General features: G+C 40.8%; 1 protein-coding gene across 1 annotated transcript; it reads left to right on the forward strand.

The window, feature by feature from the left end:
* The first annotated feature begins 29,490 nt into the window (after window positions 1-29,490).
* Window positions 29,491-95,318, forward strand: GPRIN3 (GPRIN family member 3). Its single transcript, XM_082838392.1, has 2 exons — window positions 29,491-29,777; window positions 92,139-95,318. Exon 2 carries the CDS (start codon window positions 92,253-92,255, stop codon window positions 94,599-94,601), a length of 2,349 nt encoding a protein of 782 aa, XP_082694518.1. The 5' UTR covers window positions 29,491-29,777; window positions 92,139-92,252; the 3' UTR covers window positions 94,602-95,318.
* Window positions 95,319-144,179: the final 48,861 nt, after the last annotated feature.

Consider the following 144,179-nt stretch of genomic DNA (forward strand, 5'->3'; position numbering starts at 1 on the left):
CACCGGTAACTCGGCCAGGTTTGGAAACACCACCTGGTGACTGGCAGCGAAGCTTATTTTAACCCCTATTTTAACCCTGCTCTCACCAGAAAGAGTGATGGATACAGCTGGAATAAACTACTCCATCAAAGATAATGTAAAGAATGAATTCGGTCGGCCCTTGTTATGGACTGAATTGTATTCCCCCCTAGCTCATGTGTTGAAGCCCTACAGCCAGAACCTTACAATGTGACTGCATTTGGAGACAGGGCCACTAAAGAGGTTCACATGAAGGCACATGGCTGAGCTCTAGTCCAATATGACTGGTGTGCTTATAAAGAGAGGAGGTGGAGACACAGACAACTTAGAAGGAAGACCATGTGAGGACACAGTGAGAAGTCTTCTGTGAACCAAGGAAAGAGGCCTCAGAAGAAACCAACACTGCAACTACCTTGATTTAGGATTTCCAGCCTCCAGAATTGTGACGAAAGGAAGTTCTGTTGATTAAGTCACTCCGTCTGTGGTACTTTGTGATAGCTGCCTTAGCAAACTAATACAACCCCAAACTGGGGTCTGGGTGGGGTAGAAGTTTCCCTTTATGCTCATAAATAACCGTGATATTCATGAAAGTTTTTCTAATACCTTCACACCTATATCTATTATTTTTTCCCCATATCTACCAATCCCCTCTGGGCACTGAAGAGCCTTTTTAAAGGGGAAATATACCAAAAATTAATGTTGCAACAGGGCCTACACCCCTTAAGACCTCCACTGGGTGTCTTAAGCACACACCGTGGACCCTGGGGACTCATGACAATTTCTATGTAAAAATTATTCTTTCCCTGTGATTTCTCTTCCTTTCTCTGGGAAATTAATATTTCTCTGGGAATTTAATATTTTTACCTTTGAACTAAATTGCTGAGCCTATATTTGAGGTGGGTTTTTCCTCTATTATTTTGTAAAAAAAAAAAAATCTGTATGTGTGTGTTTGTTATATAAAATATCAACACTTCATTTTAGTGCCAAAAAGAAAGAGGTGTCAGCATTTGAGGCCAGACACATGTTTTATAAATCAAATACTGGGAAAAGAGTTAACTCATTTTTTTATATTTTGCAAGCTTTTGTGTAACATGAAATCTCCTTTTCCAGTAGAGAGTCATCATTTAACCACAGAGAGAGAGGTGGAAAGGCTAGACTGTTGACTGTGAAGATGGAGCAAGGGGACAGTAGCCAAAGAACACAGCTAGAAAAGGCATGGAAGTGGATTTTCCCTAGGGTTTCCAGGAGGAACATAGCTCGGAAGCTAACACTCAGTGTATACTGCAGTGCACCCCACAAGCCCAAGCCCTTTCCTGGTCCTGAAAACATCATGAGAAGGCCAGGAAATGTATCAAACCTCTAAGTTCCACTCTCCATTGGAACATGAATTAAATGATGCCCTCAATCTGACCCAGTAAATAGCTCACTGGGGAGCAACATGGCAATTTTGTAGCCCTTGAACCCACAGCACTTCCTGTCCACTCCTTCCCCAGTCTGTGTGGGTCTCTTCTGGACACTGAGCTCCTATCTGGACCCACCCTGGTCCTATCTTGACCAAGGCTCCAGGCTTTCAGAAATATCACTACCTATAACTTGGGTAAACCCAGCCCCACGGGGAAGAAGGGCCCATAGTGACATAGAGCAGGGTCTTAGCAAAGCAGAACAGAGAAGCAAAACCCTTTTAGGAAAGAATCAACATCGTAAGCCACAAGCCTGAGAGCAACTTCGTAAGATTTAGTCTAGCAGAAGGATATAATGATAGCTAATATTTCCTTGAGCGCTCAATTTGTGCAGAGGACTTTACGGGAATTATCTTAGTTAATCCTCAGGGCAATGCCTATGAGGAGGTATTTTATTCCCCTCATTTTACAAATGAGAAAACCAAGGATTCACAAACATCATTACTTTGACTAATGTTCCGCAGCTGGGCTTGAGCTGAGGCAGTCTGACTCAGAACATCTACAAAGACTTCTAGCCAGCAATGCAGTGAGGTTTGGGGCAATGTATTATATTTTAAAGCTACACAACTAAGATTGTCAGCAGTCATCCCTTCCTAGGATGCTTTGAGAAGCTAAGTGAGGAGGGGATGAGAGTTTTAGGGACCCAGGTAAAGGGGGGGAGCCCTGTACAGGGCTCCAGTTCCAGAGATACAAAGAACAAAGGCAGAAGGGGAAACAGCAGAAAGACCATCCCCAATAGGACCTGGAGAACAGTGAAGCTGCAGCCCTACACTCACCTGGGAACCAGGTAAACTAAATTCCCCCACTGTGACTTGGGGCGGGGAGGGGTTGAGGAAGCAGACACTTTCTCAGACTTCACTGACGAGAGAAGGACCATCTCATTACATCTTCAGTGCTGGTTTTCCTTAACTTGGGGCCCAAAAGGGGCTGAAACTTTTGACCCTTTTGGCTAGCTACAGGAAAGGGCTGGAGTAGGGAAAGGTGGACCATGGTGATGAGTGTGGGCAATGGGGCCCCTCTTCCTGGGCTCAAATCCCACCCTGCTGCTTGAGCTGGGGGACCTCCAGCAAGTTACTGACTCTCTCAGCCCTCAGTTTCCTGACTGCAAAATAGGGATAATAAAAAAACCCACCTGATAAAGCTTTGGAAGAATTAAATAGAAAGTACAGGTAAAAGGCTTACAACCATGTATAACTCATAATAAGCTTGCACTAAATATTAGCTATTATTATCATCTGCCTCTTGGAAGTTTCTTCTTCCCTGCCCATCCCCCTCATTTACATGTGGAATTTCCTAACCAACAACCCCTTCCTCCCAGGTGCAGCATGTAAGCTCAGGTTGATTCTCTCACCTCCCCATGTCCCCATCAGGGTCTGGCTCAGCTAGGCCACGCCCAGTTTCCATCCATCCCAAACACCTGTGTTCACTGCAGGCCAGCAGCTCACACATCTTAGTTAGGTAATGTGCTCCCCCAGGCTCCTCGTGAGCAAGGCTGAGCCTGGACAACAGAACTGATCTGAATTCTCAGGTTTGGAAACTTGAGCCCAGGGTTTGATTGTCAAAGGGCAAACTCTTGCCAGCTCCCCAGTTCAGGATTATAGCATGTGCTAGGGCATCCCTACAAGACTTAGGGAACACTGGATCATCTATCGCTTTTAGGATCGCTGTGGGAGGAGGGTTGCTAATGTCCAGGAGAATTTCCTCTGTTTTTTAGCCTTTTTTGAAAAGAAAAATTCTGCATAGCAATACAAATTATCTGAAGTGCACTTGCCAAGATGATTCTCTGACATAAAATCCTTGCACTCTGCCCAGTAACACTGGAAAAAGGAAACCTCCTGGATAGGAGCCTCCTTAGAAGCTCGTGAAAATCCTCTTCCAGAAAACACACGTACAAACGTGTGCTTGAAGTTTTGCATAGAATCTCAGAAGGTTCACATCACCCCTGAAACTGCCCAAGGACCCCAGGTTAACTCCTAGTCGTCTGTTAAAAATCATTTTCTTTTTTATTATCCTCTAATTTTTCTTTCATTTTTCTCCCATCTCAATCACTTATACTTCCTGCCAATTTTGTAACGAGTAGACCACATACAAACATATCTGTACATATTCTGCATCTTGATTTCTAAACAAGTATCAATCCAAGAAATTCTTGAGCATCTAATTGTAGGCTCAATACAGGGCTACTGGACAGATAAAATAGTGACTAAGAAACATTCCTTGCCATTAAGGAGCTTGCAGAGAATCCTACTTATCAGTAGCAGATATCCCTCTATAAGAAGGGGATTGAGAAGAGATAATAGGCTCAGAAGCATATTCATTTTGGCTAATTAAATGAAACTTGATTTAATGATGAGCAGCAAGGGAAGAACATCTTGAAATGATGCAGATTTCATGTTGGCAACGTTGCTAGTCTGACCTCACTTTGCCTTTCGTTTATGTTAAATTAAAATTAACTCCAACCAGCATCGATATATTTAAAACTATTGGAGTTTCCCTTAGAGCCGAATCAGTAAAAAGGCCTAATGGCTCTAGAACAAATTGATCAAAATGTTATTTCAAGCCTGACATTAAAGAAGAACATGACAAGTAGCTTACTTGCCCTCAAGGAAAACTTAGACATAGAAGTGCTGTAATTTAAACTGTTCTTCCAACAGTGAGAGAGCTTGTTTATTGAAGTAATGATAGTGATGATGACAAGATCTGTCATCCATTGAGCACCACCCATACGCCAGACACCACGGTAGGTTCTGCACATGCATTATCTCTAGTCCCTGCAACAACTCGGAAAGGGAAGTCTATTACTTTATTTTATATATGAGAAATCTGAGATCAAGTAATTTGCTTAAAATCACGTAGATAATATATGGAAGAATGCACATAAATGTGCAATATTTACATGAAAGATAAAAGTCATTTTGATTTATTCACGTATTTGATATTGTGCATTATAGAAAGGCCACGTATTTCTGTTTTCTCTTACTCTTGCAACTTATATTTTTACTTTTAGATATTAAATCTCTATGTAGTATTTTCCGACAGTTCTGAGAAATGATAGATATCTGTTGTTTTTGCCTACTCAGCATTCACACATCCTTCAGATAATAGTACCTCTATCCAGTTTCATTCCATGTGATTGGGTGGGCCTGACCCCATCACCTTGCTCCAGATTTAGGCATGTGGGTCATGTCTAGACAATCAAAGCACTGGATTACTCTGACTACAGGGTGTCTGCTTTTAAGATGGTCATATGACAAAGCAGGGCAACTGAGAATTGTCCTCCAAATGTTTGTTGGAACACTTGAGAAAGAAAACCTTTCTTTCTACTGGCATTGCCAGAATGATAAGGCAAAAACCTAGAGACAGAGAAACAACCTGCCTGAATCTGAAATTAGCACAGAGGAGTGAAGTGTCATGTGATAAAGGCAAACTCCTGGATCCATCTGTGCCTGAAGCCATCTGAACTTCTCCACTTAACAATTTAATGAATATCTTTTTTCCGCTTTATCTCAATTTCTTAATTCAATCAAAGTCATCTAATACAGAGCATAATTGCAGTCTATAACTGTCTATTAGACACTAGTCATGTTTTTTGGCAACACTAATACAATAAGAATCAATGAGCAGATTCTGTGGCAAGCAAAATAATGACACCCCCCCCAAAGATATGCATGTTCTGATCTGTAGAATGTTGTCTTACAAGGAAAACTATCTTTGCAGGTGTGATTAAGGATAAGAACCTTGAGATTAGATGGCCCAATCTAATCATGTAAGTTCTTAAATGCAGATGTTGGAAGCAGAAGAAAGGTCAAAAAATGAGATGTAAGAAGACTAAGGAAAGAATCTAAGCATGAGAGGGACTCCACCTGCCATCATTAGCTTGAAAGACGGAGGTAGCAGGCCATGAGCCAAAGAATGTGGTGTGCTCTAGAAGCTGGAAATGCCCACCAGAAGGCAGCAAGAAAACAAGAACCTCAGTTCTACAACCACAAGGAACTGAATTCTGCCAACAACGTGAGTAAGTAGGGAACATAATCTCCCCATAGCCTGCTGGCACCTTGATTTTAGTCTGATGAGACACACACCAGGCTTCTGACCTACAAACTGTAAGATAATAAACTTGTGTTGTTTTAAGTCATCACATGTGTGGTCATTTGTTCCAGCAGGAATAGAAAACTAGTATGGATTCTGACCACTGCTTTTGCCTTGGAGAGTCTGGGGAATCAGACCATAACACCAAAGGTTCTATTAACAGGATCTCCTGGGTTTTGGGGGAGGGAACTTTGGGCCTAACCTTGGCACCCACACAAAGAGGGAGAGTAGGAGGAGAGGCCTCAGAATCAGAACATAGAGAAGGCAGAGATCTTAGGCTGATAAAACACATGCCTCATTTTGTGTAACTCAGCAATCATTGAAGAGAAATATATCTGCTGTGCTAACCTTGGGCTTTGGTAATCATATCCCAAATTCCTAATGCAGAATTAGTAAGGAAAGAGCAGCCAAGTGGAGCCTTGGAGGCCTAGAAAACATTCACCAGCGACAGAGAAACTTCTCTCCATCATTGTTGGTACCCACGTCAGAAGTTTTGACAACAGGGGAAAGTAACAATAGGAAAAGAAAGCAACAAGAGTATTGAATGGGAGTAGCAATAGCAGCGACACTTACAGGCCTGGAAGGATCTAGGCATTGGCAGCAGCAAAGTTGTAGCAGCCACTGAGGAAGAATATGAAGTCCCCAGAACCCTGGAAGTGAGAGAGGAAAGAAGAGAAAGGGCGGTGGTTCCCATGAGAATTCTGGGGAGGGAGCAGAGAAATTAAGGAGATACCATTGCGATTATTGTACAAGACCTCAGTGGTCCCAAGACCCCGCAGTCTGACAACATACAGGTTACCGTGCACACAAGTTTATATATTCAGAACCTTCTCAGAATATACGAAATGAACTCATGCCGGCTTTTCCAAGAATGTTGCTGCCTTTGCGATGATGCTTTGGAGACCCTCTCAAGGTCCGCCATTCAAGGTGCACTAGTCTGTTCATGACGGTTTTACGCTGCCATGGCAAAGGTTCCAAGGTTCCAAACTCACGACTCCCTTGTGCTGATTTGACACGATGAAGAGAAGGCTTAGGTACTTAAGGAAGAATGTTCCTCCCATTTCTCAGTTTACCTGCCTCCTGAGGTCTCCTGAAGGGAATTAATCAAGGAGTTCCTTAGTCATAAATCTCTGAAGATAGTACTCAAGAGAAAGAAACAAACCTTAGAAAGGTTTGTTTCTTAGAAAAGAACTCTTAAGAAACATATTTTCGCCAGTCAACGAAAGTAGCACTTATAACTACAGCATTGAAACCAACTTTCTCTCTTACAGACATCACCATTTTCTTTTCTTTCTTTTTTGTAATGTGCTAGGATTATACTCTTAAAATGAAATGTTGTGTCATATGAAAGATCAGCCTATATTAAAAAAATCTTAAATATTTGAATTATTCATTTCATGTTTCAAAAATATGCAAACACGATTTAAAGACACTTCTAGCTACTTGGACTTTGATATTACGTGGGTCAAGAGAAAAAACAACCGAGAAAATAACAATAGTAATAGCAGCAGGAATTCATTAGGTCTATGCTTACTTTGTACCGAGGAATCAAGGAATCAACACTATATTTTTTAAAGTTATGGCCAGAAGTTTTATCCATGTGTTCTTTTACTTCTCTGCTCATATATAGCTACAAAGCCTTTATTCATTAATGACTCAGTTGGCTAATCCTAGATAATCTGTTACATGGGGGCCATTGGCCTCTCAAAATACACAACTTGGAAGAAAGGATTCTGGTTCAGACTTCTTATAGTGGTCCGAGCTTGGGAAATTTTAAAGAAGACAACTGGAAAGAGTTTTTTCTGTAATACTATATTTAGTTTTATTTGTTTATCTTCCTTGCTGCTTAATTGAAATGTGAACATAAAATAATCTGATTTCTGGTTAACCAATCTACATCTACTGAACAGTAAACAACAGCATGTCCTTTCTAACCTCCAGGATTCTCAGAGTTGGGAAGGGTAATTAACTGTCCTCATACAAGTTACCCAATGGCAAAGAGCAATGCACTGCCTTTCTTTGATAATTAAGATTCATTATTCTTTTTTTAAAAACATCTTTATTGGAGTATAATTGCTTTACAATGGTGTGTTAGTTTCTGCTGTATAACAAAGTGAATCGGCTATACATATACATATATTCCCATATCTCCTCCCTTTTGTGTCTCCCCATTATTCTTTGTAATTCTCAGAAATGGCTATCTGTAAGGTTAGTAATATACAGTAGCACCACGTGGATTTTTCTGCTCTTTTTCTTAACAAAAAACATTAAACTCATGCACTGGATGTACTCAAACAGAAAACTATTTTGTGAAACCCTGTTTTTCTATGAATTTTGTTCCTGGGTTTATGAGAAGTCCTTCTATGTATCAGGAGATTGGATTTTTAAATTATTTTTAGGAACTCTGGGCAAGGAACATGCCTGGCTTTTTCTTCACTGAACTGCATCACAGAAGAGGAAGTTGAGGCCCAGTGACCATTATCACTCCACCAGCCACTAAGAGAGCAGGGCTCCTGACTTCCTGTCCATTTTTTTATTTCCTGCATCCAGGGTCCCTGGAGGATGTGAAAGTTCAGAACAGTAATCAAAATAATGATGCTGATATGATATTAGAGCTGAAGGAATGTAGTCATCTAGTCTAACTCCCATATTTTCTAGATGAAAAATACAAGACCCAGATAGACTGCAATTTGTCTGAGGTCTTATGCTTTGTCAGAGGAAAAGCAGAACCCGATGGTGTTGCTTTCTGGCCCCTATCACCATCAGAAGTCAACATGTTCTTTGTAGTGGGACCCGGAAAAGTGAGGCCAATTCCTGGGACCTCGATAGCTCTTTCATCTTTCTGTCTCTCATAGATGAGTCCTGTGTAGATGACTTTCTCCAAACGGAGTTAGTAAAACTACTTAAAATGCCAAAATAATGAAGAGCCTCAAGACATTCCTAAATACGTTGGGTTAATGATGCCGTACAACTGGCCTTTGAAAGGAAACACGTTAACCTGCCTTTCAGTGCACCCTTCTTGTTGTACGTCAAGAACAGAGCCATCTTCTGCCTAATTTGGGGCTGAATATCATAATTACATTCTGGATACTCTAATAGTAAATAGAGGTTTTCAGGTGCCATTGGAGCATAGATCCAACATGTCCCTTTTTTGCTAAAAGAGAAAACATGTCTTAGGTGAGGGGTAGTGTTTAATGGATCAAAAGAAGGAGACTTGCTTTTAATTGTACTTTTTACTTAACCTATTATAATGCATTGAATTGTACTTTTTACTTAACCTATTATAATGCATTGAATATTTGTTTCCCCCCATAATTCATACGCTGCAACACTAACCCCCAATGTAATGATACTAAGAGATGGTGCCTTTGGAAACTATCTGGGTCATGGGATAGATCCCTCATGAATGGGATTAGTGCCCTTATACAAGGGACCTCAGAGAGCTCCCTTGCCCCCTTTCCATCATGTGAGGATACAGCAAGAAGACAACTGTCTATGAACCAGGAAGCAAGCTCTCACTAGACATCAAATCTCCTGGCACCTTAATCTTGGACTTCCCAGCCTCAGAACAGTGAGAAATAAATATTTGTCATCTATGCCAGTCTTAGATCTGTATCTTCTTCCACTTACAATGGGGTCACATCTGATAAACCCATTGTAAGTTGAAAATATCACAAGTTGAAAATGTATTTAACACACCTAGTGTATAGAACACCGTAGCTTAGCTTAGTCTACCTTAAATGTTCTCAGAACACTTACATTAGCCTACTTTGGGGCAAAATCATCTAACACAAAGCCTATTTTATAATAAAGTGTTGAATATCTCATGCAATTTATTGAATACTGTACTGAAAGTGAAAAACAGAATGGTTGTAAGTGTATTGGTTGTTCACTCTCATGATCTCATGGCTGGCTGAGAGCTGTGGTTCACTGCTACTGCCCAGCATCATGGGAGTATCGTGCTGCATGATGCTAGCCCAGGGAAAGGTCAAAATTCAACATTCAGAGTATAGTTTCTACTGAATGCATATTGCTTTCATACCACCATAAAGTCAAAAAATTGTAAGTTGAACCACTGTAAGTTAGGGACAGTCTGTATTTTTGTTATAGCAACCTATAACTGAGATACCTATTTACGTTTTCAATAGGAAGAACAATGAAGTCCACATTACTAGACTCTCAGACTTGGCAGGTCATTTGGGGACCTTGATGAGGAAAGCATTGAGTGAGTTTATTAGGGATGACTTTCTCACTGGGTGAAGACAAATGTTGTCACAGCCAAGTTCTCTAGACTCCCTCTCTTATTTACTTGATACTCCAGAAGTATGTTTGCCACCATGGCTCTGAGAATTTTAACTGTTTCTTAATTCATTTATAAGCCCTGCTCTCTCTGAAGCAAAAAATAATAACAAAAGCTGCCATTAAATGAGCTCTACTTTTGTGTAGGCATTGTGCTATGTGCTATAAATACATTATGCCTGTTCTTACGATCAATTACGAGATAGATCTTACGACGCTCCCTTTACAGATGGTAAGTCTGAGAAGCCCAGAATTTTTTCTTTCTTTTTTTAAATTTATTTATTTATTTTTGGCTGCGTTGGGTCTTCGTCCCTGTGCGTGGGCTTTCTCTAGTTGCAGTGAGTGGGGGTTACTCTTCCTTGCGGTGCGCAGGCTTCTCATTGCGGTGGCTTCTTTTGTTGCAGAGCACAGACTCTAGGCACGCGGGCTGCAGTAGTTGTGGCACGTGGGCTCAGTAGTTGTGGCTCACAGGCTCTAGAATGCAGGCTTCGTAGTTGTGGCGTAAGGGCTTAGTTGCTCCGCGGCATGTGGGATCTTCCCGGTCCAGGGCTCAAACCCGTGTCCCCTGCATTGGCAGGTGGATGCTTAACCACTGCGCCACCAGGAATGCCCCCCAAATTGTTTTTAACAGGTAAGCTAAGGATATAGGTTACTTCCACTTGTGTCTCGCCTGATTCAGGTGTTCTTTACAGATTCCTCTTCTCCTCTAACTTAATTCTAGTTTATAATCTTCTAGATGTATTACACCTAAACTGAAGGTTTGGAAATGATGCCCAGCCTTGGAGAGACTGCCCCTGCTCTGGCTTGCTTGCCTTCTGTTGTTAGGGTCTTAGTAACAAAGAGGAACTGGAGAAGCCCAAAATGAGATTGTTGATTTAGTTGTGCTTTTTACTTAACCTATAGTCTACATTTTCAACAGGAAGAACAGTGAAATCCACATTACTAGACTCTCCAACTCAGCAGGGCATTTGGGGACCCTGGTGAGATAGGATTTGAGTGGGTTTAAGGAGATGTTTGAGCAAAGGAAAATTTGGAGATTGAAGCTTGACACTTCTTAATCAGAATAATATTCAAATCCAAAAAGTGGAGCAAAAATAAGTACTAACTATGGGACAGAGTGGGAGAAGGAAACAATAAGATTAAAAAGGTTTTAGAAATACTCAGTAAGATAGAAGGAATGTAGGAGGTGATGAGGATGATAGTGTGGTTGGCAGGGGTGGAGTTTGGGCATAATTTTCAGTGTATACCTAATAAGATTTAAACGTGAGCTGTCAGAGGAGTAGTTTCTAGGTTAGAACAAGGTATATACAAAGACATGAAGGATCAGAGATTTATTACTGTCTCTTAACTTTTGTAAAATATTACATAATTATGTTGACTCCCCCAGCAATAAAAATTGACCCACCCTTCACATTAACATAGAAGTTCAATCTTGTCCAGAGTTATTCAACAATCTTGTAACATTGAGATATGGCCCAAGAGGACTTAGGCTTTATGTTTTCAGTAAGACTAATGATTGAGTTGTTTTATATATTAAATTTGTGCAACAATCATTTTCCTGAATCCAGTGTCTTTCTTCTATTCTAGTGATGAATGGATCTCTCATCTGTACCCAAGTAGCAGTGGAATATTTATTCTCAAAGGCAATAGTGGACCATAACTGAGTAAAGGTAAAGAGTACATGATTGTAACCCATAAATAAAGAGTGTATTGTCTCTTGTTTCCTAGGACTCAGATAGGAAGCAACGTATGAAAGAGGAAATCTTATTACTATTCACCCTAATGTGTACAGGTCTCATGTCTATGGTAATCATATTGCCAAAAACTTCTCTGAGCAATAGATATTCTTATAGAGCATCTAATCTATCTATAATCTAATAGGTAGGTAGGTAGATAGATAGACAGACAGAGAAAGATATGCATATGTCTGTGTCTCTGTGTGCTGTATGTGTACTTAATTATTTTGATCAAATTTGGTTAATTGAAATATTTCTAGACTTCAAAAATTTTAAATACCCATTACTCAGCTTATATATGACTATTTGTAGTCTCTGGGGGGTTTATTATTAGAATATGTTGTAAATTACAAAATTAACCTATGTTGCCACAATCAGAGAAAACTACAAAAAGAAAAGAAAACAAATACCCTCGCCCCATAGCCCTCCATTCCCATAGACCATCCGTACCCTGGGGTAACCTTCATTGTCTTTTCACCTCTTTGTGTGGTGGTGAGCTCAGGTTTGGGCTGAGTCCATTTATCTCAATGTACCTGAGAGTTTTTAATGCTATTTTGTAGCCATTGGATGACAGAAATGTGGGCCACGTATCCCCAGGTCTATGTGTGTGCATAAAGTTCCAAAATTTAACATCGAAGAATTCTCTGTACACTTCAGGAAGCTCTATGAAAGCTGAGATTTCTCTGTCATCAGATCACTAGAGCATCTGAGGAATAGGTTCATCAATTCTAAGTCTTCCTCCAATGACACCCTAGGGGTTAAGGAGGCCCATCTGGGGAGCCTCCTAAAAAGGAAACATTTTTAAATGTTTCGTCTCATCCATTTCAACCTCTGTGGGTTAGTGATGTCACTCAACCAGTCCAGAGTAAGACATGTCTTTCTCACCGTTACTAAGTAAGGTTGTTTTATACCCATTTTTATATTAGCCGTTTATATATTTTTATTTTTTTAGATAAGAGATGGAACATAGAGTGTCACTCCATGTTCCATAGATCTTCCTTTTCTCGTTAATGATTTTGTTGCTAGACAGTACACTCTAAAATCATTAAAAGTGCTGTAGAAAACCAGTGGGTATTTTATTCTTATCCCTTCGCACACTTTTCTGTTTCCCGTGATGCCATTTCTGGGCTTTTTGCCCACTCTGAAGACTCTCCTTTAATGAGCCCTGAAGCATTTACTTGTACAGAAGTTGCAGTTAAGATGCAGGTACATATCTTCCAAAGACCTTTACGCTCTACATAAAATACCTACAACAAAGTCTCCAGAGGTCACCTCTGTTATTCTTGATTTACGATGAGTTCAACAAGGCGGCCCTTAGCGTAAGGGAGGATCAAGGATAAGTTGCGGGAGAATCCGTGAGAAAAGTCCATATTTAAGAAAGCAGTGTGGACAGAAATCTTTTCCGTCCCAAGAGAGAACTCTGCTGGGCATCTTCACCTAAGTCAGCAGTTGGCAAACATCGTCTGTAAAGGCCAAGATGGCAAATATTTCAGGCTGTGTGGTCCACACGGTCTTTCACAGCTACTCAACTCTGCCACGTTCCAATTAAACTTTCCATTTACAAAAATAGGTGGCAGCCAGACTTGGCCTGAGGGCCATAGTTTGTTAACCCCTGATATAAATAATCACAGTTTCAAACTGATATCATTAATAGAGAAGAAAATAGAAGGGAAGATAGATGTCATGAGAAAAAAATATGAGTTTGGTACTAATAAACATTTGATTGAATATGACAAATATTTCCTGAGTACTTACTATATTCTAGGTGTGGTGTTAGGTGTAAGGGTTAAAAAAAATGGACCAAATATGAACTCTGCTCTCAAGAAACCCACAGTCAATCATACAACGTGATAAGATCATATCATGGAACCGCAACGTCAGGGAAGTTCTGTGTCTTGAAATAAGCAAGCCATGTACACGGCCTCAATAAAGGGCCTCCGTTCAAATCACATTAATCCTCAAAACATGCTCGTGGCTCAGTGAGCTGGGCTGAAAAGGGCAAGTTGAAAAATTTGCCAGGGAGTGTTGGCTAAATGAAGATAGGAGTGTTCGATGACTTTTGAATCAAGTGGATGGAAATGCGATTTAAAAATTCAGACAGGCCAAACCTAAATTGTTGCTGACAGCTGAAGTCATTTTTATTCCTTTAAGAGGAACAGCGGAAGCGGAAACGGAACATGACACTTTAAGTGTAATAATATCATAAGGATACTGACGTGTGATAGGTAAACATATCATCTACTTTAAACAGGATGTGTTCTGTGTACCACAAACCACCATTATAAAAAGAGAAAAGGATGCACCACTGACGTCACCACAGGTTCTGAGTGTTCACTCAAAAGAGTTTGCCTACATGTCAAGTTTGTGGATTTGATGGTGGAACCAATCCCACTCCTGGAGAAATTGAAAGAAAAAGGGAAGTACCATTATGATGATCTAGTACAATGATTTTTAGTATTTGACAAGTTTACAGACCCTTAGAAAATGTAATAAGAAATAGAGATAAGATTCCCCCTAAAAACAAAAACCGTGTGTTTATACATACAAACAAAATCTTGCATGTAGATCCAGAGGGTCAGAGATTCACTGAATCCTATCTGTGGATCCCCTGGAAGTGTGTTCCAGAAGTTGAGAAACCCTGCCTACCATAAGCCTAATGCTTTTCGTATTTATCTCAGATGATCCTCAGACAACAGATAACAACAATTGACGAAGGTCCTATTATCACCATTTTACAGAGATGAAAGAACTAAGGATCCCAGACGCTGAGCAATTTGCCCGAGATCACAGGCTAGAAAGTGGTGAGGCTGAGTGTGAACACCCTGCTACCTAGCAAAACGGAACTCACGCGTGCCTTCTTGTTGTAGCAGCCCATCTGCAAACTGGAAGAAAGTAAATGAAATTTTTCTTTCATAAAACAACTTCTACGACACTCCAACTGAAGCTTACCCCAGAGGGAAATAAGTTCTTTGCTCTTAAATACTGAAAAAGTGTGACAGGGTGAAAATTTGCTCTCTACCTCCCCCAAAGATATTCACAGCCTAATCCCCAGACCTGTGAATATGGCCCCTTACGTGGCAAAAGGGATTTTGCAGATGTGATTAAAGAAATGATTTTGTGATGGCGAGATTATCCTGGATTATGCTTGTAGGCCCAATAAAATCACAAGAGTCCTAATGAGGGACTCAGGCAGATCAGACAGAGGAGAAGAAACTGTGATGATAGAAACAGAGGGTGGCGTGATTTGGCCACAAGCCAAGGAATGCCAGCAACCTCTGGAAGCTGGAAGAGACAAGAAACAGATTCTCCCCTAGAGCCTCCAGAAAGAACTAGCCCTGCCAATACCTTGATTTTAGCCCCATAAGTCTCATTTCAGAACTCTGACCTGCAGAACTAGAAGAGATTACATCTGTGTGGTTTTAAGCCACTAAATTTGTGTTACTTTCTTAGCATGGCAACTGGAAACCAGTACCAAAAGTAAAACCAAGCTAAGTTATAATATAATTTCATTTTTTTCCCTGAGCTCCATAAGGGCAGGGAGTTTCCTATCTTAGCACCTAGAACAGTGCCAGAAACAGAGTATATGCTCAATAAAAACACAATGAAGCAATGAATGTTCATAGTGGTATCATGTACACTTTACAAAGATAGGAGAATTAAAAGTGAACCTAGAGGAACATTCCTACAGGGAGAAAAAAAATGTTTAAAACTACTGTTGGAAACTATAGTATAAAAATAACTATATCTTTGCCATGTGTTTACACCCAAAAGGTACAGGTACAAGAGAATTATTATATAAATTTTAAGGTGAATTGATTAATTATTCAGCCGAATTCCCTAATACACAAGTCCTTTTCTCACATAATCTTTTGTTATTTATGAATGAGGTGGTCCAAACTTCAGTTCTGTTTAGTAAATAATTATATTTTTCTTCTTCTTCATTCCTGTTCACTCGGACTATTCTTGGAAGTGGGCAGGGAAAGAATTAGGGAATAATGAATCAGTTAGGAGTTGCTGTAGGGAGGAGGCTGAAGCTGGTGATTCCTACCAGCCTTGAACTTCATGTCCTTACCTCTCAGCATCACTAAGACAAAAGGTGATTATCCCCCTTCTCTTTAAAACAAAAGCTTTCAGATTGATCTTCTGTGGCCATTTTCCTTCTTTAAGGTTTTCCCTCAAAGGGGGGCTGATTGGCGGGAGGGGGGGAGAGATAAGATAAAGAATGAAGAAAAGAAAATGAACTCAAATATCAAATTCAATAGATGCCTCTTTCAAGCCCCACCTACTAAAAACTTCATTAGAGTCACTGGCTGCTGGCGATGCCTGGAATGGTAGCCATTAGAGGCAGCAGCATTAGATAGATAGTGTAAGTGTGAAAGATTTCCAAGGGCAGGAGAGAAGAGGATGGAAGAGAATAATTCCAGATCTTGTGGCTTAGCATAGCTAACTGTATTTTTTGTTTATACAAAGTACAGAGCAAATGTTCCCAGTCAATGAGCAGTCTTCCGTGTGCTTAGTTAGGGATGCAGGACTGCTCAAGGCCTTGGAGTCCTCCATGAGTCTGGAATCAGAGAGAAGCGGGAATCATGCAGAACGTTTATGTGAGTAAGTCTGGGAGTAGTATACAGCATTTTTACCACATCCCAGGGGTTAGAACTCTTTCATATGGCTACGCACCCCTACCTGCAAGGAATTCTGGGAAATAGAGTATGGCTCTGAATGAGAGAAAACAACTTTGGTAGAGATAAGTGTTCCATATAACTGGCCTCTGGCCGCGTCTACCAACTCATTTGCTGTCGATCTTCCCCTCATTTACTGTACCCCAAACGTTCTGGCCTCCTTGTTGATCTTTAAACATACTGAGCCAAGGTCCCTGTCTCAGAACCTTTGGACAGGATATTCCTAGTAACTGAAGTGCTGTTCCGCTAGATATTCACACAGCTGGCCCTCTAACTTTATTCCACTCAAAACCGCTTCTTCAGAGAGGATTTCCCTGACACCCACCCCCGTCTAAAAATAGCACCCTGTCACTCTCTAGTCCCTCACCCTGCTTTTTTCCCTATATGTCATTCATCACGATCTGACATTATAATATATATTTATTTGTTCCTTCCATCTTTCCTGTTTTTCTCACTAGAATGTAGGCTCCTGAAAGTCAGAGACTTTTGTCTGTTTTGTCAGCTGCTGTATTTGCAGCACCTAGAACATTGCCCAATACGTGATAAAACACTCAGGAAGCATTTTATTGAATGAACTGTGTTTCTTCATAAAGACTTCATATATGTAATAGTGCAATGGCCCTATTTTCTAATGACCCATTTTGAGCACAGCCCAGGATATCCTCTCTCACAGATATCTCCTGTTCATTCCACTTCTTCATCTCATTAACTCCTATCCATCTTGGATTTAACTCGTTTCAAGGATCCTCTCTTTTCACAAAACTCCAGCTGCCCTGGACTCCACAGTGCTTCGTGCATAACTCATTCCTATATGGAAATCAGCTGATTATGTGTCTGTCTCCCCTACAGAACAATGAATTCCTCCTGGGCATGACCGTGTATTATTCAACTTTGTATCCTCGTTGCTTAGGGTAGCATCTGGCATTTGGTAAAATCTTAACAAATATGTGTTCATCAGAACGGTTCAATAATTTTGAAGACTTCTTGCTGCAGGAAAACTTAACCAGAGAAAAAAATATCAACCACTAAAACTTCCCTAAGCAGTTTTAATAAGGATTTGGCAAAACATTATTCTCCTCAACTCCTTCCAAATTGTAAGATTGCAAACAAAATTGTTCCTTAAATCATATATAATTAATGCAATGGTTATTAGAGCTGGATTGTTCATTTTAGGTAAGTCATTAGGATACAGTACAGTTATAATAGTTTTATTACTATATATGTACTGTAGTACATTGAGATCCCATGAATAATTGATGTACACAACCTATTTATGTCATTTTATAAAATTTAGAACATAATCTTATTTTAAATGACTGTAGAGATTTTAGTATTTGTTAGTTTTTAACTTTGAGTCGTTTTGTTGTAATTCATGATCAGAGAAGGCAGGCCTAATGGTAACATTATTGTTATAGGAAAAAAAGATCCATTTCACACTGACATCCTTTACGATGTAACTTCCAGGAATGTCTTATAGAGAAATGTGGACATTGCTTATAGTAAATGGATAATTAGAGAGACAAATTAATCCTGGAAATAACAAACAGAAATAATAACCCATTAGATGATCAGGAAAATCAAGTATTTTTCTTAAGTAGAGAAGTCTTTTTTGGCATTCATCTTTCATGGGCATAAAAGGTTTCCAGAAAATACGGTAACATTTGGAAAAATGTAAATCTTGTCAGAGACACCTTCAATCTATAAAAAATAAAACATTATCTATGTATCTAGACTTTGTGGGTCCCCTATGTACATGTATATATTTTCTGTGATACACACATTTATTCATATACATCTGTATTTGTACATAAAGCATCTTCTCTCTCTTCATATATATATACATCTTCTCTCTCTTCATATATATATATATCTTCTCTCTCTTCATATATATATATATCTTCTCTCTCTTCATATATATATACATCTTCTCTCTCTTCATATATATATACATCTTCTCTCTCTTCATATATATATACATCTTCTCTCTCTTCATATATATATATATCTTCTCTCTCTTCATATATATATATATCTTCTCTCTCTTCATATATATATATATCTTCTCTCTCTTTATATATATATATATATATATATATATATATAGACCTAATATTTAATCTTAATATTAATAGTATTTAGCATGGTTAATAAGCATGCCTCTCGGGGTAAGGAATCATGACTTTTAGAAACCCTGTTCCACCATGTTATTTGCACTTCATGGACTGATTAGATGTCTGGTTCTGCTTTCACCCATGCCAAAAGAGGAGGGTTAAGACACAGCAGCCAAATTGGATGTGAGTTTACAAAATGTATTTGTCCCATTTCTATTTTGATACTCATCTAAGAATCAATCATGTCCCGACTACCACCTCGTGGTGAAGACCAGCCATAGAAAACTGAGCCAACTGGATGTCATAATATTAACACAGTTATCAATGCCTATGAGTCTATAAGACCATAAACACCAAATATAGCTTAAACTTCTCTGGAATCTTGAGTAGGCATCAACCCCATTGACTCATCAATAATGTGTGCTGTAGTGATTTCAGGTATCAGAAAGGAAAGTGAGATACCTGGTACAATTCTACCCTTGGGTGAAGGAAGAGGAAAGATAGCATACAAAGAACCACTTTTTCTTTGAGGTTCCAGGTTTTCCTACCATTCTAACAAATCCATCAGATTTTCCATTTTGTTCAAATTTGGAAAACACCATTTACATAGAAAACAAGTTAAGTCGTATTCCTTGGGTTGTGCAATTTCATGATAACTATATAAACTTAACAAATATGGGGCAAACAGGATACATTCGTCAACCTACAAACAATATTCTTATGACATGAGTCTATTCATTCATTAATTCAGTTCTGATGACTGATGTAGTGGTGATGTTGAATGCCAAATCACTGTTTATTCTTGCCATGGTTTCACATCCATTCCAGAAGACAAAATCAAGAACTATATCTTATTTTTCATTTATTTTTGGTTTATTTTTCTTTTGTGATATGATACTGCACATTCCCAACAGGAATCTTTATAGTTCTGCACTGAAAAATAATATTCCATCTAATTTATTGTAGCTGAGACCTGTCAGAAAGAAAGAGCAAGAGGCCAGCTGGCTTACTGGAGAATGATTTTAGGGAGGGTCTCTTGGGGATTCAGTACCTGTGTGAGGCTAACACAGGCCAGGGGTTTAGCTTTGCGGTTTGCTAAAATTAATTATATCAGTTCATCCCAAGTGTGATCAAACCCTGGGGAAATTATTTGGACTGGAAAAATTCACAAGAGATGGGCATGCAAACCAGAGTATCAGTTTAAGTGCATGGTTGACATACTTGGCAGGGTAAGTATCACTGATTAGGCTAAAGCACTAAGGAAACTGAATTAGAGGTGAAATGGTTGTTTGTGTGCTCATCCTTAGAATAATGGGAGTTAAGTATTCTCAAAAAGTATTCCATCAGTCTAAACTAGCTGTTAAAGTAATATTTTTATATGTCAGCTTTACTGACATATAATTTATATGCCATCCAATTCACCCTTTTAAGTGTACAATTGAATGTTTTTAGTGTATTCACCCCTATCTAATTGTAGAACATTTCCATCACCTCGAAAAGAAATCCCATACCCATTGCTCGTCATTCCCCATTCTCTCCTCCCCTCAGCCCTACATCCCAAGGCAACAACTAATCTACTTTCTGTCTCTGTTGATTTGCATATCCTGGACATTTTATATCAGTGGTATCCTACAATAGGTGATGTTTTGTGGCTGGCTTCTTCACTTAGCATGTTTTCTAGGTTTATCCATGCTGTAACATGTATCAATACTTTGTTACTTTTTATTTCTGAATAAAATTATATTTTATGGATATACTGAAAATATAGAGTATATGTAAATATACATTTTATTTATCCATTCATCAGTTGATGGCTATTCAGGTTAATACTATTTTTTGGCTACTATGAATAATGCTGCTATGAACACTTACATACAAATTTTGTGTGAATAGATGTTTTAATTTCTCTTGGGTATACACTTAGGATGGAATTGCTGGGTCATAGGATAACTCTATGTTTAACTTTTGGGGGACCTGACGAATTCTCTTCCAAAGGAGCTGCACCATATTTAATTCCCATCAGCAATTATAAGCATTCCAATTTCTCCACATCCTCACAAGCACTTGTTATTTTCTGTTGTTCGTTAGTAGACATCCTAATGAGTGTGAGGTAGTTAGTATCTCATTGAGGTTTTGATTCGCATTTCCCTAATGACTAATGATAGTGAACATGTTTTCATGTGCTTATTGACCATTTTATATCTCCTTTGGAGAAATATCTGTTCAGATCCTTTGCCCACTTTTTAATTGGAGCATGTATGAATATTTCATTCGTTTTATTGATGGGTAATATTATATTGTATGGATATACCACATTCTATGTATCCATTTATCAGTTGATGGACATTGTGGAATAATGTTTGTATTTTTATGGAGAATGTTGATGATGTCAGCAGGATAGAGAACCAGGGAAATGTGTACTATGGAAATGAATTTGGTTTACAGGCCTAACTCAGAAAAAAGTAATAGTGCCTGCAAAGAACACAGCAAATTTATAACATACAGCCAACATCTTTAAGGTGGGGGGAGGGTGGAGTAGTCTTAGAAGTCTCTGCTCCCCTAAGAAGGCAGAATAGTCTTAGGCAAGGCAGCCAGTTTCTAGAGAGTGGTTATACCTGAAGCCACGTGCTAGTTGCATTCTCTTTCCAGGAGGTCCATCCAATTTAGCTGAACTTCACCCAGTTACTGGAGAAAGTTGCACCAAGTACCATTAGCCCATTGCCCTTGGAGAAGGAGTGGCAAGGGATGAGAAGGGTCGGGGTCTTAAATAAGCAGGCTGAAATGCCAGCAAATGAAGCATTACTGAGAAGTCAGGCAGAAGTGGGACCGTATGAACCAAGGGAACATGGTGGAGAACAGAGATGAAGGTTGATCGTCATTGTAGACATGGTGGCTCAGGGACCACCTCAGTCATTTCACATTCAAGGTGGAAATTTAGTGAGCTTATTTCCATATTCCACCAGCTGGAGAGTGAGAGTCTACTGCCTGTCTTTGTTAGACTTGGCTTTGGATCTGAAAACTTGAGTATATATGGCGAAAAGCCTGAGGTCTGTAGCAACATGGTGCAAGAGCAAGGCAGGGACTTCCAACCTCTGCAATCAAAAGATACATTCAACACTAGCTCATCTATCTGTCTGTCAGTCTGTCTATCTATCAATCATCTATCAATTTTTCTCGGAAGAAAGTAGTATCTCCTCTTTTGAACCCTTTCTTCCAGCATTGGAACAGATTTCTGAACCTTTGGTCTAATACCAAAGCAAGTCGTTGATTGTGTTCAGGTGCCATAATTTATGGGAAAAAAAGGACTTTAAACACCAGAATACTCCCCAGTCTATCAAGAGAACTCTGCTATGAGAGTCTTACTGAGGGGACAGCAGGTTTTTGTCTCTTATCTCATGCTAACCCCGGGTCAAATGCTAAATGGTGGAATGTCATGCCCTAACGCCTGTATCATATGAATTTTTATTGCTGTATTTCTCTCACATCCCTCCCTAATACTATGTATTTATATTTACATAAGTTAAATGGTCATATGAACTTTCAACTCACACTACAGTTTTCTTTACATTCGTTGTATTCCAGTCCTTTTCCCGATGTTACACCTTGAACATGTTGAGTGAACTAATCCTGGAGATCCCTTGCTATTTTGGTCAATGGTATTTCTGATAGAGACTGGGGAGACACCCTAATCTGTCAATTATTTTATTCAATAGTTAACAAATATTGGTTTTTTGTATCGACTATGTGCTACGTACTACGCCAGGTGCCACTCATAAACCGAGAAAAAAAGTCCTGTCCTCGAAGAAATTACAGTCTAGGAGTTGTGGTAACGAGGCAGACAAATAAATAGGCGATGTAATACCAAGTGATGAACAGGTAGGTGCTTTAGGAACACAGAGGAGACGTACTTAACCCAATCCCAGAGTCTCAGATAGCCTTTTTAGAGAAAATGGCTTTACCTAAGACTTGAAAGATATATAGACATTAGCCAAAAAAATGGGGGGGGGGAGGGGCAGATCTGGGGCAGGACATCATGCCAGAGGGAACGACCTACAAGTAAGCACTTCATACATTTTAAGGGAATGTATCAAGTAATCAATCAGATTCTCTTTCTTGGGAAGCTTGAACGCAAGTTGTGCAGTTGTGCAGAGAAAAAGAAGCATTCAGGGAATAGTGGTATAGACAGAGAAACAGAAAGAAAGACAGTTACAAGGGCCTTTGCAGGCTTCAGAAAAAGAAGCAACAGCAAATGGCTGCTTCTTAAGGAAGAGTGTGATTAAGTCACCAGAGCTTCTTGTTGGACCCTAAGCACCATTGCCAACCACTGCATCTGCTGCTCTATTCTGAGGGACATATGAAGTCTTTCTGTGCGGCTGTTATAAGAGCCTATAAGAACTCTTCCCTTGAAGGAGACAAACCCACCTTGAATATGACTGAGCAGTGTAAAGTTCAACGGTAGAACTTGAATTCAAGGATGGCTGAATGTAGAGGTTTAAATGATATCACCAGAAATAGAACTCTATCTCTTTCTCTCCATCTCCCAGCCCTGCTTTCCTTTCTTTTGTCTTCATGTCTCCCTCATGCAAGCTTCTTCCAAGTGGTCCCCACTAGCAGCCTCAGTTTTACATTTTACTAGGCAGGAGACCCCATCTTTCCCAAGAGTTCCAGCCATAGTTTGGGTCTTGCACATATCCGTGAACCGATCACTATGGCCAGGGACAGGTGGTCCTCCTATTGTTCTGTCCTAGGTCACATATGCACCCTGGGTCAAGGTCAGCTCTACCTAATCACATGGACTGAGGTGTGGTTCCTCAGTGGATACTCCTCAGTGGAAGTTTAGAAGACAGAAACAGCTGCTCTCTTCCATAAATGGGTCCCTGTGTGTCCTTCCCTCCCTGCATCTTTCAAACAAGTTCACAGTAGCTGATGTCAACTCAGTATATTTCTGTGTGTGTGTGTGTGTGTGTGTGTGTGTGTGTGTGTGTTCTTCTCCTCATACCCTAAAAGTTCCTGGGAAAAATAATCACTTGAAAAAATGGTCCTGTGTGAAATAGATTTTTTACGTGTGTGACATGTAATTTTTAACTGGAAGGTGACGGTTATCCTTAAGAGCATATGGCAAAAATGGCCAAGTACAAACCAAACACTGCCCCACTGTGGAGCCATGACCATGGTGTCAGCACAACCACAGTTTTCAGAGCCTAAAGTAATTCAGGACTCCTCCTCTGTCTTAAAGTTAGCTGGATGTCTTTTGTTGTAAAAGGATCATTCCATCTTCTCTGACTTTAATTGAATAGAGTAATAAACTTTAAAATGCCTGGCACAACAACTGAAGCAGAGTCAGTCCTTTTAAAAATTTAGCCGGCCTGAAATTCTACAAATGTTAACAATCAATAGGCAATGTGCCAAGTTTGACAACAGAAAATAATATAATACAAAGACTCGTCCTCATGGGACTCAAAGTTTATTCAAGGAGAAGAACAAATAAAAACACAAATTCTGGTGCAGTGCTTTAACCAGAGCAAAGACTGATACCCGGTGCAGACGTATCACACAGGAAGAAGTAATTAAATTTGGAACTCGGTGGTCTGGGCAAGGGTTCCTGGAGGAGGGGATAGCTAAACTAGATTTTCCAGAGGAACAGGAATTTGATAAGTGTCTCTAAGGAAAGGGCGTTTCGGGAGGTGGGTAAGGGGCGGGTAAAAATCAAAACAAAGTCATGGGCTGTGGGAAAATATACTCGTGTGCTTTACAAACTCCTGGGGCAGGAATGGAAAATGTGAGCTCGGGGAGCAGCAGAGACACTGGTGTGACAAGCAGTGATCTGCATGTCTTTTATCCAATCAACTGAACAAGCCTGTCTTAAGACTATTGCAGATGGTGAGAATCTAAACCTTTGACAATAGGGCACTGATTAAATATACAGTAGAATACTAAATATGACTAAAAATGATGCTGCAGAGGCCATTTAGTATTAGAGGAGGGGAGGGAAGGAGGGGTAGGGGGGAAAGAAGGAAAAAGAAAGAAGGAAAGAAAGAAGGAAAGAAAGAAAAAGAAAGGAAGGAAGAAAGGATGGAAGGAAGAAAGAAAGGAAAAGAAGAACAAGAAAGGGGGGGAGGGAGTAGGGGCGGGAGAGAGAGAGAGAGAGAGAGAGAGAGGGTGAAGGGAGGAAAGTAGGTAAGAGCCTGACTTATATGACTGGCCCTCATTTTCCAGAAATCCAAAGGCAGTTAGGTGACATCAAAATGGACCTTACCGTGAGTCTTCAGTATTTCTATACTGATTCTGTGTGAAAGACACTACTAAGGGCTGATCCTAGAGCCTCCGTTCCTTCTCTCTTAATAACAGAACTTGGTTATGATTGGGGCGCCAGGACAACTAGCCTGGAACAATCAAAGCAAGGCTGTTCCTCCCGGCTAGGGGCTCACTTTCACAGCCTCCTTGGGTGATTTGGTGACTGAATTCTGGCCAATGACTTGGGAATAAGAGAATGGGTTCTGGAAAATATTTTTTTCTTCCATAAAAAGAAGAGGTTCCCTTTTCCACTGGAATTCTTTTCTTCCTATTATATAGGAGGGGGAAAATCCTTTTTCCTCTGTCCTCTTAGGGTCTCTAATTGGGGCCCTGAGAATTAGACAGTCAAAATACAGATTAACAGGAGAAAAAGAAACAGAGTTTATTAATATGTATGTACATCAGGCACAGATGCAGAAGAAACTCAGTGATGCGTAACTCAAAGGGGTGGTTAGAACTTGGGCTTATATAGCATCTTCACAAAACCAGTAAATTTGTATAGAGATAATAAGACAAAGGAAAAAGGGGTTTAGGCTTTTAGGGGCAGCAAACTGTGGGAAGGCAAATATATAGGGGGAAACCTAATTAAAGATGAGTTATTTTAATAAGATTTGTTTGCAGACTTATCTCGGTGCCAGCTTTCTGTTTTCTTCATGACCTTAAAACTTCCCCGGGAGAGGGGATTTATGGTAATCCTCACTTCTCAGAAGTTTCTGGTTTTAGTCAGATAAGGGAAACTCCAAGAAGGCTCCTATCTGCATCTGTTGGTCCTCGTTTTCCTCCAGCTCAAAATAATCCCTATGCCAAAGTGGCATATTTTCCAGTAGCATATTTGAATCCCCTACACTGTCTTGAACGTGGTCTGTAAGGATATGATGTTTAAAGCAGTGGCAGCCATTTTGTAACCATGCAGTGATAAAATCTACTTAGAGTCCAGTACTGGGCAGAATGCATGGATATTAAAAAAAATAATAAATAAAGAAGTTATAGTCCCTGAGCCCAAAAAGTGTAATACAAAGTGTCAAGACACACATATGAATTAACCAGAGAACAATTACAAAACAACTTACAGTATTACTCAGTGCCAACTAATGCAGGAGCGATGACAGCCCTCCAGAATCTACCACTGCTAACATCGCGCCAATGCCTCTTGCCAATCCAGCTAAACTGATGAAGGTTTTAGGAAAGATGTGACATTTAGAGAAGATTCTCATCGCAAATTCTCATCTTTTTCAAATACAGTGCTGCCCCTGTCTGAACAGCCCTGAGAGCTTTCACTCAGAAAGGAAAGAGACTATCAAAAAGGCATTTGGCGGGATACGGGGCTTCAGTCTTCGTAAAGGAACTGAACAGCTGTGGAACATAAAGTTTATTTAAACATCTGGGATTTGATTCCCGATGTATAAATTGGGGGTCATGACTCACTCCACTTACTGAGCCCTCACTAAATGGTGCGTACTGTTTTAGGTGACAGGGATTTAGCAGAGAACAAAAGACACAAAGTCCCTGCCCTCATAGACAGCAGACATACAATAAACAAATAAACGCAGAATGCAGTAGGAAGTCTGATGGAAAAACATAAAGCGGGGTAAAGGGGATAGGAAGAATGACAGGTAAGTGGGGAGGGAGCTGCGATTCTATATAGAGCGGTTGAGAACACCTCTTTGATAAGAAGCTTGCACTTCCTTCCCCATGCGATGTGAGGGGTGTATGTGTTCGTGTGAACATGTTGGCCTGCTTCTCTGGGGGCAGAGGGAGGGAACTCAAATAACTGAAAATATGTAAAAAGCACTTGGTAAATTACGCGGCACTATGTGAACATGAGGTATTATGATTCTTGTTATTATTTCAGGTTAAGTCTAAACTCTGTAACTGGACATTGAAGATCCTTCACAACACACCTTTCTAACCTACCTTTCCAGTTTTATTTCCACTGCCCTGTATAAACCTAACTTCCAAATAAAATTTTCACTTTACCTAATTCACTTGGCAATTAACCATGTACCATCTCACGTTGCTTCTCCTATTTCTTCTGTTTAAATCCTTTATTATTTTCATTTTCCACAAATTCTGTGCTCCTAATGAAATGTTAAACTTGTGCACGTCAGAGTCTTCCTATAAATTCCTTGAGGCATTCAATAATACGATTTGGCTTTGTTTCATACACTGGTTTAATGTTTATCATCACTCCGATAATTATTACCCTTTGGAATTTAGTGTTATACTCAATTTTGTATGAGTTTTGAATTGCCTTATTCATCATAGAACAATGTACCTTTGAGAAGCAGAATTTTTTTAAAAAATTCTGTATTGCTAAAGTGAGCCTATAACTGTGGTTAGGACTTCCCCCAAGGATTACCTCAGTGCCATTCAGACCAATAAGTATCTCCTAATCTTATGTGTCCAATTCATGACCACAATCCCAGGCATCCTCATGGCTTTTTCATGGCCTCGGGGTATTTCCTGCCAGTATACATTTGTTATTGTCTCTTGAATGACTTTCGAGTGACTATTTCCATTGAAAGAACTTCCTAGCAGTCTGAGAAATCAAGCAGAAGAGAAGGATGAGTAAATACAGTAGAAACTATAGGATAAGCACTAAGTGACGTTTGGGTAGATATAATGACCCTCACAAGGTATCTACATCCTAATCCCTGGAACCTATGTATGTGTTACCTTGCATCGCAAAAGAGCCTTTGCAGATGTGAATAAATGAAGGATTTTGAGCTGGGGATATTATTCTGGGTTATCTGGGTTGAACCAACATAATCACAAGAGTCTTTATAAGAGGGATGCAGGGGGCTTCCCTGGTGGCGCAGTGGTTGAGAGTCTGCCTGCCGATGCAGGGGACACGGGTTCGTGCCCCGGTCCGGGAGGATCCCACATGCCGCGGAGCGGCTGGGCCCGTGAGCCATGGCTGCTGGGCCTGCGTGTCCGGAGCCTGTGCTCTGCAGCAGGAGAGGCCACAGCGGTGAGAGGCCCGCGTACCACAAAAAAAAAAAAAAAAAAAAGGGATAGAGGAGGCTCAGAGTCAGAGTAGAGGATAGAAACAGAAGTCTGAGTGATGTGGTCACAAGCCAAGGAATGCAGGCTGCCTCTAGAGGCTGGGAAAGAAGACGAAGGAACAGATTCTCCCCTCAGAGCCTTCAGAAGGAATGCATAGCCCTAATGACCCTTTGATTTTAGCCCTGTAAAACCTATTTTCAGGCTTTGGACCTCAAAAACTATAAAATAATAAATTTTTGTTGTATTAAGCCACTAAATTTGTGGTAATTTGTTACAGCAGCAGTAGGAAACTAATACAGTGGTATAATAAAAAAAAAGTCCTGAGCTAGGGATCTGTCACTATCTAGTCCCCACCACATGTTTATTAATTGTGTAATATCAGGAAAATCACTCTACCTCAGCTTCCTTTCCTGTAAAGTAAAATTATACCTGCCTTACAGCATCGTTATGAAGACAGATAAAATTATTCATGTGAGCACCGTGCAAAGTGTTTTGTGTTATACAAATGTTAGGTGTAAAACTTTGACTTAATGTTTTCTAAACAAGGGAGAAGACTGGAATGAAGACGTCCATCCTTGAATGGTACATCGTAACCACCCTCAGTAACTGACGTGTTATTTTAGCAGTGGTAGAAGTGGCCACCTGGTCCCCTGGTCACAAACTTCTCTCCCTTAACAAAGTTGAACATGGCTAATGGACTGCAACATTCTTTGCCCAAAAGCCAAGACACAGCCTTAGAATCCTTCTTAACCCACCTTTAGGAAGTTGCTGTCAATCACCTAGAGCTGCTGTGAAAGAAGAAACTTATTAAAATCCCTGACCTAGTGGTTTAGAAAGTTTGTCCCTTGGCCAGCATCACGGGCACCCCCTGTGCGCTTGTTAGTAATGCAGATCCCCAGGCCCACTCTGGGCATACCGAATCGGAATTACATTTTAATAAGATCCCCAGGTGATTCCCATGGGAGAGAGGATATATTTTGCAGCGTTTTGAATCCCAACTGTGCAGGTCACTACTGTGTGACCTCAAGCAAAGTGTCTGAATCATCAAAGCCTCAGTTTTCTCATCAATAAGGTGGAGAATAATACCCACCTCACTGGGTCGTTATGAGAATTACAGAGGTTGCATATAAGGCGTTTCGCACAGTGCCTGCCAACAAATACTGAGTGAATATGATTTCTTTTCATTGACTCATTTGCACCATCTACAGCTGCTAACCATACTACACATCCATTCAGTGTTGCTGGAGCCGTTTTGAGTGGACACTTTCCAAAGCCATCCACGCCCAGGAGAGCGCAGTGGGGCGGGGGGACAGGAACACTAGCAACAATGCCATCTCCAAACACGCAGGTACCGTACGTGTTGCAACACACAGGAAACGTTGGGTGGTCTCCCTGCTTTCAGATCTCCCCGGCCCGTGGCTTTAGGAGAAACCGTCTGCTGGAGTCTAGACACAGCATGGAGTCTGGTGACCTGCGGGAGGGAGCAACAGCCAGAATCCCTGCCCTCTACCTTAATCCTTTTCTTAACTTTCCATCTGCTGCCGGTCGGCCTGCAGGGGCTCCGCAGCCCGCCAGCCCGTGCCCGACTGCCCCCCGGCCCGCCGTAGCAGCCGCCTCAAGCCCCTCCCCAGGGACGAGCGGGCTGGGCGGGGGCGCGGCGGGGGCGGAGCTCGGCGGCCTGCTGCCGCCCCCGCCCCCCTCCCCGCCCCTTCCTCGGAGTCTCCGGCGGAGCAGCACTGCGGCCGAGGACAGATGGCCGCAGCCCGGGCCTGACGGATGAGCAGTCGGGCACGTGAACTCCCACCTCCAGTTTGGCTCAGTGCCCGGCGGCGGCGGCGGCCCAGCGGTGCCCCCCGCCGTCTCCGCCCGGCTCCTGCGCGCCGCCTCTGCTCTTTGCGTAGTAATTTCAGTTCCTGCTAGCACCCAGCTCGCTCCCGGAACGCGTCTGAAGAGGACCGCCGCTGCCGAGCCCGCCCGAGCCATCGGTGTGGCGCCGGGAGCCGCTGCTCGGGATATGCGACGGGAGGCCGCCGGCGCAGCGCAGGCAGTGGCCCCGCCGCGCCGGGGAGAGCCGGGCGACAGCAGGTAGGCGACCGGCGGCCGCGGAAGGGGCCGCGGAAGGAGCCGCGCCCCCCGAGCCACCTCTGCCCGGCGTCCTGCCCTAGGGGAGCGGAGCTTTGCGGTGTGCTCAGTACCGATGGGAGGCGGATTCGGTCCCACATTTTGCCAGGTGGTCCTTTTTGCCTGTTGCTCTCGTCCCCATCCCAGCCTGAGCTCCAGGAGGGGCCGTCTTTCTCGCAGGTGATGAATTTCTCGGCAAGGTCATTGCTCCCTTAGGCTCTGGCTTTGAAGGTAAAAGAGAGAAGACGCCTGCTGTCCTTGTTCTTGAGAGAAGTATTTATAATCAATCAGGTCTGCACACTGTGAATATCCAGATAGGAGTGTGTGTGTGTGTGTGTGTGTGTGTGTGTGTGTGTGCGCGCGCGCGCGCGTGTTTGGCAATACTACACAGGCATTTTTCTCATTTTCCTACGCTTATTCCCTTTAAGGGAAACATACTATCGTTATATATAATATACATGCGTTTGTGTGCATGTGTATCCACGCATTTACACATATACAGTTTTTCTTGAGAAAGGCGGAGAGAGAAGGGCGGGCAGAGGTTGATAAAGGGAAATCATTGCAGAGACCCGTTTAGTATCTAGAGGTGAACTTTGGAACCACACTGAATAAGGGTAGAGACTAGAGGTTCTTCGGAGATGGATTTTAGAAAAGAAATCACTGCAGAACTCTGTCAGCCAATACACAGACAGATCCTTATGCCAACCAGGCAGATCTACAAGATACAGGCAAAATTTCAGACGCAACAATGGACAGTGAAGGCGGGTCAGGGTGGCGGGGGTGGGGGTGGGGGAAGAGAGGAATTTAAACACTGGAAAGTGAATTTTGGATGGTGGAAGGCAGCAAAGCCCCAAAGGGTTTCAAGGGCTTTTCGGAGGGGCGTTGGGAGAAATCTCAGCTTGGGGTGTAGGTAGTTCAAGGTTAAGATGATGTGAAGGTCCAGAAAGCAGCACAGGTGGTGGGAAAAAGGCAATGATTTGGAGGAGGGGAGAAACGAAGCTCTGAAAGTCACCAAGAAGCTACCGCCTTTTTTTAAGGTACCCTCTGCTTCCTGTTCAGGCAGTACCTTGGATATGCTCCATGTAAATATTTTTCACAACACATTGGTTAAAGAGCCATTGGACCATGTTTTCATTTTGTTTTTGCAAAGAATCTGGGTCATGGTGGGACTGGAAGAAACTGAAGCGTTTACAGCACCAGCAAGATTTGGAGAGAGAGTTGATTAAGGCTTTAGCTTCATGAAGTATTTTCACATCTCTTGCGTGGGCTTTTGTTTGCTCTTGTTGGTACTGCTTCATATTTTACTTCGATAATGCTCTGAGTGTCCTTGTCCCGAATGGGCCTATTTTCCAGTTATAAACTATTCGTTCTCTTCCATTGTGTTCACCCCTGGCCTGCCCTGAGTAACAACTGTGGGAATAAAGATACATGAGTCACAGCTTAAAGAAGAAAATCTTCTCTGTTGTTATCTGGGAATGGCAGGAATTTATATTAGAGAATATTCTTTTGAAATAGGATCACGAAGAACATTTCTCAAGCTTTTTGGTGCGTTTAGTGGAGGGGATAGGTGGTTGATTCATAAGCGGAAAAAAAAGGTAGTAATTGCCACGGCAAGCCTAGATGTTATATCATCGGAATTTATTTTGGAAACAGTGCAGAGGAACTCCTAGAGATCCCTGTAAAGTGTGTTTTGGTGCGGTGAGCCTTCACCTCATCACTAATTAGACTTTTATGAAAATGATGAGGGCAAAATTGCAAGTGTATAGCTTCCTATTGGAAACAGAGGACTAAGGCAGGATATGAATCAGAAGTGCCTCAACTGGAGGGCAGGGTGGGCTCCAACAAGCAGTTTTAAAATCTGGGTGTTTTTTTAAAAATTAGCCTAAAACAAATACACTTGCCCAATACGCTTAATTATTTGTCCTTTCGACATTTCCTTGGTTGTGCCCTAAATGAACTTGAAAGAATGTATTAGACACAGCTATCCTTCACTGTATGAATTTCCAGTCACAAAAGCTGCAGCCTTCAGGGAAGCATTGAAATATTGATCATAGAATCACAAAATCATGAATAGGGCCCAAAATATACAGAGGCCCAGGAAGAACAAGCAGCTCTAGGTGGTTGAAACACTGTGAGGATATAAAGATGGAAAGATGGCGATGGAGAAGGAAGTGGTTCCACCCTCAAACTGAAGTCCAGAAGAGCTGCTAACTCATCTGGCCAGGAGACCATCTGATCCAGACAAGTTAGGTAAATACATTCATATTGAGGCTCTATGTTGTTCATATTACCCAAGTTTATCTCTTGCAACTATCTAGAAACCATGTTTACCTTAATTTACAATAGCCTGATTAAAAGGGAGATATGTCCTTGAGAAAGTCAGAATTCCCTGTGCCTCAATTTCTTCATCCACAAAATGTCTACCAGCTACTGTGCATATTGTGAAAATAAAAGAGAATGAGGGAATGGAGATTTGAGTATTATAGAAATGCAGGGAATCTTTATGACAGCATTGCTCAGGGCCAAAGAATAGAAAATACTTGTATATTCCAAGCATTTAATTGTCCCAGATGACTCCAAAAGGCAAAAAAAAAAAAAAAAAAAACTACTCAGGAAAAGCCCAAAGGCCACAGATAATTATAAAATTATTTAAAGTGAAGGAAATTATATACAGCAATCCCAGAGTAATCAGTAAGTGCCCTTCTAGAACTGGTCACAACCCGTTGTGAAGTCAGTTTACTGGGTCTGATAGCACTTTTATTTTTGAAAGACAAAATAGAGTAAAACAGAATAGGCGGGTAAATAAGTATTGTTCTTGGAACTTTTAAATAGATATCTATATGTATAAACACATCAGACGATGATAAAACGTATATCTTATTATACATCGTTTCAGAAGGTCCAAAAGCCACTGCTTTAAGTGATGCAAAGAAGAGATGCTTCCAGTTTGCAAGAACCTGAGAGTCAACTAGAGATCTACTACACAAGCATTTATGCCATATTCTGAATAGCAAACTGGTCTTGAGAAAGGCAAGGGATCATAATTTACCAGTAAATTCATGGCAGTAAAGTCAGAAGAGAGGGAGATCCTTGGGGACTGAATTAGTCTAGAAAAAGTTCAAAGTGGAGGTGGAACTTGAGGTAGTTTATGAAAGATGGATGGATCTGGGTGGGCAGTGAGCAAAGGGTGGTGATATAGGAGGAGGAAGTAAAGGAGGAGGTGGGGTAATGTGAGGTTTATTTAAGTCACTTAGAAACGAAAAAAATGATTATTGAGTTGGGAGGGAGAGAATTACAGCAGAATCTCTGTTTAGACTAAAATATGACTCAAAAATCACTTATTTCTATAATTTATTTTCTATCTAAGATTTCTTTTCCTAATCCTGGCACTTTAGGAAAATCTAGCCAGAAGGGCCACAATGTCAGTCATTAATCTCTTATTTCCTGCCATCTTTTTATTTCCCTTGCAATAGTTTAATGGCTAAGGCTTGTTTCAAATGAATTTAATGGTTGAATTACTGAAGTTATGTGATACACCACGTTACAGCTTGATTATTTCCTTTCTCAGAACACAAGTATAGTCATTGGCACAGAGGGTCAAGGGTGATCAAGTGATTGCCATAAACAGAGCAAACCGCTTCTATCGTTTTCAACAAGTCTTCTTTCTTGAGTGCCTTGTAGGCGTAACACCCCGTGCTAGGCACTGGCAGCTCTGTGAAGATGAATCAGACCACTTGGTGCTCAGAATCCCAAAAGGAAGGGCAGAAACTGCCAGATTTTCTCCTTCAGTTGCTCTATGACTTGTCCATCGTTTTAGCTAAATATGTAAATACGTTTACATGCATTTTGAGAAATTAACATTAGAATGTTTTGCTATAGCGAAATAGTTATTTTGAGGAGGTAGAATCAGAGAAAAAAGTCATTACTTGTGTTTCTGAAAACTTTTGGGGGGCTACTCTCAGCTCATGCCGTCCTTCCTAAGCAATAAAACAATCTTATGATACTGATATCCTCTCGAATAAAGCTGTACCTTTAAGCAGGAGAACCACTGCCAGTTAAAACAGAGACTCATGTGCGTCGATTAATTGATTTGAAAGGCAGTCAAATATGGAAATTCACTTTTTTGTAAAGATGTCCTGGACTCCTCTTTCATCTTTCTCCACATCAGAATGTTTAGACTAGTGATAATCTAACTTTTTTGCATGAGTCAAGTGTGGAATAATAAAAACATTTAGAGGCTGCATTTGAATTGAAAAGGCATTCGTTGAATTTCATGGGGGAAGATGTATATACATATATATACAATCTCTTACAATTCAGATTACTGTCTGGAATGCCGGTGAGAAAATTTTTCACAGCCTTTTATCTGGGCATGTTAGAGTTGGCAATACAGTAGCAGCGTTCTAATTTTCCATGTGTGTGATTAGACTGTCAGCTTTACTTTGAAGCTAGCAGTGTAATTGAGGGCCCGAATTATTATTTTCAGTCAGTAATAACTGACCCTTAGCTGGAGGGTTAAATGCTATGACCTGTGGAATCTGAATCCAAATCTGTAGGTAGGGCTTGAAATCTGTATTCTATAATGGTCCCCAAAGGATGTCAATAGCCAGCCTTGGACACCCCTGTTTAGTCCTGCTTTTATATACAAGAAGTAGACAGATTACAGGTTAGTGCCAGACAAGTTAATAAATTGTCCTAAATCACTCTTAGAACGGGGGCAAAACAGTCTAGACCTCGTCTTTCTAATTCTCCACTAACGGGAGGAGGGACAGACCTGAAGTGAGGGTCTGGGGGCTCCTCAGTGGTAGGGGGAGGGAAGTCAAATTTCTCCTGCAGTCCTTCCTCCCAAATTGCGAGTCAATGCAGTGAGCTCTGTCTCAAGGGTCTGATGTGGCAGAAAAATCGTGGGGATCAGCTGTGTGACCTGAGGCCAGGTGCTTTCTTGGCCTTACACACCAGATTCTATTTTAAAATATTAATTCTTGGGTCCTAAACCCAGTGGGTACCCAAGCCATCCCTAGGAAGACTGCTTGAGTCAGTAGTCACAGCCTGTGACACTGGCAGAAGCAAGCAATCCCTGAAAAAAAACTCAAGGCCGGAGAGTAAAAATCCACAAAGTAACAAGTGCCTCTAGGGAGCTCAGGACTGTTGCTAATTCAGTAACAGCTGGACAGAGAGCTCCAGAGCTCCTTAAAAACTCTAATTGCGCCTACTAATTTTCTGGAGGCATAGGAGTTGCAGAGAATCCTTTTTTTTTTTTTTTTTTTTTTTTTGCGGTACACGGGCCTCTCACTGTTGTGGCCTCTCCCGTTGCGGAGCACAGGCTCCGGACGCGCAGGCTCAGCGGCCATGGCTCACGGGTCCAGCCGCTCCGCGGCATGTGGGATCTTCTCAGACCGGGGCACGAACCCGTGTCCCCTGCATCGGCAGGCGGACTCCCAACCACTGCGCCACCAGGGAAGCCCCGAGAATCTTTTTTTTTTTTTTTTTTTTTTTAAAGCCTGAATTGCAAATGGTCCCACAAAGTGAGAGATCTAGTTTAGGGGGGAATACTCAAGATGTTTTATGTGGACAGATTCTTGATTGTTTTTTCAAGATATTGACTTCTAAGTAGACTCAAATTAAACTAACCATATTGTGTCTATGGGAGACTCTTTATAACGTAAAACTTTGGGTAAATGAAATGCTCGAGGGAGTTAAATGTTTGTGTTCAGTATATTTTCTGAGGAATCAGAGAATCTTTCTGTTTCAATTCTTGTTGACAATCTTTCTAAAATCTAACACCCTGTGCCTGTATGTCTGCCTTAATAAGGACAATATGGCAAATACCAGGATTCAGAATTTTGCCTCGCCTCTGGGTGTTTGTTCTGAATTACACCTGTGTAGGACAGGGCTGCCGAATATAATATAGAATTTTTAAACTGCTTTGTTTTTTTTCCACTCAGTTGTGAGTGTGCCTTCTCATGAGACACGTTTAAAAAATTTGTTATTGTTCAAAAATGCAAAAGATATTTGAATCATTGTGGGTTCCACTTTGTTGGACTTTGGTCTTTGCCTTTGCCATTGCCTCACTTTGGAATGCTTATTTCTTCATCTGAAATTAGTTTCTCAATCCCCTCAAAAGATGGTTTAAAGCTCAGTTATTTCAGCAAACTCTCCATGCTTCTTTAGACCTGTTTCTAACTATGGTTTTATACACAGCATGAATTTTAAAAAAAACAAATTATTTATCTGGTTGCACCAGGTCTAAGTTGAGGCAGGCCGGCTCCTCAGCCAGGGCTCCCAGGCTCCCCAGTTGCGGCATGTGAACTCCTAGCTGTGGCATGCGTGTGGGATTTAGTTCCCTGACCAGGGATCGAACCCAGACTCCCTTCATTGGGAGCACAGAGTCTTATCCGCTGCGCCACCAGGGAAGTCCCCGTGGCGTGAATTTTTAATTTATCCTTACTTGTGTTGTTTTCTAAGCATGCCTTTCCTTGAATCCTATACATTATTTCTCCTTGAAATATGCAGGCAAAAATGAAGTGACTAGAATTTTAATGCTAATGAGAATCTTAACCAGAGCTAAGGTTAATAAACAGATGTACATTTCCCCCTGCATCCTTGAATATGTAAAAATTGCTTATGACAAATGGGTGTGGAGGATTGGTTTTGTTTTTCATGTTGAACAAGTTCTGAAAGCAGTCAGAGAGCAAAAAATCTGCCAATGTCAGGGTCAGGGGCTAAGCTCCGACTGAGTGAAAATGGCTATGCCTTCTCCTTTCACATGGGGGATGATTTCTTGTCTACATATGTAGATTCTCAGAGCAAAAGAATGCTTTGCCATGAGCATCTGAGGGATCTGCTGCACTTCACTTAAACTGCCCAGACAGGTTTGAGGATGCATACTACAGATCAGAAATGGAAAACTGGCAGTCTGTGGGCCCAGCAGGAGGATCATGTTCTACTTGGCCTGCAGGTATTTCTTTTTAATTAAGCCAATATTTAAAAATCAGAAGATCTATTATAAAAATGAAACACCAACCCACATTTTCTAAGCTGGAGTTGAACAACCGTATGTGCTACCTCTTTATTACACTTCAGACCCCACTACTCCCTATTGTCTCCCTGACATTGAGACTTCATATAAGTCCCTTGTACTCAACAGCTTCCCTTAATTGTGAGAGCTACCTAGAAGCCGTAGATACTGAGTTCACGAAGCCTGGACTAGATGTTTTCTAAGTACCACTGAGCTCTGCGGTGCTCTGAGTGTACTCATGAAATTGATGGGACTCTACACAGTAGAGAGATCATTGTGCTGAATGTAGTTAACCCCCATAAACTATAGTGAGAGTCTGAACAGTTTTCATCGTCAAAATATGTAGATTCTGTGAAAGGGTAATGAATACAAACTGAGTTGACCTGGTCTGTTAGGAAGAGAATAGTGGAAATTTTTGTTTGCTTGCTTTTTACTCTACCACGTATTGCAAAAAGCAAAACAAACAAACGAAAAGTTTGATCAATTATCTATTCTTTAACTTGACCAATGATTACAGTTTTACATTGGATTGCTTTTTTTTTTTAGATTGAGGTATAGTTGATTTACAATATAGTATTAGTTTCAGGTGTACAGTAAAGTGATTCAGTTCTATATATATGTGTGTGTGTGTATATATCTGTACATATATGTATATATATATTCCTTTTCAGATTCTTTTTGCTTACAGGTTATTGCAAAATATTCAGTATAGTTCCCTGTGCTCTACAGTAGGCCCCTGTTGTTTAGCTTTATATATTTTTAAATGCACCATATCTGTTTTACGTACAACTCTTTCCATAGACACTACACACGCATAGCCTCCTGAAAGCCCAAAGCATATCTCGAGCTTTCGGTAGATGGTACATTCTGTTTGGTAGGCAGGGCAGTTGAGAATAAACTGCCAGGGCTGGTATCGACTCGTATCCCGGTTTGTAGCTGTGGTCTGCACACCTGAGGAAGGGTCACCTGACGATGGTAGCTGGCTGTGCTTCCAGCCCGTGGCTGCCGCTGCCCAGCTCCCTGTGCAGTCTGGCTACTTGATTGTGTGCAACTGCTCTGTCCATGTGGCTGAAAATGAGGTGACGCTGTCAGGGTTGATTTATTCGTGTTGTAAATAAAAACAAATGCCCTTCGGAGACAACAAGATGGAAAACGCAGGCAGATCCCTAAAGTAGAGAAGGCGCTTCCCAGCTCTGACATCTCTCCCACTTTCTCAACTCCCGCTGCCACTCTCCTTCCTCGTGCACACTTCATGCCTGCCACCTCCACATCGTGCCTCCCACTTTACTTCTAAAAGCGTCATCGCACCTAATTATTAAGCCCAAAGTATCAGTGCTTCAGCAGCTTCACTCCAAGAAGACAGTGCTGAGAATAGTATCAGTGGAAGCCAGCGGAGGACACGGTGCTACATCGACTCGTGTTTTCTTGGGACAGAGTGTATTTCCTTCTAGAATAATGTCCAAATCTTTAAGCAGTAGGCATCACCTGAAGTATACTGATAATATATACAGAACCAGAGGTGTTCAAATTCTTTAGGGATAAAGTTATTTCTTTCTTAGTGATTTTCAGTACCTTAAATTTTGTTACACTGAAACTTTTATGCTCTCTTATGAAACTATTCTCCTATTCCCCTGATGGTTGTTTTGATGTTTAAAATTGCAGTGATGGGTTTTTAAAGATCATCCCTCTGGGGTTTGTGGCTTTTGAGTGGTGAGTCCAAGTCTCAGGAAGGGATGATCAAAGTTAATAACCTGAACTGGACTGGGTTGAGGGAACATCAGTACTTCTGCTTGGTAAATCAAATAAAAGCATTCCTCAAACTGGAAGTAGGAATTTATTTAGGAGTTGAAGGATAGAATGTGAGAGAGGGCTGGCAGAAGGCCCTGCTTTAAGGAGGGTGGGTGCTTGGATCATTTAATAAGTCGGTGTTGAGTACTTTATATCTTAGACCCTGTGCTGTGTGCTAGGGATTCAAAGTTGAATAAAACATAATCTGAACTTTCAAAATAATTCCCAGACTACTGGATTAGATAAATGTATTGATAAATGTGGCTCGGCAAAGTTACAGTGGACTCTTCTCCTGGTCAGGATCTCTGGGATTTCCCCAGCAGCCTAACGACCAGGCTCCTTTCTCAGTCCCAACCAAGCAACCCCTGTACCTCCCTCTTCCTTCCTCAGGCCCTAGCAATTCAGCTCAATTTCCGTCCGTCTTCACAGCTTCACCACCTTCTCGCCACACATGGGTTCCTTTTTTCCTAGCCAGGCCAACATGAAAACTAGAAGAAATCTTTCCCACACTGTACTTCCTTCATGCCATCAAAAATAAAAACATAGACACACGTATTTTCAACTTCATCCTGCTAAAAACAACTAAGAAACAGAGGGTCCCAAGAGTGACTAAGATGGGGCAAATACAAGATTAAGAAATCTAAGTTTCTGCTGGTGGCTAGTCTGAATACTATAGGACGTTTCCTCCCCATGAGTATACCAGAAACTCTGTGTAACTTCATCCCCTCTCTTTCTTTTCTATTCAAGAAAACATCTACAAATGCAATTGAGATGAATGAGAGTAACATTATTATAGAAATGAGTATTATCGAGATTGGCATAGCTGACATTAGAGAAAACTGCTCTAAATTATTCTTTTAATAAATCATTTGTTGTCATTGGTACTTTATCATTGTTCATAAACAGTTTGTGATACACTAGTGTATTATTAGATGGTTTAAAGGTCATGGTTTTACACCATTACTTAGACTCTCAGGGATAACCTCCACCCTAGGGGGGATGATCTTGAGTCAGATCATTATTGGGTAATGTACCCATTTCAGGGTACTGAAAATACCTGGCTGTTTTCATAGTTGCTCAGTGAAATGCCCCATGCCCTCGCACTATCTTTTTTTTTTCTAAGGTGGTGCTCATCACTTTACCCTGGTTTTCCTCTCCAGGGTTAGGACCCTGAAAGTTCAAATGGTAATTCATGTCTCTGCAAAGCCCTGGTGAATGACTGCATCTCTGTGTGTTTACCCCTACTTAGAGGAGAACTTCCTAGCCTTGCTGCCCAGAAGGTCGTGGCAGAGGGAGAAGGGGGGAGGGTACCTGGATTACAGAACTAATGATGATGAGTGGGAAAGAACGAAAGACCAGCCAGACACATGAGGGAAGAGGAAGTAAAGCGGGGTAAATGGGTGCAAGAGACCAAAGGACCCACTCAGGCCACTTTGCCGTCTTGGTTCTGGGGCACGAGAGAACGGAATACATGTCTCTTTATCTGTCTGCTTTCCACTGTAAGGAAACTGGACATGGGTAGATTATAGATGTGTATAATTAATGACCTCTGACTCTTTCAAAACTTCATTCTTTAGGCTCCTCTGCCAGTAGCATCTGCTAAACTCATTTCTCATTTAAACAAATCTGGGAGGTTTGTACTATTACTTTCCGCATTTTAGAGAGGAGGAAACAGATTCAGTAACTTGCCCAGAGTCCCTTAGATACTAATTAATAGAGCTGTGTGAGAATCCAGAGTTGTCTACAACTTCAAAGGCACTGGGCTACATACACTGCAATATCTGAACATTATTAACTTTAATACTATGAGTCAAAACATGAGGAATGGGCAGGATTTTACAGACTGCTCTTTCCTATCTCCGATTTCATTTCATGTTGTTTAAAGAGCAAATGTGAAAGCTTCTAGATCAGTGATAAGTCATTCTTTCAGCAAACAGGGGGAGCTCAAGGACAAACATTTTAGGTTGAAACTTTATAAATCTTTGTATAGGTGGTAAACTTGCAAAACAAAACATTTTATCAGAATATCCAGGTGACACATATGTCCTACAAACAACATGTCTGTTTCTTGAAAGAAAAACCAATTTCACACTGTCACGTGCACACACATGTGCACATTCACACATATAACAAGAAAGAAAACCAGGCATGAGTCTGTGTTTAGCTTTCCCAATGGACTTTGGACCTAGAAACTATTTATAGTGCTAGTGTTTCCGTGATTGATGTTTTAATCACAGACATTCATTTACTTATGAAAGTGAGCGATTCCTTATTATAGCTTGCAGCTAAGTGTTCTGGTTGCAAATTGAAGGCTGAACAAAAGGTAATCTAGGTACAGGAGGCCCATTTGAGACAAATTCCTTCTTAAAACTCTATTTCTGACAAACTAATGGTGCTTGACAGGAGGATGGATAGACATATATTTGTCCATTTCAAACATGAAAATCCACTAATTGTTTTCAAGTAGTGACTTCTGCCTTAGTATTTTTAAGTAATAAGTGATTGATTTTTTTTCTAGTTAAAAAGAAAGAAAACAAAAGCCCCCTACAGGCACTAGGCTTGTCACTGGACTCTTGTCATCAATATGGAATGTCTTTACCACTTTGTGTTGTTTCAAAATACAAACTCTGTTCCAGAGGGTAACACAGTAGAATGCACTGCTTTTCAAAGTGAGGGAGATTTCCATCAGTGACCTGTGAGATGATCTTAGGTAGTATACGGATTTACTTTGTATTGAATAGTTATGAATTTCTTTTAATATAAAAATACTTAGAATAAATTTTAAAGTATATATTTTAACATATGCTATATGAAAAATATATCACTGGCACAACAAACCTGTGATCTTACAGGTATCATTTCTTAAGGCTAGGCTAATATTTTTAACTAGTGCACCAGTTACAGTCAATTGAATGAAAAATAGTAAGTCAAAAATAATTTAGAGGGGGCTTCCCTGGTGACGCAGTGGTTGAGAGTCTGCCTGCCGACGCAGGGGACACGGGTTCGTGCCCCGGTCCGGAAAGATCCCACATGCCGCGGAGTGGCTGGACCCGTGAGCCATGGCCGCTGAGCCTGCGCGTCCGGAGCCTGTGCTCCGCAACGGGAGAGGCCACAACAGTGAGAGGCCCGCGTACCGCAAAAAAAAAAAAAAAAAAAAAAAAAATTTAGATAAGAAGTACATAAGACAGAAATCATGAGAGAGGGACACAGGTGTCACAATCTGTGAAAGTGGTACATGAAATCATGTCATTGCCCAAGGCTCCTCAGGTTCTCTCTAGAAATGAGAAGGTTAGTCCAGGAATCCCTAAGATCAATTCTAGCTCTAATGTCCAATTATTTTTAACAGTCTATTCTTGGGCCTGTTTTCTAAATTTGGGTTCTCTTCAGCCTTTTCTGGACTTTAAAGATACCCTTCTTATCTTCCCCCTCCATCAGCAGCAAACATTCATGCATTCATTCATTTACGCCACATACTCCTGAAACAGACATTCTGTGGAGAACTTACATACTAGGTAATGTGGGCAAACAAGAAAGCTACAGAATTGTGTACCCCGACTTCAGTTTTAAATGAGTATACAAGTCTGTTATTCCCATTGAAGTTAAAGCCCTCGAAAGCCCTGGACTTCCGCCATCATCTTTTTTTTGTACTTCCTGAACAACTAAAAGATCTTCAGTGGAAAGTCCCTTCATTGATAAAAACACATTATCAAGGCTCACGTTACAAATTTAAAACATGTGTTGTGCAAATCCTGAATAGGATTACACATGAGAATGGACAAAAAGGCCTTTCTATATTTCACAGCTAGAGTGGCCTAATGCTTGGGATCTTTTGAACACAAAGGGAAAAAAAAAACAGTACTTTCTTGATTTTTGAGTTGAGAGCAATGCAGTTGGTCAGCTAGAAATTTTTAGAGGTCTGAGTGAAATGAGGCATACCTCAGTTGTTTTTTTTGAACTCAGTTACATTGAGGGAGGAATTGAGTTTCAGTGGTGTTTATTGTTTCTATATAATTTACCCCAAAACACATGGTTAAGGTATAACTATTATTATGACTATATTTCTTTGGGAATTTGTCCTTGAGAAACATTGCAAAAATGTTGTAAAGCACCTGAGTGTTGTAAGTAGAAATTGTCACAAACATCTGTGTAATGTCAATTGAGCTCTTTTATGCTTGCCAGCAATTCATAAGATTCTCCTATACTGGCAAAAAGGATATAGCTGTGGTTTCCTGCTGGAGTTTCTGTATAATAGTGAGAAAAGCATCAGAGGATGCAGTTGCTTGTGGTTGTTCGTTCATGCACTGCTGTTCTTTTCTTTCTTTTAAAAAACAGGAAGCTGAAGTTTGTTTTTTACTCAGCTCAATTGATGTTTAATAAGGACGTATCCGTGTACCGCTATGGGAGGATGTAAAGATTGAAAAATGCATCCCTGCCTTAAAAGACCATAAAATCTTAACATTAAGAATAAGAGGTTGAAACATTCGTGGCAGTATTTATCTACTTTCAGTGCACATACACTGTGATAAAAATTAATTGAAATTGTTTTCAAAATGTTAATGTTTATGTTTTGTCATAGCAGGTATAACATTCCAAGTGTCACATTAAAACATATTTTGAAGAAACAGCTAGTTAGTGCGGGTGGTTTTTCATGCTAGTAATTGCACCAAAGTTCAAATTAGTTTGTTAGTTTTTCTGTATTCTCTGGCGATGCATCAAACTTCTAATTCCCCAGCCCAGTAGTTCTGAGGGGAATTGGGCAAAAGAGCATATTCCAAGTCCCTTTCTCAAAGAGAAGGAAGGAAAAAAAAGAGCATATTCCAAGTCCCTTTCTCAAAGAGAAGGAAAAATAAAATGATATACTTAGGCTTAATAAATCAGTACGATTGCATTTGACACTATCATAAATTTCAAAGAAAGAAAGCCATGCACAAAAAGAATATTTGTAACCAAGTGTGTATTCTGAATAGAAATGATTTAATGGAAGCCACATCAGGAAAGCAGAACCACTATGGTGATATGGAATAATGGATTTATTATAAGTTTTAGACCTTGCACAGTTGTGGGAGCTTATAGAAAAGTTTATGAGCAGTGGTTGCTTTTGCATCTGGTATTGGGTCTGAAGTCATCATAGGTTAGCAGAGCTGGCAGTGGAAAGAAAAGCTGGATGTGAAGTGGAGACAAGCAAGGACAGACTGGAGCCTATGTTGGACTCCTGTCTCCTCCAGCCTCAGTGACCTGGGAGAACTGTGGAAGGAGCTGGCACTCTGCACTGCAAAGCTGTTTGTGCACCTGGGCCAAAAGGTGACGATGGGGATCTGGTGGGAGGCAAAGGACCAAAGCCTGGCCGCTGCCCGACTCCACCAAAGTGAACCGGAAGATCAGCGCCCAGCACCTGTTGCACCACACTGCCCTTCTGAAAGTAGAAACACTGCCGCTTCACTTCTGCCTTCCAAACCTCACCTAGGTTTCCCTTGTTACCGATTGTAACGAAGAGCCATTTAGAGAAGGGAATTCTGGGAATGGATTTCCATCTGAGCTAAACTGACAGCTGGTACAAAATCATCACAGAAACTAGCCACTAGGAAGAGAAATGTCTAAGGTCAGACAGTCCCTTGTTTTTGAATTCTGCAAGAATCCTTCCTGCTAAAGGACTCAGAATCCAATCTGCTCGTGGATTACGTTGCAGACATTTTATTCTATTTTATACAAATTTTCTTCTATGCACAACTATAAGTTGTTGGTTTACTTACACTCAAAAACTAAAGCTTCAGAAGGAGTATTTATAAAAAAAGTTCCAAGATTTATGTCATTTAAGCCACTGAGCTCATCTCTTCAAAATATATATCATCTTGCAATATAAAAGTTAATGAGATTAACTCAGCACATGTCTGGGTGATATAACGATAAACATATTTTCTGCCATAGTAGATTCCAAACTCCATTTTTAGATTTCTGTAGGTGCTACAGAAGGTTCGTATAATATCATGTTACAGAAAAGCAAAAGCTTGTTTAGAGAGAGAAGCTGCCTTCCCGATGTTTCTTTTATTTATTTTTTGTTTTTCTTTGACACTCTTTTTTCTTTTTTAACATCTTTATTGGAGTATAATTGCTTTACAACGGTGTGTTAGTTTCTGCTTTATAACAAAGTGAATCAGTTATACATATACATATGTCCCCATATCTCTTCCCTCTCGCATCTCCCTCCCTCCCACCCTCCCTATCTTTGAGACTCTTTTGCTTGTAAGGATGTATACAGTGGTGCTATATGAAGTGGTGAGCTTATTAATGGTAGAAGGATTCAACCAGCTGCTATAGCCAGAATTCCTGCAATGACTGGGAGGTTGGCCTTCAGAGCTTCTGAGACTCATTCCAGTTTTGAGATTCTTTGAGTCATTATCAGTGACTCTCAACCCCTTTTTTTTGGCCCCCAACTCACATGATAAATGATGTCTACAGTTGGGTACCCCTTGTAATTCCAACTTTTTATTTCTCACTTAAAAAACACATTAAAATGCAAGTAAGTGATCTAACTCAAAAAATAAATTATAAATAAATATGCATTGTCCCTTAAGTACTAGGAAGAAAAATCTTTTCTTTCATATACGCACGAGAAATCCATCAAAAAACAGATCACAACCATATTTTGCCATGCCAACCATATTTTCTGATTTACTGCTCAGTAAAGCAAGAAAACAAAAATCTATAGTTTACACAAATAAAAATGGAAATATCCATAACAAGGAAGGACAATGCATAGTTTTATAAAAATTCCTGTAGTATACAACAACTGATGAAATGAGGCAATACTATCTTACGTTTTGGATGCATTAGTTGTATTGTGGTGTGTGTTGATCTGATCTGAGCATAGAGATGCATTTATTGAAGAAGCATGTGGTATTGGCCTATTGCTGCAAATCTCTGCACTTGGGCTAGCTAACAGTGCATCATATGTACACAGGTGGCTAGGATTTACTCCTTATCCACTAATGAATCTGCAGTCTAGCAGGAGAGAGAACACAGAGATTCAAGCAAAGGGAGAGGAGGAAGTGTTAAGTGTGTGCTTACTATGGAAATGGAAATATTATGGTTCTAAAAAGATGAAGTTTTACAATTCTGGTCCACACTATACATCTAGAATGACAAAGACAAAACAAACAAAAAAACTTGACAATACCAAGGGTTGGCAAGAATGTGAAGCAGCTGGGGCTCTCGTATGCTGCTAGTAGGAATACAAAATGGTACAGCTACTATGGAAAAGTTGGCAATTACTTATAAAGTTAAACATTCATTTACCATTTGACATGGCAATTACACTCCTATTTACTTAAGTGAAATAAAAACCTATGGTAACACAAAGACCTATTTCTATGTCATAATAACCCAAAACAGGAAATACTGAAAATATCCCTCAACTAGAGAATGAGTAAACAGACAGTGGCACACCTGTGTAATGGAATACTATCCAGCAGTGGAAAGGAACAAAACTATTGTTATACACAACACAGATGAACCTCACATATATTATGCCAAATAAAGAAGGCAGCGGGAACAGTTCTGTACTTTTATCGTCACATGACAATCGGGAAAAAGCAAAACCAGGAGTAGAGCACAGATGAGTGGGGGACAGTTTGACTACAGTGGAATAGTCAATTCCCAAAGGAATTTCTTTGGGGAATGATAGGATAGTTTTATATCTTGATTGTGGTGGTGGTCATACAACTATGTATTTGTCAAAACTCATAGAACTGTATACCAAAAAAAGAAAATCTTACTGTACATAATTTTTTTTTAATTCTTAAAAAATAAATTTAGCCTTGAATCATGGTCCAGATCTTAGCATCTTCCCGGTTCTGAAATCAGAAAAGCAGGCCATATGGAGAAGATGCTAATCCTATTCTCTGTTTATTGACACAGAAAAATGTGCAAACTGAACAGATTTGTGCTCTGATGTCCAGAAATCTTGGGTTAGTTTAGATCTCAAAACTCTCTTTAAATGGATAGAGGCCCTGGATATCAGTTGACAGTTCTGTTGCTTAAAATGATGTTATGTTAACCATCCGGTGGGTGTGTGTGGGAGGAGTGTGAGCTTTCGGTGTCATCTACTGTCTGTGTGTAAATGGGCTCGCGCCTCCCTCTTTCCCCAATCTCATATTCACAGACCCTGAAAGTAATTATTTACAATCTGATTTGTTAAGGTCTTATAATATGAGAAGTGCTGCTCTACATGCTGTGAGCACTAATACCAGGCTACTTAGAATCTGTGTCAAAGATGGCGCTTACAACCTAGGGTGAGAGAGAAGGCATGTGACGCAATAACTATAATTCAATCAGATTATGATAAATCCTATAATAGAGGTTTTCTCACTGTACTATGGCTGTTGAGAGGAGGAAGTCGTCACTTCCTGCCAGGAAACATCAGGAAGGGTTATTTTGCGGAGAGGGTGGCGTTTGTCCTGAACTTTAGGATTCTTAGTTCCTAAGCTCTTTGAGAAATGGGTCTTTTCTGTCTTGTTTACTAGTTTTCCCCCATATCTAGTCCAGTCCCTGATACACTACTGATACATCAATATTTCTGAATTAATTAATAAGAGAAAGAAAAACCAGAGACAGAGAACACACTCCATGGGTACATGGCCTGAGCACAGGAATGCAGGCAAATGCTTGAGAAGTGCATGTTTGAGAAACTGAGACTTGTTCAGTGTGGCTGGAGTATAGGGTGCTTGGGGGAAGCAATGTTCCAAAACAGTGTTGAAATCAAACCGGAAGTGTTCTTCTGCACATTTTTCAGTATAGGAAGCCACTGAAGGATTTTGAGCTGAGAATGATATGATCAGTCTGTTTTAAAACAATGTCATTTGACAGTGATTACGAGACAGTGACTATTAGTGATTATATAAGCTCTACTGGAGCAAAGCAGAAAGACCACACCTGAGGCACCTACACCAGCTCAAGCAGGACTTGGAGAAGGCAGGGGTTGGAAGAGTGCAGAAATCAGAAGCCCTGGGATCAAGTCCTAACGCTGCTACTAAGCTATGGGACAAATCACATACGTTTCTGAAGCCTCAGTCTTTGTATCTAGGAGGTTAATGTGGAAGTTATAAGAAAGAATATCTGTGGGAGCTTTGTATATTTTAAAGAGTTATATAAATGTGAGTCTCGGCTATCGGAAAGAAAGTTGCAAATATTTCTGGCAGAGATGTGACACGAATTGGTGACTGCATGATTATAGGAGATAAGGGAGCTGAAACTGTCAAAATCACTACAGGATTTTAAGCCAGACCTGGGTGGGAGACCGTTGGTGCCATTAACAGAAACAGAGCTGTCAAGAGGGAAAGTGCATTTTGGCATTGATTGACTGATGTCCAATCCTAGGTTGGATGTTAAGTTTGGGATACTGGCATGACATGCAGGTGCACAGCTATAAAATGGAGAAGGACGGCAATGTTGGGGGGAAAAGCGGTACCTGAAATTACAGCCATTAGGTCAGCGCCGTTAGATACCCTAAGTGTGAAAGAGATTCCCAAGGACAGGAAAGAAGAGGACTGAGAGAAGAATTCCTAGTAAAACCCAGGTACAGGGCTCAGAAAAGGAAAAAGTTTGATCTAAGGCTACAAAGGGACCATCCAAAGCGGAAATGAAAGTCAACAAGGAAGAGGGGCAGGAAGAGGCGGGCGTCAGCAGGGAAGACCATCCTCTAGACAGATGAGGAATAAAATTCAGTTTCCTCACTTTGAACTTAAGAAAATAATACTTTAAAAAATAAAATTAAAAAAAAGAAAGAAAATACGACTTTCTTTGCTGGCTTGTTGTGGAGAATAAATAAGAAACAGTATGTAGTACAATATACATAACAGGCTTAAAATAGGAGCTCTTATTAGCATTGCTACTGGAAATTAATGCCCATTTTCAATATCCTTTAGGGATTTAAAAAAATGTAAACCAGGCCTTGTGAATTTGGCATATGTGTGATGTTCCTTTCTTAAAAGTAAGTCATAGGCTAAATTTGCTGCATAATAACATCTCCCACCCTTTAAAGTGTAAAACCTAGTTCCACGCCGGTTTCAGAAGAGCTCCATACTGTCCTGACAAGCGCATATTGTTTTTCAGTAACTCATGAAGGTGCCCTGCATGAAACACATTTCTCCCGTCCCTGCCAAAGTTAAATCATAGCAAAGGTACCCAGGGTAAGAAGAGCTTTCCCATCTGCTTCCCGCTGCCCTAATGTGGAAGGTATCATTTATATGGCATTAATGCAACCTTTCAATCCTGAAGGTGGCAATGGAGAATAAACTTAGTTGACCCAGAAAGTCACTAGTGAAGGTAAAAAAATTAAAAGAATATTGGTTTGATGTATACACTTTTACTTTGTCTTAATGAATAAGTGATCAGGACAGCATAGAACAGTCATAAAATCTATCTGTGCCATGCCAATTCTTTTTTAAATTTTTATCTAAGAGGCTGAGCGTCTCTGCTTTGATTCAGGTAAAAACCAGTTTGCTTTTAAAACAGGAAAACAAAAAACAAAACAAAGAAACCCCTGTCTTCCAGGATCACATCTTGCATCTCATCTCAAACCAGCCACCTTGAAAATGTACAGATGTACACATTTAAGGAAACGTAGTGAGAAAGCAGAAAAGGCTCAGGGACATCTGCAGTAACTCTGGGGAAAGCTATCCAAGGCAAGGCGCAGGATGCTGTGGTCTTTCAAGATCCTTGTGGCTCTGAAATTCAGTGGCACATTATTCCACGTGTTCAAATGATTAATCAAAAACTGTAGAGGGAAGGTGGCCAAGATGGCAGAGCAGGAAGACCCTGAACCGGCCTCCTCCCACAGACACACCAAACTTACAGCTACTTACAGAGCAAATATGTATGAGAACTACCTGAAGACTAAGAGAAAAAAAATTTTCACAACTAAAGACACAAAGAAGGAACCACAGCAAAATGGGTAGGACAGGTAGACACACAGTGTAGTCAGAACTCACATCCCTGGACTAATGACCCACAAATGGAAGGAATATAACAATCATGGGGTCCCCCCCAAGGAGCAAAGGGTCCAAGCCCTACAATGGGCTGAGCTTGAGGGTCCTGCACCAGGAAGACAAGCCCCCAGAACATCTGGCTTTGAAAACCAGGGGGCTTATGTTCAGGAGAGCCCAAGGGCCATAGGAAACAAGAGACTTTGCTCATAAAGGGTGTGCCCAAAATCTCATACTCTGAGTCCCGACACAGAAGCAGTAGTTTGAAAGGAGCCAGGGTCAGACCCACTTGCTGATCTTGGAGAGCCTCCTGGAGAAACGGGGGGCAGCTGGGACTCCCCCTGGGTATGAAGACGCTGGCAGCAGCCATTTTTGGGATCTCATTCTACCGAGATAACACCAGTGCTGGCCAGCACTATTTTGGAATTCTCCCTATAACCTATTAATACTAGGGACACAGCCCTGCCCATCAGCAGGCCAGTGTCAGCCCTGAGCACCATGGGGTCATGCAGACAGCTGCATAGGGACCCAACTCCACCCTCCAGCAGGCCAGCACCAACCCCATGGCCCCCTGTGCCGTGTAGCCAACTGCACAGGAAGCCTACCCCACCTGCCAGTGTGCCCACAGTAGTCAGTTCTGCCATAACAGGAAGGAGCACACATTCCACATAGGGAGCACCCCTAGAGCATATGGCTCTGGTGGCCAGAGTGGAGCAGGCTGCAGGATCCCATAGGACATCTCCTACATAAGGCTGCTTCTCCAAGATCAGTAAATATAGCCCACCTACCTAACACGTAGAAATAATCACAGAGAATTGGGCGAGATGCGGAGACAGAGGAATATGTTCCAAATGAAGGAACAAGACATAACTTCAGAAAAAGAACTAAACAAGTAGAGGTAAGAAATCTACCTGATAAGTAATTCAAGGTAATGATCATAAAGATGCTAACCAGTCATGGGAGAAGAATGGACGAACACAGTGAAATTTCAAGAAAGAGTTACAAAACGTGAAGAGCCAAACAGAGCTGAAGAATACAACTGAAATAAAAAATACACTAGAAGGAATCAACAGTAAATCAGATGATACAGAGGAACGTATTAGCAAACCAGAAGACAGAGCAGTGGAAATCACGGAAATCAAACAGAAAGAAACAAGAAACTAGGACAGTTCAAGAGAACTGCAGTGGAAAACACGGAAACCAAACAGAAAAAAGCAAGAAGCTGGGACACTTCAAGAGACCTCTGGGAGAACATCAAGTGTACTAACGTTCGCATTATAGGTGCTGGTAAGAGAAGAGAGAGAGAAATGGGTGGAGAACATATTTGAAGATATAATAGCTGAAAGCTTCCCCAACCTGAAAAAGGAAACAGACATCCAGGTCCGGGAAGTACAGAGTCCTAAACAGGGTCAACCCAAAGAGGACCACAACAAGACAGTCACTAAAACAGTATGTTACTGGCATAAAAACAGGCACATAGATCAGTAGAACAGAATAGAGAGCTCAGACATGAACCCACACTTATATGGGCAATAAGTCCACAACAAAGGAGGCAAGAATATACAATGGGGGAAAGACAGCCTCTTCAATGAATTGTGTTAGGAAAACTGAATAGCTACATGCAAAAGAATCAAACCGGACTACTCTCTCACACCATGCATGAAAATTCAAATTGGATTAAAGACTTAAATGTAAAACCTGAAACCATAAAATTCCTAGAAGAAAACATAGGCCGAACACTCTGACATAAATCATAGCAATATTTTTTTGGATCTGTTCTCAGGGGAAACAAAAGCAAAAATAAACAGATGAGACTACATCAAACTTAAGAGCTTTTGCACAGTGAAAGAAACTATCAACAACACGAAAAGGCAGCCTACCAACTGAGAGAAATTATTTGCAAACGATATGTCTGATAAGAGGTTATTATCCAAAATATACAAAGAACTCATACAACTCAGCATCAACAAACAAACACAAATGACAAATGGGCAGATGACTTGAATAGACATTTTCCCAAAGACAACGTACAGTTGGCCAACGGACACAAATCATTAGGGAAATGCAAATCAAAACCACAGTGTGATCACACCTGTAAGAATGGCCATCATCCAAAAGACAACAAGTAATAAATGTTGAGGAGGATGTGGAGAAAAGGGAGCTCTTGTGCACTGTTGGTGGGAGTGTAAATGGGTGCAGCCTCTATGGAGAACAGTACAGAGGTTCCTCAAAAAATTAAAAATAGAATTTCCGTATGATCCAGCAATTTCACTTCTGGGTATTTACGCAAAGAAAATGAAACACTGATTACAAAAGGTAAATGAACTTCAATGTTTTTTGCAGCATAACTTACAATATCTAAGGTAGCAAACTAAGTGTTCATCAGTACATGAATGGATAAAGAAGATGTTATATATACAGTTGACCCTTGAACAAAATGAGAGTTAGAAGGCTGACCTCCCCACCCCCGTGCTGTTGAAAATCTGCATATAACTTTATGGTCAGCCCTCCTTTTCTTCAAGTTGTACATCTGTGAATTCAACCAAACAGATTGTGTAGCACTTTATTTAATGAAAAAAATCTGCATGTAAGTGGACCTGAGCAGTTCAAACCAATGTTGTTCAAGAGTCAACTGAATATACAATGGAATATTAGTCAGCCATAAAAAATGAAAGCTTGGCATTTTTGACAACATCGATAGATCTAGAGGGTATTTTGCTAAGTGAAAAAAGTCAGAGAAAGACAGATACCAAATGATCTCACTTATATGTGGGAACCTAAAAAGCAAAACAAAACGAAATGAAAACACTCATAGATACAGAGAACAAATGGGTGGTTTTTAGAGGGGAAGGATTGGGGGGGGGAATAGGTTAAGGAGATTAAGAGGTACAAACCTCCAGTTATAAAATAAATAAGCCACTGGATGTAATATACAGCATAAGAATATGGTCGATAATATTGTAATAACTTTGGTGACAGATGGTTATTAGACTGGTGGTGGTCATTTTATACTGTATGCAAATGTCGAATCACTGTGTAGTATACCTGAAACTAACATAATATTGTAGGTCAACTATATGTCAATTAAAAAAATTGTGGGACCTCCCAAGGAAATTGATAACACCTTTTTGTCATCATTTGATATAAGTTGCTGTCCCAACACTGAAACCAAGGCAAATTTTCTTCTATCTTTACAGTAATCAGTAAAAATCAGTATTATCATGGAATCGGCCCATCAATCTTTCTTAACTTTAGGATTTATTATGATTTTCTAAATTTTCAAACATTTCTAAACATACACATTGCTTTCTCTACTTTCGTTCCACATTTCAGTTAATGGAGTCATTTATTTTTCACTTACTTCAAAGTATGGAACTTTGAAGTAATTTCTAGAATAAAATTCAGTTTCTTAACTGGCATTGAAGTCTATTCGTAATAGACTTGGGCCTAGAGCCATGTTTCCCAATGAGTATCCCAATGCGTACCCTGTTTATACATTACTCCCAGCTCTCCTCTTTCATGTACTCTGTACTCAAGTTCCAGGCATAATGGACCACAGTAAGTCTATAATTTCCCATCTTTGAATCTTTGCTTAGGCTTTCCCTTTTTGGCCCCAAAGCTCAACTTTAAAAGCCCAGCTCAGATCTTTACCATGTGCTAGGAAATAGCACACAGTCCAATTTAGTCAGTTTAAATATATAAGCCAGAGTAGACTAACTTCTAATAACATATAACCCCAAAATGTCAAGGCTTAAGGAAATAACATTATATGTATGTACTTTAAAAAGTCTTACCCAGCACTTCCAAAAAGCCTTTGAAGTTCACTCTAGTGTCAATTGAACATTTGCCCTCCTGTACTCCCACAGCACTTTCCTTTACATGCCTAGTATTAGAGTTGTCCTTAGGGGTATATCTTCCCTAAAATGGTCAATTGTGGAGCATATCAGCCAGCTTTTCTATATCTTTCTATATCTTTGCATAGCCCCCCAACTTAACATAATGCCCTATACATAGGAATCCCCAGAAAATGTTTATTAAATTCAGTTCAGTTTTCCATTGAGTTCAGTACTGAATTCTTCAGGAATTTGAGACAAGAGTAGTAGATTAAAAAAATAATAATTTGCTTTGTAAGTATTTTTGTGGTACTACCGTTCAAATCCTTGTAAAATTAACAGTTGAGTTTTTTTTTTAAGTGGCTTTATTGTATCTAAGGTTTTTACTGTATTTAAGGTATCTTTAATGAGATAAAGCATATATTTCCCTGTCAGTACTTGGTGATATTTCTTCCTTGAGATTTTTGTTTTCTACTCATTATGAAAGTAAAAAAGCTCCTGGAACCAATGCTAAGGGATAAAATAAAAATAGGAAATTAATGTAGAAGAGGAGATGTACATAGGAAATGGAAATACATTTAAATCGGAGTCACACTTTTAAAACATGAAAAAAAAGACAAAAGAACGTTAGTATTTTTTAAAGTAAGCTTTCCAAATATGAGGTAGATTCTCAGATGAAAAGAAAGTATATCCCATGTGATAAAGACAGAATACAGAAAAGCACCAATGAAAGGTGAATTTGGCTGAAAGAGAAATAGCAAAGCTGTTCTGAAGCCAGCCCCAGCCAGAGCACGAGGAATCAAAACGTTGAGGGCAAGATTTTTGGGATCATCATTATACAGTGGTTATAATGAGCATGACCCACCCGATACTATCATCTGTGTAACTTTAACAAGATGATCAGCAAAAACCATACTTTTGTTGAAGCAAGTTCAGCTTTTGAAATGAACATCTTCATATTTTGCAAACCGGTGTCCTTCCTGACTTCTCCTTGTTTTCATTGCTCTTGTTCAAACATTCCGAGAATACGACAGCTACTCAAGCATCATGTCCTCTTAATTTTTATGTATATTTACATAAGGAAAACATATTCCTTCTATTCAAAAACATGAGTGTAATTGAGCAACCTCAACCACAAAGTAAAATGGGCCTCATACGGCATTTTCCACGTGATAAAGACAGAATATAGGAAAGCACCAGTGAAAGGTGAATTTGGCTGAAAGAGAGATATCAAAGCTGTTCTGAAGCCAGCCCCAGCCGGAGCACAAGGAATCAAAGTAAAATGTCTAAAAGTTAAGGAAAAAGATATACTTTGCAAAAGGAAAAGGGAGAGAGCTGAAAAGATAAGCGACTGATGAAGTCAAGCTAGAAAATGATGAATCTAAATGGAGAACCAGTGCATGACCTCCTTTTTCACTGAGGGTAAATAAAGCAGTTGGAGCATCAGAGTTAGAGATTTAGGCAAAGAGTGGATGTTCTAACAGGCTACCTGTTCATAGCGTTTCCCTCTCAAACACCAGTTCCTCCGCCAATTCTTGGATGTTGACTTACTTTCAGTTTATGTACAGGGAATCTTGAGTAATTTCTTTTAGGAATAATTATGGAGAAAGGACACAGTAAGATACGAGAAAAGTAAAAAGAAGTGCATCGGATGACAGCGTAGAGAACTGAGGTCTTTGCAATGCAGCCTGAGGTTGCCAACGCATTTTCATAATTAAAATGTCAAGTTATGGACCATGATCTTTCTGTTGTTCTGTGATTATGGAGTGGATGGAGTGAGAGAAGGGAGGTGGGGAACGGGCAGTGGACATGGAAGGTCACCTGGCAGTGAGTTTACATTAGTAAGAAAGTACAAGCAATTGTACTATGACCATCACTAGTACTACTTAACACTGCTGCTAGCCAACGCTGTGTGCCAGGCTGTCTTCTAAGAGCTCACAGCAGCCTCTCTTTCCATCCCTGTGTTATAAGCCTCAGGTACAGAGGAGTTAAGTCATTTTTACCGAAGGCCATGCAGCTCCTAAGTGGCAAGCTGGGTGTGAATCCAAATCATCTGATTCTGGAAGCACACTCTAAACTACTGTGCTAATGCAGCCTCTCACACAGAGAAACGTTTCCTGCAGGTAAGGGACACGGGAACTCCGACCTGCTAGTACGTTCTCTAATGTGTTGTGTTCAGTCTCCTGCCTCTGCTTATGCTGTTTCCTGGCCTTGAGTGACCTCCTTCCGTCCATCCTTTCCTTCACACGGCTAACGCTTCACCCTTCAGGTCTCAGCTCAGGGGCCATCCTGCTCAGCACAGCTTTCCAGAGCCCTCCTCAAGGTGGGTGGGGTCCCTTCCCTCACAGACGTATGTGGTACCCTATGAGTACATCCGTAGTAGCATTTACCATAGCATCCTGATAGCACCCTTCTGCCTCATCTTGACACCTTGGATCCCCCTGCTAATCTGTCCTTCACCACATCTAGTCGATCATGGTGCACAGGAGATTTCCCCTCTTCTAGTATTTCTAGACCAATCCCTTCCCCTCTATTCCTGTGACCACCACCCTGGTTCTCTCAGTACCTCCTGCAGTTGCCTTCTGAGAGGTTCTTCTGCCTCCAGTCTCCACACGCCTGCCCCGTCAAGCCCTCTGTGACCTGGGGAAATGCCATAGGAGGCCCAGAGCAGTCTTGTTTTGTTCCTCCCTTTAGCCTCCTCTCTTGACAGATGGCTGCTTTGTGCTATCGGCCTTGGAGCTGGAGCTCCAGCAATGCTCAACTACAAGTTGTTCCAACCCCATCCCACCCTCAATCCCTCCTCCCAACAGACTGTCTCGCTTCTGTCCATCTGTCTACATGTTGTTGTTCATGTGCACATGAAATGCCCTCTCCCCTTCACTGACAACTCCTGTTCAACTTTCTTTTTTTTAAAATTGAGATACAGTTGATTTACAATATTATATTAATTTCAGGTATACAGCATAGTGATTCAGTACTTTTTACAGATTATACTCCATTAAAAGTTACTACAAGGCAATGGCTATAATTCCCTGTGCTATATAATCTATCTTTGCTGCTTATCTATTTTATACATAGTAGTTTGTATCTGTTGATCCCATACCCCTAATTTCCCCCCCTTCCCTCTCCCGAATAGTAACCACTAATTTCTTTTCTATATCTGTGAGTCTATTTCTGTTTTGCTACTTATATTCATTTATTTTATTTTTTGGATTCCACATATAAGTGATATAATATCGTACTGTATTTGTCTTTCTCTGTCTGACTTATTTCACTAAGCATAATATTCTCTAGGTCCATCCATGTTGCTGCAAATGGCAGAATTTCATTCTTTTCTGTGGCTGAGCAATATTCCATTATATATATTTATATATATATATATATATATATACACCACATCTTCTTTATCTATTCATCTGTTGATGGGTCCTTGGGTTGCTTCCATATCTTGACTATTGTAAACAGTGCTGCTATGAACATTGCGGTGCATATATATTTTCGATTTAGTGTTGTTTTTTTTTTTTTGGATATATACCCAGAGTGGAATTACAGGATCACATGGTAGCTCTATTTTTAGTTTTTTGAGGACCCTCCATACTGTTTTCCTTAGTGGCTTCACCAATTTATATCCCCACCAACAATGTACACGGGTTCCCTTTTCTCCATATCCTCACCAATATTTGTTATTTGTAGACATTTTGATGATAGCCATTCTGACAGGTGTGAGACGATATCTCATTGTAGTTTTGATTTGCATTTCTCTAATAATTATCTATTTTGATCATCTTTTCATGTGCCTGTTAGCCATCTGCTTGTCTTATTTGGAAAAATGTCTATTGAGGTCTTCTGCCCATTTTTTGATTGGGTTGTTTGGGTTTTTTTGATATTGGATTGTATGAGCTATTTATATATTTTGGATATTAACACCTTGTCAGTCATATCATTTGCAAATTTTCTCCCAGTTTGTAGGTTGTCTTTTTGTTTTCCTGATGGTTTCCTTTGCGTTGCAAAACTTTTCAAGTTTAATTAGGTTCCGTTTGTTTATTGTTGCTTTTATTTCTTTTGCCTTAGGAGACAGATCAAAAAAACTATTGCTATGATTAATGTCAAAAAGTGCTCTGCCTAATGTCACTTCCAGGAGTTTGATGGCTTATGGTCTTACATTTAGGTCTTTAATCCATTTTGAGTTTATTTTTGTATATGGTGTGAGGAAATGTTCTAATCTCGTTGTTTTACTTGTAACTGCCTAGTTTTCCCAGCACCACTTGCTGAAGAGACTGCCTTTTCTCCATTGTATATTCTTGCCTCTTTTGCCCTAGATTAATTGACCATAGGTGCATGAGTTTATTTCTGGGCTCTCTATTCTGTTCCATTGGTCTATTTGTCTGTTTTTGTTCCAGTACAAAAACACTGTTTTGATTACTGTACCACACTGTTTTGATTACTGTAGCTTTGTAGTATAGTCTAAAGCCTGGGTGGGTGATACCTTCAGCTTTGTTCTTCTTTTCCAAGAGTGTTTTGGCAATTCAGGGTCTTTTGTGATTCCATATGAATTTTAGGATTATTTGTTCTAGTTCTATGAGAAACGTCATGGGTATTTTGATAGGGATTGCATTAAATCTGTATATTGTTTTGAGTAATTTTAGCAATATTAATTCTTCTAGTTCAAGAGCATGCGAGATCTTTCCATTTCTTTGTACCATCTTCGATTTCCTTCATCAGTGTACAATTTTCAGAATATAGGTCTTTCACCTCCTTGGTTAAGTTTATTCCTAGGTATTTTATTCTTTTTGATGCAATTTTAAACAGATTTTTTTTTTACTTTTTCCTTCCGATAATTCATTAATGGTTTATAGAAAAGCCGCAGATTTCTGTATGTTAATCTTGTATCCTGCAACTTTTCTAAATTCATTTATAAGTTCTAATAGTATTTGGGTGGAGACTTTAGGGTTTTCTATATAAAGTATCATGTCATCTGCAAATAGTGACAGTTTTACTTCTTCCCTTCCAATTTATCCAAATTTTATTATTATAATATTATTATTATTACTTTTATTTCTTTTTCTTGTCTAATTGCCATGGCTAGGACTTCCAATACTACGTTAAATAGAAGTGGAGAAAGTGGACATCCTGGTCTTATTCCTCAATTTAGAGGAAAGGCTTTCAGTTTTTTACCACTGAGTATGCTGTTAGCTATGGTTTGTCATAAATGGCCTTAATTATGTTGAGATATGTTCCCTCTATATCTACCATGATGAGAGTCTTTATCATGAATGGATGTTGAATTTTGTCAGATGCCTTTTCTGTTTCTATTGAGATGCACATGTGATTTTTATCCCTCCATTTGTTAATGTGGTGTATCACATTGATTGATTTGCAAATATTGAACCATCCTTGTGTCCCTGGAATAAGTCCAACTTGATCATGGTGTACGATCTCTTTTATGCATTGTTGGATTCAGTTTGTTAATATTTTTTGAGGATTCCTGCTTGACTTTCAAGGCAACTTTGCTGTCACTTACACTCAGAATCCCTAGGTAGGCCCTCACTCAGTTGCACCAACAGTGTGCTCTCTTCATGCCCTGTACCTCATTCTTGCATGGAGCTCATTACTTTATATTCTAGTCATCCCTTTGTGTTTCTGACTCTCCCCACTAGAGAGGAACTTCTTGAAAGTGAGGACTGGTATGTACTTATCATGACATTGTCAGTGCCTGGGACATAGCAAAAGCTTGATGAATGTTTGATGAATTAATTAATGAGTTAATATACATGTTTAAATGTCACATATATAAATAACATTATTTCCACCTTTTATGCCTCATGCCTTACTATTTCTCCTTCCCCCTCACTGCTCATTAAACTTGGAGCTGTCCTTGTGTGTAGCATGATCTGTGTGGTTATTTACACTGTTCCTGATGTTCCTCTTGGGCGGGCTCCTGTTGACATCTCTGGCACTGAAATTGCCTCTCTCCCCAGCAGATGCCAACCCCTATAGGCAGGGATGGAGTTTTGCTCATTTTTGGGTCTCTCTAGTACCTACCAGAGGCTCAGCACTAGTATATGCTAAACAGTTTGGGATAGCTAAAAAGAAGTAATATGGGGCTTCCCTGGTGGCGCAGTGGTTGGGAGTCCGCCTGCTGATGCAGGGGACACGGGTTCGTGCCCCGGTCCGGGAAGATCCCACATGCCGCGGAGCGGCTGGGCCCGTGAGCCATGGCCGCTGAGCCTGCGCGTCCGGAGCCTGTGCTCTGCAACGGGAGAGGCCACAGCAGTGAGAGGCCCGCGTACCGCAAACAAAACAAAACAAAACAAAACAAAAGTAATATGTTTCATGTTTAGTACTTCAGGCCTTTATGTAGCTGTGTTGAGTTGAGTGAATACAAAAAATAATTACTGTGAAGGCCCTGCTTTAATCTCATCTCATAGCCTTCAATTAAGCAAGAGGTTTTACAAGCAACACACTAAGGCCCTTGGCAAGCTTTGTCAATCTTAATAACAGGTGGTCTTATTAGGCCTGAACAGATGTAGATGATGTTTTTAATCACTTTTAGAAAAACAATGGCCTCCATTACCATCCGAGAGTAATATAATTGCATAGATGACAAATAATCAGATTAGTGAATTCTTAAAAGTAAACAAGTCAGCTTGTTAATATCTTTTATTAGGCGAATTTCCACAGATTTGTGAGAACTTTGATGTAAATTCATAGTTCCCATGATAACCAAGTGGGAATAACCCACTAAGCCACTTCAGGCCATGAAGAGGTCATTTTTAATTAAAAGTGCCAACACATCTGACAGGTAGGTTCTCAGGCTAGCACCCTACACACTTTGGATTGATCCTTTCTTGATGAACTCTCATAAACCTGTGGGTTTATCCCAGTGAAGGATGCGCACTCCTGAAGCAAGAGAGAGACTGCAGCTGCTCATGGTCAGGCTGACAAGGCGTGATGTAAACTTGCCTGGCTTCCGTTTATTTTATTGTTTAAAAAGGATATTTCTATTACCTAGATAATCATATAATATTTATTTTTCTTATAAACTGCTAGTCAAAGCAGTAAAAAAAATGCAAAGCGAACAATTCATGATTTGAGATAGCATGGACATAATTCTCATCATTGCTAGTGAATAAAATTAACTTCAATGATAGAAACAGCTCTTCCTTTATGCTAAAGTAATTTTGTTGGCACATTGTTGGTCTTATGTGAGATCTTATTTTTCCCATTAATTTATATCCACTCTACTTGATGATTTGTAACTTTCTATTTGAAGGAAATAAAATCACACTTCTTTTGAGGCATGTTAAATTTTACCAATATTAACTGCATGTATTTTTTCTCTTGTTAGTGCCATGCAGGATACTGGAGCTGCCATGTAGGCACCCTCTCTATACTCTCTCAGAGCTTACTGCCTAACAAAGAAAAACAAAGGAAAAAAACAACAACAATGATGGACAGCATAGTGATGCATTATAATGGAGATATGCACAGATGCAATGAGAGAACAGAGGGGAGGTATCTAAAGCAGGGACTGGGAAAGGCTTAGGGTGGGAGAGTTCCAAGAAGGCTTCCCAGGGGAGGAGATGCTGAGCTGAGCTGAGGTTCACAAAGGAGTAAAGAGTTAGGAACAGTTAGCTTCCTAGAGCTGTCATAACAAAATACCACAAACTGGGTGGTTTGAAATGACAGGAATTTGTTCTCTCACTGTTCTGTAGGCTAGAATCCAAGATCAAGGTGTCAGCAGGGTTGGTTCCTTCCAGTGGCTCTGAGGGAGAATCTGTTCCATGTCCCTCTCCTAGCTTCTGGTGGTTGCCAGCAGTCCTTGCTCTGTAAATACATCATTCCAATCTCTGCTCCTATCTCTTCACGGGACATTCTCCCCTGTATTTGTGTCTTTGTTCATATTTCCCTCTTCTTATAACACATCCTAACTTGATTCTATCTATTAAGACCCTCGTTGAGAATTAAGGTCACATTCACAGGTTCTGGGTGGACCTGAATTTTAGGGGACAGTACTCAGCTACTATAGAGGGCATTCGAGAAACAGGAAGCAGCATGGATAAAGCCACGTGGAGACCTTGACATGTTGCAGCAACCACGGATGCTTGTCAATGGTTGGATTGAAAGGCTCTGGGAATCCTAACAAGTTATGAGGCTTAAGAAGTCACAGGAGCTTCATCACAAAGAGTTTTGTGTGCCAAGCTCAGGAATTTGAATTTCCTCATGAAATGTGTGGGTGTCACAGAAGGATTTTAATTCTGGAAGGTACATGATCATATTTGCATTTTAGAAAATCTCTCTGGCAGCAGTGTGGAGAATAGAAGAAGGTACAGGTTGCAGGCAGAGAGATTATATAGGAAGTCCTTGAAATAACTCTGGCAAGAAATGATAAGCGCCTACATTACATCAGCAGCAGGGAGACTAGAGAAGAGGTGGTTCATAGAGGAGATATGCAGAAAGAAGGATCTCTGAGACAGGGTGGCTAGTTAGATGTGAAGGAGGGGAAGAGAAAGACAAGAATGGCTTTGAAGTTTCTGGCTTACGTGAGGAGACGGAGCTGACATTCGCTTAGATAATTAAGGAGGAGGAACATGCTTAGAGGTAAAGGTGGATGAGTTTTGGGACCTCTTTGAGGTACCAATAACACTGCTAAGTGGACAGCTGCTATTTTGGCGATCAATAGGCAGTTCTGGCTTGAGATTTGAGATTCATGAACATATAAGTAATCGTGTCCCTCAAGTTGAGTGCAAAAAGTGAGAGGAGCAGAAGGTCTGGGAAGTGACAACATGTAGGAAATTAACTGAGGAAAAAAGAACCAAAGAATGCGTTAAAGAGGAGATTTCTGTAGAAAAAAGAGGAAAACCCAGGGAGAGCATACCACAGATAAGAGAGCTTCCAGAAGGACACAGTGCTCAGACTGTCACATGCTACTGAGAAGTCAGCAAAGATAAGGAGAGGAAAGTGTTTGTTCTAGCAGAATCCAGTCATTGATGGCTTTAGCAAGGCCAGTTTCAGTGGAGTGGCAGTAATGACAGAGGAAGAAGCAAGACCATAGTAGATTTGGGGAAAGGGAGGCGTGTAAGGATTGTGGACTGTCTTTTCAAGAAGCTGGATTGTGAGGGAATCGAAGATCTATTGGGGTCAGTAGCTCCGTGGGGTTAGGGAAGAGGTTTCCCCTAATGATGGGGATTTAAGCATGCTGTGATCCAACTCAAGTGGGAAAATATGGGTTCTACAGGGTGGCCTTGGGGAAGAGGTGGAAGGTGGAAAAGTGTAGGGGTATCTCTTACAAATAAAGGAGTCTATGAGGACATGTTCTTAAGGCAGTTGAGGGGTTTCTCATACAGTTGCTATGTGGACATCTTGTTAATAGGAATAAAAATCTTTCCTTCATTCTCCGTGAAATGGGCATTTTTTGCTGGCTACCTTTCCCAAATCCATTCCCTGTCCTTTTGGAACAACGCTCCCATTTCCTCTTGGGGAATTGATTGTTCTGCTGTGTTTGCAGCCTTAGAACTCTTAGACAAGATACCCTGTCCTCCCCAGGCAAGGGTCAATTGTGCCTCTCTCCTAGGGCTTTGAATCTGGTGCCTTAACTGGTACAGGGGGTTGGGGGATGGGGGAGGGGGTGATTAGAGTTAACTTATCCCAGTGACAGTTCTTTACCAAACCCTGGCTTCTACCCTCTTCTACCCTGCTTCTGTAGCCTCTCCTTCAATTCTGTGACTACCCCATATCCTTTGATAGGCTATAGTGCCAAAGACTGTGAAGCCACATGGCTTGGGTTCAAATCCAGTTTGGCCACATCCTACCTGCGTGACCTGGAGCAAGTTATCACTTAGCTTCTCTGTGCCTTGGTTTCCCTATCTGTGGGACTAGTAATGGTGCCTATATACAGGGTTCTCTAGGAATTCATGAGTTTAATGCTTAGAATGGTGCCTACTCAAAGTAAGTGCTATAGGTGTTTGTTATTATTATTCCAATAAATCCCCCTTCTCTGTAAGCTAACCAGGATCATCTGTTGCTATGTGGCACGAAAGAATCTTAATGGATACCTCTTTCATTCCAAAGGCGTAACATTATATTATACTGAACTTGAAAACCACATGTAATTAATACTTTCATAGGGATTGACCATTCACAATGGTTTAGAGAGAAAGAGAATTTGAATATGATAGTATAGTTGTGCAAATGGATGAAAGCTCTCATTTAAGTATCAAATAAAGGAGGTTAACAAGAGACATTAGTGGCATGTTTGTACAGCGTTTTGGAGAACAAATATGGGTGAGTTTTAAAAAATTATTTTGAAATGTGGTAACTCCACACTGGCTGTTGGTAGAAATGAGATGGATATGAGTGTTCCTTTCTTTCTAAATTCATAATACAGTAGAAAATGCAGCGATCCAAGAATCAGATTTGAAGGCTTATGTCACTTATGTCCCCAAAAGGTAACATTTCTCAATGAGTCTCACTTTCCTCATGAAGAAAATGCTCACTGCTGTCCGACACTGAGCTCTGGCGTAGTTTGTTACCCAGCAATACTGCAGCTAAAAGTAACTGATAAGATGGGTTATAAAGCTGTGGGATTAGGTAAGATCCCCTTTAAGGAAAAGGCCGAGGAATAAATCTAACAAACTCTGGCAGTTAGAGCTAAGCAGGAAAAGCTGCCCAAGGCAGACTGCAGAGAAATACAGAAGAAAACGAATAAACTGCGGGTCATGGAGGCCAAGAGAGGCACACATTTCAAAGAAGAAATAGTCACGTGTTGAATGTGGCTAAGAGGTCAACTAAGATGAAGGATTCATCCACATCGAGGTCACCAGTGATGGCAGCGTGAGGCTGGGTGGGATGCAGTGCTGAAGGTTGGGCTTTATGAGTCAAATAATGAGCAACTAGTGACAAGAAATTATACCCAGGAGCCTCAGACACCCAAGGACAGAGGACGGAAAAAAGGAGTTTGGAATGACTAAGGCCCAGCAAGTGGCCCAGCAGTGAAACATGCCAATTTCCTCTCTGCAGACAAGTAATCTAAGGTCACCGTTGTGGACTGACTCTCCAAGGTCCCATGACACAGGGGGAAAAGCCAAGTTGTAGATCTGATAGGTGGAGTGATAATGGGCAGGCCGCCACGTAGAGCAACATCTGGGTCAGCACAAGAAAGCACAGTGGTCTGAAAGTAGAATATAGTTCAGCCTGTGTTCCCTGGGGTTCCTGGTCCCTCCCTGGCGTGCACAGTGTGTGGACTACAGACTGCCCCTCGCAGACAGATGTTCTGCCCTTGCAAGTCTCTCGTGTCTTCCCCTGGGATCACCTCGCCTCCCACCTAGACATAGGCCCCACAAGGGCGGGATCTGCCACTTCTCCTGAGAAGTTAGCCCACAGATAGAGGGAACACCGGCTACTCTTCTCACCGTCTGGGCTGGAATCTACAATTCCTAAGCCATTTTAAGAATTCAGCTGTAACCTCAAAAGCCACTGTGACGGAGAATGGACACTTCTGAGGTCATAACACTCCCCAACTTCAATGGTTTTAGGAGAAAAATTCTTTGTTTGGGCTGAAGGCCCTTCCCAAAATGTGTGAGAAGCTAATGAATCAGAATGAACTGTTGAAAAGGAAAAAAAGACATTAAAAAAGCGTTATGTTTAGGTCTGCCCAAACGAGCATACTTGACCCATATCCTTTTTTTTTTCTTTTTTTTTAAGTGATTCAGTTATACATATATACATACATATATATTCCTTTTCAGATTCCTTCCCATTTAGGCTATTACATGATACTGAATATAGTTCCCTGTGTGATACAGTAGGAACTTGTTGTTTATCTGTCTTATATACAGTAGTGTATATCTGTTAATCCCAAACTCCTAATTTATCCCTCCCTGCCCATCCCCCTTTGGTAACCATAAGTTTGTTTTCTGTGTCTGTGAGTCTATTTCTGTTCTGTAAATAAGTTCATTTGTATCATCTTTTTAGATTCCACATATAAGTGATATCATAGGATATTTGTCTTTGTCTGATTTATTTCACTTAGTATGATCATCTCTAGGTCCATCCATATTGTTGCAAATGGTATTATTTCATTCTTTTTTATGGCTGAGTAATATTCCAGTGTGTGTGTGTGTGTGTGTGTGTGTGCGCGCGCACCACATCTTTGTCCTTTCATCTCTTGATGAACACTTAGGTTGCTTCCATGTCTTGACTGTGTACACCATGAACACTGGGGTGCACATATCTTTTCTACTATTAGAGTTTCATCTTTTCCAGGTATATGCCCAGGAGTGGGATTGCTGGATCATATGATAACTCTATTTTTAGTTTTTTAAGGAAGCTCCAGACTGTTCTCCATAGTGGCTGCACCAATTTACATTCCCAGCAACAGTGTAGGAAGGTTCCGTTTTCTCCACACCCTCACCAGCATTTATTATTTGTAGACTTTTTGATGATGGCCATTCTGACTGGTAGGAGGTGATATCTTACCAGTAGTCACAAAACCATGTATTTTTGACATGCATTTCTCTAATAATTAGCAATGTTAAGCACCTTTTCATGTGTCTGTTGGCCATCTGTATGTCTTCTTTGGAGAAATGTCTATTGAGGTCTTCTGCCTATTTTTTGATTGGGTTGTTTGGGTTTTTTTGTTATTGAGCTGCATGAGCTGTTGGTGTGTTTTGGAAATTAATCCCTTGTCAGTTGCATCAATTGCAAATATTTTCTTCCATTCCATAGGTTGTCTTTTTGTTTTGTTTATGGTTTCCTTTGCTGTGCAAAACCTTTTAAGTTTGATTAGGTCCCATTTGTTTACTTTTGCTTTTATTTCCGTTACTCTAGGAGACGATCCAAAAAAATATTGCTGCGATTTATGTCAAAGAATGTTCTGCCTATGTTTTTCTCCAGGAGCTTTGTAGTGTCCGGTCTTACATTATAGTATCCAGTCTTACATTTGACATGTATTATCATAACCTATCATTTTATGAATGTATCCCTTCTCTCCCCATTATGGGAATATTACGTACATGTTCAGACTAACACTGCAGGAGCCAAACTCCTCCTGCTGGATTCTTGGCAGGCAACCAACATACCCAGCCAACATACCCACTCTACAAATGAGAGTAGGAGAAATGATGATACCACCACCTTTGAATTCCCGTCATGTGGGTAATAGAGAAAAGTCTGGGAAACACTGCCAATATGCCTGACAATAATAATAATCTGAAACTGTTCTTTCCCTGTTTCTTTACAGATTGCAGTGCACTCACATTATTTTCTAATACATTTATGTTTCTTCTCTTTTAGTTTTAGAGGCTTTGGGATGAGTGAGGGGAGGATATACTTCTCATGTGTAACAGATTATTTCTGTAGAGAAACATAAGAGTGATGTCTAGTTTTTCAAAAGAAACTAACCACCATTTATGTTAGCACCCCCCAAATGAAATATTTAGGTATAAATCTAACAAAATATGTACAAAATCTATGAGGAAACCTACAGGACTCTGGTGAATGAAATCAAAGAAGTAAATAAATGAAGAGATATTCCATGTTCATGGATAGGAAGAGTCAGTAATGGCAAAATGTCAGTTCTTCCAACTTGATCTATAAGTTTAATGAAAAACCAATTGAAATCTCAGCAAGTTGTTTTGTGATCTTGACAAACTGATTCTAAAGTTTATGTGGAGAGGCAAAAGACCTAGAATAGCCAACACAATATTGAAGAAGAACAAAGTTGAAGGACTGATGCTACCAAACTTCAAGGCTTACTATAAAGCTACAGTAATCAAGGCAGTCTGGTATTGGTGAAAGAACAAATAAATCAACGGAACACTGAAATGTCATTAGAGCCAGATATAGGCCCACATAAATATAGTCAACTGATCATGAAGAAAAGAGCAAAGGCACTACAATGAAGCAAAGATAGTCTTTTCAGCAAATGGTACTGGAACAACTGGACATCCACATGCAAAAAAGTTAGTCTGGGTACAGATCTTACACTCTTCACAAAAATTAATTCAAAATGGATCATAGACCTAAATGTAAAATGCAAAAGTATAAAACTCCTAGAAGATCACATAGGAGAAAACCAAGATGACCTTGGATATGGTGGTGACCTTTTAGATACAACACTAAAGGCACAATCCATGAAAGGAAAAATTGATAAACTGAACTTTATTAAAATTAAAAACTTATGCTCTATGAAAGATGATGTCAAGAGAATGAGAAGGCAAAGTACAGATTGGAAGAAAATATTTTCATAAGACAAGCCTGAAAAAGGACTCTTAATTCAAATATGCAAAGAACTCAAAACTCAATAAGAAAAAAAAAACCTGATTTTAAAATGGGCCAAAAATCTTTAACAGATATTTCACCAAAGAAGATACACAGATAGCAGATAAGCATGTGAGAAGATGCTGCACATCATATGTCATCAGAGAAATGCAAATTAAAACAACAACAGGATATCACTACACACCAGTTAGAATGACTAAAATCCAAAAAAATAATAACACCAAATGCTGAGGAGGATGTGGAGCAATAGGAACTCTCATTCATTGCTGGTGGGAATGCAAAATGGTACAGCCACTTTGGACAACAGTTTGGCAGTTTCTTACAAAGCTAAACATACTCTTAACATACAGTCCAGCAGTTGCACTCTTTGGTATTTACCCAGATAAGCTGAAAACTGATAGTCACATAAAAACCTGTACATGGATGCTTACAGCAGCTTTATTAGTAATTACCAAAACTTGGAAACAACCAAGATGTCTTTCAGTAGATGAATGAATAAGTAAGCAATGGTTTATCTGGACAATGGAATATTATTCAATGCTAAGAAGAAAAGAGAAAACATGGAAGAACCTTAAATGCATATTACTAAATGAAAGAAGCCAATCTGAAATGGCTACATCCTGTATAATTCCAACTGCATGACATTCTGGAAAAGGCGAAACTATGGAGACAGTAAAAAGATCACTGTTTTGCAAACTATAAGACACTGATGAAAGAAATCAAGGATGACACAAACAGATGGAGAGATATACCATGTTCTTGGATTGGAAGAATCAATATTGTGAAAATGACTATACTACCCAAAGCAATCTACAGATTCAGTGCAATCCCTATCAAATTACCAGTGACATTTTTCACAGTACTAGAACAAAAAAATCTTAACATTTGTATGGAGACACAAAAGACCCTGAATAGCAAAAGCAGTCTTGAGGGAAAAAAGAACAGAGCTGGAGCAATCAGACTTCCTGACTTCAGGCTATATTACAAAGCTACAGTAATCAAGATAATATGGTACTGGCACAAAAACAGAAATATAGATCAGTGGAACACAATAGAAAGCCCAGAGAGAAACCCACACACCTGTGGTCAACTAATCTATGACAAAGGAGGCAAGGATGTACAATGGAGAAAAGACAGTCTCTTCAATAAGTGGTGCTGGGAAAACTGGACAGCTACATGTAAAAGAATGAAATTAGAACACTCCCTAACACCATACACAAAAATAAACTCAAAATGGATTAGAGACCTAAATGTAAGACAGGACACTATAAAACTCTTAGAGGAAAACATAGACAGAAGACTCTATGATATAAATCACAGCAAGATCTTTTTTGATCCACCTCCTAGAGTAATGGAAATAAAAACAAAAATAAACAAATGGGACCTAATGAAACTTAAAAGCTTTTGCAAAGCAAAGGAAACTACAAACAAGACGAAAAGACAACCCTCAGAATGGGAGAAAATATTTTCAAATGAATCAACAGACAAAAGGATTAATCTCCAAAATATATAAAAGCTCAAGCAGCTCAATAGTAAAAAAATAAACAACGCAATCAAATAATGGGCAGAAGACCTAAATAGACACTTCTCCAAAGAAGACATACAGATGGCAAAGAGGCATACGAAAGGATGCTCAACATCACTAATTATTAGAGAAATGCAAATCAAAACTACAGTGAGGTATCACCTCACAGCGGTTAGAATGGGCATCATCAGAAAATGTACAAACAACAAATGCTGGAGAGGGTGTGGAGAAAAGGGAACCCTCTTGCACTGTTGGTGGGAATGTAAATCGATACAGCCACTATGGAGAACAGTATGGAGGTTCCTTAAAAAACTAAAAATAGAATTACCATATGACCCAGCAATCCCACTACTGGGAGTATACCCAGAGAAAACCATAATTCAAAACACACATGCACCCCAATATTCATTCCAGCAGTATTTACAATAGCCAGGTCACGGAAGCAACCTAAATGCCCATCAACAGACGAATGGATAAAGAAGATGTGATACATATATACAATGGAATATTACTCAGCCATAAAAAGGAACGAAATTGGGTCATTTGTAGAGACCTGGATGGATCTAGAAACTGTCATACAGAGTGAAGTAAGTCAGAAAGAGAAAACAAATATTGTATATTAACGCATGTACGTGGAATCTAGAAAATGGTACAGATGAAATGGTTTACTGAGCAGAAATTGAGACAGAGAAGTAGAGAAAAAAATGAATGGACACCAAGGGGGGAAAGCAGCAGGGGGTGGTGGTGGTGGCGGTGGTGGGATGAATTGGGCGATTGGGATTGACATGGATACACTAAAATGTATCAAATAGATAACTAATAAGAACCTGCTGTATAAAAAATAAATTTAATTTAATTTAATTTAAAAAAGAGAAAACACAGACATCAAAAAAAATTTTTTTAAAAAGGATCAGTGTTTTCCAGGGATTAAAAGGGCAGGGAGGGTGCTCACTCAGGCAGCACATGTACTAAAAAAGAAGGGCAGGGAGAGGAGGGGTGAATAGGTGGAGCACAGAGTGAAATAGAACGCTGAAACTACTCTGTATGGTACCATAATGATGGGAACACGTCAGTATACATTTGTCCAAACCCACAGAATGTACAACACCAAGAATGAACCCTAATGTAAACTGTGGACGTTGGGTGATAATGCTGTGTCCATGTCAGTTCATCAGTTGTAACAGATACACCACTCTGCTGGGGGACGTTAATGCCGGGGGCTATGCATGTGTGGGGTTAGGGGTATATAAAAAATGTCTCTATCTTCCTATCAGTTTTGCTATAAACCTTAAACTGCTTTTTAAAAATAAAATCTTAATTTAAAAAAAAAGTTTAATGGTATTTCCAGAGTGACATTAGGAATTTTTAAGTTTCTTCTTTAAATTTTTTATATTCTAAAATTTACTTATTGTTGGTGGTTGCATTAATCATATTTCTCAACTCAGTTTATGAGCACTGGTCTGTAAAGGACACTATCTTGTTTAATTATTTAAATAATTAATTAATTTCTCTTTATCCTTTTCCCCATGGGTCACCGAGGCCTGTCATGCCATTTTTGTATGTTCTTATAAAAAGGATATTATATCAATATGTCTATTTCTATTGTATAAAATTTTTTTAAAAGAAACTACTGAGGGTATCTTTTTCAGCTAGTCTTTCTACATGTATAAATAAGGAAAAGGAAAATCTAAATTCTAGGCAATAACAGAAGTGTCTAGTGCAATAGTAAGTAATGAAAGGGATCTATAATTAAGAAAGATTACGTTAAAATGTGAATTCGAATATCATTAGCAAAACTATAATAATTAAATTAAAATAAATATTCTGAAAGGAACCTAAAGATCAGTGTATATTTTAACTTATATGTGGAATCTAAAAGACAAATAAATGTAACAAAACAGAAACAAGAATAGAACAAAGTGGTGGTTGCCCTCTGAGGGGAGGGGGGCCAGGGGATGGGCGGAATAGGTGAAGGGAATTAAGAGGTACAGACTACCAGTTCTAAAATAAAAGAGTCATGGGGATGTAATGTACAGCACAGGGAATATAGTCGGTAATATTGCAATAACTTTGTATGGTGTGTAAGCTATAAAAATAATTGAATCACTATGTTGTATACCTGAAACTAATGTAGTATTGTACGTCAACTATACTTGGATAAAATTTTTTAAATTAATTTTTAAAGGATCAGTGTATAGACAGTTGATAGAATAAATTAGAGGAGTAAAAACTGTATAAAATACAACTATACATGTTTATACCTGGTGCACAGTAGGTGATCAATAAATATTTATGAAAGAATGGTTGGTAATTCATTGTTAGTATCAAGAAATACTCTATATTATTTGCTATATGGCAGAGGGACAAGATAGCTCTGAGCTCCAAAACAGGTAATTCTGTTTTCAAGCAATAATTTCCTGGAATTCAAGTCTCTTGAGACAGGTAAGGCTCAGAGGAACTTCCCTTGAAATTAAGTCTGCCTGGCCTAAGTAAACTGTAGACATTATTTATTATGGAACTGAGAGAACCACATGAAACTGACCCACTGTTAAGATCACTTAGGCAGATTAGGATTTTGTTTTCCTTTTTTTCTTTATGAAATGTGTTGGCAAATATTAACCAGTCTGATTAGGATCCCAGATTGCATTATGGTGAGGACATTACAGTTCGTCATTACTGGTGACGTTGACAAGGGAGGCAAACAAAGGTCTGTTTCATTAAGGAAGAAATAAATAACAGCCAATGAAGGGGTTGCGCAATCATTTTCCTAGGGCTCTTTGCAGGGCTGGCCGGAAATGAGTGAGGAGGAAGAAGGGCTGCATTCTGCCCCTCCTCCAAGGATGGACGCAATTCTCAGCATGTCAGCAGGGGCACAGAGCTGCCAGAGCAAATCTAGTCCAACTGTTGGGGAATCCGAATCTGTTCTGAAGAAGGAACAAGAAAGCTATCCTGTTGTCTTTTATCTCTGTTTTGATTCCTTTTTTTCCGACTGATTCCAAAATACTCAAATACAACCTGAGGTCCAAGAATGTGCTGACCCCGTCTAGCATGGAGTGGCTGCTGACTGTAGGCAGGTTGCTATTATTTTATTATTGATGAGAATATCTTGAAATGGGACTTTCCCTGGCGGTCCAGTGGTTAAGACTTCGCCTTCCAATGCAGGGGATGTGTGTTCCATCCCTGGTGGGGGAGCTAAGATCCCACATGCCTTGGGGCCAAAAAACCAAAACAGAAAAGGGAAGCAAGATTGTAACAAATTCAAGAAAGACTTTAAAAATGGTCCACATCAAAAACACTTCAAAAAAAATATCTTCAGTAATACAATGTAAACATCATTGGTAAAACTTTAAAATTAGATATCTAGACTTTTGTCCTATTACTCAAATCACGGGGCCAAACCTGTCTTCTATTTGAGTTCTCTTCTCAGACAAAGGCACTGCTTTACTCTTAGGTTAGTTGGTTTCCTCCCCCTACACCCATGCGTGAGTGTACCCACTGCACGCACACACACGGACACACACAGTTTGCCTGGCCCCTTCTTGGAAAATGCAAAAGTCACCAGGACACAGTGCTTGCCAAAGAGGCTGCAGCTCCTTTTGCCACATCTATAGCTTCTATGCCTGCCCATGACCTTCAGAAGATTTAAGCTCCAATTTGTTGTAGCTGTTAGATTAATGCTATAGTTGGGATTATCTGGGACTTGGGAACACATTTACTAAATTTGCAGATGGCATAAACAGAGATGGTCATGCAATGAATTTACCAGATATTTCTTAAGAGAAATAAATGATCTACCAAAAAGATGTGATACCTTCCCTCTTTCTTGTCTGCAACATTTCTAAAGCTCTACGTGTTAGATTCTGTGCCGGGCACCAGAGGCCCAAGCTGAACACGTGGTTACCTCTTATTTGGCGCTCTGAGTTAAACTCTCTGTTTTTCAATCTTTGGGTCACTACAGATATCAATTTGGTAGGTTTTAGTCAGCATTTTTTTTTAATTTACTTTATTGAAGTATAGCTGATTTACAACATTGTGTTAGTTTCTGGTGTACAGCAAAGTGATTCAGTTATATGTGTATGTATATTCTTTTTCCTATTCTTTTCCATGATGGTTTATTACAGGATATTGAATATAGTTCCCTGTGCTATACAGTATGACCTTGTTGTTTATCCATTCTATATATAATAGTTTGCATCTAGTCAGCATTTTTAAATGGGATGGAATTGAATAGAAATATCAGAACTATTGTTTTTAGTACCATTTTATTTTAGTGGACTAAACAGTTGGCTACAAAGGTGTGTACTGGATTGTGAGGTATTTTTTTAAAGCTGGATTGTGTCAAAATTTGAAATCCACTGGTATAGCTAATATATCGACAGAGAAAAATTTGTCGTAGCCCGAGTATTCCACCGAAGCAAAAATCCCATTAACCACAGTTCTTTTCAAACAATTAGAAACATGCCATCAGAAGAGTACCAGGGGCAATGAAAGCTTGAGTTTAACGCCCAAAGAGTGATTGAGAATGTGAAAAGAAAAATGTTCTTTTTATAAATCTTAAAATAGTAAGTGCTAATATAATCATGACTGCCATAATGGTATGATTGAACATAAAACTCTGAAAGGAAACTCTTTATGGGATTAGCAGAGCTCTGTGTGCTGTGGTAAAGTGTAACTCATCCAATACCCAACACCAGCAATCGCCACTCTGTGACTGTACTGCCTTCCCCTTTCCATCCACTCCCTGCAGGCTTACATTAAAGACCTAATTTTTACAGCCTTCCCACCAACACGTAGGCCCAGTCTCCAGGTTCTTGTTTCCTCCATCATCCCTTCTAACCGTTAGAGTTTCAAGTCCTGGTAATTCTTCCGTCAAAAGATGTATTGCATCCATGATGTCTTTCTCTTTCCACTTTCCTTCTCACTGCTTGTCCAGACTGTTGTTTTAACCACCTGTCCATTGCCTCTACTCCACTCCCCGCAGCGTTCCCATATACCCACGTACTGCCCACTGCCCTTTGATGCCGCCACCCCTGTCCTGTGTGCTCCACTCCTAGTCCAAGCACTTCAATGAGCTGAAAGAATCTGAACTCTGAACCCAGAGGTATCGCTTGTTAGCGATTGACTTTGGGTAAGTTAATTAAATTTTATGAGCTTCAGTTTCATCAACTATAAAATGTGAGTTAAATGAGTAGTACTTCATAGGGTTATTTAAATGAGATCATGCTCAGGAAGTCTTTAGGACATAAGAACACCTAGAGCATAGTATGTGCTCAACAAAATACGTTTCCACATCATAACATATTGCTAACGTATATGATGGGGTGCACACTCTTCAAAACAATACTCAAGTTTCCTTCGTCTGACATATTGTATTCATAGTGTCAAATCCTTCTGATTCACAGACTCACCACTGTAGCTGTCCTTCAGCATTGTAGCCTCTGAAATGTTTGCCTCCTCCCTCAATTGCCACTTGCCCAATGCGCTCTTATCCTTCTCTGCTGTGCCACATTCCAGCGTCTGCATCATGCTGCCTCTTGTGTTCTGTCATTCACTTGGCCCTTAGCAACATATGTGATGAGTTACTGTTTCTCCTATGTGTATCTCCGTGCATGAGATTTATAGGAAAGATGCCCTAGCAAACGAAAACGTAAAAATGCCAAACATGTTATAGTACGTATAAGAACAAAATGTGTTTGAAAGAGTAAGAAATAGATGAACCATTTGTATTTCAGTGTAGACTCAGTGAGGCCTACCTGTGTCTGGCAACTTTGGTAAGTTAATTTGATTCTAGTTAACTGACCTTTGTTTTCTTAGCATCAAAGCAAATTGCGAGGTGACTGACTTAGTCACAAAGATTTGATGAAGACCCCAGAGGTTATCAATGTTAAGCTACCTTCTTCATCCCTGAGAAGCTGTACTAAGACCACCAGGTTATCTTTTTTTCTCCCACTCCTTTTGTCCTTTTTATGGTCAATCAATTTATCATATCCCTCTCCTCACCTCCTTTATGTTTTTTCATGTCACTATGTACTCTGCTTTGGTAACTTTAAAATGGTAATTAATCAACAGGTCTCGTGTAATAGTTTTCTCCCCGAATGAGAATTAAAGATACTCAGGTTGACTAAGAGAATGAATAAATGCTCAAGATTTACATGCTATTGGTTGGCTAAATTAAGCTGACAGTTCTAAAAGTGTTTTAAGTGAAAGGGACACGTATTACCTTAGTTCCTCAAATATTTGATTTAAAGCTTAGTGCAATGAGAATCCTACCGCTACAGAAAAATATTCCTGTCTCTCCACAACTATTTTTGATCACCAATTATGTATCAAACCACATAGCAAAAGGTTGGATTCTTTGATAGTGCCTAATCATTGCCTTGAAAACGGGAATCCCTGTTGCTTAATCTGTAGTTTTTTCAACACCTGAGTAGGCTTGAAGAACTGTGTTTAGTCCTGTATGGGAGAATATGGTTCTAAATAATGGGTATCTTAACCTTGATCCAACCAAAATGTCATTTAGGCATAATCACCTCTTGTATCCTGCCTGCTCTGGTTAACAATTTCTGTAATAAATTTCACAGTTGAGGGATTAAGCCTTAGAAATGATTCATTATGAAAAGAGTGAATACCAACGACACTAGCCTTTTGGAGGAGGGAGGAGAAAGGCCAGGCCGATGTGCTTGTAGAGAGATGGGGTGGACATTTCAACACAGACCTACTTCCAGAAAGGTACCCTCAAAGAGAAGTCTAGTGATATACTATTGAGGTGAACTGTTATCTTTTTAAACACTGCTACACGTTAAGCACGCTAACCCACTGAAAAAAGTCATTGTTGCTCAGTTGAATAATTAACCAAATTTGCAGAGGAAATCCAGCAGCACCACTGCCACAGGAAGGATGAGAAGCAGGTGCCACCTACAATGGCCATCTTTTTTTTTTTTTTTTTTTTTTGCGGTACGCGGGCCTCTCACTGTTGTGGCCTCTCCCGTTGCGGAACACAGGCTCCGGACGCGCAGGCTCAGCAGCCATGGCTCACGGGCCCAGCCGCTCCGCAGCATGTGGGATCTTCCCGGACCGGGGCACGAACCCGCGTCCCCTGCATCGGCAGGCGGACTCTCAACCACTGCGCCACCAGGGAAGCCCTACAATGGCCGTCTTTGAAAAACATAATTTGTACTGAGGTATGAACTATTGTCTTAAAAATCAGAAGAAATTTTTCTCTCGAGAAACTAAGAACTAACTGAGAAATGGTTAGGGATTCCTTCCAGGTGGGAATAAATCCTGCCATCCCACCTTCCTTCAACCTTGATAACGTGTATATCCAGCATACCTCAAAATCGTATGCTTCTCCCTTTCGCCTTCCAACTGATTTGCCTTACAATCGTTCAAGAGCTTCACTGTTTCCCTTACTTCCATAGCCAGCTTCTCAAGAATGGTATAAATATTTAACAACTGGCTCTCTGGGAGAAAAATACCCCTCAGATTTGGAGTTTGCCGGTGATGTCACTGATTACAGAGATCCGGCGCACTACTGCTTGTAGACCTGCTGGTCCCATCTTTCACCACTTAGGTACCTTAGTAGTGGCTCCAGAGTTTCTATATAAAAGGGAATTACAGGGCCATTGTAATTGCAAAGGGAGGCTGCATAGTAAGTGCACTATTTTTATTGGATTATATGGGTTTGGAGTGAATTCAGGGGCATAGAGAGGGCAGTGGGGAGTAGCTAAAGCCCCCAACCCCCAGTGCATGCCGTTCATCCACCTTTGGCAACAGTCACCCATTAAAAGTCTTCCGGTCCAGCCTTGGTCCCTGTTCTTTAATCGTCTTGTCAACATTCCCAGCATCCTCCCAGTCACTCTGATTGGAAATCTTGGAATCATCCTTCATTCCTTCCCTCACCTTGCTTCCCACATGCCAACTCTGCCATAGTTTTCACATCTCTTTTCTCTTACTACCAACGACATCGATGGGCTGCTCCCCTACCTTTGGCGTGGCAGTAGCCTTGTAATTGATCTCCCTAACTGTGGATTCTTTCCGACTAGTCAGTGCAACTCGAAACCTGCTTCCTTTGTAAACTTTCTAATTGTCTCACTGGCCTGTTGGAAAAGCTCTGGTAGCTTCCTACTGCCCACCAAAGAAACCCCAAATATGTCAACAAAGCCATTAAAGGTTTTCCAGTCTCACCTGATCTACCACATCAGCTTTTAGCTCCCGATGGCCACCTTAGTATTGGTTGTTTTACAGATAGCATCCCATCTGACAAGTCAGGTCCACGCAGGCATGTACTGGCTGGTAAACATTCTTAGTGACACTCCTGCACATGAGTACACTATGTTTAAATTTTCAGGACAACCCACTCTTCCTTGAATAACTGGTATATTTTCCCCATGCCTGCGTCTTTCTTTTTGTGTCTGTGTCTTTGTCCTTTGTACAGTTGAAATCTTCCCTGTCATTCAAGGTCTGACTCAAATTCATGTAGCACGTTCAGACGTTAACAAACAGAAAGAGGAGGTAATACATCTTAGAACAAGAGGAGAGAAATGACTGTGGCATGTAAGTGGCTTAAAGCAGAAGCCAGAGACTGGCTGGAGCCCAGGCAGGAAAGAAGGTCCAGGACTGCACAAGAGCAGCGATAAGCAACTCCTAGGAAAGGCATGTAAATGCTGTTGAACCAGAGACGTCAGGGCGACTGTAATCCTTCTAAGGCAGCAACATAGAAGACTACCTCAGTGGGGCAGGTTTAACCCCAGGTTTCTTCCCAGGTATCTAGTGGAGTCTAATTGTATACTGGGGACTCGCGTGCAGAACTGGTTTAGACAAAGTAAAGAGCTGGTGTAATATCTGAAAGCCCAGAGAGTGCATCAAGATAACACAAGGTCTGAGAGTGCAATGTACGAGAAAAACATCCGTCCCGTTTTTACACCGTGAATACTCTTAGCAACGGGAAACCCAAGATTTTAACACGCGTTATAAAATAGGAAGCCTCAGGGCTATGGAGTTTGATTCGGCAGTAATCGTGTTTCTCCATTCTTACTCTTATTTACATGTTTTGCTAAGTTTTACACAGCTGAGCTAAGACTAGGTTTACAGGGACTTAAAAGTACAAAAGAATAAAGTTTTAAAAATCACCCATAAAACTACTATATATTGACTCACCATTTTACACATTTCCTTCTAATATTTTTTTCTACATATGTATTTTCTCTACATAGTATATTAGATATAAATTTCTCGCGGCCTGTAGCATCACAACTTACTGATACAATTGATCAAAATTAGAGAAGATGAGGAATTATGAAAATGATACGTATATTCCTAAGATTTTTTTTCCTTCCAGCTAAAACATTTGAATTCGCATCATTCACTAGCCTTTTGATACAGGGCAGATGTTTTCTTTGAGAACAGAACCACTGGTTGGAATTTTGTAACCTCTTTCTTATGTAAACCCATAATGGACTCTCAATATTTTTCTACTTCAGTTTTGTTAAAGTGAAGCAAAGCATTTCTAATTAAGAATGTTAAGTGTTTACAATTATTTTCCCCTTTTATAGCTGTCTCACCCATTCCTAATTCAATCGCTCCTTTTTTATAGTCACCCACCTTTGTCAAGTCTTACCAAAGCATTCAACTTAGTTTCCAGGAAGCAAAACCACTTTTTCCCTCAAGTTATCCTTTTAAGGCAATACAGTTGTAGTCAAATGATGGGGTGACAAGAACAAGGGCAACTGGCACGGGCAAGTTCAGGAAGAGCCGCTGACTCTCGGTCTTAATACGATGTAAGTGACAGAAGCAGAACCCGGCAGGACCACCAGAGAGAGGGCTACCAGCTACAAGGTTCCATCACCAGTAAAGCCTGTGTTCAGAGTGGAAAGCTCTTTAGCTGGGCGGGGTTATGCAGAGAGCTTCTGATGTATAACCCTCCAGTGAGCTTCGCGGTTCACAAACACCTACCAGTCATTTTGTTTACTTCCTTAGGCTCAGGTCCCAGAAGTAGAATTATAAGTAAGCTTAATAGGACTTCAGAAGTGACAGAGAGTGGAAGTCAGAGGATTGGCGATTTAATAATAGGCTGGTCTGGAGGGACCTCATTGGGAAGGCGACCCATGAGCAAAGACCCACAGAGGCCCTGTGCGATCCCTCCACCTGCTGTCACTCCCCTGCCCTCCTACTCAGCTCCCACTGCACGCTAAGCTCGTCGCTCTTCCCCACAAGCTCCTGCCTCTGCACTAGTTGTGCCCTCTGCACCTGGAGGACAAAGGATGAGGCAAAATGTACAAGGTGCCGTAGGTGCAAGAGTGAACAATCTACCGCCAGAGACGAGAGGTGGGACAACCACTTTGGGTTGATGTGATCAGAAAAGGTCTTAGGGAGATATTATCTTTCCAAAATGCTTTGCAGATTCCCCCCCACCTTGCTGTCTTTAATGTGCACGCATCATGAATTCATTTTTACCTCCCATTTTGTGCTCTTGGACGCAGTAGAGTGTGGGTTCAGACTCACCTGAATTTGAATTGCAACTATGCCACTTACTGAATGTGCAACTTTGGTGAGCTGGATTTCTCTGAGCCCCCGTTTTCTCATCTGTAAAATAAAGATAATAACCCTCTTTGAAGCTGGCTGGAAGAAAAGTAAGTAACATACAAGGTCTGACAGATGATGAGAGAGGATATCACCGTTACAAGAGAAATGGATCAGATAGTGAAGGACATTTTTTAAACGGCGCTGAGGAGCATGTGTCTTATTTTACAGGTAATGGGGAACCATTAAAATTGTTTTGCACAGAGACGTGACATAGTGTATGTTTGTTTTAGAACGACAACATGAACAGCGAGTGCAGGGTGCGTTTTTCAGAACTGGCTCAGTGAGACCAAGGAGTGGGATATGGCACTGTTGTGAGATGGGATAAATTCAGTTAAGCCTGGTAGAGATAGAAGAGGTGGATTTGATAACTGGTAATTAAAATGTTTTCTAAACTTTATGTCTTAACATGTAGTTGATTCTCAAAATATCGGCAAAATAAATAAATTTTCCTTAATCATTTTCATTGATGGTTTGACCCAGTTTCCCAGAGTTTGGCTTTAGGTCATCCTTGGATTTATTGTTTGAGGTATATATGATTTGAGGACCAACTGCTCAAGCTACCAAGAATAGGAAAGGAGGGGAAAAAAAGAAATCAACTGATAAAAAGGAGTCAGAGAGTCTGGGAAAAGAAACTTAAGTAAACTTCATTTTGTGGCCCAACAGACATCGCTTTAAAAAGCATTTGTCAGCTCTTGACTTTGAAAAATAATTACATCATCTAGCTTGAAGCTTGTAGATAACAAAAACGGATAAAGAAATTATGGTTTCTTTTTAACTGGTTGCATTCTGGGCTGATCTCCTTGCAGAGCAAAGAGCAGATGGAAAGAGTGTGGAAGGACAGATCGGCACAGATCCATCAGCAACGATAGAAAAGCTTCAGGGCGCAGGCTTGTTCAGTTTTGCCAGGCAGCGGGGCACCAGCTTTTAAATTTTCAATTATTTTTGAATAGGTAATACATTCATATAGTTTAAAATTCAAAAAGTACCAAAGCATATAGAATGAAAAGTCTTCCACCCATCCTACCCCCCAGGCACCCAGTTACCCTCCTCTGATAGCAATTGCTTACTTATCCTTGCAGAGATATTTTATGTATATACAAGCAAAAGATATTCCTTTTCCCCTTTTTCATACAGTTGGTAGCACAGTAAACATACTGCTCTGTATCTTAGGGTTTTTTCTAACTATCATTGTGTTTTTGTTTTGTTTTATTTGTTGTCTTACTTAACAATATATTTTGGAGGCTATTCCATATCCATACATAAAGAGTTTCGTTGTTATTAAATCGGGCTGCTTGTATATCGTTATATGGAAGCACCATAATTTTTGTAACTAACCACTCCCTATTAATGGACATTTACATTGCTTCTAATCTTTTGTTATTTCATGCAGTGAATAACCTTGTACCTATATCAATTAGTACACTTATTTATCTATTTTACTCATAAGGTTACCTAGGTAGTACCTAAGGTGGAATTGTTGAGTCAAAGTGTATTTGACCTTGTATTTTTGACCCACAGTGCCAAATTGTTCTCTATAAAAGTTGTATTAATTTACATTCTCAAAACAACATTTGCATTCTCACAGGTAGAGTATGAAGAACACTATCTTTAACTTGAGAGCAGAAAACTGTATCGTTAATTCATGTGTACCTGGAGTAAATTCAAAGGGTCTCACATCAACTCACAGGTGTCCATTCTGAAGATGTTGCTTTCTATCCAAGGTGAGAAGTTTGTCTCCTAGATCAGTGGTTCTCAACTGGGGACAGTTTAGCCTCCCAGGAGACATTTGGCAATGTCTGGAGACATTTTTGATTGTCACCACTAGGAGGTGGAGGTGCTGCTGGGATCTAGTGGGTAGAGGCCAGGGATGCTGGGAAACAGCCTACAGGCACAGGACAGTCACCTGTCTTTCCTGCCCCACAAAGAGTTATCTGGTCCAAAATAGCGGTAGCGCAGAGTAAGGACATCTGCCCTAGATCAATGTCTACATCCTGCTGATGGTATTAAATACATCTTTTACAAAGCTGAGGATCCCTGACTCTGAGACCTAAGGTCTGTGCCAAATAAAATAACGAGTCCTCTGTGCTTCTATAGTACATTTGGTTTTTGTTTCTTCTCCAGCATTTATATTGTATTGAAATTAATGATTTATAGGAACTGTGAGCTCCTCAAAAACACGAATGTATCTTATTTCTATCTGTATCCTGAATACCTGGCACAAAGAAAGCACTCAGCTTATTAAATGAATGAATGGATGTTAACAGTACTTTCTAGTTGTCTCAGTGTGACTTAAGGGATTATTTTATTTTTCTCTCGTTTCTTTTTTTTAATAATTAATTCATTTATTTATTTTTGGCTGCGTTGGGTCTTCGTTGCTGCACGCGGGCTTTCTCTGGTTGCAGTGAGCGGGGGCTACTCTTCGTTGCAGTACGCGGGCCTCTCATAGCAGTGGCTTCTCTTGTTGCAGAGCACGGACTCTAGGCGTACGGGCTTTTGTGACACGCGGGCTCAGTAGTTGTGGCTCGCGGGCTCTAGAGCACAGGCTCAGTAGTTGTGGCGCACGGGCTTAGTTGCTCCACAGCATGTGGGATATTCCTGGACCAGGGCTCGAACTGTGTTCCCTGCATTGGCAGGAGGATTCTTAACCTCTGTGCCACCAGGGAAGCCCTATTTTATTTTTAATCAAAGGCCATTTTTTTACTCTTATTTGCTCACTTTCTCCTGATTTCAAATGTCCAGTTTTCTTTAGACTTAACACAAGTAATATTTTCTGGCTGACAGAGGAACTGTACCAGGAAGTGTCAGCTGAATAAGCAACATGGGCCTCTCCCCTGACTTCACCTTCTGTAAACTGTGGTTTATTACCACAGCATTAGTCACTTCATTAGATACTAGCTTGCTCGTTTATGCCTTCTGACTGAATCTGTCTCGTCTCCTTAAATGGATTGAAATCGCCTGAAGGGCAACAATCAAAAACTGTAAGAACCTCAGTGAGGCCTAACTTAATACTTTACAGTGTATAAAGCAAGAGAGTGACAGATTGTTTAAATCTGTCTTTTTTGTGAATCACAACTCAGACCAAACCCAAAGAAGATCCTGACCTCAGCAAAGAAACTCTTCCACGCCTCTCTCTCGCTTTGTCACAGCTCACCCTTCCCCCTCCCCATATCCTCAGGTCCATGCTCTAGTAGGTCTGTGTCTTTATTCCTGTCTTACCCCTAGGTTCTTCATGACATTTTTTTTTCTTAAATTCCATATATATGTGTTAGCATACGGTATTTGTTTTTCTCTTTCTGACTTACTTCACTCTGTATGACAGACTCTAGGTCTATCCACCTCATTACAAATAGCTCAATTTCGTTTCTTTTTATGGCTGAGTAATATTCCATTGTATATATGTGCCACATCTTCTTTATCCATTCATCCAATGATGGGCACTTAGGTTGTCTCCATCTCCAGGCTACCAAACATAAGGTAGACAGCTAGTGGGAAGCAGCCGCATAGCACAGGGAGATGAGCTCGGTGCTTTGTGACCGCCTGGAGGGGTGGGATAGGGAGGGTGGGAGGGAGGGAGACGCAAGAGGGAAGAGATATGGGAACATATGTATATGTATAACTGATTCACTTTGTTATACAGCAGAAACTAACACACCATTGTAAAGCAATTATACCCCAATAAAGATGTTAAAAAATTTAAAAGAAAAAAAAAGGAAACTCTTCCTTCTCAAGAGCAGAGCACCCCAGATTCTCCCAGACACTCAGGTCCTCCTTCCTTACCAACAGCAGAAGAGCCAGGCGCAGGGCCCTGAGGGGTCCGTCTGCTTCCTGAATTAGCGTTCTCCCACCTCCCCACCTTGTTCTCTAGGAGAGAAGAGCCCCGACTGACCTGTTCGTGCACAGCTCTCTTTTCACATCTGTGTCCATCACTGCAAATGCTGCTACCAGACACTTTCCCAACTCAGCAGGACTAAAGGCCCCAGTGTGACTTGAGCTAAACACAGAAATCACTCAAGCTTTCCTCCACTGCCGGCTAGCAGGGGTCTGCGCTTAGCGGCTCCCTCCAGGCCCACCACACCTGGGCAGGCACGGGGCTTGAAGGACAGCGGGTGGAGCGAGGCCTTGATTTTAATGAGAAGCCCCAGGTGTGGGTGGGGAAAAGGCATCAGCAGACCAGCAAGGTCGGAGAGAACTAAGCAAAGGCAAGTATCCTCGTTTGTAAGGCTCCGTGGCGCTAATTAGATCCTGCAGAAAATTGGGTTGCGGGCAGCTTTGATCCTAGCTGAGTTGAAAATGCAAATACAAAAACAAGGCAAAAGCCAATCTGCTGGGTTTATTTCCAATAGCTTATTGTTTAACTACCATTTAGCCCTGAGATCCTGTTGCTTTCTCTTTCCAATTAAAATAAGCTTGCAGTTGAAAACGTTCAAAGCTGAATTGTGAGAGAAAAGGAAAACATTCAGATTTGAATATCTATCAGGCAAACCGAGTAAATGATAAGAGACAGCTTGATGAGGGAAGGTAAAGAAATAGCCAAACTTAAATATTGTAATCATCTCTTCCCTAGAAGAGTTCAAGTTTAAAATATACCGATTTCAAGGCCTTTTTAAAACAGCAACTTTGATATCTAGCTATGAATTATCTCCACAGGTAGGAAAGTAGAGCTCTTGAGGGGTTAATTTTTGAAGATTACTAAAACCTGAGTCGACTTTGCTGCGAAAGAACCCAAAAGGTCACCTTTCCCACGTGATCTAAAAAGAATAGAGCTCATTATTGTGTTTATTTTCAAGTTAGCTAAAACTTTCCTCTTCAAATGACAGTCTTCGGGCAGGGGTTTGGGAGAACGTATAGTAAACTTATTTAAGCGTTAGAACGTTTAATTTGGACTCTCTAGAAAGAGGTTGCGTAGTTTCTACCTTCTTAGGTAAATGAGGCCAAAATAATAATTTTTAAGTAATAATAATTCCCTATTGTGTATCTGTTATTTTCCAAGAACCATGCAGAGTATTTAACTTACTTAAGCTCTATAACAACTCTTTGAGGCAGGTACGTTCCATTTTGTGACATTTTCCAATGCCTTAGACGAAAGGATACTAACGTGCAGTCTTGGAAATGTTTCCAGACATGAACCTCCTGAAATTATCTGCAAACATGTATGTGTGTGTGCACATGTGCGTTTCTATCGAGAGTCCATGGTTTTCATCAGCTTCTCAGAAAACTCTGTGGCCCTTAAAACATCCAAATTGGATTAATCGTTACGAAGAGCAGGCACTCCTGTGTTGCCTAGTCTGCCTCTATTAGCGTGAACAAGTAAATGGTTCCAAGGCTATATTTTCTGAGTTTTCTCTTGTTTCCGTCAGTGTCTGATGATGCTTCTTGCCCAGGTCCCTGAGTTTGCCTCCAGAAAAAATCCCCGTCTCTGCCCTGTGTACAATTGGTCAACAACTTGGACTCTGGAACCAGATGGTCTGGATTTAAATCTGGTCTCTCCCACTTACTACTTGCATGACTTTGCCTCAGTTTCCAGCTCTGCAAGGTGGAACTCAGAGTAGGACCATGCCCCTAAAGTTGTTCTGAGGGTTAAAGAAGTTCATATAAAGAACAGTGTTTGGAATATAGAAAGCAATAAATGCTTCCTGTACTGTGTGCTTCTAATCTGTTGTGAATTTAGAAGCTGTCTGTTCAAATCACATTTGACGAAAAGGGAGGATATATTTGGGGTCTTCATGCTTCTTAAGGCCCTTTTTACTTCTTGGTTTGTGTCCAGCCCTGCTTACCGTGGAATTCAATGAGATAGCAAGCCATGTATATGTTTTTCCAAAACACTGTGGAACAAAAGAAGAACTGAATAGGGAAGGGATGCAGTGTGTTTCTCACAAGCCTTTACTAAAGTAGTCGTTATAACTGAAAGTCCACGACACTGTTGTTGGCACTAAGCAAAGCAGCCCGCCTGTCTCTTCAGCCCTTCTGATTCGCTTCAGATGCAGTTTGAAGGGAAGAACCAGTGTTTCAGCTGGTATCTTTGAAGAGTGCATCTGAGGCAGCTATTCGCATGAGGGTATGATTTTTTTTAAAGAAAGAAGAAGCAACTGCTCTTCCCAGCCTGTGGGTGTTTCCTGGGATTGAATCACCTCCCCTTAAGACTGAACTGGCAGGATCTGCTGGGTTCAGAATGCAAATGATCCAGGCAAACGTTCCCCATTAAAGGAGGCAAACAAAATTGGATTCAATAGGATAGCAGGTGACATTTTTTTCTTTATCCTTTTCTTGAGGATTAATAGTCTCTTATGTTTCACCTCACTCTTCTCTAAGGGTCTTTGTACCATCCATCTGAAGGCTGCTGTCCGATGATGGGTGGAGACGGGGATACCAAGGTCCCTAGAACACTTGCCTAATATCACTAAAGCGTTCTGATGGCATCCTGGAGCCCTGGTTCTAGCAGGGCAGCCGTTGTCAAGTGGGCAAAGGTAGCTGCTACCCTCTGGATCATCACCATCACCTGCAGGGTATCAGCATCTCGCTGGCCTGGAACTGCCAAGCCTCTCTCCATTTTTTCTGTCTAATGCTCTTCCCACGGGAGCAGCTTTGGAGAAAGTCACAAGGGGCTGAGATTCCCCGCTACCTGTCTTATTAAGCAAGGGTGTCTGTTATGAAAATAGGTAGTGTGGCAGCCTAGTGGAACCTACTGTTTCCAGAATGAGCAGAGGTGATGTCAGCTTTCAACAAGCCGGGCTTTTCATAAAGTGACCAGTTATGAATGCCATTGTAGCCGGTGTTAGTACCATCCAGGCTGCTGCTAAGTGGCAAACGACTTACAAAAAGAAGTTTCCCTCTCCTTTGAAGATAGATGGATGATAGGTGATAGATAGATAGATAGATAGATAGATAGATAGATACACTTTTTTTTCTTTCCATTTTCTTTCCAGAGTTACAGATAACAAGGAAACACATGGAAGGGGCCCAGGCATTACCATTCATTAGAATTCAGTTCAGCTGGAATTAGATGTATTCAGCCTTGAGTAGGTGACTTAATCTCTGAACCTCAGTTTCCTTCCCTGTACAAAGTCATTAATGTGTACCCTGCAGCCTTGCTGCATTGCTGGAACAAGCTTTAAATCTTTGCTCACAATTTTAAAGGCAAAAGCGCCGAAGGGACCTGCTGTCAAGCATCCAGTTCCCATCAGACTTAAAGACAAACTCATTTAGAGATACCGTGAGCTTCTATGGGATCCGTGCCCAATTCAGAAAGAAGTCATAATGCTCCAGAGACTCTTATAAGAAATTCCATATTTGCTGGTGCTGATGAGAAGATGAGGACTCCTTCCTTTACCGAACTTCAGTCAGTCTCCTCTGAGCCCACTTCTTAATCAGGCTTCAGTCTTGGGCTTCCCTGTCTGTCCTTGCAGAGCAAGAATCCTGCTAAGCCAGTTTAGAGACAATACTCCTACCCATCGTATCTGATCATTTTCAATATCCAATCAAATTCCTCCTCCTTCACCATCCGCCAGGTGACATCTGATCACCTGACCTGCCTTCAGCAATAATCCCCCTATCCTTGATGTCTGTTCTTTTTTTTTTTTTTTCTTTTTTGCGGTACGCGGGCCTCTCACTGCTGTGGCCTCTCCCGTTGCGGAGCACAGGCTCCGGACGCGCAGGCTCAGCGGCCATGGCTCACGGGCCCAGCCGCTCCGCGGCACGTGGGATCTTCCCGGACCGGGGCACGAACCCGCGTCCGCCGCATCGGCAGGCGGATTCTCAACCACTGCACCACCAGGGAAGCCCTTGATGTCTGTTCTTAATCATTTTCCATCCACTGACAAACCTCCCCAACACAAACCTACCCCTTGGTTGTAAATCCCCACACATTCTTGTGTATGTATGTGGAGTTGAGCTCAATCTTTCTGAATCTTCCTTATCATTTTTAACAAGTATAAGAATAATTTTTTCTTTTAACAGAGATCAAAGCTTAAATATGAGGTTTCTTAAAGAGGCTAACACAGTGCCAAACTGTCCTCAGAGGACTGAAAATTAGGTTGGGAAGTCCACTGTGTCAGTGCACTTACAACAGAGCTCTCAAACTGAGCTGCGCATTGGAGCCGGGGTGAGTTATGTAAAGGAGTGAAGCGGCCTAGGTGAGAAATGGGCAGGCTGGAGTCGCGAGCGTCCCTGCCCTCTAGAGGGACTGCCCTTATCTGCGCCACCTAGTGTTGCTACCTGGAAATGACCTTCTGAGTGGTTTTTTTTTTTTTAAGAGAAGCAAGAGAGAAATCTGGATTTTTATGAAAGATCAATTCAATGGACAAAGAAAGAAAAGAAAGGAAAGGAAAGAGGAAAAGGGCAAGGAGAGAGAGGGGAAGAGGCGGGGGAGGGAAGGGAAGGGAAAATCACACAGGACACACACACAGACCTGCAGAAGGAATTTATTCAGTCTGTGGATCACCTGTTTGCAAGCTCATTTTTAGGTGTTATTAAATCTTATCACAGTGGACTCCCATTGCTTTTAAAGACTTTTACTCCTCACTCTAAACCACCAAGTAATTACATTTTTTAAATGACCTATTTGTCCAACCCATTAGAGGCTATAGATTTCTGCTGTTTGGCCGGAGAGGCGAGGGGCAGAGGAGGGAGGGCTGCTTCCTGAGCTTTAGCAGTCTTTCCGGGGCTCCTGGAGGTGCTGCGACAATTACAATAGCAGATATGTTTTGAGTAGTGTTGATTTCCTATCTACCCTTGAATCAAGAGATTTCGAATTACAGGTGATAGCCAAGCAATCTGGGCTTTTCTTCTTGATTTTTTTTTAAAAATAAATTTATTTATTTATTTATTATTTATTTTTGGCTGCGTTGGTCTTTGTTGCCGCGCACGGGCTTTCTCTAGTTGCGGCGAGCCGGGGCTACTCTTCGTTGCGGTGCACGGGTTTCTCATTGCGGTGGCTTCTCTTGTTGCAGAGCACGGGCTCTAGGCACGTGGACACGGTAGTTGTGGCTCGCGGGCTCTAGAGCGCAGGCGCAGTAGTTGTGGCATACGGGCTTAGTTGCTCCGCGGCATGTGGGATCTTCCCGGACCAGGGCTCGAACCCGTGTCCCCTGCATTGGCAGGCGGATTCTTAACCACTGCACCACCAGGGAAGTCCCTCTTCTTGATTCTTGAATTGATGGATAATTTAGCCACTATTCACAAAGCAAACAAAAGAAAACATCCTTTCCAAAATAAACCAGTCCAATCAGCTCTCTGTGGGAAATGGGGGTAAACTCAGTGACTCCTGAGAGTTGAATGGAGTCCCTCGTCTTTTCTAAGTCTTTCAACTTCCAGCTGCTGAACTCTGAGGTGCTCGTACTTTACAGTCGCCTTTGGCAAGCCAGGCTTCTTGGCTCCAGCCGAGTAACACGGGAGATGTTCTGTCCTCCTGGGTTTATTAGACCTTCCAGCGTTCTGTAGCAGGTGGCCAATGTACTTGTTTTTAATTGTCTAAACCTGGGTTACAGATACATAAAATCTCAAAAATAAGATACAACCATGTTCTTATTTCTAAAAATAGCACTCTTTTAAATTGTGTTTTCATTCATATTTCATGCCATGGGTTAAATTTTTTTATTATTTTGAAGTTCGGCAGGGCTTGATAATGGCCATTTTGGAGGGAAATGGAATCAATGAACACCTTTTTTGTGCGCAGGACCCTGCACTGTGTCCTGTGGAGTGAAGAGAAAAGAATCAATAAGCTAGTTCCCTTCCCTCCTGAGACCTGAAGGACTTTGGGAGAAATGAGGCATTTATACAAGTAACAGCGGTACAAAAACAGTACATAAAAAGCACAATACAAAGGACGCAGATGACCATAGCTGTAGGATTTTGAAAAGAGAGAGAGACTTTATGACCTGAAAGGCCTCAGAAGGCTTTCAGAAAGGATATGGGATTTAAGTGGGGCTTTGAAGAATGGGTAGGCTGTTTGAGGATGAGGGGCTCAGAGAGAGGACTAAGGGTATAATAAAGACAGGTACGAAAGAGCGAGAGGAAAGATGGGCTGGCGCCAGAACAAGTGATTGCGATAGAAAACTCCAGAAAGAAAGGAATGGAGTATAAACCTGGGGACATGGTTTGAATGAGCAGAAAGCTGTCAAGACCAAGCATATTTAACCCATTAATATGAATAATGAAGTTAGAAGGAAGAGCTGGTTTGGGGAAGAAGATAAGTTGGATTTATTGTTAGATGTCATATGATAGATCAGCCAAATAACATGGAACAAAATATAAAATTATTTATTTTCAAAATCTGGGCTCAACCAGATTTGCCTTTGCCTTCCTTTGACCCTAAAGCTGAAGTTAAGATTGTGCTGTTTGATTTATTATCCAACACATGCAAAACAGTAGGATCTTTGATTTTTGGATCTGGAAGAGTCCTTAGAAATCACATAATTCATTTCACCGATGAGTTAATTTGGGGTGCAGAAAGATTAAGTGATTCCCATGAGGTCACAGAACCTATGAGTGATAGAGGTAATATTAAAACAGTCATCTACTAATTTCTGAACCATTGCTGGAGTCTGGTTTTCCTTTCTAAAAAATGTTTATGCATAAACTCACATGAATAAATTTTCATAAATACTTAAAAAAATTCAGATATACTTTTTAAAATGTACTTTTAAAATCCAAAATACTTTTGGATACCTCCATCTCTTTTTCCCTGTTTCCAAAGTCATCACACTCCCTCCGTTTACCACCTAGTATGTCTCATTCTGTATATTTTTAGAATTTACATAATCATATACAAACACATCTGTACACACCCACATAACACATACATATGTAGTGTTTTAGGTCATTGTTTTACAGAAATGAAAACATATATATTCTTCTCTGTACCTTGCTTTTCTCATTCAGCCATACCTTGGGGAAATTTCTCCCAAGTGAAAAGTTATAGTCTAATTAACTGTTTATTTTAATGGTTGTATAATGCTCTACCATAGAGCTTTGTCATGATTTATTCTGCCTTCCCACCTAATCAAGGAGATCAGTTTATTTTGAATTTTTTGTCTCCACAAATAGTACTTCGTCAAGGAGATCAGTTTATTTTGAATTTCTTGTCTCTACAAATAGTACTTCAATAAATATACTTGTACGTATATCTACATATGCTGGTATTTTATTTCTATGGATAGGATCACTGAGTCAAGGACGTGTGTATTTTTGGTTTTAAAAGCAAAACTGCTTCCCTAAGAAAGCTGCAACAATACACATTTGCACATACAATTAATGAAAATACTTCCCTTCACTAGATCTCCCCAGGCCATGGTGTTATAACATTTTTTTTTAAGTTTTTGCAAGTGCAATTGGTGTAGAGTAAAATCTCGTTGTTACTTTATTTGCATTTCTTTGAGTACAAATGAATTTGATCATCTTTTCATAAGACTGTTGGCTATTGGATTTCCTATCTTGCAAACTGTTCCTTCATATTCTTTATCCATTTTTCCAGTGGATTATTTTGTCTCCTTGTACGTTTTTAAGAGCTTCTGCTATATTACAGATATTTTTGCCTGTCCTCCAGGGTTGCAAACGTTTTTAAACCTATCGTATCTGTTCGTCATCTTTTGCCATATGCAAAAATTTTGTCATTTTTAAGTCACCTATGCTGATGTTTTCTCTCATAGATTTTGTATTTTCTGCCTTTGCCAGAAGAAGCCTTCCTACCCTGCCCCTGGGTTACATTTATGATCCTACATGTTCTTAACAGGATTATTTCTTTATTTATTTTCCATTTTAACCTTCAATCTCTCTAAGTCCATCTAAGATTTATTTTTGGAATTGGTGTAAGATAAAGATCTAGTTTTCTTTTCTTCTGGTTGAATAGTTTGCCAGCCCCTTATATTAAATAACGCATCCTTTTGTCACCAAATTGAAACGGCTTTTTTATCATATATTGAATCCTCATTTATATCTGGATCTATTTTGAGATATTCTATCCCGCATATCTGTTTAGGCCCATTTCAATACTTATTCATTTGATTACAGTAGCTTTATAGGATTTTCTGATACCTGGTAAATCGGATTACTCAAATGAGGTAGTTATCAAGTGCATAGGTAAATACGTTAAAAACCTATTTGCTAGACAGCGATGGGATGCAAGCAGAAACTAATATATCAAAATAATACCTGTATAATTAAAATAATTTTTTCAGAATCTTTCTTCCCAAGATCTATTTTTATATCAAGAGATATGGGAAGAGAAGTTTTCATGGGCTTATGAGATCTCATACAAGTGACAATTTGGTGTAGTTTCAATCCGCAAATGCTGTACTGTATTAATGGTACTGTTTCCTTGATTCACAGATTGGTCCTTCAGAGGAATCATCTCTGATTGCATCTTCACTGTGAGCTACGACTGCTTCCCAGTGGGAGCGCTGCTCAGGGGAGAGCTCTGAGATTTTCCCGAAGAGAAATTCCATGGGGACTGTACCTGACCCTCTGAGATCGGCTAAAACTTCCCTGATTGCAGCTTCTGGGAAAGAAGAGGACCTGGGAGAGGTTCAGGCTGCTTCACCTCAGCCTCAACCAGCCGTCCTGGGTAGGAACACCAATGGCCTTTCTGGCACTCCTGCAGAGCCAGACCTCAGTCCCAGGACAGCTGCTGAGACCCTGATGCAGGCCAGTGAGGATGAGGCCGCGCAGCCAGCCATGTCGTCTGCTGGCATGGTCAATGCGGTGGGGAAGGCATCGCCCACGTTCAACTCTCCTGGCAATGCCCAGCTGCCAGGGAGCAGGGAGCCCGCAGCGCCAGCCCCGTGTTCTGCGGCAGGAAAGGATCTGACACACGTAGCGTTCACCATACCAGCCAATCAGCACACCCACCCGGCCATCCCAGGGAACCAGCCCAGCTCCAGCCTCCCATCAGGACCTGAAGACACCCTGGTGAAATCACAGAGAACTGCAGACGGAGAGCAAGCTGAGAAGTCAAGTTGTCCGGTGGGAGGGATCCGTGGCAAAGATGAGGTGCCCCCTTATTCTCCTTCTCAAGAAACCATCCAGGGAATGGTGCAGCCTGCAGATACAGCAGCCAAGGCGTTCAGCCCCGCCTCCGCTCCTGTAGGTGGACCTGAAGGGGCAAGGCAGCAAGCCGTCTGCGATTCCCAGACAAGGTCCTGTGAATCTCCAGCCAGAGAAGTTAGATGTTCGGAGAACAGACCACCCTCTCCCACGACCTCAGACCCCCAGGCCGTGACTTGGGTGGCACCCCAATCATCCCACCTCCCTAGCGAAGGGTCCGTGTTTCCTCCGGATCCAGAGAAGATGCTGCCCCCAGCACAGCCTCAGGGGGCAAGGTTCAGAGAAGTGAGCACGATGACCAGCCAAGCTGAAAATGAGATCAAGGAGGTTCCCCCCAGGGCTCAGCAAGATGCTGAGGTGCAGGCGGTGGCCAGTGTCGAGAGCAGATCGGTGTCTACCAGCCCCAGCATTCTCACTGCGTTCTTAAAGGAAACCCCCGCTCCAGAGCAGTTCGAACAGGAGCAGCTGCGTGTCGTCTGCCGCGGCAGTGGCCGCGTAAGCCACACGTTGGAGCTGTCCGCAAGCACCCCAGCCCCCCGGGAGGCGGGTCAGTGCCTTGGCATCACGCCAGAGGTGCACATCCAGTCAGCTGCAGCTGTTTCTGCAGCTTTCCGGGGGGAAGGTAAATCAGCGAGCCTACCGGCTGAGGTCCTTAAAACCTCATCAATCCACGTGGCATCCAGTAACGCTCAGGCTACATGTAAAGAAGATGGGAGGGCGGCGGGAATGACCCAGGTGGGGCAAGAGCCCGCCTCTCGACAGCTTTTGGGTACTAATTCTACCTCCCTGAAAGCTAGCCTCAGTGACCAGATTGCTATCAGTGCAGGATGTCAAGCGGAAACAAGTCACGGAGTAGGGAAAGTAGAAACGAAGCCATCTGAGTTTGCAGCGGAAGCCACCAATGGCCACAAACCGGACCCAGACTGGAAACTCTCCAATTCTTGTGGCCCTGCCAGCAGAGCTGACCAGTCCAGGAACTCGGATCTCACGAATCAAGGGGACACAAGAGAGAAGCAGCTTGCATCTCCTCAGATAGTAAGAGAACAAGAATCTTCCGGCACCGATATCCTGGACCCGAGGGCAAGGGCAGAGGCCAAAACTGTACTGCTCAATCCTAAATCTCAAGAAGGTAGAGGCACCGCCTCAGCTGTCAGTCCTACACCCTCCCCAGTTAGGAGGAGCCAGGAGGGCGGCGTGGAAGAAAATAGACAGCCCAAGACAGCCACCAGCCTAAGCCTGCCGTCTGATTCCATGGGGGACTCCAGTCCCGGTTCTGGCAAGAGAACCCCTTCTCGCTCCGTCAAAGCCAGTCCCCGCCGGGCCAGCCGGGTCAGCGAGTTCCTCAAGGAGCAGAAGTTAAACGTGACAGCAGCTGCCGCCCAGGTGGGACTCACCCCGGGAGAGAAGAAAAAGCACCTGGGTGCTGACGCCAGGCTGCAGTTGAAACAGTCCAAGCGTGTCCGGGACGTGGTGTGGGACGAGCAGGGCATGACCTGGGAGGTGTACGGCGCTTCCCTGGACCCAGAGTCCCTGGGCGTCGCCATCCAGAACCATTTACAACGACAAATCAGGGAACACGAGAAATTAATCAAATCTCAAAGCAGCCAGAGCCGGAGATCCATCTCCTCGGATACTTCTTCCAATAAAAAGCTCAAAGGCAGGCAGCCCAGTGTTTTCCAGTCCATGTTGCAGAACTTCCGACGGCCCAACTGCTGCATTCGTCCTGCTCCTTCTTCTGTATTAGATTGAAAAGGAACATGTACGGGAGCCCTTGTATGCTTTTATGGTCTTCATAGATAGCCCTCTGTCTATGTCAAAGCTTAGTGTTTTCTGAGAGACCAGGAAGAGAAAGCATTAACTTGAGGAAACTGCTATTAAGGATTGTGGCGTCCTTGGATTGGGGGTCCAGAAATAATACATCATTTCAGTTTGAAAGAAAGAAAAGAAGCAAACTTCACCGAAGGTTTACGACCTTAATTAAGAGGAAATAACATTCAGTGGGTTTTTTACTATGATGTTGCTTATAGAATAACATGATCATTCCCCGTGTCATTTTGTATTACTCACTCAATTTATCACACTGTGGTATTTCCATTAAAATCCCTGCTTTATATTAAAAATAGCAAAAACACTCTTAGTGAAAACACGGTTATGCTTTCTAGTCCATTGCAATAAGAATGCTGATACCACACAAAACTCAAGTAGGTGATGAGAAATACCATGTAAAAAATGGAAACAGGGCTTCCCTGGTGGCGCAGTGGTTGAGAGTCCGCCTGCCGATGCAGGGGACACGGGTTCGTGCCCCGGTCCGGGAAGATCCCACATGCCGGGGAGCGGCTGGGCCCGTGAGCCATGGCCGCTGAGCCTGCGCGTCCGGAGCCTGTGCTCCGCAACGGGAGAGGCCACAACAGTGAGAGGCCCGCGTACCGCAAAAAAAAAAAAAAAAAAAAAAAAAAAGGAAACAAATTTGACTCATTCCTCGGCCAGAAGATATTAAATAAAAGCATTTAAATGCATAAAATGCCAAATATGAAGTAATATTTGTAAACATCTGCAGATAACCCTTTTGATGAACCTTGTTATACCCGTTAATAAACGTAAGAAAGTCATATTAGGAAAAAACTTAGCACAGCATTTGACTATGATTACTGCCCACATAAAACACGCATTTATGTCTACACATTTTCCTGCACTGAAGGGAAGGGTCATCTCTGTGATTGTAACTAGATTAAATTCATATTTCCTTACCCTAGAGGAAGGACGTGCGACTGAATTCTTGAAGAGAGTCCTCAAATTATTGATAATGCTAAATCGTATGTTGTTCAGGTGTTCTCCGATGACATTCTACTGAGAAAGTTATGGTCCTGGTAAGGAATTAGAAATAGCCAATTACCAAACACTTTTTTCTGTGTTGAAAAAAAGAAAGCCTCCTGAGTAACAAAAACAACAGGTTTAACTGAAACCCCTGTAAACAGGATGCATTTTTTTGTTTTGTTTTGATTTGGTTCAGTAGCTTCTCATAGAAAATGGAGTCAAATAGAAATGAGCCCACTTACTGTTTTTGTATGTAGGCTAATATCGTCTAATTACTTACGTCTAATCTGTGGTAAAAAGGTAACCTCTGCAAGCCTCTTGATTTTAAATACCATCATGTCTCATCCTTCAAACCCAATAAAAGAAGCTGCCTTTACAAAAACATGCTTTGAGCTTTGGGTGGGCTTGGTCCTTGAGAACACAGGCACCTGTTTGAGCTGAGCCCTCTCCTGTCTCCATAAGGGGAGTGTGTCCCTGGGGCCCGTGAGTGCTGTGCAGGGCACTGGGCTGGGGTGACCAGCAGTGGCTTGAGTCAGGGTAGTGAGGAAAAGGGGAGTGAGCGAGGGTCCTTGAAAGGCTTCCCCTCCTGGACTTGCAGGGAGGTTGCTGGTTTCCACCTTGCTTTTAGAAAATGACTGTTAGAGGTTGGAGGGACATTGGCTGCCTTCTCTAAATGCACTGCCCTTGATGAGCAGTATTCTCTCTCCAGAGATTCATAAATGCCATTTGTGCAGTAAATGCACAGTTTCTGTTTTGGCTTTTTTTTTTTTTTTTAATTCTCTTTTGAAGATTCTGAATATAGGGTGGTGCTTGGATCTCATACGTAAGCTTTAACACCACAAGCTACACTGGACATAACCTAAATTAGTAAATAGACATTGATTCCTTTCAAAGCCATTGGACTGTCGATGAAGCCTGTATAAGTAGACCAGTCACAGCATTCTCAGAGCCGGAGAATGGCAATTAGAGTTGTTAGACTTCAAACTTACAATGAATTTTTAAATAAAGCACATGTTTCAGTTTCTTACCGATTGGCCTCTAGTAAAAAGGCTATCTAAAGTAGAAATTACCATCAAATTAGCAGCCAAATTATTATTAATGAATTGAGTCTAAAACGCTCTTTGGGCCTTAAATACCCATGTGTCGTAGTGTTCACGTCACTTCTGTAGAAGATGCCTTTGCCAGTATGTAACCTCCCTCCCGTCTCGCTCACTGGCTGTCTCCCTCACACGTGCTGTGTACACACGGAGAACACCTTCTGTACACAGTGGCAGCTGTCAGCAGTACCCATTCCAGATGGGCGGGCCCCAGGTCACCCTCTGCTCTGAAGTGGCTGGAACAGGCTGTTCCCTGCATTAAAATAGGAGGAGAAAAGGAAGAATTCAGCATCTGGTAATAATATTTGTTTTCATGAGTTTGGAGTAACCACATGATTTATATAAATAGTAAAAGGAAACAGAGGCTGAAGAGGCTTGTAGGCATTGGTCACACATGAAAAATAAATTAAGAAAATTCAATAAATTAAAACTGAATTTGGTGTTGTAGTTATGCCCCTCAGATGAAAGCTTAATGTGTGATGGAGTCACTGTAGCTGGTTTTCTTTGGGACTGAAACTAACCTTGACTTCTTAACCTTTAATTTTTTACTTTCGATCTTTACCACGCTCTAAAGACTGTCACAAAATGTTATAAAAGCTCTCTTCCCGCTTACTGAATCTTATAGAAGGGACAGCTTTGAAAAACAAGTCACAGAAGTAGCTCTTCCAGTGAACAGGAGCCCATTTAAGACGGCAGCGTTTCCGCATTATGATCCCCTACGGACCCTCAGGACAAAACCTTGATTTGAAAACGTTCTTTCACTTCCATCCGTGACACAGCGTACACATTCAGGACATCATTTGTGGTCCCTTAGTTTCATTCAACAAATGAAGTTTCAAAATAATTTTCATGGCACAGTCTTTGAACTTGCTCTTCTTTTGCTTACCTGCATGACACACATTGGGTTAAAAGCTGTTTCTCTCCTTAATTTCTTTTAGTTATGTTTTGGTCCTTTTTAATGCATTTTAGTTGTTGATATAAATGGAGGAGATATTTTATTAAGTAAATAAGTATAAGATATTTTTTAAACCAGTAGCAAAAGAGAGATGAGTTCGAACATCTACATGTTTAAAATGTGAAGATGCTTACCCAGTGAATATTAGAATTTTTAATTTAAATATTGATTTTTCTATCTTTATGACTATACGAAAAATGTGATCCCTTCAACTGTCATATCTATGTATCTTCAGTACTTTTCTAATTATGTCTTTCTGGATTATTACCCGTGATGCCACAGACCAACTACTTTCTATACAGTAGAATCCTAATTAAGCTTTGTGTTTTGGATCAGTGGTATAAGTTAAACATTTTGTTAACCAGAAAGTTAACCAGAAACCTTTTTGTTTGCATCCAAAATTTATAAAAATATTTATAAAAATTATTACTGTGTTTTCCTACCTTGACAAGTCAGCTATATTGACTACAATTTGATTTTTGATGACGTTTAATCTATAGAATTGTCTAATATTTATTATTTTGGATACCATTGTTTTCCATGTTATAGGTTAAATATCATAATTGAAGTTAATTGGACCGAATATGCATGTGTAACGTATACCTAGAGGTTGAATTTTGGAACCAAATTCTTAATAAGAGCTTATCTGAAAGTAGACAGCAGAAGAGGAAAACAGCTTTGGGTTGCATTTCAGAGTATTAAGGTTTTATAGTTCCCAGCTTATTCTAATGTTCTTCCTCTCATCTCTAGGAGTTCCTATCATTCGGGGAATACCTGTATATATACCACGTGAAGACTAGAATACGATGTGACTTTAAAATTTGTTTACAGAGGACATATATGAGTATGCTGTTAATGTAAATTGTTTGGTTCTGTTGTATCCACTTCGTTACCATTTTGCTGCCAAAATGTGAGAAATTGTCTTCTCTTCCTCCTACATATTGTGCAAGTGTTAAAAAATGTGTCCATTTCTAGTACCACATAATTTACCACATCCCTTGTCTACTTTTTAAGAATCAGTATAAAGAAAAACAATACATTAGGGTAAGATTTGCATATATGTGTTTTTACTGAAAATCGGGCCCTTGTAGCCTTGTGTAGGCCTCTACCTGTCTGACTTACTAATCGTCTACAATGCTGCCATGGAGATGGCGCTGTTTACTCTCTCCAGCTTTGTCCTAAGTGGTATTTGAGAAATGAAGCCTGTGAACTTCCCTTTGTGATAGTAATACAATGAACTCAGCAGTATCTCGGAAAACTGAGCTGACCGTCTTGTCTCTACCCCTGTTTTGTCTACACCGTGCATCAGAAGTCTTGCCCACGTCTGCCTCAGTGTTTGCTATTTTATATTCATATCTGAGCATTTTGTTTTCTGTTAGCAATGTTCTTTGATTCCATGTATGGCCCCTTTGGTTGAATCTCTCCACAGGTGGGTCAGCTGCTGCCACCTGCAAATAACAGGTGATATGCCGAATCTCCTGTCCATCTCTGTAACTATATCCTTCTTAATGAAATTCTGCAACCGGCTGAGTAATTATAAATGTCATCTGTGCAGACACATGGGCTTAACGATGTCTACAAAATTTTAGACATTTTTGCAAAAGGGAAAAAAAATAGTCTAGTAAAGACTGAAACAGATCTCCTTAAACTTTATCCTATGCTTGGAAAAAACAAATTCTCCTTGGCTACAGAAATAAACTTGATTTGCAATAGCCAAGGACATAAATGAAGTTGGATGGAGGTGGAAAAATTCTGTCTCGCCATCAGTGACATCTGCCAGAGTTCATTACAGCTGCTCTTAACTGTGAACATTTACCAGCTAAACTACTCACTAGCCACAACCAGTTAACCTCTCTCAAAGCAAATCCAATACATCTGTATATATGTGTAGATTAAAAACAACAACAACAAACCCTGAAAAATTACTGTTGGCTATTAGGTAAATCAAGGTGATAATTACAAAGGACATTGAAATAACAGCAGGCCTTGGTGAAATGACTGTGGAGGCCAGAATGGTGCAACAAGATGTTATTCCCAAGTTTGGTGTGTTTTTTTTTAAGACCCAGATATCTCAGTTACTCATCATGAGAATAAAGACTGTTGATAATGAAATTAAAGCCAAGCAATAATGTGCCCAAAAGAGGCAGTTATACCAGCAAGTGCATCTATCATGGGCGCACCATTATATAATTATGGTTTGCTCCATTAAGACTGACCGTAACCCACAGGGTAACATAAGAAAAGGCATAATGTCTGCTTTCTTGCCGGAAAAACTCGTTTAGGAGCTCCATAAAGAGGTACGGCACTCGTGAGCGTTAGATTTTATGGTGAACAGCTCTGTCTTAACACTAGCCAAGACCGAAGGAATCACCAAGAATCTTGCTAGCTTAAAACTCAAGACAGCTCCAACCTGAAACTTGGTTGAAATGGAGGGTTCAGTGTCTGGTAATTACTCTTCCTGGACACTAGCCTGTAGGAAAGGAATTCAGTTAACTCTGCCTAGAGGATTACCAGCCTTAGCTATGAAAAAAAAAAAAGGGTTCTCAAATGCAAAATAACTAAAATGAGAGTACTCATATCAAAAGGGGCCTGAAATAATGCCTTACAGAAAATGATGTTCCAGATGGGCATTTCTAAATACTAATTCTTCATCAAGTATCCTTTTGGGTTCAAGCTCAAAATCGATTGGCTGGAATAAAGATCACATATTTTACACTTCAGGAAAAGATACTGATGATCAACCGGCATGGTGATAATTATGACGAGAGATACCCTGGTGGCTTAAGTGTGTTGAGGAGAATTAAATGTGGGAGAAATGCTAATTTCTTTCTCAGTCTCTTAAGATGTGGGTAGGTCATCGTCTTACTTCAGGGTGAAAATGATAGCTTGATTTTTAACATTGCTGCTAGCATGACCCTTTGTTCCTCTGAAAATTAAATTATTCTTCAGCAAAACTTCTGAGCAGTTAAACTTTTTTTTTTTCTGGTTCATATTGCTTTTGGGTTATGTAACAGAGCAAACTATGAAATGAGCAAAGGGGGCTTACCCATGTTTATCAGTATCTCTTAATGATTTCAGTTTAGACTTCTTGGCATTTATTTTAACCACAGCTTTGAGTAAATTATTTTCCATAATGCTTTCTGTCATGTCTTAAGATGATGTTGGTAGATCAGGAGATTGCAGTATTACAATCATACTCCTCAGTCCCTAGAGGGGAGGAAAGACTAATTCTTGTTTTTAAGGGCATCTGGAAATACCTTTGCCTGAGGTCGAGAAAGGTCAACAGGGCCTGAAAACTCAAGAAGGAAATATACTAACAATTACTACTACATTTCTAAATGTATTTATCTCTGCTGTACTAACGTGCGAACGCTGTGTTGTGCATTATTACACTGTAGTGGTTGTGGTACGTCAGTACATTCTGTAAGTGTGTACAGTCTGTAAGTCGTTGGTTTTCTATTTTTATGTGTAGAAAACAATAACATACTGTATCCCATTTTAAGGCCAAGCTCTGTCATTAGGTAGGCACACGGCTGAAAGTGAATAAAACCAACAAAAGTGTGTGTGTGGGTGTGGGTGTGGGTGTGGGTGTGTGTTAAGTAACAGGATTTGTCCTTTCATTTTTGAAGGTCAGAAATGGCTGTTGTTTTTTTCTTTTAATCCTCCCCAAGAGTAGATAACATAATTATCACAAAGGTTGAACGTAGTCATCATTTCATTGGCATGTTACTAAATATGCCAGGGCTAAGTCCCCACCATTAGTCACAGGTAAGGTCAGTTCTTTGACCACTGGGTTGATTTACATTGCTCACACATCTTCTCTGTGTTAAGTGTGTGATTAGGATGTACATACTATGGGTGTGATTGTGTACATACCTTGTATGAATTAACTAAATCTTCAAAGCAGGGCAGGAAAGCAGGAAGAAGAAACAGGTGTTCAAAAGCCTCAAAAGGGCTAATCAATGTGTATTTTCATTTTCTACACATAAAAATGTATACGTAACAACTGTAAATAGCTTACCCACATATATATGCACACATAAATGCGTTTTATTCATACTGGTATATTTAAATCAATCACGAATTAAAACAACTAATTGAAAACTGCATCTTTTCATGACTGTTCTGTTTTACATATATTAATATCAGATCAGATGCTCCCCATTAAATGGTGTTACTCCCCGGTAGCAGATTTGGCGCTTAGGAAAGCCCAGACCCACTGAGTCACGAAAATCTAGTTGGTATCTTACTGAGGCACAGACAGGTACTTGAGTGGCTTCAAAGATTGAATGCTGTTCTTTAAGCACCTAATTTTATATGTGGAAATGTCAAACACCAGGGAAAACCAATTATGTTTCATAGACTTCATTTGTGCATTTATTAGTATGTTTATTTGCACAGGCTGATAAAAGCCCTACATTTTAGAGCTGTATCCCTAGATTTCAAGAGTGTATAATCGAAGTGAAGCATGATTGCAGGCGTTACTCTCTTGAGATCAGCAAAACAACGTTTAGCAACGCCAAAGAGAAGTCATAGAGTAAAACTTTTATTTTTTTAAATTATGGATGATGCTGGTAGAATAACAGGATACTAGCAATTAGGATTTCCTTAAGATGGACTCAAATAAATTACTGTTATTGACAACAGGTGATACTGTATGGACTGGATAACAAGATTAGAGTCATTAGCCAGCAAATGCCAACACTGGATGACGTTTGTCAATTTATCATCATTCCCGTCAGTGAATCGATGTTGTTTTAGTTTCTCTCATTTCTTTGAAAAGGAAGTACTCTACTAGACATCAAAAAGTCTGATCTGGTTCCTAAAACCTAATACGATTTGACGCTGATCCCTTGACACTAAAAATTATGTTGGCTGGATATTAGGTTGAAGTTATGAATAGAAATACCAGAATTGCCCATTAATAGAAAATTCTGTGTGGCCAAGTACAAATATAACCACTTCTCAGTAGAAAGTTAATAATACCATTTAATACATATTCATATTTTAAAGACTGTGCCATCTTTATATCTTAGATTTTAAAAAAAAAAGGTTAACAACCATAAGGACACTACGTTTACAACTATAGCTAGCTGTGTTTTTTAACTACTAAAAACCTTCTTCTTTATAAGAGCAGCATACATGAAATCTTGATGTCAATATCTACTGTTGCTTAAAAGATAAATTTATGTAATTATTTTGGAAGATAGGTGTTAATTTAAGTGCCAACCAGAAAAATTATAGCTGTCAATATAAGAATCATTTATGTGTGTAAATACTCAAAAGAGAAAGACCAAAACTGTAGTGTGATGTTAAATCACTGAAGAAACGGTAATATTTAAAATGAAATTCCATTTATGAATGTATCAATATTAGAATCTAAAGTTATGTCGTTTCATGATGTTGATATACAAAGGTCGTTAAATTGTTTATTTAAGAAAGCCCCCATCTCCAGAAGGAAATTGACCTACCAATAAAATTTCATTTGCCAGAAAAGTTGGAATGTTATGAGATCAAGATTTTGAAATTACCTACACATCCACCCTCATTTTGGATTTGATTTTTGAATAGATGAATGAATGAAATTCAAGTGATGACTTAGTTTTACCCTCAAAAAAAATGTCAAATATGATTTTTTTGCATTTTACTTTCCATAATAAATGTAATATAGATAAAAAGTTACAGGCTTTGTTTTTTGTTGTTATTGTTTCTGCCACTGCTGTCAAAATTGTTCTCTTAGCCCTAGATGTTTAGAATCAGTTGATTTTCAGTGTGACACACTTCTGCTAGGTATCTGCAGTGGAGCTGAAAGTATTTACAATGAACGGGTTTATTCCTTTGATTGAAATAGAATTCCTATGGAATCAACAGTGCCTGCAGGTCATCAGAGGCAGTGGTTTTCCCTGCTCTCAATGGCACGGCGGTGTGTGTGTGTGCACGTATGAACTTTTGCTTTTGCTCCGTGAGAGGTGATGAGAGGTTGACATCCATGGAAATACGGGGGTGGGGGGGTGGGGGTGTTACAGGGTACATCTACTCCTGTGGAGGCATGGAAACCTATATTCAGGCTTATATTGTCTCATGCCTCTGCCCATGGCCGCCCAGGTGTGTTGCTGTGTGATTTCAGCTTTTCTGCCCACTCCTGGGTAAATAAATCTGGATCCCACAGCTTAGGTTCCTAGAAGGAGACAGAAAACCTAGCCATGGCCTCCAATCCAGATTAATCATTAATAAAACTAATAATATATTTAGATCCCCTTTTGCCTCCTTGAATCTGTGTTCAATTCACTGAAGAACTGGACAGCTGTATAGATATAAAATTTATTAACCCCAAATCTCAAAAAATGATGTAGTGAATTTTCCATGAACTTTAAACAGTGACTGTTTCCAAACTTCCAAGGGCCATGCTCTCCCTCCAACAACTCTATATGGATAAATACACACCATTTCAGCCCAAAACAATGTCCTGAAGCTGCCATTACCTAACTCTCGCCTACTTAGACATTCATTCTGGCAAATTCAACTTCGTGCGTTTCCGAAGATATAAATGCTATTCGCGGAGATGTCAGATGACGCAAGGGTCCTCAGGGGAGCTGAGATGGTTTGTCTTTTGCCTCTAGCTGTTTATGTCCCACCGGCAGGCATTCCTATCATTAGGTGCCATTTCCAGCCAACGGTTCTCACTCACCCACATCGTTAATGTTAAGTAGTAAACACAAGAACAGCCTTAGCATAATCCAGTTTCACTGGACTGATTGTGAACTCAAAATACCTCTTGTTTCTTGTGAAGCCTATGCCTTTTGTAAACCATATAGGATCGCTTTCAGTCTAGCATATATTCTTAATGAACTCATGAGTACCAACATTGTTTGACTTTCCTCAACACCATTCTAGACCGTCAGTGGGCTAAGTTACAGAGTTCTAAATTGTTTAGACCCTTTGAATTATCTTAATGTCCTACAGCCGGTTTTTCTAAATATATCATGCAGGACTAACATAGTAGAAATTCGTATTATCAGGATGAAAGCTGCAAGCGCTCAGAGATTTCTGGTGGGAGTATTAGCTTCCAAGAGAGGATATCTTCCTACGCCTTTTTTTTTTCATTCCCACTTGACACCTCTCAATCAAACTGCACAGGAACCTTGGCCTGTCATTCAAAAAGAAAAAAAAAAAAAACTAAGCAGAATGTCATTGTCGACGATATTCTAGGTGTTTCGAAGCAAGATAAGACTTCTTAACATGTCGGAAAGAATTTGCTTATTATCTGTGTTCTTTTTGTCTAAAGTCAATACAGAGAGGAATGGCCAAGGGCTAAGTATTCTGTTGGGCACTTCCACATATATCTCAACCCTGGGAGGTATTGTATATAAATGCACGTTTTTTTCAGGCAATATTTTTTCAGTGTTGACTTGAGACGGAGTCTCAAAAAGATGTAGTGGTAAGTACCCGGGCTTAGAACTGAAGAATCCGGGGTTCAAATTTCAGCTTTAAAGCTAAATTCCTTGGCCCGGGCCCTTAATCGTTTTGAGGCTCAGTGCATTCACCTGTGAACTGAGGCTAAACAATACATACTTTGCAAATCTGTGAGGATTAACTGCCACAGGTAAAACAGATTTTAGTTCCTTCCTCTACTCCTTTGAGCTTTGTGTTCTTTGCTTGAACGTTACCGTTCCATTATAAAAAGGCTGGCATTTTGCTATTTTCTTCTATTTAGTAAGCTTTTTATAAATCTAGAAAAGTACTAAGAATGGTTTTAAACATGACTATGACATACCTAAATTGTCACTTTAAGCATATTTCCCTTTTTTGTTTAAAACAGAAGGATAACACTATTCAAACGTTTAGCGTTATCAGATCCTTAAGAATTAGTAAAAGATTTTAACTTTGTCACATCAAGTATGATTTTTTAAATATAAAGTTAAATGCTAATTAAAATATTACCAATTCAAAAAAGGAGGAAAAAAATGGGGAACAACTGGTAACTTTACTCGAATATTTAAAACTGAGAGATGATAAAAGATTCCATATGCAAATTAAAAGAGAAGTGATATAACTGACAAAATATTGGAATCTAGAAAAATAGGAAGAACACCTACAAATCAGTTACAAAAAGATGAATACAACAGAGAGATTTGTCAAACTGCACAAGCGAGCGTCAGAAACGTATGAAAATATGCTCGACTCCACTAACGAATCTCTCCGCCACAGCTGCATGCTGTTGGAGGAGACAACAGGTTCAGATTCACAGGGTTTGAGCTTTACATCCAAGAGCTGGAAGAGAGTACTACTTTCACCTGCCTAAAAAAAATGCCAGTTGGAGATCCCTGGTAAGGTGTGCGTGGGCAGAAGGGAGCCAGGGTGTGTGCGCATGCGCCCAGGAGCAGCACGTGTTTGCACGCAGGAGAGGCGGACGTGGGCTCTCTAAAGAATCCACAGAACGCACGTGAGGGCGGGTTCGATGTAACCCTTGCGAGAGAGTGCAACGCTCGGGAAAGTATGAACTTTCCAGATCCCATCCTTTCCTGTCTCTCCCTGGTCTTCATCCAGATTCTCTGGCAGAAACAGAATCTTTAAGGGGTGGAAAGAAACAAGAATCCAAATCACAGCCCCCTTCTTCATGTGGGTCTGTGGGTCTGGCTGATAAGGAGAGAACTTTCAACTGTAAACAGAATAGTGATTATCCCATGAGACTGGGCATTTGAAATTTGCGTTGAGACTGCATTTGCAATTTGAATGACCTGGGCCTGCTGAATCAAGGAGGGCTCCCCAAACTGAAATAGACGATGTCACCAATGATGACCTTGCCACCTGACATAAAGCTTTGTGTGCACAGAAAATACTGGAAGTTCATGTGACTGAGCCCTGCTACCTGCTTGGCCCCTGAGAGCATCTGCATTTGCATTTGCAGCTAGTCCAGAGGCCCCAAAGCTACCCCAGGTTTTAGAGGTCAGCAACCACATCAGACCTTCCATGGCTTTTGGAGACAGAGTCCCAGGTGATTCCTCTTCCATTTATTCAGACCCACTGAGGTAGGCAGAATTCTCAGATGGCCTTGGAGATTCCTGGCCTCTGATACTCGCGCACCTTCCCCCAGTTATTCAATCAAGCACTGCTGTGGGGTGATTTTGTAGATGTAATTCAGGTGCCAAGTCAACTGACCTTAAAATAGATTATCTGCCTGGGCCAGACCTAATCACGTGAGCCCTTTAAAAGATACCTCCCCCCCTCGCCCCACGCCGGTCCCAGAAGTCAGAGAGACGCTTTCCATCTGGCCTGGGAGAAAGCAAGCATCCCATTTGTCTGGCAAGGAGGAGGCCACGTGGCAAGGAACTGGGATACCCTCGAGGGGCTGAGAGGAGCCGCCGTGGGATGACTGGAAGAAAACAGCGACTCAGCCTTATGCCAGCAAGGAAATGGATTCTGCCAACAGCCAGTGAGCTTGGAAGGGGACTCCCAAACTCAGGTGAGAACTGCGACACCTTGATTTCAGTCAGACAAGACTTGGAGGAGAATCCAGACACGCTAGGCCTGTACTTCTGACCTACGGAAATTGTTAAGATAACAAATGTGTACGGTTTTAAGTGGTTGAGACCCTGGTAACTTGTTACATAGCAATGGAAAACTAATACAGCTCTCACTTAGGGATTCGAAACTGCCAAAGATGAGTTGCTCAGTCAGGGGTTTGTTCTTTCTTTGCTATCCAAACCAGGAAACAGGAGGCCTTCCATGCTGAAGTATCAATTTGCCTGAAACATCTGATGGTAGCTTTAATGGGTGAGTACCTGAGTCACTTTAACACTGAAGCGAACATAGATGTTTGTAGTTACGCTGGGTATCTCCCCTCTGCTCTTACCCATCCACTCTTCACCCTCACTCATCCCGTTCTGTGCGCTTGGAGGCCGACTTGGAGGGGTGGGTACCACAAGCCCCCTTGCCGTGCTTCTACCCACTGCTTTCAGCCTGTCCACTTGCTGGCTGGAGATGGGTGGCAGGGAGAAGAGACAGTAAGGCTGGGACGTTTATTTCCCGGCTTGGCCCCATTGGTAAGCCTTGTGTTGGCTGTGTCACGCTCAACCAAGCTGAAACCCCTGCCAGACAGACCTCTCCATTAGGCGGGCTCCTGGTCATTGTTCCTACCCTTGACCTCAGGCCTAAGAGGGATGTCCTGGACCCTACCCTGTGTCGAGACCCCTGGTACTGCACGACTGTTTTGCGATTGCCCTAAAACCTACCTACATCCGTGTAAATCTCTTTATGGAATTCTCCTCAATTACCCAATTTGAAAATGCCAACTGTTTCCTACCAGCATTTGACTGTTCGAGGAATCAAAGGACAGAGTGCCCATTTTTAAATGATAAAACATAGGACTTAAGATAAATTTCTTTCTCTTTCTGCTGGCTACCTCCAGCTGTGCTGCCTCACCTTCCAGTATTATTAGTTTATTATTCTCACCTCCCTTTAGGGAGAATACTCCATAAAATTGGAAAACCATTTGGTGTAAGTAATGTAGCTCATATGCAGGTAGGATTTTCTATACTGTATGATAAAGTGTCATTTTAGTAAAGAAGCTTCCTGGTATGAAACAGGCACTAGGTTGTTACAAGATGTCTTCAGGTACCTGTGCTTCCCGGGGCTCTTACGATAAAGGTTTTATGAAATTATGTGCCTCATCTTCCCCATTCACAAAATGGGACAATTAGTATTATTGTCCCTTGCTCACAACTAAATTTATATATACATGATTATACTTTAGTGTGTTTTTTCCAGACTGTTGCTGTTAATAATAATAGCTCAGGTATATTGAGTGTTTACTGCATGCTGGTCATTATTCTAAGTTTCTTATATACATTTCTTATTACTCTTCACAATAACTCTGTGATGTAAGTAGTAGTGTTACGTTGCGCATTTTACCTATGAAAGCTGAAATGCAATTTACAGATGAAATGAAATGCAGGGAGATAAAGTGCATATAGCTAGTTGGTGTTGGCACCAAGATTCAAACCCACTCAAGCTCAGTGTTATCATCTACTTACGTAACTAGTTCACTAAGGCTGCCTTACTGTACACAAAATGCTGATGACAAAAAAAATAGGAATTATCAGGATGTTAGATACTACTTCAATAAAACCTAGTGGTTTTCTCATTATGACCTAACTCATTCTTCTATTACCCCTTGCAAAGTTTTATTAACTCAGGCTTCTGAAGTGTTATGTGATGCATCCCTCATAAAGGTAACAAATCTTCTCAAACCAAGGGTGGAGTATTAAAAATAAAAGGGGGGACAATTATTTCTAGAAGACAATGAGGGTCACTTAAATATATTTCCTCCAAGTAGTGTGGAAAATAGGAGGAAGAAAAAAACAGGTTAAGTTACCAAAATATCCATTCATACTCTATACAAATCTCATATTCACAATCACAATGAGTAATTTTATGCCAAGACAGCAAAAAAAAAATAGAATACTTACTGAAACTGTACAAAATTACTTGCCCTTTTCTGGGAAAAGGGGAAAAAATAGATCTGGGTGTATGAAGGCATTCTATGTGCAATCTGAATTACAGTTACACAAATTGACCAAAAGTTATTTCTTGTCTCCTAGCAAGTGAGATTGCTTTCTACCCTCACAAGTGTTTGTAATAATTAATTAAGTTAAATTTTTATGAGCTTTAGAAAGGTAACTCATGAAATATATGAACAAGCCTTGAGCACATTTTGAAATAATTAATATAATTATTGGAAGGTATAAATTTTAAATTACATCCTCCATTATGACAGAACCAAGGCCTGGTACAACTTCTTTTTTCACTTGAAGGTGAAACGTGCATTTAAAGATACTAATCCTAATAGCATTGGCCAAATGTGGACTGAGACATTTAAAGTAATTACGAATTCGTAAGTGATATAATCATTTCATTTTGAGAAGGTTTTTGATTTATCTTCCAAGGCTGTATATTGCAACAGAACAGAAACCATCGGCATTTTTGATGTGCCTAAAGAAAGAAAGGAAGGCAGACACAGTGTATTAATACTTCCTCTCTGGGAAAAACATTAGAAATACTAAAGAGATAAGCACAGAGACACAAATGACTTGGCAGGTAAATTCTCAATTTTAAAAAAGCAGAAACAGACCATATCTCCTTCTGAGAACTTTCCAGGGCATAATAACCAACACTGTCCATAATTGGGGGACTTTTTCTCCACTAAGTCAAATGTCAACTAGAATCTTAACCTAAGAAACCGTAATAGATTTTTTTCAAATGACATCAGAAGAGCCATCCTTTCAGTAAACATAAATTAGGCACCTGAACCAAGCACATATGTGACACGCAGGTGTTGAAAATGTGAATGGACCCACACTCTAACCTTTAATAGGTTCCCAGATATATAAACCACAAAACACAACAGTATCAAAAAGGCCACAGTGGAGCTATTATCAGTTAATATAGGAGCCCAGAAGATGAAGCTCTGACCCTGTTTCTAGAGTTCAAGCTAGAAGTTAGAGGATGGAAACAGGAAAACGCAGTGCCTAGAATGTCACAGTGTATATTTGCACTCCTACGTATTTATAGTATCTTGTATTATGTCACAAATTGTCACTAGACTATCACAATATTGGTAAACTTGAATGTACATTTTCACACATTCATTGATGAGATGTGAAAGTTTTAAGTGGGTAGTACCATGAAAAATAATTGAGTGAATGAACACTGAAAAGAAAAATAGTAAAATATATAGTATATAAAATCTGTATATACAACATGAGGAGATGCTATATGGTGAGATACGATATATAGAAATGAACCTCCTCCTTTATCCAAAACCCCTAAATCATGTTTGGAACCAATAGTTGAGGGAAGTACAAGAAAATGCTTTTTTTCCTATGAAACATGTCAGGCTGTTGTTTCCTTTCACTTTGACCTATTGTGTTTGTGATTTCTGTAACATAAGCATGACAAAGAATACCAGATGTCAGTGCAGGATAAAAAATAAGTCTACCAGTGTTCAATGTTTATCAATACAAAACAATAGGTCACATGATATTCTTGGCTGGAGAAGTCATGTGGGTCCAAATGGGTGTGAAACAGGAGTGTCAACTGCTTGTTGAGCTCAGCTTGGGGTTCTCTGATGTAATTCATCCTGAGGTGCTCAGACTGCCCCCTAGGAGTTACAGTATGGGGGGAGAGGGCGTCCTCACACAACCATCAGGAATTCAGTATGTGAGGACTGGAGGTGGAAGCAACTTAATGGCTGCGCTCCTGTGATAGAAAACACTGGTGCCTTTCAGCAGTCGGTTCAGACCACAAGGCTCTTCACTGTCCGTATCTTGCCTGGTGTTGATGACCCTCAAAATGAGATGCCAAAGGCAACAGGAGTAAATCAGAAATTATTCCATTAATCAAAAACTCTCGTACATATCCTTTCATGTTGAAAGACAGTTATTTTCCAACCTGGAACTAAAGGGTCAGAGGTTGCCTAGTTCTATCTCATGATATTATCTCACCTGTAAAGCATGTCTTAGTCACGGAGAAAGGTAAGGTTACTGTGGTCTGGGTTTTCCTTCTGTCTGTACTTCCACTCTTGGGATTTTGGAGTCTTCAAAATGAAAACTCTCTCGGTTTAGTTTAAAAAGGTCAGGGAGATGCAAACCTCCTCTTTTCACTATTGACTATTCAGTCTACAGATTTCAGAGTTTCTGTTCCCATTACATGAATAGAATTAAAATCTAAGTTCTCTGAGCCCACATGCTGCCTGTAGTATAAGACGGCACCTCAAAAATGTTGGAGTTTGTAGCTGTCAACACCACTTCACCCTCAGTGCCCCCTCCATCTGAAAACACAACCCTATATTCCTTCAGGATAAGAGTGAGAGGCAGAAACTGCATCCTTTTTATGATTTAGCATTGGCAATCACATAGCATCACGTCTGAGATCTCCATTAGTCAAGGCCCAGATTCTAGGGAGAGAACATAAACCCCACTGAGAGGAGTGTCAATCATCTGGTAAGAAAAGCATATGAGATTGAATAAACATATTGATGCAGCCATCATTAGAGCATGTAATCTTCAATCTGTCACACCCTCCGTCCAAGGTAAGGAGGGCCCAGGCCTTAGAAATATAACGGCCTTTCTCTCCTGCTCAAGGATAGGGAAAATAATTTTATTCATTCTCTTGCAAGAATGGACAAAATATTTCCTCTAAAAAAATGAACATTATATATTCATGTCCAGTTGGGTGTATATAAATGTGTTTCTGCCAAATAAATCCATCAGTAGGAATCTGTAAACCAAGGTTCATGTCACGAATTGTCAGGAGAGAGACTGTGGACTCAAGTTTCTGACTGGGTTATTGTGATCTGTAATAAGAAGTATATGTTTGGTCTTGATCCTCTTTCTAGCATAGAGCTAATACTGTTGGCGTTTCCTAAGTGATGAGAGCTATAAATGTGTCTTTTATTATGTTACTGAGTGAGTTTTGGACCAAAACCTAAGAATGGGGGCTGGTTGCCAGGGGAACTAATTGTGTAATTAGGGATTTCCTCAGGGGAATGAAGAGGGGCTGGAAGTTGGATCAATCGCCAATAGCTAATGATTTAATCAGTCATGCCTTTGTAATGAAGCCTCCATAAAAGCCCCGAAGGATGGGAGTCAGAGAGCTTCCAGGTCGGTGAACACATGGAGTTTCAAGGAGATTGGTGCATTTGGAGAGGGCGTGGACACTTTGTGCCCTTTCCCCATACCCTGCCCTAGGCATCTGTTCCATTTGGCTATCCCAAATTATATCCTTTTATGATAAACCAGTGATCTAGTTAAGTAAAATGTTCCTCTGAGTTCTGTGAGCTGCTCTAGCAAATTAATCAAACCCAAGGAGGGGGTCATTGGAACCTCTGACCTGTAGCCAGTTGGTCAGAAACACAGGTGGCAACCAGGACTTGGTACCCGAAGGAGGGGTGAGGTGGGGCGGTCTTGCAGGACTGAGCCCTTAAGCCCCTAACCTGTGAGATCTGACACTATCTCCAGGTAGAGTGTCAGAACCGAGTTGAATTGTGGGTCACCAGCTGGAGTCCCAGGATGGTTTGGTGATGTGGGGAAATGTGCCCCCCGACGCCCGCCCGCCTGCCAACACACACACACACACACACACACACACACACACACACACACACACACACGAACTGGATGTCGAACCTTTGAATTCAAATATATTACAATCTGGAACCAAAGAGTTACTTTACTAAGTTGTAACATCAGTAACTAGTAACTTTATATTCATCGTGAAAATATGGCAAAAAAGTACACAGTTAAGAATGCAATAGGTAACACAACATTGTAAATCAACTGTACTTCAATTTACATAAAAGAATGCAGTAGGTAAAACTTTATTATAAACTACTTGGCAGTTTATTGGAAGGTGAGTCTCTTGAATTAACGTCCCTGTAGGAACAGAAAACTAGTTTAGATGATTTGGCTAAATATACTTTGAGTCCCAAATTCAAATGAAAGAAGAGAAAGAAATAACGATTAATTTAAAACATCTGTAGCACGTATGATGTAAGACTTGGTTGTTAGTAAGAACAGCATAGCATTCCATTTTTAATTACATTTTTAAATACAGAATTAACAGAGTTGTAGACTATGGACTTGAATAAATTATTGTAGAGGAAGAAAAATAATTTTTCCTCTACCTTATTGAGTTCTTAGCTTAGACCCCTTTAGTAAAAATATAGATTAACAAGAAAAAACAAGCAGAAGGTTATTAACATGTATACCTCATGTGCACACGGGAGAAACCCAGGAAAAAATTATGCCACTCTCTGAGGTGGCTTAGAATTCAGGCTTAACTATCATCTTAATAGGGAAAGGGGAGAGGGAATGTAGGCCTTTTAGGGGAGAGTAAATGATTTTTAGGAGAGATGAATCATCCCGTAGAAGTATAGATTGGAGGTATGATAGTTTGTGATGGAGTTTGTCTGGGTGTCAAACAGGCCCCTCTGCTGTAATGAGACTCTTGGGGAGAGGATTTATGACAGTTGAGTTTCTTTTGGAGGATCTGTCTTTAGGCAGATAAGGAGAGTTCAGAGAAAGCCTTTCTCTGCATTTGCTGCTTTTCAAGTGCCTACAGTTCAAAATAATCAATATACTAAAGAGCGTATTCTGAGGTGGTGTATTCTGCTACCCTTCGTTATCAAGAATCACTAGTAAAATAATTATTTGAATATAAGTACCTGCCTTCAAGATGTTTGAGGTCCCTTAAATAGGTGGGTTTCTTTTTTCCTCATACATTTCTGAAGTCTGTTAAATACTTTAGATTTTCCACCTTCAATCTTCTATATTTTTTTCTCTTTTGCAAGAAACTTTCAGTTAAGCAACAATAACTTCAGTCAAGCCTTTTTTTTTTAATTTATTTTTTGGCTGCACTGGGTCTTCATTGCTGTGCGCAGGCTTTCTCTAGTTACTGCAAGCAGGACTACTCTTCCTTGCGGTGCGTGGGCTTCTCACTGCGGTGGCTTCTCGTTGCGGAGCACGGGCTCTAGGTGCGCGGGCTTCAGTAGTTGTGGCACGTGGGCTCAGTAGTTGTGGCTCGCGGGCTCCAGAGCACAGGCTCAGTTTCTCCATGGCATGTGAGATCTTCACGGACCAGGGCTCGAACCCGTGTCCCTGCATTGGCAGGTGGATTCTTAACCACTGCGCCACCAGGGAAGTCCCCTTCAGTCAAGCCTCCGTCTAAATCATATTCTGAACAGATATATGCTAAAGAGAGAACTGATCAAACTTGAGAGCAGGGAAACAAAATGAAAATCTATGTGGATGGACCCTCAGGTCTGTGCCCTGAAGGAGAAAATGTAGCTAGATTTCCAAGGTCCTGTCTGGAATTTGAGACCTCAGTAAATTTTCCCTTTCTACAGATTGGGGAAGACTTCCCCTGCAGAAGAGAGGGAGCTGTCCTACCCCATGCTTGGGACCCCAGAGTTAGCTCAGACCTGGCAGGGAAACCCAAGGAGTGAAAGCATGGATCGCCTGAGAAAAACCAAGCTGTGACTGCCCTCTGCTGGAGAGGCCTAGATGACCAGCCTCTCTGAGGCTCCTCCGTAGGACCCAGACGCCAGTTCCCCTTTATACTCGCCCTCCTGACGGCTAAGCTCATAAATACTCTCTCTAGGCTAAGCCTCTACTGTCCCTGCTCCAACTTGCCGCCATGCTGGTTCTTTCTCCTCCTGAGCTCTGTACTGTGGCCTCTTACGTAGTGCTAAGTAAGTAGGCCTTGTATTTTTGCTTTCCCCAATGACTAACCAAGGTGACATTCTGCCACAAGCCTGAGACATCTTTCCCTTCCCGGTTCCACCCAAAACACCCAAGTGTTAACCGACCAGGGTTCTTGGTCTTCCGCAATCCACAGAAACTGACTAGAGGCCAGACAAGAAATTCAGGCAAGGCTTCATTGCGGCCCCTGCTGCAGCACGGGGGAGCTAGAAAGCAAGGTTCCCTTGCTTGCCCACTGCCTGAGGAGGGGCAAACTTGTTCCTAATAGGGGGTGAGGGTATGGGTGTGTCCATAGGGGCGGCTTAGGTATTTTGCAAACCCCTTAGGTGGTGGTGTGTGCAGGGAGCACGCTCAATACCCTGCTTTTGCTCCCGGCATCCTGTTTTGGCTCCAGGCTCTTCAAAAGTGGCAGTTGGGGGCTTCCCTGGTGGCGCAGTGGTTGAGTCCGCCTGCCGATGCAGGGGACGCGGGTTCGTGCCCCGGTCCGGGAAGATCCCACATGCCGCGGAGCGGCTGGGCCCGTGAGCCATGGCCGCTGAGCCTGCGCGTCCGGAGCCTGTGCTCCGCAACGGGAGAGGCCACAACGGTGAGAGGCCCGCGTACCGCAAAAAAAAAAAAAAAAAAAAAAGTGGCAGGTGTTTTTTTTGGTCTCTTTGTATCTTTTGGGTCCAGAATTTGCCCCAGCTGCTGCATGGACGCAGTTATTTTAGTCCCATAGAGTTTCTTTGTATTTTGTTGCTTGGGGAGAGATGTGTCTAGGTGCAAGCATTGCCGCACTGCAGCAAAGGGTCCCGGGACCCAGACCCCAGCCTGCGTCAAAAGCACTTTATCTCTAGAGTGAAATGGACTCCCAGCATGTGTGAGCACTTTATGATTCTCTAACTGCTCTGTATGTCTGCTGAGTTCCCTTCTTGTATGTAACACACGACTATGGGCTAGTGATATTTAAAGTGACTGGGGGGACAGAGGATAAGAATAGAAAAACACTGAGTTAGAAAAAGAGAGCTGAGCTCTAATACTAACTTTATCACTCCAGCCCTTATTTATCCCTATATGGATGGAAAAAGATGAACTGTATCACTCTTCCCAATTTAAGGTCCTTAGACCGCTAGAGGTTCTAGAATGCAATCAAAAGGATCTGTGAACTACAAGGGGCCTATGCATGAAGGACAACACATATGTTAGCTAAAACATCACATTTCTAAAGACATACAATTATTAGTAAAAATATATAATTATAATTATTACTTTGGTCCTAGATTAATACATTTGGTTGGTTAGTTTTGCTTTAATTTGTAAATCATTATCTACGTAATTCAAAAATCTTGGGATCTCTCTGTGGATTTAAATGACTTTATGTTATCATTTAAGCCAAAATTTATCTGATTCATCACCCTTATCTGTATAACTATCAGGTAGCTCCTTAATCATTTCTCCCATAGTTTGTTCTGAGAATACCTGGGAAGTTACACAGATGCCCATAGATCAGTGAAATCCTATTTTTGCCCTCCTGTCAGCTAGATGGTAACTGTCCTCTGCAAATCCGAGATTGTAAACACCATCACCTTGGTTGCAGACACTGTCTACGGAGGTCTCCCAAGCCCATGAGGTTGTCTCCTTGACTTTCCAGTGCTGTGGGACCCTTGAGTTACTGACAAGCTCATGTACCCTATAGTTTCTGCTACACTTGGGCTAAGCCAGATTCAGCGCAGAATGAGGGAGGATAGCTTCTCTATATAAAGCCCAGTTACAGCCATGGATCAGCGCAGAATGAGGGAGGATCGCTTCTCCATATAAAGCCCAGTTACAGCCATGGACCCTAGCCAGGTTGAGAGCTAGGGAAGAGTCCGCATGCTGTTAGCCACTATCTTACGGTCTCTGAAGCCCCACCCCATCCCCTCTTCATTATCTCAGAGAGGAAAAAGGGGGAAGAATCATTCTCTTCTCCAGACTCTGTTCTCCCACACAATAGTTAATTCATGGGACATCAGATCTTTTGGTGAACAGATTAAGTCAATGGAGGAAAAAGTAATAAAAGAACATCTTAGTGGTGATAAAATTTAAGAACTCTGAGCTACGTAATGCTTAAGTCCCCTTTCAGGACTCTCTTGATGGTACACCCCTTCTGGCATCAACTTGTCTCAACAGGAATGTGGGAGTTTTCCTTGTAGGCGTTCCTGGAATACTTCCTCCCTGTCACCGTCTTCACCACTACCACCTCCCACCCATCCAATACTGGTTCTCGATTCTTTCCTCCCTCGTCCTAACAAGCCTTACATATCTTATATAAGACGTACAGTCTTTCTTGTCGGTACTGTTTTTATTTTTACTACTCTCGGATGTCACCAAAGAACAGTTGGAGACCTTGATATTGACACGCCATATTATGAAAAAGACAGGATCCACACGTCTGAATGCTTCGAGATAGATGCTTTAGACACATCATCTTATCCTGTGCTATCATATTATATATGTGATAAAGGCATTCCTCTCCATTTAGAGAATAAAGAACATGGAGTATTGTGTTCATAGCCAATAAAATGGCAAAGCAAAGATGCAAAACCAGATCCGTCTTTAAACCCATACTCTTAAATCTCCGCTCAGAAAAAAGCTAAGAGAAAAGAAGGAAACAAAAAAAGGCCTCTGCAATCAAAATAAATTTCACATAATCCATACTCTAAAGCTTATTAACTCATCTCCAAGGGAATCCCTCAGGCTCTTAATCAGAACCTAAATCAGTCACTCTAATCCTAACCACAATTCTAGATGATCTGTTCTCTATGTCTGTGTCAGATAGAAAACAACCTGTTGAAAGCAGTGAGAGTAATAAAAGATGTAATTACCAGATTCAGAGAAAAAAAGAGACAGGAAAGTTATCAAAATTAGTCTCACAAACTGAAAAATTCCCAGGAGGATAGGACTACTTAGAGGCAAATAGCTCTGCGTTCTAATATCAGATTAGTGCAATAGTTGATGTTCATAAATTCTGGGGGCTTTTTGTCGCCCTTATACCCTATTTATAGTAACTCCATTAAACTTTCCAAAAGACAAGAATCAGCAGCTGCATGTTCTCATTTACACACTTTATTTTTAAACTTAAAGATAACTTTCTGCATTAAGTATTCTAGCACCACTGTTGGAAAACAATTGATTTTATCCAACATGAAAATTGGATTTCTGAGAATATTCAAGATTCTATTGATGGAGACTGCATACAATATAAATCCATTTTTGTAAAGATCAAGAAAAAGCAAAACAAAACGATGTTTTGTTTAGGGACATGTGATAAAATTAATTTTTAAAGCCATACATTATTAAAACAATTTTTTACGCAAAGGAATAATGGTCCTAAAATTTGAGATAGCGCTTTACTTCAGGATGAGACAAGAAAATGGAATAAGCAAGTAACCCAACTCAAAAATGGACTAAAGATTTGCATACACATTTATCCAAAGACACTATACCAATAAACAGTACCAATAAGCCAATAAGAATATGAAAAGATACTCAACATCATTACTCATTAGGGAAATGCATATCAAAATCACTATAAGAGGGCTTCCCTGGTGGCGCAGTGGTTAAGAATCCACCTGCCAATGCAGGGGGCACGGGTTCGATCCCTGGCCCGGGAAGATCCCACATGCCACGGAGCAACTAAGCCTGTGTGCCACAACTACTGAGCTTGCACTCTAGAGCCCGCGTGCCACAACTACTGAGCCTGCGAGCCATAACTACTGAAGCCCGTGCGCCTAGAGCCCGTGCTCCGCAACAAGAGAAACCACTGCAATGAGAAGCCCATGCACCGCAGTGAAGAGTAGCCCCTGCTCACCGCAACTAGAGAAAGCCCGCGCACAGCAACGAAGACCCAACACAGCCAAAATAAAAACAAACAAGTAAATAAATTTATATTAAAAAAACATGATAAGATACCATTTCTTACCCACTAAGATGGGTATATAAAAAAGACAAACAATAACAAATGTTGCCAAAAATGTGCAGAAACTGGCACTCACACATTGCTGGTGAGAATGTAAAATAACACAGTCATATTAGAAAACAGATTAGCAGTTTCTTTAAAAGAGTTAAACAGACTTACCATGTGACCTAGCAATGCCACTCTTGCGTATCTACCCAAGAGAATTAAAAATATGTGTCCACACAAATGTGTGAATGCAAATGTTCAGAGCAGCATTGTGCCCAATAGCCAAAGAGGTGGGCATGGCTCAAATGTCCATCAACCGGTGAAAAGATAAAATGTTGTATATCCGTAGAATGGATAACTTCAGCAACGAAAAGGAATGAAGTACTGATACAGGCTACAACATGGATGAACCTCAAAAATGTGCTCAGTGAAAGAAGCCAGACACGAAGGGACACCTATTGTGTGACGCTATTTATATGAAAAAGAATCCTAAAAGGCAAATATATAGGGAAGGAAAGAAAATCAGTAGTTGCCTGGGGCTGGAGGTTAAAATCGGGAGTGACGAAATGGGCACAGATTTCTTTTTAGAGTGATGGAGATGTTGTAAAGTTAGAGTCCAGTAGATGTTTGTATCACTTTGTAAATATACTAAAATTCATTGACTTGTACACTTAAAATGGGTCAATTCTATGATATATATAAATCTCAAAAATATAAAAATCTCAATAAAACTTTTGAAAAGCATAACAGATTTCAACTTTTTCCCCTAACATTTTAATAGACTACCCACATTATTCAAAGTCCCCATGAAATTGTTCTTAATTGAAACAACACATGACTATGCTGTTCATCTTCTAGTTTGCGTAACTGACAGGTGGAAAGGAGAGGCTTAATTACCCCCAAATTACTCTCATTATCATTCCTTCCAATTTAAACAACCAAAGCACGGTTATGAGTAATGGCACTAAAAATGTGCCAGTTTGCAGTCCCGACAACAGCAGGAAATACTGACGACTGGTGACCTTTGAGTCACTGTCGGTGATGACGTGGGCACAGCCAGCTTGCAGCCCTACCTCTGCCTTGGATCGGCCAGAATATGTCCCATGTTTTACCTCAAAGTCAAAGAAAGGGAGATGATAGTGACTTTTATTTTTTTAAAAAATGATTCACCTTTCTTGATTCACCTTTAAAATTATATATGCAGTTGATTATCTGGAGGGCAAAATAGAAAAGTAGATGTACATGAACATGGCTGAAATGCATCAAATCCAATAAGCAAAAAAGAAAAGTAACTTGGAGACATGTTTGCTATTCCTCTGAGAAAGTATTCTTGGTTCTTCACATAGAACTTGGCAAGGTTCAACATTTCCTATCATTCATATTTCCCCAGAGGCTCAGGTAAATGTTTCTGTGATGGTTGTTTTTAATGGAGACATAGTGTTTAAATTTATGTCTAGTGTATTGTTGCTCTATGGGGTTTATGGTGGTTGTTTTTTTAATATGGCTGTTCTAAAAGCCTTTTAGAAGAAGGCGTAGGATGAACTTAATGGCTTTGTTTATGCTTTTTTGGAGAGCAGGTTCTTTCTACCCTGCAAAATGAAAAAGTTATTTCGGGAAATACAGAATAGACTGGCATATTTTTCTCAGACCTGTGGTATGTTACAATGAGGCCAGAACTGTCAGACCAAGACGGCAAAGCCATTGAGAGTGCATTAGCACTGAAATGCACACAGCCTAATGTTCTATCACTGGTGATGCAAAAGGAAAATACGTCAGAGCAAGAAGAGAATAACAGGAATTATTTCCCTTTTTATTTATCACTATATGTTCAGCCAGACAGAGCTGAAAATTCTCCATTTGCTAATAAAGCGATTTAGATTCCTTAAACATCATTGGTCATCTCAGAAGAAGTATCCTGGGCTTAGAATTTGTTTTCACTGTTCAGGGACTTCCCTTTTTCTGGAATATCTTCCTCTTCGATCTTCTCCTGATACAATTCATTACATGAGCCTGGAACAAGGACATTAGTGGGAAAATTGGGAAAATCTGAGTAAACCTGTCATTTAGTGAATAGTATTGTATCAATGTTAATTTACTAGCTTTGCTTCTTGTGCCATGAGTATGTAAGATGTTAACCTGAAGGGAAGCTGGGTGAAGGGTACAAGGGGACACCCCGTACTATTTTTGCAACTCTTCTGTAAACCCAAATATATTTCATAATAAAACCACTAGAGAAAACAAGGAGAGTTACTAAACTTAAGGAGAGTTACGAGAGCTGGATCAGATATCTTCCCCATTATGTCTGCTTTTATCCATCCCCTGTGAGAAGGAAAACTTTATATTACATGCTCTCATGGCCTTTTGTTCGTTTGCAGCATATATCACATTCTGACTTTTGTAATTGATGTACATATTTAATCTCCCCTTTTAGGAAAGCAGAATGGTTTATAACCAAAAAAAATATGAGTTTAAATCCTAGTTTTATCAACCTTGGGCAATTGACTTAATCTCCCTAAGTCTCAGTTTCTTCATCTGAAAAAGTGAGAATAACAAGTTAACCATAGATTAGCTGACCTTATAAAGATCTTGTAAAGATCTTTGGACAAAGCCTGGCACCTAGTAGATGCTCAAAATACGTATTTACGTTATTGATCCCATCACCCTTATTATTAGACTAAGTTTCTTGGTATGAGACTTTCCTGCTCCAGTTCACAGAGACTTGAAATGTGGGTGCTCAGAACTGGGTTAGTGGATTGCAATGATTCCAGAATATGTTTTTTCAGGTTGGCATGTATGTCAAACATTCTCATTGAATCCAGTATTCTAATAATTGAATTCTCTAAATTATTATTTCCCTCTTTACGGTGTTCTAAATTCTCAAAAGTATACATTTATATTTTATTTTCTCATGAAACTACAATAGGAGAAAAGGGTTTTTTTCCCTGTAAAGTTACTGAGTAAACCCTAAACGTTTCACTTTTCTGTTTCTCTCTCTGAAGCAAGAATTTACCTCTCGCTACAGCTCGGTAGCCCGTCTCACATTCTTGGGCCTGTTAGTGCCTCCTTGAGTGGACCCTGCTCAAAATCTGCAGTGCTTGCCCTGGTCTGTTAATATCTTCGTTTCCAATCGTAAAGCAAACTCTACGTATTCTAACCCTTACTCGTACCTGTGTGCTTTGGGACTTACCAGAAATGAATAGTGCTGGAGTAAAATAGGATGACATTTCATTTACTTTTTATATGAATATTCTGAAGACGTTTATTAGCGTAAGTTGTGTTGTTTTCTCCTTCAGTCTCTTTCATGAAGGGTGATTGATTGTTTAGTACCTACCAGCCACCAAGCGAAATACTGAAAATACGAATTTGAAAAAAGTTCTTAACCTAAACAAGTTCCTATCCTCTAGAGAGACAAACTCGTAAATGGCTCATTACAATGCATTGTGGACTGTGCAATACAACAGATGTTACAGAACATTATGGGATTATAAAGGAGCATTTCAACCTGGAGAGAAAAGGACTCCGTGACTCCGAAGCATCATTCTCAGCCTGAGCTGCCATGGAAATCACCTGAGCAGCTTTAAAAAATACTAAATCAAAACTACAATGAGGTAGCACCTCACACCAGTCAGAATGGGCGTCATCAGAAAATCTACAAACAATAAATCCTGGAGAGGGTGTGGAGAAAAGGGAACCCTCCTGCACTGCTGGTGGGAATGTAAATTGATACAGCCACTATGGAGAACAGTACGGAGGTTCCTTAAAAAACTAAAAATAGAACTACCATACGACCCAGCAATCCCACTACTGGGCATATACCCTGAGAAAACCGTAATTCAAAAAGAGTCATGTACCACAATGTTCATTGCAGCTCTATTTACAATAGCCAGGAGATGGAAACAACCTAAGTGCCCATCATCGGATGAATGGATAAAGAAGATGTGGCACATATATACAATGGAATATTACTCAGCCATAAAAAGAAACGAAGTTGAGCTATCTGTAATGAGGTGGATGGACCTAGAGTCTGTCATACAGAGTGAAGTAAGTCAGAAAGAGGAAGACAAATACCGTATGCTAACACATATATATGGAATTTAAGAAAAAAAAATGTCATGAAGAACCTAGGGGTAAGACAGGAATAGAGACACAGACCTACTAGAGAATGGACTTGAGGATATGGGGAGGGGGAAGGGTGAGCTGTGACAGGGTGAGAGAGAGGCATGGACATATATACATTAGGTAGATAGCTAGTGGGAAACAGCCGCATAGCACAGGGAGATCAGCTTGGTGCTTTGTGACCGCCTGGAGGGGTGGGATAGGGAGGGGGGGAGGGAGGGAGATGCAAGGGGGAGGAGATGTGGGGATATATGTATATGTACAGCTGATTCACTTTGTTATAAAACAGAAACTAACACACCATTGTAAAGCAATTATACTCCAGTAAAGATGTTAAAAAAAAAAAAAAACAACTGGATCCTGGGAACCACTTGCCTAAATTCTGTTGTAATTGGCCTGGGGTGTTTCTTAGGGAACAGGGTCTTTTCAAGCTGTACTGTTCTAAAGAATGAGAAGAAACTAGTCAGGCTGAGGAGTGGGAAGATGGGGAAGGGCATGGGGAGATGGTATGTCAAGCAGAGCAGCACGAGCAAAGGCACTGAGGTAGGAAAGAGCTCGGTGTTTGACAAGTGTTTCAGTTTTGTGAGAGGGCAGTGTTCTTAAGAAGAGCAGTGGTGGGACATGAGACAGGAGAGGCGAGCGAGGAAGCCATGTGCTGCTTTCAGGATAACAGATTTGGGGCAAAGAAACGGCACGGTCAGGTTTACGTTGTAGATAGCTTCCTTTGCTCGCTGAGTAGAGGGGGGGATGTTTAGATGGACAAGACTGGAAGCAGGGAGATGAATCAGGATGTCCAAATGAGACATGATGAATCTTGAAGCAGCACTAGGAAGAGATTCCTAAAAATTGTTCAGGAAGTCATATTAACTGGCCTCAGATATTTTTGGGGTGTGGTGAAAGAGGTGGAAGAAATCTGGTGAACGGGTGGATGGAGATTAATACCTACTGAGACAGAGAAGGTGGTAATGGCAGTAGGTTTGGGAGGAAGTAGGATCTGCTCAGCTTGGAGCACAGTACATTTGAGATGCCTGTGGAGGCTTGGGGGTGGAGATATTGTACAAGGCCACCTGTGCCAGGTTTCAGGATGGATAAGAATATGGACTTGGACTCATTCAAGCTTGCTTTTGCTTTGGCGGGTTCCTGAAGCAGCAAACAAGCAATGCGAAGATAGGGATGTGAAGGGCTGACATAGGTCCTCATTGCCTCCTTTTTATCTTAAGGAGACACATTGCAAATGCGGTGTCTAGGCAACGTATATGAACAATTTGTCCACGGGGACAGAAGGATTACAGATCTATGGGCTTTTCTGACTTTTATACTCTCAGTCAGTATGGTACCATTTGAAGCTATAGTTCTGTTATTCGACAAACCACATTACACAGGCCTACTCTCTGGGTTCTGAGCCTCAAAATTCTTGTTGTTAGTACGGGGGGAAATGCCTTATCTCCCCAAGTCAGTTTGGTCACATGTAACTCATAGGTTCTTTTTGTTGTATCTCAGTAGGCAACAGTATTTGGAGGTGGGTAGATAAGGGATAAGCTTCAATAAGCTACAACTTCAATACCAGGTTATAAAGAAAGCAAGTTGCGGACCAAATTCTGCCGTAAGCAAAGGCATTTATTAGTGTTCTGCTATCTATCCTCATAACAGACCACCCTAAAACTTAGTAGACTGTGTCAATGAAAAATTAATCAGTCAATCTAAGAGAGAAAAGGAAAATTTTCTTCGAGCCAAATTTGAGGATTATAACCCAGGAAGAGCATTTCAGAAAGCTCTGAGAACCGCTCCGCCCTTTAGAAATCAAGGTGCAGTTATACAAGTTTTTTGAGGCAGAGGGCTGTACGTTAGATGACATATTATTGACAGTTGACATAATCCAAATCTAAGTGTCATGTGAACCCTTCCGAGATCAAGAAGGAATGCTGTCTTTAAGGAGTTGTCTTGATGCTAGGAGAACTGTGCTCTCTACGGCTGAGCAGGTATTCCTGCCGATGGGGAAGGATATACAGTGCACAGTGAGGGGAGAGAGGAGGCCGAAGGGCAGAGAAAAGGTTTGTTTAAAATTTTTCTTGTCTTGCCCTAAAATACGAATTTTATTTCGCAGCTGAAATAACGATCTTATTGTTAATCTCGCACAGTTCTGAGGTATAACTGATCTCAGCTGGGTGGTTTCTTTCCCTTGGGATCTCTCATTTGTCATGTCTGCTGGGGTTCTGGAGGACAGATGGATTGAACATCCGTGGCAGCTACTCACAGGGCTGGTTTGTGTGCTGCTTCGGTCTGGAGCTCAGCCGTAACACCTGTGCGTATCCTCGTTATGTGGCTTGGGCTTCCCACAGCATGGTGGCTGGAAGAAGGACAGTTAAGGGCTGTACCCAGAACTGGCAGAGTCATTCTGGTTATACTCTGTCACCAGTGCAGCCACAGGGCCTATCCATATTCAATGGAATGAAGAAACTAGCTCCTATAGCTTGATGGGAGGGTGACAAGGTTACCTTGCAGAAGATCCTTTAGTCTGTGAAAATACAATCTGCCACAGTTAGAAAACTGGCACAACACAGTCGTGCAACCTGTTCTTTAAAGATGATGAAGCCTCAGCTTTTCGTCCTTTTTGTTGCTCCAAAAATACTTTTCATAAAAACCGTCACCTTAGGCAAGTGTAATACCATGCCACAGATAGGGTTTGACTGCCCCCTTTTTTTAATATATGGCATTAGAGAATCTGGACTACTTGAGGCCCATGGACACTTCAGGGATTAAGCTCAGCGCGCTATCCCCAAGGTTACAGTCTACAGGGCTCATTACATTCATGTTCTCTGTGTATCTGAGGTTGGTGGAATGTCTAAAATATTCAGCACATGTATACTTCCACACTATTAATGACATTGTGAGACCAATGAATATTTTTAAGTAATATGTGAGTGTCGTCACAAGGCCCTGGGAATCTGCCACATGTGTCTACATAGAGGTTGTTTTTTTTTTATTTTTCTTTTTTTTTGCGGTACGCGGGCCTCTCACTGTCGTGGCTTCTCCCGTTGCGGAGCACAGGCTCCGGACACGCAGGCTCAGCGGCCATGGCTCACGGGCCCAGCCGCTCCGCGGCATGTGGGATCTTCCCGGACCGGGGCACGAACCCGTATCCCCTGCATCAGCAGGTGGACTCTCAACCACTGCACCACCAGGGAAGCCCCTACATAGAGGTTTCCGAGAGTAAGTTTGTTCCTCACCCAGCATAAATGCCCAGCAGACCATTAGCTACGGAAGTCTGAGCCTTTGAAGAGACCTCAGGGTTTGGAGATTTTAATTTAGGAGACATCAGATACAAATTTTTAAGCCTTTTTTTAACCTATTAAAAAAATATGAGGGTGGATGAAATCACCCAGGAAGGGTGAGTACAATGAGAAAAGTAGTGATTCTTGGTCAGTTGCTGGGAATCAGCAACATGTTCGGGTCGCCAGAGGAAGACGAGCCCTCACAGGGCTCAGAGGAAGATTGTGGGTATCAGGAAAAACAGTTTAGGCAATTTCCAGAAAGAATGCAAATCAGCAATTTAAAATGCAGTGAGGAGGTCTGACAAAATCAGAATTAAAATCTCTTCACTGGCGTTGGCAACTGGAAGTCACAAGTGACCTTAGCAACTGTAGTTTCAGTGAATTGTGGTCAGAAGACAGATAGCTGGGGCTTGAGGAGTGAATGCAAGATGAGGAAGCGAAGACTGACTCCTTTGAGGGTGTTTGGCTCTGAAAGAGAAGAGAGATGGACAGTACTCAAGAGTGACACAGGGTTGAGCTTCCCAGGTGGCGCAGTGGTTAAGAATCTGCCTGCCAGTGCAGGGGACACAGGTTCAAGCCCTGGTCCAGGAAGATCCCACATGCCGCGGAGCAACTAAGCCCGTGCTCCATAACCACTGAGCCTGTGCTCTAGAGCCTGCGAGCCACAACTACTGAGCCCGTGCACCACAACTACTGAAGCCCGTGCTCCTAGAGCCCGTGCTGCGCAACAAGAGAAGCCACCGTGATGAGAAGCCCGCGCACCACAACTAGAGAAAGGCTGCACGCACAGCAACGAAGACCCAATCCAGCCAATAATTAATTAATTAACTAAAAAAATAGAGTGGTACAGGGTTGAAGGACAATTTGCAGATGGGGAGAGACTGAAGCATGTTTCTAGGGTGAGCAACACTGAAGATGCTGTAAAAAGAAAAGTCATTCCTGATCAAGGTTTCAGAGGAGAAGAAACAGAATAGATGAAAGTCAGGGTTAAGGAATTACCTTAAACCTAAAAAAAGGAAGGATGCATATAGATGCAATTAAGAGTGACAACATAAGCAACTAAGTTATAAATTTGTGTTTTGTTCATATTAAAATTTCTCCTTTCCAAGGGGGTGGCCAGGCATTTGTGTCCCATTCCTCAGGGCATTTGCTTAGTGGAAGCAGAGAGCAGAAGTATTTTATATATATATATATATATATATATACACATACACACACATATTTATTTTTTTGCTTTTGAATGTAATCAATTTATTTTGTTTTTGAAAGTCTCATAATTTTAAAATTTGAAATAGTCTTGTTAAGAAAACCGTACCAAAAAAAAAAGAAAACCGTACAATGTGGTGAATAATAGGGGAATATAAATGTGTGGTCTCACAATGAATTTGCAACCAAGAATAGAGAACAACATATTTTTCTAATACTCATAAGTTAAACTTTCACGCTTACTAAGAAATGATTCATATGAATGGATGACATGCATTAGTTAGGCTTTAATCTAAGCTGTGATAGGCCCTAAAGTCAAGGCCCTAAAGAAAAGGCCCTAAAGTCAAGTGGCTTAAACGAAGGGCACACTGATCTTTCTACTTTTTAATTGAGATATAAATGACATAGAGCATTTCATTAGTCTCAGGTGTCCAACATAATGATTCAACATTTGCATATGTGACATGATCACCACGTTAAGTCTAGCTAACATCCATCATCACACATAGTCACAAATGTTTTTTCTCACGATGAAGACTTTTAAGATCTACTAGCTTAGCAACTTTTAAATATACAATACAGTATGACTAACTATAGTCACCATGCTGTACCTTACATCCCCAGGACTGACTTATTTTATAACTGGAGGTCTGTACCTTTTGCCCGCTTCACCCATTTCAGCCACTCCCCACCCCCTGCCTCTGGAAACACCGATTTGTTCTTTGTATTTATGAGTTCCAGTTTTGTTTTGGGGCGGGGGGCTTCCACATAAGTGTGATCGTATAGTATTTGTCTTTTTCTGTTTGACTTATTTCATTCCGAGTAATTCCCTCAAGGTCCACCCATGTTGTTGCAAATGGAAAGATTTCCTTCTTTTTTATGGTTAAATAGCATTCCATTGTATGTATATGTGTGTGTGTATAAATATATATATCATATCTTTATCCATTCATCCATCAGTTGATGAATGAAACACTTGAGTTTTCTTCTATGTCTTGGCTACTATAATAATGCTACAGTGAACATGAAGGTATATATATCTTTTCAAGTTAATGTTTCTCTTTTCCTCAGATAGTTACCCAGAAATGAAATTGCTGGATCATGTGGGAGTTCTAGTTTTAATTTTGGGGGGAATCTCCGTACTGTTTTCCATAATGGCTGCACCAATTTATATTCCCACCAACAGTGTGAGGGGCTCCCTTTTCACCACATCCTCGTCAGCATGTTATTTCTTCTCTTTTTGATGATAGCCATTCTGACAGGTGCGAGGTGATCTCGTACTCCTGATCTGCTCGATCTGCATTTCCCTGATGATTAGTAACGTTGAGCATCTTTTCATGTGCCTGTTTGCCATCTGTATGTCTTCTCTGGATAAATGTCTATTCAGATCTGCTACCCATTTTTTAATTGGATTTTTTTGCTCTTGAGTTGTATGAGTTCTTTATATATGTTGATTATTCACCCCTTATCAGATATTTGATTTATAAATATTTTCTCCCATTTTGTAGGTTGTCTTTTCTTTTTGTTGATGGCTTCCTTTGCTGTACAAGAGCTTTTTAGTTTTATGTAATCCCACTTGTTCATTTTCGCTTTTGTTGCCTTTGCTATTGGTTTCAGATTCAAAAAATTATTGTCAAGAGCAATGTCAAGGAGTGTACTGCCTGTTTTCTTCTAGGAGTTTTATGGTTTCAGGTCTTACTTTCAAGCCTTTAATCCATTTCAAGTTATTTTCTGTGTATGGTGTAAGATAGTGGTCCAGGTTCATTCTTTTCCATGTGGCTGTCCAGTTCTCCCAACACCATTTATTGAAGAGACTGTCCTTTCCTCATTGTATATTCTTGCCTCCTTTGTCTTAAATTAATTAACACGTGTTTTTTTTTGACTGTGTATACACTTTTTATTTTAAAATTGTTATTGAAGTATAGCATACATTCAGAAAAGTACACAAACCCTAGGCTTATAACTTGATGAATTTTCCCAATGTAAACACAACCGTGTAACCAGCACCCACGTGAAGATACAGGACATTAGAAGCCCCTCCAAGCCCTTCTTGTGTTCCCTCTCGGTGAGCTCCATCAAGGGTAACACTACCCTGGCCTCTAACACCATAGCTTAATTTTGTCTGGTTTTGGACTTAGGTGTCTGGCTCTTCCACTCAACACTACCCTTGCGAGAATCATCTATACGGTGTATGAACTGTCATTCATTCTTTTTTTTTTGCTGCGTCACGCGGCATGTGGGATCTTAGTTCCCCGACCAGGAATCAAAGCCGCACCCCCTGCGCTGGAAGCACGGAATCTTAACCACTGGACAGCCAGGGAAGTCCTGTAATTCATTCATTCTTTCTCTCTGTAATATTCCATTGTGTAATACATCACAATTTATCCATATCACTCTTGAGGTACATGCATTCTTAATTTTAATGGATATCGTCTGCTCTCCATAGTTTAGAATCCTACCATTACTAAATGGAAGTAGCTATTTCTCTACATCTTAGCTACATTAATCAAAGGTTTTTTCTCTTTGCCAATCATATATATTAAAAATGCTTTCAATATACTTTCAATTTGCTTTTCTCTTATTATGATTGAAACTGGGGATCATTTCCTGTTTAAAATTATTTGTTTTTACTTTCAACTGTCTTTGAATGTCCTGTCCCACTTGTCTATTGAGTTGTTGGTCTTTTCTGAATTGATTTAAAAGGATTCCCAGGGGGCTTCCCTGGTGGCGCAGTGGTTGAGAGTCCGCCTGCCGATGCAGGAGACACGGGTTTGTGCCCCGGTCCGGGAAGATCCCACATGCCGTGGAGCGGCTGGGCCCGTGAGCCATGGCCGCTGAGCCTGCGCGTCAGAGTCTGTGCTCCGCAATGGGAGAGACCACAACAGTGAGAGGCCCGCATACCGCAAAAAAACAAAAAAAACCCAAAAAAACACAAAAAATCAAAAAAAAGGACTCCCAGGTTTGTTTGTTTTTCTTTTTAAAGAAAATTAGCTCCTTAAATATGATGCATAGCAGATTTTTTTTCCCCAGTTTATCTTTGGAGTTCCAACTTTGTTTTATGCTAGTTATTGCCACGCATAGGTTTTGTCTGTCTTTATGTGAATTCATTAACTTTTTTTCTTTATGGTTTCTGGGGTTCTGCAACACTTAGGGCAACTGGAACTGTCATATGTTGCTGATGGGTATAAGCTGGTACAGTCACTCTGGAAAACCGTTTGGCAATATATACTAAAATTAAACATACACATATCCTATGACCCAGCATTTCCACTCAATTCCAACAGAAAATGAGCACTTGTGCTCCCCCCACAAACATGTACAAGAATGTTCTCAGCAGTTTTATTCATTTTACCCCCCAAAATAGAAACAACCAAAATTTCTATCAACAGTAGAATAGATAAAGTGTGGCATATGTGTGAGTTTATTTCTGGGCTCTCTGTCTGTTCCACTGATCTATTTGTCTGTTTTTATGCCAGTGCAATACTGTTTTGATTATGATAGATTTGTAATATAGTTTGAAATCAGGAAGTGTGATGCCTACAGCTTTGTTTCACTTTCTCAAGATTGCTTGTCTATTTGGGGTCTTTTGTGGTTCCATATAAATTTTAGGATTTTTTTTTCTATTTCTGAGAAAAATGCCATTGGAATTTTGATAAGTATTGCATTGAATCTATAGATATCTTAGGGTAGTATGGACATCTTAACAATACTAATTCTTCCAATCCATGAGCATCAAATGTCTTTCCATTTATTTGTGTCTTCTTCAGTTTCTTTCATCAATGTCCCATAGTTTTCAGTGTGCAGGTCTTTCACCTCCTTGGTTAAATTTATTGCTAGCTGTTTTATTATTTTTGATGCAATTGTAAATGGGATTGTTTTCTTAATTTCTCTTTCTGATAGTTCATTATTAGTGTATAAAATCACAACAGATTTTTGTGTATTAATTTTGTATTCTGCTACTTTACTGAATTTGTTTACTCTAACATTTTGATGGAGTTTTTAAGGTTTTTCTATATATACTATCATGTCATCTGTAAATAGTAACCGTTTTACTTCTTCCTCTGCAATTTGAATGAATTTTATTTCTTTTTTTTTTTTTCTAATTGTTCTGACTAGGATTTCCAATACTATGTTGAATAAAAGTGGCAAGAGTGGGCATCCTTGTCTTGTACCTGATCTTAGAGGAAAAGCTTTCAGCTTTTCACAGTTGAGTCTGAAGTTGGCTGTGGGCTTCTCGTATATGGTCTTTTATTATGTTGAGATATGTTCCCTATTTACCTACTTTGTTGGGAGTTTTTATCTTAATTGGATGTTGAATTTTCTCAAATGATTTTTATGCATCTATTGAGATGATTGTATAATTTTTACTCTTCATTTTGTTAATGTGGTGTATCACAGTTATTGATTTGTAAGTGTTAAGTCATCCTTGCATCCCTGAAATAAATTCCACTTGAACGTGGTATATGCTTTTTTTAATGTATTGTTGAATTTGGTTTACTAATATTTTGATGAAGATTTTTGCATCTGTGTTCCTCAGGGATATTGGCCTTGTAAATGAGTTTCTTTTCTTGTGGTATCCTTGTCTGGTCTTGGTATCAGGGTAATATTGGCCTTGTAAATGAGTTTGGAGGTGTTCCCCACTCTTCTATTTTTTGGAAGAGTTTGAGAAGCATTGGTATTAATTCCTTTTTAAATGTTTGGTAAAATTCACCAGTGAAGTCATCTGGTCCTAGACTTTTGTTTGTTGGGAGGTTTTTGAGTACTGATTCAATCTCCTTATAAGTAATCTGTCTGTTCATATTTTCTATTTCTTCATGACTCAGTCTTGCTTGGTTGTGTGTTCCTAGGAATTTATCCATTGCTTATAGATTGTCAAGCAGAAGTTTCTTGAAGACAGACTGCCCCCAAGTTTTTATGTTTATAAGCTGAAAGTCACTGGGAGGGTTATGCTAGCTCATCCCTTTGGGGAGTGGAGTGAGAGTTGAATAACTTTAAGAGGAGAAGCTGAAATAGTCATAGAAGAAAGGACATGGAATTCCCTTCAACTAGGAAGGCGTAGAGGTCTTGACATGTCCTGCGAGAAGCAGAGACTAGTGTCTCCAGTCTCTGAAAGCATCTCAAGAGATAACCAAACTCAAAGAGGAATTAGATGTGAACCATACAGGAATGCCAGACAGCAGGCAGAGTGGTACCCCACCTCAGAGAAAACAAGCAGAAAATAGGCACTACATAGTAGAGCTGCCAGTCTTTGGGTGGGCCCACAGGTTTGGACCCTGAAGTATCAACATTATCCCATAAGAGGTGGGGGTCGAGAGGCCTTTTCCCCATGTATCAGGCCCCACACAAGCTCCCTAGATCCCGTACAACTTCAAAACAAGGAGGAAATTGAATTTCTTACAACCCTGGTGGTGAGGACTCAAAGGTGGGCTTAATTTCTAAGGTAATTAGCTAAGGTAATTTAATTCAGAAAAACAAAGGAGAAAAAATGTAAAGGATGTCAACTGAAAAAAATGCACAGCCTAAGAGTTGAGAGTTATGTTTTGTTCAGCAGACAAAACTGAGGACTTCAAGCCCAGGAGACAGGACTCTTGGGTCACTCCTAGGGACTGCTCCAAAGAGGCAAGGAGGGGAGCCAAGATATATAGGAGTTCATGCAACAAAGGCCAAGTAGTCAGAACATCATTAAAGAGTACTGTTAATTAAAGAAAACCAGACATCTCAAGGAATTTAGCACTTTTCTATGTGTGGGAAGATGCAAGAGTCCGGGCTCACTGAAATCACTCCTTTGATAGGCACCTCAGCTATCTAGGGCCAGTATCCTGTGCTTTCTCTCCCTGAGTCTCCTCAGGGTGCACAGTCAGGGGTGGCTGCAGCAGTTCACTGCTAGATGGCAGGCATCCTGTTTCTATCCTGAGTTCTCTCAGGGCTCACCATTGGGGCAGCTGTAATGTGATGGCTTGATGGCTGTACAACGTCCTTTGTTTACTGGAAGAAAACATTTTTCATTCACAAGGGGAAAAATTATCCCTTCAGCTCTCTTGAGTACTACCCAAAGTTGTATAATTATAAAGTTGGAGGCAGGTTCTGTCTGTAGTTTTTTTGTTTTGTTTTCTGGAAGAAATAAGGTTTCTGCTAAGATTAGGATAAGGACTGAGTAGAGAACACGTAAAAACAGGTGAGTCTGGGAAGGGTTGTTGAGGTGATCAAGGAGGGCTCTGAGCCAGAACTTCCAGGAAATGCTAAAGACCTAGCTGAGAATGGAAATCTGACTTTGGGGTGGTATTAGTCAGACAAGTGGTTGTGATTGTCTCCAGCAGTACTGAGCCATTCTAGTCTAGGAGAGGAAAAAATGGATTGCTGAATTTCTCTGGAGTTGAGGGTTGGCTGAAAGGGCACAGCAGGAGAAAAGTGTGCAAAGCAAATAAAGGTGTAGGTGAAAGATTGTTTCTCACGATCAACTGTGAGTTGCAGATTGGCTTGGGAAGGCAGATGGCTAAGAGAGGCTGAGAGTCTGGAAGAAAAGCAGAAATTAAGAGCCTGAAGTTGATGTTTTTTGTTCTTTGTTTTTTTTGAAGTGGAAGAGCAGTGTTTTAGTCACTGTCATCACGGTGGTAGAGACAGCTGTCTCTGAAAGATCTACTCCAAAGATGACTCACAGACCAAGGCAGCTTCTATCCTGTAACTCTTCCATCTCAGAGATCTTTACATCCAGCCTATAGAAAAGAAAAAGAGAGTGTGAGAACCCACATCCATCCTTAATTGTCTCAGATAGGAAGTGGCACACTATATCCATTCACACTTCTGTTGACAGGGACTCAGTTTCAACTTAAATACGTGGAAAGATAGTCTTTCTTTGTCCCAAGAAAGAGAAAATTGTGTGATGAACGTATTGAGTCAACCACAGCAGTAGGAGTGAGAACACGACGATGTCTGTGGTAAAGCAAGTCCACACAAGGACAAAATGCCCAGGAATGTTTTGAGGTTATTAGAAGAATGACGTCTGAAGAGCTAAGGGCAAAATGGTTGAACGGGTAGCTGTAGTGGATGCTGTGGTGTGCCACCCAGATTCCCCCAGCTGCTGAGAGATGGCCCTCAGCTGTAAGCTCTCTTTGGAATTTCCTTGGATGAAAAGAACCAGCTCTCCGAGCTGTACTCCCCTCTGGACAGTTAATGCAAAGCCTGGCTTTCTTGCCTTCACACAGAACAACTCTGAAGACCACGCTAGTACAGAGTTCCCCGTGGACTTGGAGAGGTCTTCGTTGAGACTGCGTCAGAACTCAGCTTCTCGCCCTGCCCAGTACTCCTTCCTTTTTCCCACTTCCACAGGTGGTGATACCAACAATCTCCAATAAACATCCTCTCCGCTAATCTCCATCTCAGCATCTGCTTCTTGGGAAACCTAACTTATAACAAAACCAGGTCTGCCTAGAAAATTTGCGAGGCCTGTTGTAGAATAAAACTTGTTCAAAAACTGAGGACTTCAGAATGGCAAAAGCAGAATAGTTAACCAACTGTTGGGCCCTTTTAATTGTGGAGCTCTGTGTGACAGCATAGATCACATGCCCTGAAGCTGGCCATATAACAGTCTACATATTCCTTGAAACTTCCAGTGGCGGAATGGGGGTGGATGGGTCAGCTAGGTCCCAAGATGTTGGAAAACAAGGGGAAGGGGTGAGAAGGTCAGGTCATTGACAGAAAAGGGATTTTGAAGACTCTAGCTAGACACCTAAACTGCACAAAGGTTGGATTGCCAAGGTCTGGAAGCAACGGACAGCCAGCGCTTCGGCACATGAGAGCTGGAAGAACAAGTTCCTGCATAGAGAGTAGCATCTTCTGTCAAGAAGCAAACTCTAGTCAAGACAACGAGGGAGAAAGAGCACTGTAATAGTTACATGTATTTTTAAAACATGTATAGACATTATCTCAGAAGATAACTGGCTAAAGCATGCTTAATTTTGTCCAGCTCCATGGTGTCTGTTTTTGACACTGATATCAGTGTAATAATTGCAATGCCATCCTCCCAAAGACTTAACTATGAGACTGTCTACTCTAATAGCCTTAGATCTATTCATCTTATAAACCACTCTTATCCAAAAGACCTGTTAATTTTTCTTAATAAAAAGGGACTTCATTTTATTTTATTTTATTTTTTTTTTTTTTTGCGGTATGCGGGCCTCTCACCGCTGTGGCCTCTCCCGTTGCGGAGCACAGGCTCCGGACATGCAGGCTCAGCGGCCATGGCTCACGGGCCCAGCCGCTCCGCGGCATGTGGGATCTTCTCGGACCGGGGCACGAACCCGCGTCCCCTGCATCGGCAGGCGGACTCTCAACCACTGTGCCACCAGGGAAGCCCGGGACTTCATTTTAATTACAGGATTGTATTTCATTGTTAGGGGAGTTCTTAGAGATCAGTGTTTTATCAGTTCCTTCCAATATGGTTGTCCTAGCCTCATCTGTTGTTTACTTTTTAGGAAATGTACAATATATTAAAATTGCCGCTTCCAAGGACTGCTGTTAAGTTAATTATGAAAACAGTCTGTATGATACTAGAGCGTTGCCTCTCTGTGTGTCTTTCATTTAAATTACAAAATTGGTACTCCCTTGAGTGCCTTTGCTTGGGCTAGACCACCAGTGCCTTTGTGAGAGAGATTAGGTGAGCAGTAAGCATGATTTTCCATCATTTTGAAGATGAAACAAGGTGATCAACAACTAAATGACTTGTCCGAGGACAATTATGACAAGAACTCCCGCAGTGCTCAGAATCTCAAATTTCTAATTCTTTTAGCCAACATTTACAGCGTCTGCTTGGCAAACTTTTCCATTTCTCCTCTACCAGAGGGGAGGGGATAAAATTGACTTCCCTTTTTTCCCAAAGAATAGATCTATTTGCTGAATATGCTACCTAAAATTCATGCAATTTTTTTATTTGCTAATAAGGACAACATGGGTGAAATTTGTACACAGCAGTGCATGAGTGTCTATAGACTGCACTCTCGCTAAGCCTGGGGTCTATTTAATTTTTACATTTGGGACAAACTGACATTATGTACCCCTCATAGGATGCTCTAAGGGTGTAATACCAATTAGGTAATATTTCTGCAAAAATGATTGCAATGGACTGAATGTGACCTCCAAAATTCATATGTTGAAATCTTAACTTCAGTGTGATGGTATTTGGAGGTGGGGCCTTTGGGCAGTGATTAAGTCATGAGGACAGAGCCCTCATGAATGGAAACAGGCCCCAGAGAGCTCCCTCGTCCCTTCTGTCACGTGAGAACACAGTGAGAGAACAGCTACAAAGGAACTAGGGGGCAGTAGTAAGTAGGTCCTCATTAGATCCGAATCTGCTAGCATCTTGTTTTTGGGCTTCTAGCCTCCAAAACTATAAGAAATAAATTTCTATCATTTATAAACCACCCAGTCTATGGTGTTTTGTTATAGCTGCCCATATGCAATGGACTATAATTACAGCCTTGAAAATGAAGGAAATCCTGTCACATGTAACACCACGGATGCCCCTCAAAAACATTACGCTAAGCGTAATAATCCAATCACAATGGATAAATCCTATATAATTCCACTGATGTGAAGTATCAAAAGTAGTCAAAATCACGGTAACAGAAAGTAGAAAGGTAGTTGCCAAGGACTGGAGGGAGGGGAAATGTTTACTGAGGATAGAGTTTCAGTTTTGTAAGATGAAAAAGTTCTAGACAACTTTTCTGTTTTTCTGTGTCTGTCGTTACAACAATGTGAATATACTTGATGCTACTGAAATGTACTCTTAAAAATGGTTAAGATGGTAACCAAAAAAAAGAGAGACAGAGAGAAAAAAAAAAGAATATCAGATGGTAGTAAGTGGTACAGAGGAAAATAAAACCAGTAGGAAGGGCTTCCCTGGTGGGGCAGTGGTTGAGAGTCCGCCTGCCGATGCAGGGGACACGGGTTCATGCCCTGGTCTGGGAAGATCCCACATGCCACGGAGCGGCTGGGCCCGTGAGCCAGGGCCGCTGAGCCTGCGCGTCCGGAGCTGGTGCTCCGCAACGGGAGAGGCCACAGCAGTGAGAGGCCCGTGTACCGCAAAAAGAAAAAAAAAAAAGTAGGAAGATCTAGGAAGTACCCACTGGGAGGTGGATGGAAGTTATGTGGTCCAGAGGACGGGGCTGTGGAGGAAAAGGCTTGCTAGACTCAAGGCGTCAGCGACGTCCTCACTGACATTTGAGTGACATTCAACTCACATGGATAAATGAGGGGAGAGTGTTGCAAATAGAGGGAACAGCAAATGGAAGGCCCTGAGGTAGGTCATGTCTGATTTGTTCTAGAAACGTCAAGGAAGTCAGTGTGGCTGGAACAGAATGAGTGCTGGGTGAGGGGTCAGTGATGAGGTAGCAGAGGGTTGAGAAGAGAGAATGGCACAGATCATGTAAAACCTGGAAGCCATTTTGAGAAGTTGGCTTTATCTGAGGGGCACAGGAAACCATGAGCAAAGACAGAAACAGGCAGAACAGTCCAAGGCTATTAAATAATCCAGGAGAGAAAAATGGATTTAGGGTTTATTTTGGGTTTTTTTGTTGTTTGTTTGTTTGTTTTTCCGGTACACGGGCCTCTCACTGTTGTGGCCTCTCCCGTTACAGAGCACAGGCTCCGGACGCGCAGGCTCAGCGGGCACGGCTCACGGGCCCATCCGCTCCGCGGCAGGTGGGATCTTCCCGGACCGGGGCACGAACCCGTGTCCCCTGCCTCGGCAGGCGGACTCTCAACCACTGCGCCACCAGGGAAGCCCTGTGTATATCTTTTTAATATTCTTTGGCAGTCATACGGAGGTGATACTAAACGCTACGTGGAGAGCAAGTGGAGATGCACCACTGCCAAAGACTGGCCTTTCTCTTATTATTTCTAGCTATTCCACTTGGCCCCAAACTAACATAGCCCACTCAGCACAAAATAAAATCTTTCGTGCTACCAGGACCACCCTTCTGAAAGGCAGCCTGGCACGTGCAACTATGCATTGCTCCTGGACAGTGAAATAGCAAAGTATTCCTTCCAGTTGCACACAGAACACTTCCAGGAAGAATTCTGATAAATATCATGAGTAGCATTTTCTCCATTTCATTATATTTCTGGGGAAATTTCATTGCATCCGTGATAGTTCATTGTCCATGATAAGCTGGCATTCTAGTCAGAACCTTAATCCCAACTTGAGTTAAATAATCAAAGTTTGTATGAGGAAGCGCAAAAATGGTGCAAGAAACCAAAAAAAAAATAAAAAATAAGTGAACAGAGGGAGACCTTAGGCTGCCATTTTCTGGTGATCTTGCTGAGCTACCTGGTAAGTTTGTTGCACATGCGGGTCTACTGTTTGCAAAAGTATTAGCAAAACCTAAATGGAAAGATCTCCTTACTCCAAATGTGCTTAAAGCAAATATGCATAAGCACCTATGTTTTATTATAAGCAAACATGCATCAGGGACTTATATTTTACTAACACTATTGGAAGCCATAGTAACCCAGCTTTCTGCATCTACAAATGCAAAATAGGTAGGAGGCACAGAATGCTTGATCAAGTGGTTGCCTTGTCAAAGGCTCCCTTTATTCTCTTTTCATATGCACAGACACCCATTTTATATCCGCTTTTCAGCATGAGCAGATAATACTGTAACATATTTTCCTTCAGGCCAAATAACTTATTTAAGGAGACAGACATCTACTGGCAGATCACTGAAAGTCACACCAGCTTAGCTATATTGCAAGAATCCTGTTTTTACAAATACAAGCTTCACTCTTGATAGGAAAAGATTTAAGCAGATGCAGAGCAGAGTCAGAAGGAAGTACTTTTTTCCTACAGATACCATTCTGACTCAGCTGCCTAAAGACTAAAACATACCCTCTTTCCCTCAAACCATTTGCCTTTGATGGTGTCTTTGGAAAGAAGGGAGGAACATGGATGAAGCCAGTGCCCTTACAGTGTCCTTCTATGCAGCAGTGTTTCTTGATAAGGGGAGGAGTTGAGGAAGCTGTTTCTCTTGGACGAGTTTCAAGTTCAAAAAGTTCTACTCAGATGTGAAGGATACCAAGGTGAAGGGGAGGAAAAAGTTTTCCTCGACCCTCTTAGGGTCTCTGGCTATGTCTGAAAATGAAACTGACAAAAACAGATTAAGAGGCAAAAAGTATACACATTTATTTAATTTGGGAGCGTTCTTGAGGAAACAAAGACAAAGACACTTCAAGCTCAATATTTGATACTAGCTTTGATGAGTGAACGGTCGTGGAGGAGTTTGAGAGGCTAAGGCTTATGAGTAAGTATAGTAAACTGGGGAAATTTGCAAGGCCTGTTTGTTCAGATTCTTCTTGGCATCCTTTGTCTTCAAAGGTAAGGATGCTCCTATCTCCAGATATAGGCAAGACAGCTCTCACATGAGGGTTTTATGATCTGTTTTAGGGAAGAGGGTAGGGGCAAAACCAGAGTGTCCTTGCTTCTGCTGTTTTCTCCAGCTCCTGCAGCTGAAAATATTTAATATGCCAAGGTGCCATATTTTGGAGTGGCATGTCCTGAACCCCATCAAAGGGAATCCTGCAATGTAAACTGACACGTGCAAGCCACCAAGCTACTGGTCCTCCTCTTGTCTCCTACAGATCTTCCTAAGATTGAGTTTCTTTCTGCAAGCTACTGCATCCCCAGCATTCTCTCTCCACTGAGGGAAGACTGCTTGGGCTCATGGAGGTGGAGCCCTGGAAACCCTGATCTGGGGCCACAGTCATGGCCTCATCAGGGCTCATGAGGACGCTTTCAGGGTGGTGTAAGCGGCCCCTCCTTCTCCATTGACATCATTCTGTGCTAGACCAACTCCAGATTTACAACAGCAATCAATTAGGAAATGAAATTTCATTGGGAGGAAAAGGAATATGCAGTTAAATGTGGTTTCATATCATTTCTTTTTCAGAGTGTTATGTTGTTTTCACTTTTCTCTCAGAAGGGTATACACTTTGCTTCTTTAGTTTGCTTAGGTGGTCATAACAAAGTACTTCAGACTGGGTGGCTTAAACAACAGTTTATTTTCTCACAGTCCCGAAGTCTGGAAAGTCCAAGGTCAGCGGGTTGACTAGGCTGGTTTCTTCTGAGGCCTCTGTCCTTGGCTTGCAAAGGGCCGTCTTCTGTCTCTTATCCTCGTATGGTCTGCCCTCTGTGCATGTCTGTGTCCAAGTCCCCTCTCCTTTTAAGGAAGCCAGTTATATTGGATTAGGACCCACTTGAATGATTCCAGTTGATCTATTCACCTCGTTAAAGGCCCCGTCTCCAAATGCAGTCACATTCTGAGGTACTGGGCATTAGGACTTCAACAAACGAATTTGTGACGAATACAGTTCAGCCCATAACAGTTTCCAACAACTGATGTCTAAAATATTTTCATGTGTTTTAAAGCAATGAGTTTAGATGTTCTCTCTGTTGTTATACTCCTTCCTCTTACTTTTCTGACATTTTTGCCTTCCTCTTCAAATTTTTTTATTATTCTGTCAACTAAAGTTGTACTGATACCATCACACTAGGAGATCATAACACCACCCTCCCGTCGTGCTAGGAGGAAACCACATATACCTCCTTATTTTTCTAACTGAAATAAATGCACTTTAAATGCTGACTATGAGCCTTTTACCCCTAACTTCTGTAAACGCATATCCGTCAATCAAAATACCGTAAACGCTCTGTTGTTTGGCATGATGGCACTGATTATCAAAATTTTCAGGAAATCAAATGAACTGAAGTTGACTCTTCCAGATTTTTTTTTCTTCTTCCAGGGTTTATAACTAGAGGAAAGGGCAGCCATTAATCAAAAAACCCAGAAATGTATCCATTTATCTGGAAGTTGTCAATTTTCTGAGAAATCGAGCCCTAAGTATTCCTTAACGTAATCCACTTCTTCACCCTCTCACCCCTTCTCCCCCCAAGAGAAAGTAAACAACAGTCATCTGGCTACTTCCTATAACGGAATGCAATGGTCTGAACGTTTATGTTCCCCCCAAATTCACATGTTGAAATTCTAATCCCCAAAGTGATGGTATTAGAAGGTGGTGCTTTGGGGAGGTAACTAGGAGATTGGGATTAGTGGCCTTATAAAAGAGGTCCCACGGATCCCCCCAGCCCCTTCCACCACGTGAGGATACAGGGAAAGGGTGGCCATCTCGGAACCAGGAAGAGGGCTCTCATCAGACACAGAACCTGACCACGCAGGCCCCCTGATCTTGGACTTCCAGCCTCCAGATCTGTGAGAAATAAATTTCTGTTGCTTATAAGCCAGCCAGTCTGTGGTATTTTGTAATAGCAGCCGGAATGGATTAAAACTCTGAATAATCTGACAACTGTATTGCAGCTAGTCTAACTAACATAGATAACTAAACTAGACTTAGAATTGGAATGAGCCGTCAGTAAAAGACAACCACGGGCGGTGTCTTGGAAAGTGCTGGCTAACTCAGCCTTTATTATGTCAAGGTAACAGACAGCTTGCCTGACAGAATGACTGACTTAAACTTCAAGCAACAGTTAAGAGTATTGAAGACGTCCATGAAATTTTCATTTCTCCAAGCGAATACTACACTTTGTTTTCATTTTCTTTATAAAACATGATTCTTGCTGGAAAAAAGCAGTTTTCACTGTGTTTGTTGTTCTGTAGGTTGAAGACTTAGTAAGCTCAACCGCTTTAAATTTCTGGGTGCTTTGTTTTAAAGGCCCATCCAAGTGCTTGTCTCAGGAAATTAGCCCCCGGATAGTTACATTCAAAGCTATTCAATACATAGAAAACGTATATAGCTCAGATTTTTGTAAGTCAGATTTCCTATTTCACTTATAATTTCAGAATATCTGTCTTTTCCTTCTAATTGATCAAAAATTGACTCTAAATATATAATCAATTATTTAAATCACTTTACCTGAAACTATTTTGTTAAGAGGTTTATGATTTTTTACATGTTAAAAGGAGCTACAGGAAATTTTTTTCTTTAAAACCCTTGGACTTCCCTGGCGGTGCAGTGGTTAAGAATCCGCCTGCCAGTGCAGGGGACACGGGTTCGAGCCGTGGTCTGGGAAGATCCCACATGCCACGGAGCAACTAAGCCCGTGAGCCACAACTACTGAGCCTGCGCTCTAGAGCCCACGAGCCACAACTACTGAGCCCGCGTGCCACAACTACTGAAGCCTGCGCACCTAGAGCCCGTGCTCCGCAACAAGAGAAGCCACCGCAACGAGTAGCCCACGCACCGCAACGAAGAGTAGCCCCTGCTCGCCACAACTAGAGAAAGCCTGCGCGCAGCAACAAAGACCCAACTCAACCAAAAATAAATAAATTTATTAAAAAAAGAAAAAAGGTTTAAATAAAATAAAATAAAACCCTTAAGTCTCACAGTATATTAAAAGAACAATATATCTTGTCAATGTGGGGTTCATTCTAGTAATGTGATAGTTCAAGATTATAAGATATATTAATATTACTTACGAGACTTTTCAAAATACCTAAAGATTCAGCAAAAGAACAACTGGAATCATGCAGTGGTGAACTGCTGAAAAGTGATTCTTAACCACAGCCTCCCAGCTGCCAGAGTCTTTATGATGAGGGTGGAGTCGGAAGGGAAAGTGACATTGTTTGAAAAAATATATATGCAGTCGATTGTTTTGTTTGGGTTTTGGGGGTTTTTTTGCCTGTGCTGCGCAGCCTGTGGGATCTTAGTTCTCTGACCAGGCATTGAACCTGGGCCCTAGGCAGTGAGAGCACAGAGTCCTAACCACTGGACCGCCAGGGAACTCCCTATTTTCATACTCTTAAAAAAAGCACCAGTGATAAAGAAAGGAGGAGAGGAAGTAAAGAAGGAAGGAAGGAACTTATAAAAGCAAAAGTTAAATATGCTTTTTAATGTGTCAAAGGCTGATATTGACTTAAATATTTTTAAATAACAAAAAATTTTTAAAACCTTCAAAACACATAAACAACGTAGAAGATAAAGAACAAACTGGGGCAAATGTTTGCAACAAATATACGTCAAATGTTTAACATTCCAGGAACTTTACATATTTCTGAGGACATGAGAACAATGCGGAAAGGACACGAATAAGCAACTCAGAAAAGTGAAACACAGGTAACAGTCAGCTCTGGTTGAGATCAGACCTCTGGAGACAGAGCTTTGCCAGGTTTAACCATGTGACCTTAAGCAAGTTACCTCTCTGTGCATCTGTTTTCCCGTTTGTTTATTCAGATTTTTCCATGCTGGACTTTGTTAAATTAAGAAGCAGTTCTATGGAAGAAAGAAGAGATTTTACTTTAACATGAAGCTTTTTGAATGTTCATTTCAGAACACTTAATAACTTTGAAACATTTGGTAAAGTGACATTTCTTGGTACTTTAATCAGGTCCAATAAGGACACAGAAAAGTGTTCAAAAATAGTAATTTGAGCATTATTGGGGATAGAGCTCTTACATTTTTCTTTTTGAGAATTTGGATGTTCGAACTGTTGGTAATTCCATGTTAACAGTGCCAGAGCCACTTAATTTCACTTCTTTGTTTCTCTTTCTTGGGCACCTGGGTGAGGGTGAGAGATGAGTGCTGACCGTACCATCTTCAGAAGGGAAGAGCTTGTCAGAATCTAACGTTAATGAACTCAAGACTGGCTGCTCGCTGCTCAGAAGTCAGTGTGAGAGACAGATGT

This window comes from Leucopleurus acutus, assembly GCF_964270905.1.
Source record: "Leucopleurus acutus genome assembly, chromosome: 4".
Lineage (NCBI taxonomy): Eukaryota > Metazoa > Chordata > Mammalia > Artiodactyla > Delphinidae > Leucopleurus > Leucopleurus acutus.

Coding starts and splice junctions, on each gene's coding strand:
- GPRIN3 (XM_082838392.1), top strand. CDS start 92,253: ATGGGGACTGTACCTGACCCTCTGAGATCGGCTAAAACTTCCCTGATT.